This window comes from Cervus canadensis, chromosome 9 (assembly GCF_019320065.1).
Source record: "Cervus canadensis isolate Bull #8, Minnesota chromosome 9, ASM1932006v1, whole genome shotgun sequence".
Taxonomy (NCBI): Eukaryota; Metazoa; Chordata; class Mammalia; order Artiodactyla; family Cervidae; genus Cervus; species Cervus canadensis.
Window position 1 is genome coordinate 12064724 of NC_057394.1, and position 136826 is coordinate 12201549.

Here is a 136826-nt window from a genome sequence, read left to right on the forward strand (position 1 = left end):
AGAACTTGGCTTGATAATGGCAATGAGGGTGATGGGACCCACCAAAATAGAGGTCAGGTGTTGACACCCTGAGATTCTCCAGGCAAGAACACTGGAGTGGGTTGCCATTTCCTTCTCCAATGCTTAGCAGTAGCAGCAGCAGCAGTGACACCCTGATAAACCCAGTGCTTTCCACATTCCATCCCATCAGCTATTTTTAAAAATTTATTGATTTATTTTAGTTGGAGGCTAATTACTTTACAATATTGTGGTGGTTTTTGCCATACATCGAGATGAATCAGCCACGGGTGTACATGTGTCCCCCATCCTGAACACCCCTTCCCAGTTCCCTCCCCACCCCATCCCTCTGGGTTGTCCTAGAGCACCAGCTTTGAGTGTCTGGCTTTATGTAGTGAACTTGCCACAGGGTATCTCATCATCTATTTTCAAGGAACTCAACCTGTCACCCTAAGATTCCAGGTTCCATGCAAGTTAAATAGCAATAAATAAATAATAAACAACTAGACACATCACAGTGAAATTTCAGGAAATCAAAGAGAAGAAACAAACCTTAAGTCAGTGGAGAAAAATGGAGCTTACAGAAAGAGCCACAGTTAGACTTGCAATTAGTAACAACAGCAATGGATAGCGTCTTCAAAGTACGGATGGAAAGTGAATATCCGGTGGGAACTCAGCATCCAGTTAATCTGTCATTCAAAACTGAGGGCAGGATAAAGACATTTTGAGACAAGTAAAGACTGAGAGATTTCACTAGTCTGAGATGTGATGGATGAGCCACTAGAAGACCTATGCTTCAGCTAGAGGAATTGAGTCTGTGGGTGGAGTGGAATTCAAATTTCTATCATCGCTCCTAAATTCTTAAATGATATAGTAATAAATCTACATAAGTACAGACTTTCCATCTAATGATTTTAGTGCACATCACTTGTGTCTGTTTTGCAGTGTGTGCCTTGGCTAGAGATTCGATCCGTTAAATTATTTCTTCTGTGTCATACGAAGGCCCTTAATATAGCCCCAAACATATGCAAATACTCCAGTTTTAAAAATGCTATTACAGTGCTTAACAAAAGTTAACAAATATGTCCAGAGGAGTAGTAAACACAAAGAACTTTTTAACATTTAAAAGCTGGATTATTGTCATAATTATGTCATGCTTCCATGATCTTCCTTTTTTTCCCCCCAGCTGTGCCTTGGCTTACGGGATCTTAGTTCCCCAACCAGGGATCAAACCCAGGGTCCTAGCAATGATAGTGCTGAGTGCTAACCACTGGACTACCAGGGAATTCCCCCATGACCTTCCTAATAGTATTCCTTCTGTCAGGAATGATCCTTCCACCCAAGACCACATATAACAAAGCCCTACTGATCTCTCACACCTCACCCACTTAAATCCCTTTAAATCTCAGCAAAATTATCACCTCTTTATTAACCCTTCCTTGACTCCTCAAAGAGAATCACCATTCCCTCTTTTGAACCCACAAGATTATCTTATATGATTATATCCTAAGTCCCTTAGAAAAATGTATTTGCTTACATGTCCAGATTTGTTCCCCCAAGCTCCAAGCCCTTATGGACAAGAGCTACGTATTATTCATCCTCAGGTCTCCAGGACCCAGCTCAGTGCTTGGCTCATGGCCCTATCTGTCCAAAGAATGTTTTGTTAAGTTGAATGAATGAAGATGGGACTCATAAAATGTTATCCAGTATAGCCTTGTAACGATGGAACATGAGGCCCCATAGAAAGCAGCTCACTGCTTGGTCCTTCCTGTTCATAGAAAATTATAAAAAAAAAAAAAAACCCCAAATTTCTTTTGGAGTAACTGAACTTTATAGCGCATTACTCAGTGCTACTGGTCCACTCTGGAAACACAATGAGCCCTTGATCAACTGCAGACCAGAAGCACATACCCTTCTAAGTCTATCCTGGCAAACACTGGGCGTTCCTCTCTTAGAACACTGCTGTTTTAGGGACTTCTCTGGCGGTTTAGTGGTTAAGACTCTGCTTCCAAGGGACGGGGGCGCTGGTTTGATCCCTGGTCAGGGAACTGAGATCCCATATGCCTCATGTGGCCAAAAGATAAAAATAAATAAATAGGACAAACAACAACAAAAAAAGCAACACTGCTGTTTTAGAACCCTTAATTCCCTTGTTAGTCTTGAATAGGCTTTCACTCATCTTATGTTAGAATATATAATTGAAACTTCTGTTTTCTCTTAAAGCTAGCAAAGCAACAGTCACATCTGCTTTGAAATCTTGAAAAGAGAAATAAATAATAGTGGGAAAAAATAAGTGAGTTTACTGCAAAGCATATGGGTATTTTAAAAGATATTACTTTGAAGACTTAGCATGGAGAAATATAAACTCTAAATGTTGGGCTACATATGTATTTGTTTTCCCTTAGAATGTTTACATTTTACTCCTTAGTGCTGAAAACATATCTTTCTATTGTTTAAAATTTAGGTCTTTTTACTTTTTTTTTTTTTAACCAGATGGAAGTTGTTAGAACCATTTTCAAAGTGAATATTTTAACTTTCAAAAACAAACAAAAAAACCCCATGAAATAGCATATATGGAATATTAGTCCCATTTCATTTTGTTCATATTTTGTTAAACTCGTTGTTAGACTATTTCATCAATCTGGACATTTTCACAGATATTTTTATCAGTTCAGCCTGTTCTGAATCACTTACAGTCTGGTTGCTATGGTACAACAATGATTATTTTATTCTTTTTCCAAACAAAAAATAACCTTTCAATGACAATGCACTTAGATTTTGAAAAAAAAGAAAAAAAATGCATCCATACTCAGTTATACAAAGCAACTGTGTTTTAGCTTCAAATTCTCTTTAATCTTCAGTGTTATTAGAACAGGATTTGTATCCTTGGGGACAGAGAGTTTTTAATTGAAACCCAAACCTCACAGCACTAACAGAACATTGTGTGATATAGCAATTTGTAGGTTATTTAAAAGAAAATGAGAGTCAGATAGTGGTTCATTCAAAGCAAGTTACTAAATCCTGGTCCCCATTTGTATATAGGGAACTACAAGGAGGCATAGTAATAAAAATAATAATATTTAAAAAATAATAAGGGACTTCACTGGTGATCCAGTGGTTAAGATTCCACCTGCCAATGCAAGGGACATGGGTGTGATCCCTGGTCCAGGAAAATCCCACACACTAAGGGGCAACTAAGCCCACATGCCATGACTACTGAAGCCCATATGCTGTGGAGCCTGTCTCCACACCAGAGAAGTCACCACAATGAGAAGCCCACGCACCACAACCAGACAGTAGCCCCTGCTCACCTCAACTAGAAAAAGCCCACATGTAGCAAGGAAGACCCAGAACAGCCATAAATAAATAAATAAATAAATAAAAAATGATAAAACAATATGTTTGCACACACTCAGTACCAGACACTGTTCTAAGGGATTTTCTCATATTATCTCTGTAATCCTCACCATCGGAGGGGTTCAGTTCAATTTAGTCGCTCAGTCGTGTCCGACTGTTTGCGACCCCATGAATTGCAGCATGCCAGGCCTCCCTGTCTATCACAAACTCCCGGAGTTTACTCAAACTCATGCCCGTCGAGTCAGTGATGCCATCCAGCCATCTCCTCCTCTGTCGTCCCCTTCTCCTCCTGCCCCCAACCCCTCCCAGCATCAGGGTCTTTTCCAATGAGTCAACTCTTCGCATGAGGTGGCCAAAGTATTGGAGTTTCAGCTTCAGCATCAGTCCTTCCAATGAACACCCAGGACTTATCTCCTTCAGGATAGACTGGTTGGATCTCCTTGCAGTCCAAGGGACTTTCAAGAGTCTTCTCCAACACCACAGTTCAAAAGCATCAATTTTTTAGCACTCAGCTTTCTTCACAGTTCACCTGTCACATCCATACATGACCACTGGAAAAACCATAGCCTTGACCAGCCGGACCTTTGTTGGCAAAGTAATGTCTCTGCTTTTTAATATGCTATCTAGGTTTTCATAACTTTCCTTCCAAGGAGTAAGCGTCTTTTAATTTCATGGCTGCAGTCACCATCTGCAGTGATTTTGGAGCCCCAAAAAATAAAGTCTGACACTGTTTCCACTGTCTCCCCATCTATTTCCCATGAGGTGATGGGACCAGATGCCATGATCTTAGTTTTCTGAATGTTGAACTTTAAGCCAACTTTTTCACTCTCCTCTTTCACTTTCATCAAGAGGCTTTTTAGTTCCTCTTCACTTTCTGCCATAAGGGTGGTGTCATCTGCATATCTGAGGTTATTGATATTTCTCCCGGCAATCTTAATTCCAGCGTGTGCTTCTTCTAGCCCAGCATTTCTCGTGATGTACTCTGCATATAAGTTAAATAAGCAGGGTGACATAGGTGCTGCTATAATGCCCATTTTGCACATAATAAAGAAGGAAGCATAAAGAAGTTAACTAGCTTAATGCCTAGTGTCACATCAACCAAAGATAGAGCCAGATTTCAAAGCCTGGTAGTTACCAGCAGAGTTGGTGTTGAAATGAAGCCATTTACTCCCAGGTATGTGAGAACTTGCAGAAAAACTGGGGTTAGATTTCTAACTCCCATTCATATCTTCTGATTTTTTTGGTTATCACTTTAGCAAATCACAAGAACCACTCTGATCTGAATCTTCCCAAAGTATCTGTGGGGTTCCCCCTCTGGTTTGGTATTTGATTGCTCCCGTATTCTAAACATGTACCTTTTTCTGCCAGCTGGGAACAGTTAGGGGCAGAGACCCCAAGGGATCTTGTAAATCTTCTGGTCCTGATGGAGCCGAGTGCTGGGCAGGTCATAGTGGGTCCTCACAAGTGTCCTGCCTCTGAGGGTTTGATCAGGTCTGCAATAAGTACACACAGGATTTCCTCCTATTGCCCTACATCTCCATGGAGTCAACAGAAAGTGGAAGTGAGAGAGTTAACTTAGGCAGGGTGTCCAGGGTCCTTTAAGGAGGAGGTGACCATTCTCTGGTCTCATGCTTTCCTTGAGCCTTGTGCAATAATGTATCTTGCATGGGAACTGGCCTTCCTTGAGGAGCTAATGATCACACAGCACAATGTCTTACTCATGGAAATGCTTTCTTAAGCTGTACGTTAAGAATTATAATTGTAACAAATCTTGCCTGGGAACCTGTTTCTCAAGACCTGTCCCCCTGATTACACAGCAACAGTTATATCTCACCCAGAGATATTGTCCCGAACTGGTTCTCCCTTGGCTAATCTTGTACTGAAGTTATCTCAGGATGTATGTCTTGGGAAAGGGTCTGATGGAACTCTTACAACCTTGAGGTGTTCTTTTTATCTATTCTCAGCAACCAGTTGAGAAGTATATAAGGCCCTGCTTAAACTAGTGAGGCGGGTACTGTCCTAATCCCTTATGATCTCTATGTCAGAAGCTTTTTCTGACACTTTCACTTTAAATAAAAATCTACACAAAGCTCTGAGTGACTAAGACTGTCTTTGGTCCTGGAGTTATGCCTTCTTCTTCGGAGACCACGAACTCAGCACCGAATACCGACTACCATAAGCTATCAGACGGAAAACCTAGAAGTAAAGCCAAGAACAAAGCTGATCCAGGACCGTCTGCATCCCTTTGTCCAGGCTGCTTGAAGGCAGGAGGGTGCCTGGCTAGCGAACAAGGTGGCAGGGGCCCAGGGTCTCCAGGTCAAGTCAGAGCCTCTGTCTTTCCACTGTTCCTAAAGCTTCCTCTCCAGGCAGACCTAGATCAAAACTCCTTCAATCTGATGGCGTTCAGACCTGCCGTCCTTTTCTGTTTAAATCCCACTCAGATAGACAACACATCCTGTCTCTGTACTTCCTTTTTGGGGGGCCGTGGCAGGTGTGGCATGTGTGATCTTGTTCCCTGACCAGAGATCAAACCCCAGGCCACCTGCACTGGGAGCATGCAGCCTTAGCCACTGGTCCACCAGGGGTGGTGGTTTAGTAGCTAAGTCGTGTCCGACTCTTGAGACCCCATGGACGGTAGCCCGCCAAGCTCCTCTGTGCTCTGTCCATGGGATTTTCCAGGTAAGAATACTGAAGTGGGTTGCCATTTCCTTCTCCAGCGGATCTTCCCGACCCAAGAATTGAACTTGGGTCCCCTGCATTGCAGGCAGATTCTTTACTAACTGAGCCACCAGAGGGAAGTGTCCACCACTTCCACTTCACAGGGTCCACCAGGAGGGAAGTCCCTAAAAGTTCAATTTTCTTTTCTTTTTTTTTTAAAAAGTGATTTCTGAATAAAATTCTTTTATTTTTCTCAAAGAAAGAAAAGCAAAAGACCTCCTCCTTCAGTTGAAGGCCACTCTGGTGTTCAGCTAAGTAGCTTCCAGACAGGACACTGAGACGATCCTTGAATGAGCTTTTTACTTTCCCTCTTGCTTTCCTGATGCCCTTGATACTCTGCTGTTTGGGCTCTTATACGGTTAGAAGGATGTTTATAACAATGAAGATGAAAGTCCTTTGCACATGGCCTTGAGCTTTCCAGAGGAAGCTTGCCTCTGATATCTAGCCAATAAATAATAAATGGGCAGCATTTGGAGCAAGAAGCATAAGGCTCCCAGCTTCACTCAGAGGGAACATAAAGGGCTTTGCAAGGGTGGCTTACCGGTTTCTAAATGTTGACAGAAGCACCACACTGTATAAAGCAAACACCCTGGTATTGCCTATGTTCAGCGGGATATATCAAATTAAACATTTTATAGGGCTGCATAATTATGTTTTATCATAAAGGAAAAACAGAAGTTATAATAAAATAGTTAAGCAAACATGCAAATCTTTTGTACTTTCCATTTTGTTTTGCTGTGAACCTAAAACTGCTCTAAGAAATAAAGTCTATATTTTAAAAAGCCATAGAATTTCTTAACAAAGTGAATGTTTATGATTATAAACCTTGATTACAAATGACATAACAGGCATAGGGAGTTTAAGCTTCTTTCTAGACTGGTCAAACATTTGTCTCCTGCATTTAGCAGAAAGGACACAAAAGTACATATTAGGCATATACTGGGCTTCCCTGATAGCTCACAGTAAAGAATCCACCTGGAATGCAGGAGACCTCAGTTTGATTCCTGGGTCAGGAAGATCCGCTGGAGAAGGGATAGGCTACCCACTCCAGTATTCTTGGGCTTCCCTGGTGGCTCTGCTGGTAAAGAATCCACCTGCAATGCAGGAGACCCTGGTTTGATCCCTGGGTTGGCAATACCCCCTGGAAGGGAAAGGCTTCCCACTCCAGTATTCTGGCCTGAAGAATTCCATGGACTGTATAGTACATGGGGTCACAAAGAGTCGGACACGACTGAGCTACTTTCACTCACTCCCTCATGTATATACCAATAATATGGGCTTCTCTGGTAGCTCAGCTGGTAAAGAATCCACCTGCCATGTAAGAGACCCCAGTTCGATTCCTGGGTCAGAAAGATCTGCTGGAGAAGGGATAGGCTACCCACTCCAGTATTCTTGGACTTTCCTGGTTACTCAGCTGGTAAAGAATCTGCCTGCAGTGCGGGAGACCGAGGCTTGATCCCTGGGTCGGGAAGATCCCCTGGAGAAGGGAAAGGCTACCCACTCCAGTATTCTGGCCTGGAGAATTCCATGGAATGTATAGTTGTATGGGTTGCAAAGATTCAGATATGACCAAGCGACTTTCACTTTCACTTCACTTTTTCACCAATAATATCTTTAACTAGGTCAAGGAGGCACCATATTTAAGCTTGTTAAGCAAGTGTTTCTTTACGAGAAAACATGAGACGTAATATGAACTATGGGAATTTCAGGAGAGATGGCAGGCAGGTAGGGGAAGGTAATTTTGATCTGGGGAATTTTCTGTGCCTCACAGTTAATTAAGCCACAGAAACAGTGCCAGGGGCACTCCTGGTGCAACGTCCAGGGGCGCAGACTTGTTAACTTTGTGAGTTTTCCTAGGACTGACTGCTTGTGATATAACCTCAAGTTTTTCCCTAATATTAACTATTTGAAATCAGATATTGAGCCTTTAAACTTAGAACGGCAGATGTTGTTGCTAATTCCCACAGCAGCCCTAAGAAGTAAGTATTAGCATCATTTAGGTTTCCTTGTGGCAAGCAACAGTAAGCAGTGTTTACAGTAACACTGGCTAATTTTTGATATCAAGAAGGAATTTGTCAGGCTCAGGGAAACATGGGAACAGCAGAACACACGGGCTTCAGGAAGAACATGAAGGAAAGCAGTTTGGGGGATTCAGGAGCAGAAAGGAATGAGTCATTTGTCTAGGGAGCCTCTCATTGTTCCTGGACCCTGATTCAAGTCCTACAAATGATGGTGGCAGTGGGGTGTCCGATGGTCCTGGCTTGAGTCTATTTTCCCTTAAGGTATTTAAAAAAATTATTTATTTATCTATTTATTTATGGCTATGCTGGGTCTTTGTTGCTGCACAGGCTTTTCTTTAGTTGCAGCGAGTGGGGGCTACTCTGTAGTTGCGCTTGCTTCTCTTGCTATGGAGCACCAGTCCGTCCTAAAGGAGATCAGTCCTGCATATTCATTGGAAGGACTGATGCTGAAGCTGAAACTCCAATCCTTTGGCCACCTGATGAGAAGAACTGACTCTTTTGAAAGGACCCTGAGGCTGGGAAAGATTGAAGAGAGGAGGAGAAGGGGATGAAAGAGGAAGAGATGGTTGGATGGCATCACCGACTCCATGGACATGAGTTTGAGCAAGCTCTGGGAGCTGGTGATGGACAGGGAGGCCTGGCGTGCTGCAGTCCATGGGGTCGCAAAGAGTTGGACACGACTGAGCGACTGAACTGAACCAGCTCTAGGGCACTCAGGCTTCGGCAGTTACAGCCCATGGGCTTAGCTGCTCTGTGGCATGTGGGGTCCTCCAGGATCAGGGATCAAACCTGTGCCTCCTGCACTGGCAGGCGGATTCTTTACCCCTGAGCCATCAGGGACGCCCTCCCTTAGGGTACTCTGATCCTCCCTGGATGGGGCTGGCTTTACTCTACAAAGGGAGGCTGTTACCCAAAGAAACAAGGAAGGGAAACTGCTCAGGCCAAGATCCAAAGTGCCTACTAGAATAGTCTCCTAATTTTACAAGCGAGGAAGGAGGTCGGTTACGCTCAGTTCCGTGTCAGGGCACGTGTCTAGATGTCAAGGCTGAGATTTGAGCCCCTGTGGGTTTCCTCCCCTCGCGCTCCCCGTGCAGACTCCCCTCTATTCCGCTGAGCAGAACAGCATGATGACAGCCACAGCCCAGAAGATCCACAGCCCTGTGTTTACAAAACCTTCTGAACTCTTCCAGGGAAAGGTAGGGTTTCAGTGGAAATGAGTCAGCAGCCCTGTCTGACCTTTCATGCCTTTCTGCTTTTCCCTAGGTTTTTATTTCCTTTGCTGCACCCCCCGCAGCCTCTTTCCCAGTGTCAACAAGTTCAGAGGAACTGGTAAGTCAGCCAGGCTAAGGGGGAAGCAAGCAGAAGAGAACCGTCTGATTCTGCAGTCACTGCGGGCCCGGGGGGAGAGTCCATGTTCCACTGCTGCCCTCGTCTCTCTTCTCTTGGTTCAGCTGGTCTCTCTCCCTCTCTGAAAATAAGACTTCCAAACAACCTCCCTGTGTGGTGTGTCACTCACCGAAACACCCAAGGCTAGCTCCATCAAGAGCAAAGTGTAATTTTGAATTCAAAATTAGAGATCTGAGCCTATTTCAGGAATTGGTAGCTGCAGGGTGGTGACCAAGCGCTCAAGCTTATAACTTCTTCCCCAGTAATAAGCATCAAAACTGTGAGTAGTGGCTTAGTCGACTTTTTAAATTGTGCCTAGACTCATGACTCAGAAGAGAAATGCTCTTTATGTAGCATTCACAGTTTACACCATGCGAAACATTTCTGGTGTGAGTTCATTTCCATTTGGTTGTTTCTGTTTAAAAATTACCTGAAACAATTGTTTGATTATATAATTATACAGTTTAAAGAGGCACAGTGGGACATAGGGCTTTCATTTTAATTATTAGAAGAAATAATGTTTACCAGGTACTAATATATGAAAAGTGCTCAGTAAAATGCTTGCTTCCTTCTCTTTGTGAAATAAACTTTAGTCATTGTTTGTGTACTTTAACATTCTTATTCATTTAACATTTACTGAATAGCTGCCAGGGGGCCCATCGCAAGTCACGGTCCTTCTTCAAATTCGTCAGCACTTTCCATCACCTCCCAGTGCTCTGCTACTCAAAGTGTGGTCCCTGGACCAGCAACAGCAGCATCACCTGGGAGCCTGTTAGAGCCAGAGGTTCTCAGGCCTCTCCTGAGTCCTCCTGAATCAGAATCAGATCTCAAAGTAATCTGTGTACATACTGAACTCTGAGAAGCCCTGATCTACTGATGAGGGTTTCCACTTCATATAATGAATGAAGACTTGTTCCTCATTCTTTTGGTTCATCACCTGCTACTCCCCTTCTTGGAATCTGAACTGAGATTCCCCAGGCAAACCAAGCTGTTTCCTGTCTCTGGGCTTCTCGCATGCTGCTCTCTTTGCCTGGATTCTATTTTCTTTCTTTTTGTCTTGTTATTGCCTACTCTTTCTTGAAGACGTGCATCTCTGCATTTGTCCATTCATTCATTCTCTGTGTATTTATTGAGCACCTAAGCACTGTGCTTAGGCAGCTTTTGGGTGTGTGTGTGTGTGCGCATGGTTTTATTTTATGTTTTTAAAATATTTTTTTTGTCATTTTGCACTTAAAAAATTTTACTAGAGTATAGTTGCTTTACAATATTGTGTTAGTTGCTGCCGTACAGAAAAGTGAATCAGCTATACGTATACACATATCCCTTCTTCTTTGGATTTCCTTCCCATCTAGGTTACCCCAGTATACTGAGTAGGGTTCGATGCGCTATACAGTGGTAATAGATTTTTCAGTCAAAGTATAGTTGGTGTTGGAGTAGGAAATGGCAACCCACTCCAGTATTCTTGCATGGAGAATCCCAGGGACAGAGGAGCCTGGCGGGCTACAGTGCATGGGCTCGCAAAGAGTCGGACACGACTGAGCAGCTAACACACACACACACACACACACACACACACGTGCACACACACATGCGCACACATAGTTGGTACACAATGTTATATAAATTACAGGTGTGTGGTATTGTGAAGGTATTGTTAATGATAAAATATTGGCTATGTTCCTTGTGTTATACAAGATATTCTTATAGTTTATTTTATACATAATAATTTGTGCCTCCCACTCCCCACCCTTAGTTTGCTTTTCCTCCCTCTCCCCACTGGTAACCACTAGTTTTTTTCTCTATATCTGTGGCTCTCACATCATTTGCAAATATTTCCTTCCATTCTGTAGGTTGTCTTTTCATTTTATCTATGGTTTCCTTTGCTATGCAAAAACTTTTTAAGTTTAATTAGGTCCCATTTGTTTATTTTTGCTTTTATTTCCTTTGCTTTAGAAGATAAAGCCCCCCAACACTGCTACAATTTATGTTAAAGAGTGTTCTGCCTATGTTTTCCTCTAGGAGTTTTATGGCATCTGTTCTTGCATTTAGGGCTTCCCAGGTGGTGCTAGTGGTAAAGAACCTGTCAGCCAATGCAGGCGACACAAGAGACTTGAGTTGGACCCCTGGGTCAGGAAGATCCACTGGAGAAGGGCATGGCAACCCACTCCAGGATTCTTGTCTGGAAAATCCCATGGATGGAGGAGCTTGGCAGTCTACCGCCCATGGGATAGCAAAGAGTCAGACACAACTGAAGTGATAGCACGTCTTATATTTTGGTATTTCATCCATTTTGAGTTTATTGTTAGAGAATGTTCTAATTTCATTTTTTTTACATGTAGCTGTCCAGTTTTCCCAGCACTACCTATTGAAGAGTCTGTCTTCATTGTATATTTTTGTCAGGTTGCTTTTTAAAGAAACTGTCCAGCGAGATGGGCGGCTCTCCCCTCTGCTATCTCATGTACCAGACTTAACTCTACCGTTGATGTATTATGCAAGGTTGACATTTACTCTTGACATTGACCAAAGTGGGTAGGGAGCCTGTCATATTTCTCTTTGTCTTTCCTGTACCTAGCACAGTTCCTGGTCCTCAATAGCTACTCAGGCAAGGTTTTGTTGGACTGAACTATTGCACTTGGAGGAATGAGTGATTGGGCCAGGACAATGGCAGGTGAACTCTGAAGTTATTCATGACCTGATCATGCCTGTTACCCACAAACCATAGCCTGATACCCTCATGCACCATTTGCCCTCTCTAATTCACTGGAAGACCATGTATTGACCAGTGGTATTAGTGACAGAGTCTCATACTTATCAGAGAAGGCAATGGCACCCCACTCCAGTACTCTTGCCTGGAAAATCCCATGGATGGAGGAGCCTGGTAGGCTGCAGTCCATGGGGTTGCTAAGAGTCGGACACGACTGAGCGACTTCACTTTCACACATTGGAGAAGGAAATGGCAACCCACTCCAGTGTTCTTGCCTGGAGAATCCCAGGGGTGGTGAACCCTGGTGGGCTGCCGTCTATGGGGCCGCACAGAGTCGGACACGACTGAAGTGACTTAGCAGCAGCAGCTCATACTTATGTGGGTGTTGAACAGACTTGGGAGCCAAGAATGTCGCAGACGGGAAGGATTCTGCAGAGACCTAAGAAGGTGACCACTGTGGATGGCACAGAGTAGGGGTGTGGCTGTGGGCTTTTGGGCACACTTCCTCCAGCTGTAACTACATTGCCCGCAACCTGGGCCAAGTGTCATCTTATGAATTACTGACCGGTTGAGTTTTCTACTGATTCCCTACCTCTTGGAGAGGCGTGTCTGTGGGCAGCTGCAATGGTGGTGACCAGTTAGGAGATGTCATCTTTGTTGGAGGAGGGAAGTAGTTACCAGAGGGTGATGAAAGCAAGAGCTTTACCTTGATGAGTGGCAACAATTGAGGGCCATGACATGAAGGATAAAAAAATAGGGACTTTCCTGGCGGTCCAATGTTTGAGTTTCCAAACTCCCACTGCAAAGAGTGCAGGTTCAATCCCTGGTTGGGGAACTAAGATCCCACATGCTCTGGGGCATGGCCAAAAAGTAAAAAAAGAAATAAAACAATTTTTTTAAAAGGATAAAAAATTACATGAAATAAAGAGAATAAATAGCAAAACAGAGGAGGAAGAATGTCATGAAAACAAGGACTGTGGAACCAGCCTTTCTGGGTCCAGAACCCCTGCTCTGCATATTAGAGCTACATGATCTTGGGCAAATTGTTCACTTTCCATCTGTAAAATGGGAATAATATTTCCTACCTTACAAGGAACTGTTATTCATAAAGACAACTTATTATTCATAAAGACTTGGACTAGGGGCTGACACACCACATAATCACAAAAACCTCAGTGCTTAAGACATAGGGAGTATTCAGTTGCTTGAAAATAAAATTCAGCATTTCTTTCTCCTTTCATCTCTGTGCGCCTCCACATTAGTAAATGCATTTGCGTACTTCATGGTATTTCCCTGGGTTTGCAATAGGGGTGTGTGTGTCTTTAAGCTGGTGAGCAATGCTTTAAACAAAAATGAACAAAAGGGAAACAGCTGCTTTGTTTTTGAAAAGATTTGCCAAGCTCACATAGTTAAATTTAATGGCTGGGTGTTTTAAACCCTGGAGAACAATGTAATTTGTGTCATCACTGCTACAAAGGATGACTAGTTGGCGAGCATTTCATTTCAGTCGCCTAAAGACCTAACTCGAACAAAAGCAGCAAAAACAAACACAAATACAGCCATGGAAAAACGCTAATTAGGCTTTGGGGAAAAAAGACTGTCCCATCCTGTCATGTCTTTGCAGAGCAAAATAAAAATAACACTGGCACCTGCAAAGTTATTTTTCCCACCAAATATTTTAATTTTTTAAGTAATATTTTGTGTACTAGTTATGATTCCGGCAGGGTGTAGGTGAGGGTTGAGAGAAGGGGATGGCTGAAGACTAGTATCTGACTGTTTCGTACCTGCTTCACTTGCAATCTCTCTTTTAATTCTCTCCGAATTCTGTGGAGGAGATATTTTCCCATTTACGATAGGACATTCTAGAACTATTAATAGGACACCCAAGAACTAGACTTAAGTGTCTTGGTTAAGTCACTTAACCAAGTTCATCCAACCCCGTAAGTTACAGCACTAGAGTTTGACTCTATATCTGCTTGACTTGGGGGGAATAAACCCCCTTTGAAATGGTTTGTTTTTGTTTTTTATTAATATTTATTTTAAAAATTCTAATTAATTTACTGTTTTGGTTACATTACGCAGCATGTGGGATCTTAGCTACCTGACGAGGGATTGAACCCATGGCCCCTGCAGTGGAAGCACAGAGTCCTAACCAGGGGACCACCAGGGAAGTCCTCGTTTGTTCCTTTTTTAATGGAAAGAAAGTATATATATCTCAGTCTCTTCCTTGTAGGTTGTCAGGAACCAAATATCAAGTGCTTGTGAAGTTCAGATATATCTAACATTTAATTTTTCTTCATATAAGATAGAGATTTTGCTTCCCCAGAGTCTCTGCATTTTGATAGTAATCATCGATGATGAGGTTGACAGCTATGGAAGACAACAGTCAAGCGATGACCTCATCTTGGTTTGGGAGCTCCGGTTTCCACATGTTAGTCCAAGAAACGCCAATTACTGGACAAAAGCCAGTATCTTGTGACACAATTCAAAAGAGATGGTGAAGATTAAGGCTGTAACTCACTCAGTAAGGGGAGTTGGCTGTCTTGTAGTGTTTCTAATTGAGATAGAGAAAAATTGGGAGAGAGAAGATTCCTGAATACAGAAAGGATTAAGGAATTCTGCTACTTTCCTCCTCAGGGGTACTATTTCCATATTCGTGGGTTGGCCAAAAATTCATTTGGGTTTTTCTGTACGAGCAGGAAAAGCCTGAATGAACTTTTTGGCCAACCCAGTACATCCTCACCAAATAGCCCCAGGATGTGTGAGAGGAGAGGAGAGAGAAAATGAATAGAAGAGACGAGACTCATACCAGTCGATGATTAACTGGAAAGGGCTTGTTTATTTGGGCTTATGCTCTTTGTGTCTCAAGTTGTGTCCGACTCTTTGCTACCCCATGGACTGCAGCACCCCAGGCTTCCCTGTCCTTCACTATCTCCCCGAGTTAGCTCAAACCCATGTCCATTGAGTCGGTGATGCCATCCAACCAGCTCATCCTCTGTCACCCCCTTCTCCTCCTGCCCTCAACCTTTCCCAGCATCAGGGTCTTTTCCAATGACTGCTCTTCGCATCAGATGACCAAAGTATTGGTGCTTCAGCCTCAGTCCTTCCAATGAATATTCAGGGTTGATTTCCTTTAGGATTGACTGGTTGGATCTCCTTGCTGTCCAAGGAACTCTCAAAAGTCTTCTCCAGTGCCACAGTTGGAAAGCCTCAGTTCTTCAGTGCTCAGCCTTCTTTATGGTCCAACTCTCACATCTGTACGTGACTGCTGGAAAAGCCATAGCTTTGACTAGATGGACCTTTGTCAGCAAAGTGGTGTCTCTGCTTTTCCTGTTCCCTTTACTCTCTAGGTCAAGAAATCTCTTACTCCAGAGAAGGCAGGGAACCATATCATTTCTCTTCTTGACACTGGGTCAAGCAGTGAATTGAGTCAGCAAGTCAAATGAGTCTGCAAGAGCATTTCCCTTTTACTTGTAATTGTTGTTGAATGTAAACCGTGTGGGTACATTTGTGTGTGTGTGTGTTTAGAATGGGTCTAGGGCACTTATGAAAAAAGATCCTGCACCCTCACTAGAATAACCCCTGGGTGAGAGGCTGCAAATCCTTATAGATGCTACTTCAGCACCAGTCTGGTGGGGTCAGAAAGGCTCCTGGTATTGAGAAAATTAATAAAGAAAAACTGCACTAAAATAGAGTTAGGAGACCAGAAGGGAGAGCTCTCATACACATATCACACGATGCCAACACAGATCCCAGCAGGAAGAAATGTACCTTGCATCTCCATCAAGAAGTGACATCCTTTAACCACCAGCAGGAGATTGTCTCCTTGCCTGGTAACAGACCAGCCAATGAGACGCCGCTTTCCTTCAAACTCCCAGTTTCCTCCAATGATTTTTGTTTATAGCAGCCCCTTTCAACTCCCCCTTCTCCTCTATAAAGAGAGTTTGCTTTACAGAATTTGCATGTGGGTCACCGTAGTTGCATGTCCTGAATTGCAGTTCTTTGCTGCTCCCACATAAACCTGTTTAACTGGAAAAATAAGTGACTGTTTTATTGTTTTAGGTTAACAATGTACAGAAAAGGAAGTGCTCTGAGTTCAGAAAGCCTGGGGCTTGTCTCGACATGTTTCCACTGGCTGTATAACTTTGAACAAATTATTAGAAGAGGTAAATGAATACGTTTGAAAATGCCTTTTTAACTGAAAAAACGGACTTCCCTGGTGGCTCAGATGGTATAGCATCTGCCTACAACGAGGGAGACCCAGGTTCAGTCCCTGTGTCGGGAAGATCTCCTGGAGAAGGAAATGGCAACCCACCCCTGTATTCTTGCCTGGAGAATCCCATGGATGGAGGAGCCTGGTTAGTCTATAGGCTACAGTCCATGGGGTTGCAAAGAGTCGGACACAACTGAGCAACTTCACTTTCACTTTTTTTTTTTTAACTGAAAAAGCTAAACAATCACAAGAGACTCGGGTTCGATCCCCCTGGAGGAGAAAGTGGCACCCACTTTCTCCAATAATCTTGCCGGAAGAATCCCATGGATGGAGTAGCCTGGCGAGCTGTAATCCATGGGGTCACAAAGAGTCAGACAGACTGAACGTCTGAGCACTGTACAGAGAGCGCTGTACAATATTTAAGGTTTATCAATAGATGATGATGTACAGTAGTGAGTTTTGATCATATTTTTTTCTTCTCTGCCATCTTTTACCCCTATACTGATGCTAAATCGTACTGATCCCTTACATTTCATCGTAATCATTCTTGTAGGACTTGATTAGAAGCCTTTTCTGTGCACATCAAACTTGCCCATAATCAACTATTTACCAAATCACAGGAAATAACCAAATTAGGGCATCCCTGGTTTTCCTTCTTGCCTCCCCAACCTGCTCCTCTCTTGAGGTAGTTGAGGCTTCTCTGTTTTTGTGGCACTTAAGCAAAATCTATTTCAAAGATTATTTTATATATGTCTGTCCAGTAGATCATGAGCTGCTAGAAATTAGAAAGTGGTCAGTAAATGTTTGTCGAATTAGACTGATATGAAACATAATTGGTTATGACCCCGTAGTGTTACATTATTTACATAGCTATTTTTCACTCTCATTTACATTTGAGTGTGTGTGTGTGTGTGTGTGAGTGTGTGTGAGTGTGAGTGAGTGAGTGTGTGTGTGAGAGTGTGTGTGGGAGAGTGTGTGTGTGAGTGAGTGTGTGAGTGTGTGTGTGTGAGTGTGTATGTGTCTGAGTGTGTGAGTGTGTGTGTGAGTGTGTATGTGTCTGAGTGTGTGAGTGTGAGTGTGTGTGTGTGTGTGTGCTTGCACTCAGTTGGTCAGTCGTGTCTGACTCTTTGCAACTGATCCCAAGGACTATAGCCCACCAGACTCCTCTGTCCGTGGAATTCTCCAAGCAAGAATATTGGAGTGGGTTGCCATTTCCTCCCCAGGGGATCTTCCCAACGCAGAGATTGAACCAGCGTTTCTTGCCTTTTCTGCATAGGCCAGTGGATTCTTTGATTTAGGGTTTTATTGTTGTTTACTGTTATAAATAAGGCTGTGATGAAGATCTTTGTGACAAGCTTATTTCTGTTGTTTCAGATTATTTTAATAGATTTGAGTCCTAAAAGTAGAGTTAAATTTCGACTAGTATTATCAGGTTGCTTTCCGGAATTACTGCACAATTAAAATCCCCATTTATGTGACTGTTTTACACATTGTAGTTCACACATTTGTATGGCATGAATACACATCTATCAACATCACTGCATTGGAAGCATCGCAGTAGCTAAGTTTACCGTTTACCTTCACTAAGAATGTTGCCTGAGTATAGAGGTCCCAAGGAGTGGAAGCTTGCAGGCCTCAGCAATGAAGCAACAAAATTTAAAAGGCCCTGCCCAGATAGTGCAGTCTCCCAGGAAACTTAGGAGGGCCAAATGCAGGGCCTGGGGATTAAAAAAATTTCAGTCTTTGTTCGTTACCTTCTCTGCTACCTCAATAGGTAATACTGATGGTTAACAATGCATGTTAAGGGTTATGATGTAATGAATAGATAAGGCAAAAGACTTCTTTTGGTTAATTTCATTGTGACGAGAATGACAGTGAGGGACATCTCTGGCAGTCCAGTGGTTGAGACTCCAGGCTTCTACTCCCTGGCTGGGGAACTAAGATCTGGCAAGCCCTGCATCCAATAAAATAACATAAAATAATAAATAAAAAAATAAGGCATCCACATGATAGCGAGTCTTGAGCCAGTCATAGAAAGCCAAGATCTCCTTTGAGTCATCTGTTGAGTCACAAGAGCCCTTGTCACTTGCAATCATGTTAAAATATTGAGAAATGTAAGGTATAATATTGATGTAGAGAAAAACATGTAGGTCCTCCAAGTTTGTGACTATTGATTTGGTTCTTCTTCAGTTAAGAAGTCGCTTGTGTTTAATGATGCAGCTGATTCAATAGCTGGTCATTTGCCTTGGGTTCCCTGGTCCCACCCAGGTCTCACAGGCCCTTCTGTCGTGTGATGGGGGCTGCAGACCAAGTCTCCTGTTGGCTTATTTGTGGGTTCCTCATCATGATGAGAAGCCTCATCATCTTCAGGAAGAGAGGAGGATGAAGACTGTCAAATGCACGGGGTGGAGCCTCGGGGTGGGGAGGAGGGGGCAGGGGGCAAGCAAAAGAGCTCATTTAAACAGAAATGATTACTAGAGAGCAGAAAATGCAGATTGTGAAGATGAGCATTCTCGAGAAGGTTGAGCGGACCCTGAGCTATGTCAGTGGTGAGAAGGTTAGAAAGAGAAGGGATGGTATAGAAACCATGTGAACATGGTTTGTCTACACCAGGCTAATTATTTTGAAATCAAATCAGTCTTTTAAAAAATCTTTTATTTTAATTTATTTATTTGGCTGAGCTGGGTCTTAGTTGTGGCACACAGGATCTTCAGTTGCAGCACGTGAACTCTTAGTTTCGGCATGTGGGATCTAGTTCCCTGACCAGGGATTGAACTCAGGCCCCCTGCTTTGGGGGAGTGGAATTTCAGCCACTGTACCACCAGGGTTGTCCCTAAAATCAGTCTAATTCAGTAACTTTTTTTTTTCATTTATTTTTATTAGTTGGAGGCTAATTACTTTACAATATTGTAGTGGTTTTTGTCATACATTGACATGAGTCAGCCACGGATTTAGGTGTATTCCCCATCCTGATCCCCCCTCCCGTCTCCCTCCCCATCCCATCCCTCTGGGTCTTCCCAGTGCACCAGCCCTGAGCACTTGTCTCATGCATCCAACCTGGGCTGGTGATCTGTTTCACCCTTGATAGTATACTTGTTTCAATGCTATTCTCTCAGAACATCCCACCCTCGCCTTCTCCCACAGAGTCCCAAAGTCTGTTCTGTACATCTGTGTCTCTTTTTCTGTTTTGCATATAGGGTTATCATTACCATCTTTCTAAATTCCATATATATGTGTTAGTATGCTGTATTGGTCTTTATCTTTCTGGCTTACTTCACTCTGTATAATGGGCTCCAGTTTCATCCATCTCATTAGAACTGATTCAAATGAATTCTTTTTAATGGCTGAGTAATATTCCATGGTGTATATGTACCACAGCTTCCTTATCCATTCATCTGCTGATGGGCATCTAGGTTGCTTCCATGCCTGGCTATTATAAACAGTGCTGCAATAAACACTGGGTGCACGTGTCTCTTTCAGATCTGGTTTCCTCAGTGTGTATGCCCAGAAGTGGGATTGCTGGGTCATATGGCAGTTCTATTTCCAGCTTTTTAAGGAATCTCCACACTGTTCTCCACAGTGGCTGTACTAGATTGCATTCCCACCAACAGTGTAAGAGGGTTCCCTTTTCTCCACACCCTCTCTAGCATTCATTGCTTGTAGACTTTTGGATAGCAGCCATCCTGACTGGTATGTAATGGTACCTCATTGTGGTTTTGATTTGCATTTCTCTGATATTTTTTGAATGTCAAGAACTGTATTAAGAATGGTTTTCCACTATGTGCCAAGTCTCTGTTACCTGAGAGACCCAGTAGCTGGACTTGCATTGTTTCTTGCTGAAGAAATTCACACTCAGTGATCTGAGTAGGAAAAGAAAGTAACAAATCACTTCAATAAGCCTAACAGCTTGAACAGCTAGATTACATAGGTCCTATTGAGGCAGATGAAAGAGGAGAGTGGAAAAGCTGGCTTAAAACTCAACATTCAGAAAACTAAGGTCATGACATCTGATCCTATCACTTCATGACAAATAGACGGGGAAACAATGGAAACAGTGACAGACTTTATTTTTGCGGGTGCTCCAAAATCACTGTAGATGGTGACTGCAGCCATGAAATTAAAAGATGCTTGCTCCTTGGAAAGAAGGCTATGACCAACCAAGACAGCATATTGAAAATCAGAAACATCACCTTGCCAACAAAGGTCCTTCTAGTCAAAGCTATGGTTTTTCCAGTGGTCATGTATGGATGTGAGAGTTGGACTGTAAAGAAAACTGAGTGCCGAAGAATTGATGCTTTGGAACTGTAGTGTTGGAGAAGACTCTTGAGAGTCCCTTGGACTGCAAGGAGATCTAACCAGTCCAGCCCAAAGGAAATCAACCCTGAATATTCATTGGAAGGACTGATGCTGAAGCAGAAACTCCGATACTTTGGCCACCTGATGTGAAGAACTGACTCATTTGAAAAGACCCTGATGCTGGGAGAGATTGAAGGCGGGAGGAGAAGGCACAACAGAGGATGAGATGGTTGGACGGCATCACCGACTTGATGGACATGAGTTTGAGCAAGCTCCGGGAACTGGTGATGGACAGGGAAGCCTGGCGTGCTGCAGTCCGTGGGGTCGCAAGGAGTCAGATGCTGTTGAATGACTAAACTGAACTGAACTGACTGAGGCAGAATTAATGGGAGAACAGATTAGAGATTTAATAAAAATGTGATGAGAAGGCTTAATGAGATAAGAGGTTATAAAAAGACTTCTGGAAATATTTTGTAAAGCCCCACACAAAATTTCCAAATTTAAAGTTAAAAGATGACTTCAAAGAGAGAGCAGTTCCTGGTGAAAATCAAACTGATTATCTGACAGAGCAAGTGGAGAAAGTTGTACACAGTGCAGAACAAAAACTTGAAGAAATGGATACCACAGATGAAAAGACAAAAGACATAGAAGACACAGATAACAGAAAGTACAAATAAAGAGATGAAGAAGATATGGGAGATAAATACAGTTCAAAGAACAATAGGTAAAACTTCCTTGTCTGAATAAAGTCTTGCTTTTTCAGACTGAAAGTGTTCCACCAACTCCAGAAGTATTTCTGACAACGACATATAGACCAAATTCATCCAAATAAATATTCTAAAGTTCAAAAAAAGAAAAAGTTTAGTAAACTTTCCCAGTGCGAAGAGAAAAGCTGTTATAGCATGAGCAGAATTAGACTAGCATCAGACTTCTTATGTGCAACACTGGAAGTTAGAAAACAATAAAGATCACTTACAAGTCTCGAGAGAAATTGAGTCATAATGTCATTCAAATGGGAGGACAAAAGACAGCCATTATTAAACAGGCTGGGATCCACTCTCTTTGAAGGTACACTTTTTATATGACTGGAGGAATTATTCTAACTGAATGAAATTTAATGATAACCTAGATCTCAGGATAGGAGAAGATGAAGAGTATAAGAAACAGCAGTGAGCAATGTACTTCTAAGATGTATAATTAAGTCTAAAGGATGATGACAAGGGCTGTGAACTGTAATATGAGTTAAGTAATAATCCCCTAAATAGAAGAGGCTGACTGCATGTATCTGTATGAAATAATAGCTGTCTCCCCAGGCAATAAGCTCTAATGTTTATGAGTGATACTTAGGTTACGATTTCAATTTTAAATGAGTCTCACCAGTTGGTACAAGGGTGACGGGAAACTCTTGTTTAGGGTTGGTGGTGTAGAGAACAGATTAATAAAAATCTTGATGTGGGGAACATCATTATTACTTAATTTTATTACTACATATCTATGACTTTGTGAAGTTAGGGAGTTATGAGTAGCTGACACAGAGAGAGAAAGTTCCTAATTAATTTGCAAAGTTAAGGTGGAAATAAAAATAATAATAAAAAAACTTTTTCAATGCAGCAAATTAAGAATGGTATCAAGAGGAAGCAACAGTGAAAATTGATTACAAACAGAAAGTAAAATGTAAAAATAAAATGCATATTACAATGAAAGTAAAGGACTACTTTAATAAAAAACAAGCAGCTTCAGAATACTTACAAATTTTACCTCTATGCTGTTTAAAATAAATTCAACTAAAGTAAAATAGTAGAGTGGAAACTAATGGGGCATACAAAGATATTTTAGCAAAAGTGAAAGTTGCTCAATCGTGTCCAACTCTTTGCGACCCCATGGACTATACAGTCCATGGGATTCTACAGGCCAGAATACTGGAGTGGCTAACTGTTCCCTTCTCCAGGGGGTTTTTCCCAACCCAGGGATTGAACCCAGGTCTCCCGCATTGCAGGTGGATTCTTGACCAGCTGAGTCACCAGGGAAGGCCAAGAATATGAGAGTGGGTAGTCTTTCCCTTCTCCAGCGGATCTTCCCGACCCAGGAATCAAACCGGGGTCTCCTGCATTGTTGGCGGATTCTGATTTTAGCAAAACAGAAAACCAAAGAAAGGTAAAGGCAGCTATATTGACGTCTGCTCAGTCACTCAGTCGTGTCCAACTTGTTTGGAACCTCATTGTTTGTAGCCCACCAGGCTCCTCTGTCCATGGAATTTTCCAGGCAAGAGTACTAGAGTGGTTTGCCATTTCTTACTCCAGTAATAATATATACCAGATTTAAAAAATCTGAGGAGTGATATAGGAGAGTGATAAAAAGCATAATCTATAAGGAAGAGATAATAAATGTTTGTCTCCAAATAACATAGCAGTAAAACATAGAAGGTAAAACAAGAACTAGAAATGCAAAGTGACCTTATAAAATCCAAAATCATAGTAGGGACTGTAGCATACCTTTTTCAGAAAAATAAGTGAACAGTAAGTAAGACTGTGAATGTCTCAAATAAGGTAGTCAACAAACCAGATCCAGACATAGGCCTTAGATAATTCTGTGCCCTACTCTTCACTACATCCCCCAGACAACTGTGGAAATAAATCATTTATCTAACTACAAAGAAAACCTTAAGACATCCTAAATAATTTTTATGGCCCCAATTTTTTGACTATAAAGCAGTTTATTAGAAATTATTCATAGACAAGTAGCGATATAATTATTTGTACATTCATGACCAAACTTTAAATTGGTCAAGCTGGGAAGAGCACTACCAAGCATGTGGAAAAAATGAATGCAAATTCCCTCTAGAGAAATAAGCTGTTAATTAAAGCCTTGTGAAATTTGCACACATAGGGTCTCACCACAGATGAGCTCACAACAAAAATTCTCAAACATGCGAGAAGAGGTTCTGATTCTCGCAACACTCACTCAGTTGTTTTGGATGGACTCTCCCACTGAGGACTTCAGCCCAGTACTGTTGGAGACACATCAGCCTTGGCCCCTTGCTTGGTTCTGATCTTTTCAAGTGCCCTGAGACACTTGCGGGTTGAAACATTGAGGGCATATTGCAGATACTTAAAGTATCCATCAGAGTATATAAATAACAAGGGCTAGAAATATGAGACAAAAAATTAAAAGAAATAAAAAAAAGAGAAATATTCCATCCAAAGAGCAGAAGTTAATCAGGCCATATGCTAAAGGCATACCCTTTTTAGAGAATGTTGTTGTTCAATCACCCAGTCGTGTCCGACTCTTTGTGACCCCATGGACTCAGCACGCCAGGCCTCCCTGTCCCTCACCATCTCCTGGAGTTTGCCCAAGTTCATGTTCATTGCATCAGTGATGCCGTCCAGCCATCTCATCCTCTGTTGCCCTCTTCTCCTTCTGCCCTCAATCTTTCCCAGCATCAGGGACTTTTCCAATGAGTCAGCTATTCGCATTAGGTGACTAAAATACTGGAGCTTCAGCATCAGTCCTTCCAATGAGTATTCAGGGTTGATTTCCCTGTAGACTGCTTTGATCTCCTTGCTGTCCAGCGGACTTTCAGGAGACTTCTCCAGTACTACAGTTTGAAGACATCAATTCTTTGGCATTCTGCCTTCTTTATAGTCCAGCTCTCACAACTGTACGTGACCACTGGGAAGACCATGACCTTGACTGTATGGGCCTTTGTCGACAGAGTAATGTCTCTCCTTTTCAAAACACTGCCAGGTTTTTCATATCTTTCCTGCCAAGAAGCAATCATCTTCTCATTTCATGGCTTATTTTAGAGAATATTTTATGTCATACCTGGAGATCATGGAGTTGCTCTTCTAATCTGTTGTGAGAGAACAAGGAGCCTTGCTACTTTCTGATCGATTTGAGAATGTGACTTGATGCAACCAAACCCTGGCTTCAAGTTTTTTTGTTTTTTGTTTTGCCCATTGATTCAGCCTGATGGGGGCCCCAATCCTGCTGCATGCCGTGTATTTATTCTCTGTCTTTCAGTTGTCTGCCATGATGAGAAATCAGAGATGCAGTGGGCTGCCCTGTCTGGGAGCTCTTACTCATATACTTTTTGGTGGGTCAGCCTTGACTGTGCAAATATTAGGTTGGCCAAAAACTTGGTTGGGGTTTTTCCTAAGGTGTAATGGAAAAACCAGAAAAAACTTTTTGGCCAAGTCAATATTTCCAGGCATTTGAGGACATCTGAGCTAAGTGATGTGCAAAGACTCACTTATCTCAATAGGGCTTATCAGGCTAGAGTCATATCTATAGAATGCTAATTGAACAAGTTTTTAAAGATTCTAGGCTTTCCTGGTAGCTCAGACAGTAAAGAATTTGCCAGCAATGCAGGAGATCTGGGTTGGATCTCTGGATTGCAAAGATCTCCTGGAGGAGGAAATGGCAACCTACTCCAGTATTCTTGCCTGGAGAATTACATGGACAGAGGAGCCTGGTGAGCTGCGATCCATGGTGTCACGAAGAGTCAGACACGACTGAGCAACTAATACAATAGAGGCACAGAGCTTACCTAAAAGGGTCCTGGATTTAGCTAATTGGTCATCATTATTAGCTCATATTTCCAGGTGTCATATTTTTTATTTTTTTCTTTTTTGGCTGCACTGCATGGAATGTGGTATCTTAGTTCCCTGACTAGAGATTGAACCTGGACCCCTGCCATAGAAGTGTGGAGTCTTAACTGCTGGACTGCCAGGGAAGTTTCCCCAGGTGTCAGTTATTAAAATTATATTCTGCTTAGTGTATGTGTTACTGAAACTCCCCAGACCTACCTTTATACTGAAAATAGATTCTTAATAGCAGGGGCAGGGTTTTCACCATGACTGGATTGATCTCAGTCCAGTGATCACAGGGAGAGAAAATACATACATTACATGATGAATGTGATAGTAACAAAAGTCGCCTTAATCATGTCAGGGACTGAATGTCTCCACTCCCAAGTTCATATGTTGATGTCCTAACTCCCAGTGTGTTGCTGTGTGGAGATGGGGCCATAGGGAGGCAATTAGAGTTAGTTTAGGTCGTGAGGGTGGCCCCTCATGATGGAATTAGTAACCTCAGAAGAGCACACGAAGAGGGAAGGCCATGTGAGGACATAGCAAGGAGGCAGGCATCTGCAACCCAAGGAGAGAGCTCTCACCAGGAACTGAATCAATTGGCACCTTGATCTCAGACTTCCCAGGCTCCAAAACTGTGAGAAAATAAATTTCCGTTGTTTACACCACTTAGTCAGTGGTATTTTTTATGGTGGCCTGAGATGACTAAGGGGCTTCCCCGTTGGCTCAGCAGTTAAAAAAAAAAAGAATCCCCCTGCAATTCAGGAGACTTGGGAGGCCAGGTTTGATCTCTGGGTCAAGAAGATCTCCTGGAGGAGTAAATGGAAACCCACCCCAGTGTTCTTGCCTGGGAAATCCCATGGACAGAGGAGCTTGGCGGGCTGCAGTTCATGTGGTCTCAAAAGAGTCGGACCCGATGAAGTGACTGAGCACACACCCGTGAGATGACTAAGACAATCCCTGATGTAAAGTGATGGCAATAAGGGGTAAATGCCCTGGGTATGTTGGGCTTATCATGTTGTTGTTCAGTAGCCCAGTTGTGTCCGACTCTTTGTGACCCCAAGGACTCAGCATGCCAGGCCTCCCTGTCCCTCACCATCTCCTGAGGTTTGCCCAAGTTCATGTCCGTTGCATTGGTGATGCCATCCAGCCACCTCATGCTCTGATGCCCTCTTCTTCTGCCCTCAATCTTTCCCAGCATCAGGGACTTTTCCAATATATCCTTCAAAATATCCTCCTGAGTGTGGAAACTCAATATTAGAACAGTGAACACTGTGGTCCATAGAGGGGAAATGATTTGCCCAGAATTAATAGGAAAAAGCAACTTTGAATGCCTTTATTTACAGTACATTTCTTACAATATACCTTATTTGACTTATGAATAAAGAATATATAATTTTTTAAATTTAAAATCATCTATTGAAATATCTCAAAGACTAGGCAGAATGTTGAATAGTGGTTCAAGCAGAAGACAGAGGTTAAATAGTTTGCCCCACTTTCCCCACTGAACCCAGAACCAGGGGGCTGCCAGAGTCCAAATCGAATTACTAATAATCAGATTGAAAGAGTCAAGATTGGCCCCCTAGAAGCCTTATAAGATAGGTCTTAATTTGGGTATAGTTTCGGTTTTAAGGAGAATTGGGATTACTTCATTAACCAGATTACATTTAATTAATCAGATTATATTTAATTAATCAGATTACAGTTTGCAAAAAGCTTTCCATGCACTGTCACATTTAATCTGTACAACAGTTGATATGATAATAATAATCTCCATATTACAGAAGAGAAAAATTGAGGCTCTAAGAAATTAAGTGATTTTCTCAGGCTCACTTAGCTGGTCTGTGACAGAACCCAAACACTGATCCAAAGACTTTGATGGGAAAATGCATGCTCATTGTACAGAGTTTAGGAACGCCAGGAGGAAGAAATGGGCTCCCTCATAGGTACCATTGTTTGCCACGATTGATCTCATTATTTCCTGACCCTTGACTCTGAGAGGGCAACTGATGGTAACTGAAAACCAAAATTCTCTGATCCATAAATATCATGTTGATATAGTCACCAAGTGCTTAATAAACCTGCATGGGGATGAGGACAGAAGCAAGAGGGCAGTCAGCTACGTGCATAACACACAGTTGAGAATAGCTTAGAATGGGATCACTAAGTGCTTGACATATAGAGTATAAAAATCAGATAGAGGAACCAGTTATCTCCTCAGTCAATTGAATATGCTTGACTTCTGGGGAACTGGGGCTTCCCTGGTTGCTCAGCTGGTAAAGAATGCAATGCAGGAGACCCCAGTTTGACTCTTGGGTCAGGAGGATCCCCTGAAGGGATAGGCTACCCACTCCAGTATTCTGGTGCTTCCCTGGTGGCTCAGACGGTAAAGAATCCGCTTGCAGTGTGGGACAGCTGGGTTTGCTTCCTGGATTGGGAAGATCGCCTGGAGAAGGCCGTGGCAACCTACTCCAGTATTCTTGCCTGGAGAATCCCCATGGACAGAGGAGCCTGGTGGGCTACAGTCCACGGGGTAGCAAAGAGTTGGACACGACTGAGTGACTAAGAACAGCACAGAGTAAAACAAATGGAGTAAGAAGCTCGAATAGGTTAGTTCAAGCTGCAACAGAAAAATGAGATGGACTTAATGTGAAATATAAGATGAAGCTCAATTAGCTGAAAGGAACCAAGATTTCAGGTGAATGGTGTGTACTACAAAAAAAAAAAAAAAAAAAGAAAGTTGAAGCTTTAATTGAAGCCATGGTTGTTACTTAAAATACCATGAAACCATTTGGAGTGAATCAAACATTAACTGATTTCATCTGCAAATGCATGGCACCCGAAAGAGAAAGTTGGACCCCAAGTAAACTCTGTGCATCCAAACAATGGGGATTTGACTTAGGGAGAAACCCATGGAACCTAAATGAAAATTGCAGAAACTAAAAGAGGCATGGATTTATGAAATAAGTCATGCATGGAAATAGAATAAAGAGATGATACTGAAATGCCACAAGACCCAGTGATGATAGAGTTAAGTGACATATGGAGGAGGCAGAATGACTTGTTTTCATACTTTCCTGGTGTAGCTGATAAAATGTTTTAAAAGAGAAAAGAAAAACAAAAATTCAAAGCAGTTTCTGAGCAAGAGATGTTAGGACTTTTTGAATAAGAAACACTGCCCAGAGTTGTCACAGAATAAAGGAAAAAATATTTGGTACTACATGACTGAGTACCAAAGTCCATGATGCCGGAAAGATTGAGGGCAGATGGAGTAGAGGCCGTCAGAGCATGACGTGGCTGGATGGCGTCACTGATGCAATGGGCATGAACTTGGGCAAACTTCAGGAGATGGTGAGGGACAGAGAGGCCTGCTGTGCTGCAGTCCTGGGGGTCACAAAGAGTTGGACACGACTGGGCAACTGAACAACTGCAACACATGCGAAGGATGTGAAGCTTTCAAGGTGTGACCTTTCACTGTAAGAGAAATGTGTGTTAGTTGCTCAGTCGTGTCCAACTCTTTGCAACCCCGTGGACTGTAGCCTGCCAGTCTCCTCTGTCTGTGGAATTTCCCAGGCAGGAATACTGGAGTGGGTTGCCATTTCCTTCTCCGGGGGATCTTCCTGACCCAGGGATTGAACCTGGGTCTCCTGTAGTGCAGGTAGACACTTTACCATCTGAGCCACCAGGGAAGCCCCTGTAAGAGAAAGGAAGGACACAATTCTAGACACAAATCATGGCCTAAACTGGGTCTATTTTGGCTGGTATTAGTAGAACTACACTAGCATTCTTTCAGTTAATGTTTATATGGTGTATCTTTTTCCATCTGCTTGTGTTCAGTCTTAATGATTTAAGTATTTCAGTGGGCCTCTGTAAAAAAGCATACAGTGGCACATTATAAACCCCACTGCATTTTTTTGCTTCATAACTAAACCATTAGACCTATTTACATTTGTTATAACTGCCAGGTTTATAAATTAGACTTATTTTTTTCCAGTTGTGTGTGTTTATGTGTGTGCTTGTGTTCTATGTTTCATTGCTTCCTTTTCTCAGCTTCTTATAGATTTGTTTTTCTCATTTTTTTTTTCCTCTTCTATTTTAGAAGGTACGCAGTGGTCCCCAACCTTTTTGGCACCAGGGACCAGGTTTGTGGAAGACACTTTCTCCACGCACCAGGGTTGCGGTAGGGGGGGTGGGGGGGAGGGGCGGCGATGGTTTCGCAATGATTCAAATACATACCAGGGCTTCCCTGGTGGCTCAGACAGTTAAGAATCTGCCTGCAATGCAGGAGACCCTAGTTCCATCCCTGGGTTGGGAAGATTCCCCTGGAGAAGGAAATGGCAACCCACTCCAGTATTCTTGCCTGGAGAGTCCCGTGGACAGAGGAGCCTGGCGGGCTACAGTCTATGGGGTCGCAAAGAGTCAGACACGACTGAAGCGGCTTAGCACCCACATCCTGCTTTATACTGATCTTTCTGAATCTCTAGTTGAATGTTCTCAAACTTCTCAACTATTCTCTCCTCACATGTTGTTTCTATATCTGATTCTTTTTCCATCTGGCACTCACATCAGACCTGAGATAGTTTCTCCCAACCTACCATCCATGATTCTTAAAAGCTCTTTTCCATTTCCCATTTCTCCATCTTTCTATGCCTCATTCCTTATAGTTTATTCAGCTCTATTTTCTAATTCGGTATTCTCTCTTTGGCCAGATTTTCCCTTCTGTCTCTGCGATGAAGGTAGTTCTTCGAGAAAAGAACTATATTTGGTTCTGCCAGGCAACAGGTACAACTGCCATTCTGGGACCACTTTTAACTACATTTTTGACAGTACTTTTTGGACAGCACAGGTTGTGTAAATTGGGATTGCAAACCATGCAAAGACTGGCATGTGGCTTTCCCCTTCTACTCAGTGACAAAGTTCCAGACAGTGTTTGTTCTCACTTCCCCCCAGGGAGAGGTGCAGAGATCATGTTTGCTTCTAGGGTATGCTTTTAGAAGATAGCTTTTGGGGTCCAGAGTTTTTTTGGGGGGTTCCATTAAGTCACACTTAAAGGGGTCCCTGTCCTTGCCTCCTCTTTTCCAAACTCTGCAAGACTTTGAACACCAAGGCTCACGTTCACGGTAAATAGTTCAGTTCAGTCACTCAGTCGTGTCTGACTCTTTGTGACCCCATGAACTGCAGCACGCCAGGCCTCCCTGTCCATCACCAACTCCCGGAGTACACCCAAACCCATGTACATTGTGTCGGTGATGCCATCCAACCATCTCATCCTCTGTCGTCCCCTTCTCCTCCTGCGCTCAATCTTTCCCAGCATCAGGGTCTTTTCCAATGAGTCAGCTCTTTGCATCAAGTGGCCAGAGTATTGGAATTTCAGCTTCAACGTCAGTCCCTCCAATGAACACCCAGGACTGATTGCCTTTAGGATGGACTGGTTGGATCTCCTTGCATTCCAAGGGACTCTCAAGAGTCTTCTTCAACACCACAGTTCAAAAGCATCAGTTCTTTGGCACTCAGCTTTCTTTATAGTCCAGCTCTCACATCCATACATGACCACTGGAAAAACCATAGCCTTGACTAGATAGACCTTTGTTGGCAAAGTAATGTCTCTGCTTTTTAATATGCTGTCTAGGTTGGTCATAACTTTCCTTCCAAGGAGCAAGCATTTTTAAATTTCATGGCTGCAATCACCACCACAGTGATTTTGGAGCCCAGAAAAATGAAGTCAGCCACTGTTTCCACTGTTTCCCCATCTATTTGCCATGAAGTGATGGGACCAGATGCCATGATCTTAGTTTTCTGAATGTTGAGCTTTAAGCCAACTTTTTCACTCTCCTCTTTCACTTTCATCAAGAGGCTCTTTAGTTCCTCTTCACTTTCTGCCATAAGGGTGGTGTCATCTGCATATCTGAGGTTATTGATATTTCTCCCGGCAGTCTTGATTCCAGCTTATGCTTCCTCCAGCCCAGTGTTTCTCATGATGTACTCTGCATATAAGTTAAATTAGTAGGGTGACAATATACAGCCTTGATGTACTCCTTTTCCTATTTGGAACCAGTCTGTTGTTCCATGTCCAGTTCTAACTGTTGCTTCCTGACCTGTATACAGGTTTCTCAAGAGGCAGGTCACATGGTAAATATGCTCAATGTAAAAGCTGTCTCTGCTTTTGTTTCTGGTTGCCTGTCTTTACTTAGTTTTTAACCTGAGAATTCTTGACATTTTGCTAACTTGTGAACGTAATTGAGATAACTTTTGTTTGTTTCTTTATTTTCATTTTATCCATTATTTTTAGTTGTTTTACGTGGAAACTAGTCAAACTGGATGTCTGATCCATCTTGGTTAATGCCTACATATACAGCATTCAGAGGAATTTTTTGAACTTAATACTGCATCAAAATACCAAAGTACCTTGTTTAGAATGGTTGCAATGGGGATTCCTTTATATTTAACTAGGCATACATATACACACGTGTTGCTCAGTCATGACCATCTTTTTGGGACCCCATGGACTGTAGCCCAGCAGGCTCCTCTGTCCATGGAATTCTTCAGGCCAGAGAACTAGAGCAGGTAGCCTTTCCCTTCTCCAGGGGATCTTCCCAACCCAGGGATTGAACCCAGGTGTTCTGCGTTACAGGCAGATTGTTTACTATCTGGGCCACTAGGGAAGCTCATATACACAAACACACACACATACACATGATATATCCATTGGGCTTCCCTTGTGGCTCAGCTGTTAAAAAAATCTGCCTGCAATGCAGGAGACCTGGGTTTGATCTCTGGGCTGGGAAGATCCCCTGGAGAAGGGAATGGCTACCCACTCCAGTATTCTGGCCTGGAGAATTCCATGGACTGTATAGTCCATGGGGTGGCAAAGAGTCGGACATGACTGAGTGACTTTCACTTTGTATATATAAACAGGCACACTTTTGAATGTTTTATACAGTTGGATTTTCATATAAATGTCAGTCCTTAAGAATCTAAGAGGGATCTTTAACCAGAGTGTTTTGGGAAAGATCTTCATGCTAGGGTAGCCTGGGACCCTTCTCCTGCCTTGTTCAAGTTCCACCAAGTCTCTTCCATATTTACCACAATGTCTTATTTCATGAGATTCTGCACTAGGATGAGACTTTCAAAACAATGCTACTATAAAGCCATCGTGGGGTCTTTACTTCTCTCCTATATGCTCCACAGAATGATGGTGCTTCTTTTTTATATTAATTAAGGAGTAACTTTTCAGTGTTTCCTTTATCCTGCAAGCTTTCTTTTTTTTTTCCTTTATATTTTGGAGACTTGGGGGCAAGTGTCTTTCTAAGGTGACTGTGAAATCCTGCCTCCATGCTCTCTGCTAGTTGCACTGTCTTTGGGATCAGCATCCTACAATGAGTTAAATTTCTTTTGGTTAAAAGAGCTACTTCTTGCTTAGAAGCTGAGTCATATCAGCTGTAGAGCTCACACCGACCAGTGTGACTTTGTTAAAGTTGAGAAGAACTGTCTTCCACCACAGAGGTTACCTGGCACAAGTAGGTTCTGTAGAGGTGTTTGTTTTTTTTTTTCCCCATTTATTTTTATTAGTTGGAGGCTAATTACTTTACAATATTTTAGTGGTTTTTGTCATACATTGACATGAATCAGCCATGGATTTACGTGTATTTCCCATCCCGATCCCCCCTCCCACCTCCCTCTCTACCCGATCCCTCTGGGACTTCCCAGTGCACCAGCCCCGAGCACTTGTCTCATGCATCCAACCTGGGCTGGTGATCTGTTTCACCCTAGATAATATACATGTTTCGATGCTGTTCTCTCGAAACATCCCACCCTCGCCTTCTCCCACAGAGTCCAAAAGTCTGTTCTGTACATCTGTGTCTCTTTTTCTGTTTTGCATATAGGGTTATCATTACCATCTTTCTAAATCCCATATATATGTGTTAGTATGCTGTAATGTTCTTTATCTTTCTGGCTTACTTCACTCTGTATAATGGGCTCCAGTTTCATCCATCTCATTAGAACTGATTCAAATGAATTCTTTTTAATGGCTGAGTAATATTCCATGGTGTATATGTACCACAGCTTCCTTATCCATTCGTCTGCTGATGGGCATCTAGGTTGCTTCCATGTCCTGGCTATTATAAACATTGCTGTGATGAACACTGGGGTGCACGTGTCTCTTTCAGATCTGGAGTCCTCGGTGTGTATGCCCAGGAATGGGATTGCTGGGTCATATGGCAGTTCTATTTCCAGTTTTTTAAGAAATCTCCACACTGTTCTCCATTACAGAGGTGTTTTTATGGAAGGTTTTCACATCATCAGAGTCATCATTCCAAAGTTCCTCCATGTAGGCATTATGAGTTTATTTTCCCATAGAAGATATCCACTAGGATTGTGTTCCTAGGAAGAAATTATTGGCTAGTCAAAACGGTATTCAGCAAGTCCTTTAACATTAGTAGATTAGAGATATAAGGGTCTTGGACTTTCTTGGTGGTCCACTGGTTGAGAATCCACTTGTCAATGCAGGGGACAGAGGTTCCATCCTTGGTCTGGGAAGATTCCACATGTCGCAGGGCCACTAAGCCCGTGGGTCACAACTACTGAGCTCATGTGCTGCAATTACTGAAGCCCGTGCTCTAGAGCCTTTGATCCACAAATACTGAGGCTGCGTGCTGCAAGTACGGAAGCTCATGTGCCTGGAGCCTGTGCTCCGAAGCAAGAGAAGCCACTGCAACAAAAAGCCTGAGCACCGCAACACAGTAGCCCCTCTCACTACAACTAGAGAAAGCCCATGTGCAGTAACAAAGACCCAGCACAGTCAAAAATAAATGCATGAATGAATAAAATTTTTATAAAAGCAATATAAGGGACAAATGTAAAGAGAAAAAAATTCATGCATGTGCACTTATTTTCACACCTTTCTATGTGTGTTTGTTTTTTAAAGCTGTTAACTGTTGGGCTTGTTTTCTCTAAAGGGAGCTGACACAGAGCAGAATAGACTTGTTTACAATAGGTGATCCACAGAATAGACTTGTTTACAATAGGTGATCCACAGGTCCTCTGCACATTCCACTCTGGGTTAATAGTGTTTCTTAGAAAGTAGAAGAACCACAGCTGTTGTCTTATTCAAAGTCTCAACCTCAAAAGCTAAGCTGATCGGAACTTGACCCACAGGCAGGAGAATTTATAATTTTAATATCCCCATTAATAAGAGTTTGCTTTGAGTTGGTCTTTGGCTTGCCAGGAGCAATTTTTACCTAAGTGCCAGGTGAATTAAGGTGGTGTGATAGTAAGTTTACAGTCAATGACACTTTTCAAAATGGCATTTTAATAAGGCTGGGTGTCCTTCCTTGTTTACAACAATAATGACTGAAATGAGAATATAGGTACTTGAGAATTACAGTCACCACCAAAGGATTTCTAAATATGGTTGATCATGTAACATCCTAATTCATGGACAGACTTGAAAGCCTGCTAAGTGGGTTGCCTGAGGTGGTGAGCTGAGTCAGAAATAAAGTATAAGGTCTTATTACCTGATTCACTGTCTTGTTTGTTAAATAACCTCCTCCACTTAATATAAATACTTTGTCTCATAGAAATATGGCACTGTCAGAGTAGGAGAAATAAACCAGTATCTTCTGGACCCCTTGCTTTCAAGGCAGAAGAAAGGAAGCTGGTTTTGATTCTATCATACAATAGTTGAAGTTCTTTCTACCTGAAGATGTCAGCAACCTCACGTAGCAACAACCTAACATGAGCTCCTTAACTAAAAACCCTCTGTGTGCAATGCATTATGCTACACAATTCATTTATTCAACAAATATTTACATAACACTTTATTTAAGCCAGGAACTAGAGATACAATGAACAGGTAGATCAAATTCTTTACTCATGGAGCTTGTGTATGAGTCTGGTAACAAAAAGGAACAAATAAAGAGGTGACTAAAAGAGGGATAAGAGCTATATAGCAGGTGAAGTGTGAGGTATTACAAAGTATCTGGGAAGGCTTCCTGGAGGAAGGAGCATTTAGGCTGAGACCTAAAGGATGAGAAAGAGATATCCAGATAAAGTGGGGGTGGGGATGGAGGGTGACCATTTCAGAAATAAAACTATCAAGATCAAAGGCAGAGAGATAACATATGATAGGTTTGCTGAACGACTAAATGAATGAATGATTGAATATTCAATGATCAGACATTTTTGAATGGGGACACTCTGATGTTTCAGACACTCTGATATTTCTTTGGCATAGAGTCTGAAGTGTTTCTGTGGATGGTGATTGGATATTCCTGTCTGATACAGGTTATACAGGAAGTGGAGTCTGAAGGTACTTCCTAGGCAGGCAGACAAGGCTTTGTGACCTCACCACCTTGGGTCTGTAATTTAAGGAGTTTGGATACACCAAGGACCCCCTCGAATAGTAGGTTAAAATAACCTCTGTCAAGTGGGCCTATGGGTGACTCTGATCTTACAAAGAACGCTGAACTGTGAGCTCCCATACTTACATGGAAGTTACTCACCAGGATGTGCACTCTGAGTATTTCTCTTACTTCTCCCCCGGCCTTGAGCCAAGCTGGTTTAACCGTTCCAGGCGGCTTTCAGTCATGATGGGAGCATGAGGCTTTGGTGTCGATTAACCGGGGACAATAAAGGGGGAACCGTACGCTTGTGAGGCAGGACCCGCTGTGGAGGTGAAGGAGAACCTCCAGGAGAAGGACAGTCTGTAGAAGACACAGGGAAGGCGGCACATCCAGTTTTCTCTCCCCACTTGGAAATCTTATCACCAGCGTCAAAACTGGAAAATTAGAATTTGGTTTTATGGAGGGTATTGACACCCTGACTGGTGAGACTTTGAGAGAATGGTTTCCACAGACAAGTGAGACTGAGTCACAAACTGGCATGAAAGTGGGAGGTGAGAAGCCAGCTTGCTTGTGTGTTCGGTCGCTCAGTCGTGTCCGACTCTTTGTGACCCCACGGAGGACAGCCCGCCAGGCTCCTCTGTCCATGGAGTTCTCCAGGCTAGAATGCAATGGGGGAGAGAGTAGTTGAAATCCAGGCAGGGACTTCCCTGCGGCGCAGTGGATAAGACTCTGCCTGCCAATGCAAGGGGACACAGTCCCATCTGGGACGATCCCACCTTCTATGGAACGACCAAGCCCGTGTGCTACAAGCACGAAGCCCAGGCCCTAGAGCCCGCCTGCCACAGCTACTGAGCCCGTGTGCCCTAGGGCCTGTGCTCCACCACAAGGGAAGCCAACGCCACGAGAAGCCCATCCCTGCACCACAGCTAAAGGTAACCCCTGCTCTCCACGACGAGAGAAAGTCCACATAGCAAGGAAGACCCAGTGTGGCCAAAAATAAATAAAATTGTTTTAAAAAATCCAGGCAATTTGATTGTCAATATTGTACAAAAATCTTGCAATAAGGAAGGGGAAAAAAATCCTCTTACAGCCCAAAGAGGATTCACTTTTGGTAAAGATGTTCTGCAGAGAAAGACAATAAGTAGATTATCCTTGTCAGGCTGATTATTAAAAGAAATGCATAAGTCATTAAAAATGGTCACTAGATTCTTAACTGATCAGTCAGCTGAGGCATGGGCAATGAGTCCCCCGAACAAGTCTTAATTTCATTAAAGCTAATCAGAAAACGGCTTGAACATTTGATCAGTAAAATCCTAACTTCTTTCCAAATGGAGGCTATAAATTGCATCGTGCAGACCAAGTTCAGGGTGATTTTTTTTCTATCATAACTTTTTAGAGTTGCTGTGAAGACTAAACAAGATATTACAGGGGCAAGGTCTTAGTCCAGAGCTTGGTCCATAGAAAGAGTCTGATTAATGTTCATTGTTCTGTTGTTACTGCTTTTAGGAGGACCTTCCCTCCACTTTATACCTCTGCTGGCTTTGAATGGGCTTTGATCGGTCTCATTAGGAGCCTTGATGAAGTCAGATGTTGATTCACCTGATTACATGTTGGTAGATCCAGGAAGACATGCTAGAGACAAGGTCCTTTGTTAAGCAGAGTCACCTTAACACAGTTGCTGACATTTGGGGATATTTAAAGGTAAATCTAAATCTCACTTTGAAGGGATAGGGAATTTAATGGAATCATGGAATAGGAGTTTGATGGTTGAAGACTGGTAGGTAGAAACTGGAAGAGGAGGTGTGGAAGAAACAAGAGAGGCAAGGAGATGGCAGGAAGCTCAGATCAAAGGATATATGTGCTGCTGCTGCTACGTCACGTCAGTCGTGTCCGACTCTGTGCGACCCCATAGACGGCAGCCCACCAGGCTCCCCAGTCCCTGGGATTCTCCAGGCAAGAATACTGGAGTGGGTTGCCATTTCCTTCTCCAGTGCATGAAATTGAAAAGTGAAAATGAAGTCACTCAGTCGTGTCTGACTCTTAGCAACCCCATGGTCTGTAGCCTACCAGGCTCCTCTGTCCATGGGATTTCCCAGGCAAGAATACTGGAGTGGGTTGCCATTGCCTTCTCCCAAAGGATTTATGTGAGAAACATCTTATTTTGGGGTACAGCTACTTAATTCGTTGTAAAATGATGACCAATATTGCAGTTATTTAAAAAAATTTTAGGTTGATATATTGTACTTTCATTTTTATTCAGTTCAAGAAATGTTCTTTTCTTTTTTTCTTTTTTTTTTTGCACATGGGATTTCAGCTCCCCAACCAGAGATGGGACCCGTGCACCCTGCAGTGGGGAGTTCAAAGTCTCAACTACTAGACCACCAGGGAAGTCCTCAATATTGCATTTAAAATCTTTGCCAGTCCTATGTTTTTCTTGAGCAACAATCCTTTTCTGTTACTAAAAGACTTAACTTAAAAGCTCCCTCATTTATTCCTGGTGATCATTCCCCGGGGCTGTGAAATGTAGCCTCCTGAGTTAGTTAACTTGTCTGTGTTTGGCCCTGGAGCGATCACCCTGTGGTATGACAAACACTTTCTACTAGAAGCATTAAGGAACAGGCTTGAAGACACGTCTCCATTTGGGACTGGGTGCTCTGGGCTTCTGGGACATATGACCTTTGGTGATGATCTTGAATGAACCACAGTTTTCTGAGATCCAGTATGGGAGAATTATGTTTGTTTTTCAGTAAAAGGATTCTTTTTAAAATGAAATCAAGGAATGAAGCGTTGATCAAATAATACTGTGAATGCCCATAATCCTTCCATCATTCTCAATTTCATTTCCTAGTGGAAACTGATGGGTATCCTTTCAAATATTTTCTATGCCTCTATAAACATATTTTATTACACACAAGTGATGTATACTTTCTTATTGTTGTTTAGTTGCTAAGTTGTGTCTGACTCTTTGTGACCCCATGGACTGTAGCCTGCCAGGTTCCCCTGTCCATGGGGTTTCCCAGGCAAGAAAACCGGAGTGGGTTGTCATTTCCTTCTCCAGAGGATCTTCCCAAGCCAGGGATCAAACCCAAGTCTCCTGCATTGGCAGACAGATTCTTTACCGCTAGCCACCAGGGAAACCGCATACTTTTATACACAAATGAAATTACTTGCAAACTCTTTCCCGATGGCTTTGTTTTTGTTTTTTTGCTTTATCTCATTGACACAAATGCTGCCAATTATCAGTGTGCAGTCTTGAAATTTATTTTCCTTCATTTTAGTAATCAACACCGGTCCATACTGGTCAACAGGCATTTTGGGGCTCGTTTTCTTGATGGAATCTAAGAGTGAAAACCAAACTAACACTGGGAGACAACCAAACTGAATACAATGGAAATAAAAGCATGAACGGTATGTTTTCAGGTCCTTGGGAGTAGGCAAGCCTGGGGTTGGCCAGGGCTTGAAGGATGAGTTAGCATTCTTTAAATAGCAAAGAACTGGGAGAAAAAGGAATCAGTGGGAGCAAAGGCTTGGAAGCACACTGATGTGGTTCAGAATTTGGAAGTGAAAATTATGGAGGTTCTACGACCTGCATCGTTCTGACTGGAACTCACAGGGTTCACTTTTGGGTAGTCATTAACATTTACTAGGTGACCTAATGACACCTTCATGTGATGGAAGGTTTGCTTAAGGTTTTGCTTAACAGAGCTAAGTAGGTTTTCTCTGTTCCTAAACTCTGTCTTCAGTATATATTATGGTGAATGGTGCACAGGCAGAAAATGGACTCAGGGAAGATTTCATTGGAGGTATCTTTAATCTTTGCCAATAACTCTGGAACAAACCTCCTCTTAAGAAAAGCCCCAAAGGGAGATGTATAGGTAATTGTAAATTGAAGTAAGTTACAACACCCTTCTTTGGTTTCAAAACAAGTATTGGGCTTTCACTCACCTAACCACGTTTCTCCAGAATTTTTTTTTGCCTTAGGCTGAAAGCCACGGGGAAATTCTTTACAGTCTCCTTACGAACAGAGTCTTCTCTTTAAAACATGCCCTTACCTGTCTCACTGCTAAGTAAATGACTTCCTGCTCTTTTGTATCCGTGGTTAATTTTTACTTCTTTTACTGTTGTTTTTGTTTGGGGTTATACTTTTTCTACAGTGTGATATTGAAGGGGATCCTATTATCAAGTAAATTTGAAATTCATGAAATTACTGATAGTTGACAATTTTTTTAACCTACAAAAAATGACAGTTTCATGTTGTCCAATTTAAATCTGGGACTGTGTTGTTTCTTGTTATATTAAAATTGGGGTTCATGGGTATTTTGTTTCTTACTAATTTTCTCACTTTTAACTTCACGGTCAGTCAAAATGAAATCTTTATAAGCTTCAAAACACCTCCCAGTTCAGTGTCTTGTCCCCATTTGACTGTTATCATCCGAGTTCAGGCCTCCTTATCTTTTACCTTGACTATGTGAAGTGCGTTTCTTCTTGGCTCCCAGCCTCCTAACACATTTGCCAGTTTTTCTCAGTGTTATCTTCTCAGGCACAGTCCGCCGACCTGTCAGTTTAAGACCAGGCATGGGCGGCTCCCACAAGATAACTCAGCCTCCTCTTCCTCCTTCCACTCCTGTTCCTCTGCCCACAGCTTACATCGTGATTTCCCTCTACATTCATTTTGCTTACTTCCCTTCTGCCACCAAGCTTGCTTTGCCTGGTATTGTAGCTGCCTCTGTAGCAATCCTTTCCTCCCCAGACCACAAGCTCTTTGAAGGCAGAGAGAGTCCTTCTGAGATACCGCTGCAGCGTCCAGTGTGATGGTCACCACGTGCGGCTATTCAGGCTTTGGATGGACAAGCCAGGGGTGGCTGTTCTTAGGGACTGTGCCTTGGCTTATGGGATCTTAGTTCCCCCACCAGGGATCAAACCCAGGGTCCTAGCATTGATAGTGCCGAGTCCTAACCATTGGACTACCAGGGAATTCCCCCTATGACCTTCCTAATAGTATTCCTTCTGTCAGGAATGATCCTTCTATCCCAGACCACATATAACAAAGCCCCACTGATCTCTCACACCTCACCCACTTAAATCCCTTTATTTTATTTTATTTTTTTTTAATTTTTTTTTTCATTTATTTTTATTAGTTGGAGGCTAATTACTTCACAACATTGCAGTGGGTTTTGTCATACATTGACATGAATCAGCCATGGAGTTACATGTATTCCCCATCCCGATCCCCCCTCCCACCTCCCTCTCCACCCGATTCCTCTGGGTCTTCCTAGTGTACCAGGCCCGAGCACTTGTCTCATGCATCCCACCTGGGCTGGTGATCTGTTTCACTATAGATAATATACATGCTGTTCTCTCGAAACATCCCACCCTCGGCTTCTCCCAGAGACCTTCTCAGAATTATCACCTCTTTATTAACCCTTCTTTGACTCCTCAAGGAGAATGACCATTCCCTCTTTTGGACCCATAAGATTACCTTATATGATTATATCCTAAGTCCCTTAGAAAAATGTATTTGCTTACATGTCCAAATTTGTTCCCCCAAGCTCCAAGCCCTTATAGACAAGATCCCTGGCTTCCCCAGGGGTCACGTGGTTGACCCAGCCTTGGTTAGCACAGTGGCTTATGGAGACCAGATTCTCTTACATACGCTCAGAATTCAGCTGAATCTCAGTTATTTAGATCCGACCATGAAAACTGTTTTGGAAGCACTAAAACTTTGCATCTTCTAACCTGGAGAGTTCACTTGGATCTTAATTGGAAACAGAGAATCCCAGGAAAGGGAAACTGACTACAACCTCTCCACTTGGTCCAGCAGGCTCCCAGATCCCCAGTCAAGTCCGCCGACAATCTCTCTGAGATGGGAGATGCCTCCCTCCCCTCCCCCGGCCTCAGGTGCCTCAAAACACAGGGCTCCCCTGACTCCATCCTCCGTCCTCTGTGGACATTTTGCACCATCTTCTGCCTCACAGGACTGCCCCTCATGACCATGCGAAGCTAAGAGCTGTAAAACAACCCACCCCCACCCCCGAGTGTTCCAATTGGAAACTTTTCGGCCACCAGCCGCTCCAGTTTATCGTCGAGTCTCTATTTCCTTTGGCTGTGGTACTTGCTGTGGAACCAGGAAGCAGAACCTGGCCAACTGCTACTGACCTGGAGAGTTTGGTGGGGCTTGGGTTCCATAGCCAGCCCCATGGGAACCCTTGGGACTGTGGTCAAGAGAAAGCCATGAGTTTGACTTGTGGTTGCCAGGGGGAGAGATAGGGGGAAGGGGTAGTTAGAGAGTTTGGGGTGGACAGGTACACACTGGGCTTCCCTTGTGGCTCAGCTGGTAAAGAATCTGCCTGCAGTGCGGGAGACCTGGGTTCGATCCCTGGGTTGGGAAGATCCCCTGGAGAAGGCAAAGGCTACCCACTCCAGTATTCTGGCCTGGAGACTTCCACAGACTGTATAGTCCATGAGGTGGCAGAGTCGGACATGACTGAGCGACTTTCACTTCACTCCATGTACACACTGCTATACCTAAAATGGGTAACCAACAAGGTCCTCCTGGATGGCACACGGATCTCTGCTCAATGCTGTGTGGCAGCCTGGATGGGAGGGGAGTTTGGAGGGAGAATGGATTACATACATGTGTATGGCTGAGCCCCTTCACTGCTCACGTGAAACTATCACAACATCGTTAATTGAATGTACTCCAATATAAAATAAATTTTTTTTTTTTTAGAAAAAAGAGAAAGCCATGAGTTTGAGCCTAGGAGTGGTGAAAAAGTTAACGGGGTCCAGTTGGCTTTGGAGATGCTTCTTACATGTGGAGAGGAGTCCTGAACAAGGCAATGGCTATTTACTGAGCAAATATGAAAACTGGCAGCCATGGATCAAAGCGTGCTGTGCAGAGGAAAAGGTCTCGTGCTGATGTGAGGTGTCACATTGGCAGAGAGGGCCGTCACGAGCTGCCCGAGGATTTGCTAAAGAGGGAAAGAGGAGAAAAAAGAAAACAATTCATTTAGGAATGCACACTAACTGTTAAGTTTCCTGTGGGAAAAATAAGCAAATATTTCAAACATCAGAAAGAAAATGCCATGGGGAATTTCCACCCTTCTTAAATACAGTATGTCTTGGCACGAGCACAAGAAGAGGACTGGAGTTGTTGTCACTGCTCCCAGGCAGGGTGGACGTAGCCCAAACGGTCATCTCAGGCACCCGGTCACATCCCGACTGTCGAATGGGTGGATCGAAGGGGTGATTTTGTCAATCTACAACTTTAAAAATCTTAAGAACAATTTTAGGTAACTTGTATTCCAATTCAGAGTGAGGAGGAAGAGCAATAAGGCCCGGAGAGAAGCTAGGGATAAAAAGATCTTCCTGCCTAGAGTGTGGGAAAGGGCAGAAGTCCTCGGGAGAACAGCGGGACCCATGATGTTCCTTGGGAGCGCTCTGGAGGCTGTGTGGAGGTCACAGGAAATCCTGACCTTACTGGTGTTCACTTCTGGAGCGCGTCCCAGGCCTGGGAAACCCATGGTCCTGCTCCCAGACTATGGGGAACTGCCGGCTCCACGGCTGCCAGGGGAGGTGGAGAGGGGGCCCATCCACTTCCAGAGATGGGGCTCAGGAACCAAACCTTCAACCAGTGCTCTGAAGACTGTGGGAACCAGTTCTTCTGCGTCCTGCTGCAAAGTGTCCCCAGGAACATCATGGAGCTTCCTACGGCCCTCGCCAATTCCACCTCCACCCTCGTTCGGCACATCACCTGGGGCTCTTGGATGGGAGAGTAGGTCATTGAGCATCTTCCCACCCTCTGATAGAAGGCAGATCAGATTCTATTTCAGCTGATGCCCATGGCTTCTCTCATTGCTCAAGGCAGGTGAGACAGTGGTTAGGTGTTGCCCATAAGTCCCTGTCTCTGCACCATGCTCCTAGGAGTGGTTTGGTGAGCAAATGGATCTAATTGGCTGAATCAATTAAATTTTTGAGAAGATCATTTCTCGTGATTTTCAGTGCGTTCAGAGTATGCTTCAAACTCGCGCCCTCTCCCCAGGCCCTGCTTTCTTGTGGAGCTTGGTGCCACTGGGTTGACCTTGGCAAACAAGCAGGAATATTTTCATATGTGGCCCCCTCAGCACCCAGATCAGAATACTGAAGCCCTGAGTCCTTCGGTCTGTTTGGAAGATGCCTAAGGAATGAAAGGAGTGTGAAAAGGTTCATAAGGGTTTCTGGACCCAATGAGAAGATGTCTACATCAGTGTGCGTACATGCATGCTCAGTTGCTTCACTAGTGTCTGACTCTTTGCAACCCTATAGACTGTAGCCCGCCAGGCTCCTCTGTCCCTGGGATTTCCCAGGCAAGAATACTGGAGTGGGTTGCTGTGCCCTCCTCCAGGGAATCTTCCCGACCCAGGGATCGAACCCAAATCTCTTTTGTCTTCTGTATTGGCAGGCGGGTTCTTTAGCACTAGCACCACCTGGGAAACACCTACATCAGTGTGGCCAGTCTCCAACAGCCAGTATCAGTCATCTTTTGCATTCTGCTTCCTGATTTTCTGGTTAAACCAAGGTATTGCTTTCACTTCGCCCAGTCTGTTTTATCAAAGGTGCACATCACGAAGTTCAAGGTCAGGATAAACTGCCACTGTAACAGCGCTAACAATTTCAAACCCAAGCAAAGCTGAGTTTTCAGTAAATGACTTTTCCCCCTTTCACCCTGAAATGAGGATTCGCTGCTGCTGCTGCTAAGTCGCTTCAGCCGTGTCCGACCCTGTGCAACCCCATAGACGGCAGCCCACCAGGCTCCCCCATCCCTGGGATTCTCCAGGCAAGAACACTGGAGTGGGTTGCCATTTCCTTCTCCAATGCATGAAAGTGAAAAGTGAAAGTGAATTCGCTCAGTTGTGTCTGACTCTTAGTGATACCATGGACCGCAGCCTACCAGGCTCCTCCGTCCGTGGGATTTTCCAGGCAAGAGTGCTGGAGTGGGATGCCATTGCCTTCTCCGGAGGATCCGCTAGCCAGCTACTTTCCTAGTGCAGTGGTGTTTCTTCTTATAGCGGTGACGTTAAGAAAGGAAAGAGCTGGGACTTCCCTGGTGGTCCAGTGGTTAAGAATCTGCCTTGAAACGCAGGGGACATGGGTTTGATCCCTAGTTGGGGAACGAAGATCCTGCATGCCATGGAGCAACTAAACCCACAGCTGCAACTAGAGAGGCATGTGCCGCAGCAAACGATCCCGCATGACACAACGTGGATAGCTTGTGCCTGCTGCAACCAAGACCCGAGGCAGCCAAGTAAAAAAGAAAAAAGAAAGGAGAGAACTCACTTACTCACCGCTACTGGCATCGGGTGGACCGATTTCAGATTATCAATAGAGATTTCAGACACACCTGAAGTAGTCTACGTGACATTTCCCCCACCCACAGCCCAGCACTCTCTACCATCTCTCCTTGCTTTACTCTGCTCCCTAAAACTTATCACCGTCTGACATCCTATATGTTTTATTGTTGCAAACAAACGTTTTTGCCTCTCTCCATCTCTCTTTCACACATGAGTGAATGAATGACTCAGAAGACAGTGTTTCCTCGGAAATGAAGCTTTTGACCTTCTTTCCCAACCTATATACTTGGAAGCTAGATCGACTGACTTGTAGTGACGTCTCATCTTTCTTACAGCAAGATCCGAGAAAGACCCGGCAAATAGCCCAGGGGCACAGTCCAGCCTGAAGGTTCGAAGCGTTGAGAGACCGTTGGTCAGCTCTGGGGTCAGGCTTCATATTACCGAGTCAACATTCCAGATGTAGAACTCACCCAGAGAACAGAGACTGGATGAGAAATGAATTCACTCTACACAATTGCCCGCTGCCCCTTTTCAACTCTTCCTCCAATAGTTCCAATCAGACTTTTTACATGAAGTGAGGGAGATACAGACTTGGCTCTGTGTGATGTGACCTTCAGTCACATGGCTTAAGCTTTATGGGTCTCTGTTTCCTCATCTCTAACGTAGGGGCTGCTGGGAGAACTGCGTTGGCTAATATTTGTAAAATGTTTAGAACAGTGCCTGGTACATGTGACGTATGGTGTGTGTGTGTGTGTGTGTGTGTGTGTGTGTGTGTGTGTGTGTGCACTCAGTCATGTCTGACTCTTTGCGACTCCATGGACTATAACCCACCAGGCTCCTCTGTCCATGAGATATCCGGGGCAGGAACTCTGGAGGGGGTTGTCATTTCCTTCTCCAGAGGATCTTCCCGACCCACGGATCGAACACACATCTCCTGCATTGCAGGCGGATTCCTTACTGCTGAACCAGGGCAGAAGCCCTCATGAAGTATGACAGGCATTAGCTATTATGGTTATTGGACTTCCCCGGTGGCTCAGATGGTAAAGTGTCTGCATTGGAGGAAACACTCTCCTCACTGTCTTTCTTATTGGAGTCTGCTTGGTTATGCTTGTGAGACCCTTTTGCCCCAGATGCACTTTAAAAAAGAAAAAAAGGACCGTTACTAGGCACAATGACCTTGTATGCTTTGCGGAGATTTTTTTTATATCGGGCCGTTATATCTTTAGTTTAATTCAACTCCCAGTCAGTAGAATATGCCCTCTTCACTGTATGTCTCGCATCACAATAGCTATGAGAGACCAGCAGCCCTGAACAAGAAAAAACCCAGTCCTTACCTTCATGGAAGTGCTCCAGAAATCTGTAGCTCAGGCTGGGAGGCAGATGTCCTCAGAACTACATTTAATTTAAAATCAAGCCACTTGAGAAAATTCAGCTGTAAGCTTGGCCTTCTCTTAGCTCCCCAAGCACAGGGCAGCAAGCTGCAGTCAAGCTGAGAGTTTCTCAGACTTTTCCATCAAGACCTTTAAGTTCTTGCTGTAGATTCCCTTGACATGAGAGTAAATAGAATATCACAGGTCCTCCGCGTCTCCACGCCGGAAGAGCCTTCTGGCCGCACGAATGGATTTTCAATGTAAAGTGTTTGAAATCAGGAGAAAAGGGCTTCTGACTTCCTTTTCTGCACTGAACATATACTGTTTTTGTAATGAGAACTGAAGATGTTTTAATTTTTAAAGAGTTTACAGTTGCAATAAAGAGTACCCTTGTGAAGCACATCATAAATTAGATACAAGTTAACACTCATATACCTTTGAATGATCTAAAACAAGTAAGGACATTCTCAAGTGTTAATACTTCTCTTGCAACTTTTAAGTTGAGAATTGGGAAGGCCAGGATGAAGGGGTAGACTGTAGAAGGCCATGTAGGCAGGTGCACAGAAGAAGTGAGATTATCTCCAAGAAAGTTAAAGGATGTCAGTAAAAACACTTCAGCTTATAAATCAAGTCATAAGACCTGCAGAAAATATGGCTAAAACTGCATGATGATATTTCTCACTTGCTTGGTTTGGGAACACCTTGTAGAAAGTTGAAGTCAGCACTTGTAATCTGACTAAACTTGATCCATTTCCCTTCCGGCCTCGTTTACTAGCAGAAGTGAAATGTCCTGCTATTCACCAAAGGGACTGATGGTGAGTCATGCTTGGCTTACCTGGAACTCTGAGACTACTCTTTTTCCTCCTGTCCAAGGTCTAGAGACCAGAGATGGTATTCTACTCAATCTTTATATCAAAAGAGCCTAACAAGTATGTGTGTGTTCAGTTGCTTAGTCAAGTCCTACTCTTTGCTGCCTCATGGACTATAGTTTGTCAGGCTCCTCTGTCCATGGGATCTCCCAGGCAAGAATACTGGAGTGGGTTGCCATTTCCTAGTCCAGGGATCTTCCCGACCCAGGGATTGAACTTATGTCTCTTGCGTCTCCCTCATTGACAAGCAGATTCTTTACCACTCTGCCACCTGGGAAGTGCCGTATCTTTACAGACGTGCTCGGTTGCTCAGGCGTGTTTGACTCTTTGTGACCCTATGGACTGTAGCCCGGCAGGCTCCTCTGTCCAGGGGGTTTTCAAGTAAGAATAAGGAGTGTGTTGCGATTTCCTCCTCCAGGGGATCTTCCATAGTCAATGCCAAATAAGCATTTGAAAGATAAATAGGTGGATAGATGGATAAATGGATGAATGGATGTAGAGGATGAGATGGTTTAGATAGCATCACCAACTCAATGGACATGAATTTGAGCAAACTCCAGAAGATAGCGGAGGATAGAGGAGCCTGGAATGCTACAGTCCATGAGGTCAAAAAGAGTCAGACATGACTTAGCAACTGAACAATAACAACAACAGAAAGAGCTAAGGTTACTTGAAGAATGCTTCCACTATTATTTGAAATAGAGACTATAGGAAAAGGAAGAAGTTTGCTATACCATTTTTGGCTCTTTGAAACATCTATGCACCTTGGGCTGTTGTAAAAGTTCTAGGCTTTGATATCCTCATGGATAAAACGAAGGGTTCAGAGGAGTTGTTCTCTAGGATACCTTCAAGTCCTATAATACTAAGCATAATGATTAAGGATAAAGAAAATTAGAATTTACCATGGTTTTACAATGGCTTAAAAGTGTGAGAAGCACTTCCCTAGTGGTTGGGTGGCTAAGACTCTGTGCTCCCAATGCAGGGGGCCTGGGTTTGATCCTTGGTCAGGGAACTAGATCCTACATGCCATAACTAAGGATCCTGCATGGCCACAACTAAGACACAACACAGCCAAATAAATAAATAATTTTTAAAAAAACATGTGCATGCTCTATTATCAGCAAGAAGGCAACTAGTGTTGGGCTTTTAAAAAATGTTTGGTTTCTGATACATTCTGTGCTCTTCAAAGTGATATATACCACTTCTGTTTGAAGTACATTCACACTGATTTATCTTTCACAGATAATTCTTGTGATACTTGCTTAGCATGTTGCAAAAATTAGGCTGGAAGTAAATCTTTTAATGTTTGGAGCTGAATTCTAAGAGAGATTGGCTTCTGAGAAATCATTCTGCTAGGGCAGGAGAAAACAGGGAGTCGATTAGTAACATCTACCGCTTTTTACTGAATTGAACTGGGGTCTACTTACCTGTGCTCAGCAAAGCCAGTCTACTGACAACCAGTTATGATGAAGAAAGCCTACAATTTGTTGCAGGGTGCCAAGCAAGAAAAAGTGTGGGCTTTCCTAGTAGCTCTGCTGGTAAAGAATCCACCTGCAATGCAGAAGGCCCTGGTTCGATTCCTGGGTCAGGAAGATCTGCTGGAGAAGAGATAGGCTACCCACTCCAATATTCTTGGGCTTCCCTGGTGGCTCAGATCCTAAAGAATCTGCCTGCAATGAGGGAGACCTGGGTTCAATTCCTGGGTTGGGAAGATCCCCTGGAGAAGGGAAAGGCTACCCACTCCAGTATTCTGGCCTGGAGAATTCCATGGCCTGTATAGTCTGTGGGGTCACAAAGAGTCAGACACGACTGAGCAACTTCCATACACAAGCAAGAAGAAGGGCAACTCCTGCTCAACAGACTCGAACTTCCTGCTGGCTTTCAGGGAAGAGGTTTTAAAGGCAAGATCAGAGGTGTGTGTTGCAGGGCACGTGATCAGCTCATGCACAATCATGACTGATTGATGGTGAGGTGACAGGATAATGTTCTGGAATGTTCTGGAATCTCAATCACCCACATTCTGGTTCCAACCTCTCTGGGGTCTACATGCTGAGAATCTCCCACCTGGTGTAGGCTTTAGTATTTACAAAATAACTCAAGGAGATGGCTTGGGATAATATCTAGAGTCCTCGAGGAGGAATTAAATGTCTTTGGCCTTGTTTGACCGCTAAACTATTATTTTGTCTTGCTTGACTGCTTTGTTTCTACATTTTCTGAGTTCCCTGAGTATCTGCTCTTTGGAACTCGGGGAAGGCCCAGGAGGCTGCAGTTTATCTCCATAGCCTCTGTTCCCCTTCAACGATAAGCAGGGGACACTGAGGCCTCTGTCATTGGGAGAGACCCTGCTTGGCTTCACTCTCATGAGTAAACAAGGTCTCTCAAATCCCATTCAACCCTTGGATTTTTTGGTTTTCTGGTTTCCACCTTCTACCACTGAACAGCATTTTCACTGTCCAGGTCCACTATTTCGCAAACTCTACAGCTCTTTCTGCCAAAACCAAATGCTCTCTCGTCTCTTCTCCCAATATGATTAACTCACACAACCTTGAACCAAAATATACATCCACACGCCAGCAGCCAATGTTTTAGCTCCTCTTCTGTCAACATTGTCTCTCAGCCTGGGGCCAAAAAAGTCAGAAAGACCAGTGCCAAATAGTGTTGTGCTTTTCATATTGACTCTCCTGCTTAAAATTAATTTGTTTATAGACTTTTGAATATTTTATTTGTACTAAGTATTTTTGTTTTCCTCTTGAGCTATCTCTCTAGCTGCTTTTTATTTTTCCAAATGCTTTAAAGACAATGGGGTTGGATTTAAAATATGTTCTACTATGTTCTATTTATTTGTCTGGGTCATGGAAATTTCTGACTTTCAAAAGGTCAATGTGTGCATTTAACCATACAAATAGCCAAAATAAAAATACCACAGTATTTAAATTTTTATCTGCTTTTCAAGCCAGCTCTCCAAACCTAGTCATTTTTAATATCTAAGTCCTCTATGTACAGCCACATAAAATCTTCTCCAACTTGTCTAATGCAGGAGATTCCCAGTGTATTGTGATTTATCTTTTTTCCATAGCTATAACACTTGTCACAAACTCCAGTTCAAAAAGTAACTGAAAAGCAGACAGAAAGCCATAGAGTGAAAATAATCAGGCTTTTATTTGCTGTGTATATAAATGATGTTTAAATGGACAGCCTGTAAGATCTTGTGCTAATGTTTGCATCTACAGAGATTCAGATACAATCTGTGATTCAGTCTATGATTATGCTCAGAGCAGTTTCAGGTGAAGTACTTTTTATGAAAAGATTGTAGCTATCTGGGAATGTGTAAGCTGTCTTACAGTAATTACTGTAGCATCAGTGAATCAGAATATTCGGCTTACTAGAAAATTCATTTTCTAACTCTCCTTTATATGAAGGAGAAAAGGGGAGGAGCCTGGTGGGGCCGGGTAGGACCCGCTCCCTGCCCTAGAAGCCAAACTAGCGAATCTGACTTCAAACACGCCCTGCGCTCTGTTATTCCAGGTTAGCCATTTGTTCTTCTTTACTCCGTCCTCAACTTGGTTTTCTTCTGTGCTGCTGTCAGAGTACACTCTTATCTTCTAAACACAGCACCTCTTAAAATTGCACTCTGTTTTCTGTTTTTCTATGTAAAATTTTGTCCCTTCACTTTAGTTCTCTGGGCCAGAGCCTATATTTTTAATCCTAGCCACAGGTGTGTCAGGAATCATCTCAAAAGAACCCGTAAAACTGTCCCTCATTGTTTAGTTGCGATCACTGAAGTTGGTAGAGGTGAAATAATTTGGACAAAGTCAAGACGTACAGTTAGCAAGGGAGTGAATTAGAATTTTCACCAAGATTTGACACCTCCCCAGGGCTGTGTTCATTTCCTCAGTAGAACAGAATAGAGGCACTCTGTAATTTTCAGTATATAGAGAATCTCCGTCAACAAGAATCCAAATAACTGTGATCCTCATTTTTTAGGTTGAAATTATTTTTTAAGAGAAAGAGGAAAATTATAAGAATGGTAACTCTATTAATAGTAAATAAAATATAAGCATGTATATATACAATCCCAGGGAGTACTCTGTCCTTCCCTTAAAACATATGTGGTCTAAAATTCTACTGTTTAATATTATAAGTATTATAGAATGATTAGTATTTTCAAAAAAAACTCCAAGGCTTTTAAATAAATCAATGCCAAAATATAAATGGCGAATTAATACTAATACAGGGAAGTAGACTTACATATTTTATTTCATTTAAAGAAAGTTTAAATCTTATACTTTATTGATTTACAGCAGCCTAACTGTTCTCATAGATATGCTTTTTTGGGGATTGACGTATTCACACTGCTAGAACTCTGCTCGATATTCTTTAATAACCTAAATGGGAAAAGAACTTGAAAAAGAACAGATACGTGTATGTGTATGACTGAATCACTTGCTGTGTACCTGAAACTAACACAATACTTACTGTTTTATCAACTATACTCCAAAATAAAATTGTTTTAAAGTGACCTTCATTTCTAATTGCTTATTGTAGGGGAAAAAAAAGAAAAGCATAAAGATATTCAAAATATTCTTTATTCTGCTGTGAACATTTTACCATGTCACTTATAATTCTTTACTTGCATAAATTATACATAAGTTAAAATATTCTCATGTGCATATACCATATATTACTTTATATTTTCTCAGTTGAACTGTTATTCATGATGAGATAATGAATATATTTGGCTTAGATCCCTAGAAGTCGAATCATTGGGTCAAAGAGTAGAAACCTGTTCAAAGTTCTTGAGAAGTATTGTTAGATTACTTTTCAGTAATTTCACACCATTTTTCACTCCAGGAGGAACCTTATCAGACAATTACCAGCAGTGAGTATTATTATAGCCATAAAGATTTATAATATGGCTTCATTCTAAATTATGTGCTTTGTCAGTTTTGAGAAATGACCCTCTTTTGGTTCGTGGAACACATTTCCCTAAAGGTTTCATTGTCTATATAAATGAGTAAAAATGTAGCAGGTATTGTGCTAAGAGATAAAATGATCTCTTAATTATAATCATACTTCATATAATAATATATATTTATAAACAAATAACATACTGCCTGCATGCCAAGTTGCTTCAGTTGTGTCCGACTCTTTTGTGACCCTGTGGATGGAAGCCCGCCAGAGCCCACAGTCCATGGAATTCTCTAGGCAAGAATACTGGAGTGGGTTGCCATTTCCTTCTCCAGGGGATCTTCCCGACTCTGGGATCGTACCCGTGTCTCTTACATCTCCTGCATTGGCAGCCAGGTTCTTTACCACTAGCGCCATGTGGGAGGCCCAAATAATACACTAATGTGTTAAAAATATATATTTAGATAAAAATAAATTAGATATATAATGATTTTCTAGATGAAGAAATTTTCTGTCTTAGAAAAGTTTAGCCCCTTGGCTAAGATAACCCAGGTGGTGTTAATTGGTATAGCTTCAACCAGGTCTGACTCTGAAGCATCTACAAAGTTTTATTTATTTATTTTTCATCAGAAACTGAGGAAGCTCAGGCACTCAAGATTCACCCCACTGACATTTTCCTACATTATTATAATATTCTGATTTCTTCCTTCCCATTTATTTTTCAGATGAACTGTTTACAATGATTTTGTCAGTTCCCTCAAAATTGGCAGTTTGACTGATGTTGCATCAAATTCAAGAAAAATAGCATCTGGATAGTTTTAGATCTTCAGCTGCATCATGTCCTTAAGTGCCTTATTTAATTCTGTGGTTCCCTCTGCTGTAGCTTCTTCACCTCTCTTGTTAGGGCATTTTTACTTGTTTGTTTGTCCCATAATAACCAGGAGCATTTCTTTACTATATTTTAATTGACTGTAGTTAGCATTGATTTGCCCTGGAGGAGGGCATGGCAACCCACTCCAGTGTCCTTGCCTGGAGAATCCCCATGGACAGAGGAGCCTGGTGGGCTACAGTGCATGGGGTCGCAAAGAGATGGACACGACTGAGTGGCTAAGAACAGCCCAGCACTGATTTGTGTATGTTTATTTGTATTTGTTTTTAGTTAAAATTTTAGTTTTCCAATTGATTTTCTAAGGTTTTCCAACAAGACAACTGTGTCTGCAATATTTTCTTCCCTTAATTCCTACTATTTCTTATCTCTATCTTTTCCATCTTTCACTGAATTAGGGAAACTCCTAGAACAGTGTTAAATTTTGATGATATGGTAATTATAAAGAATATTGCTTTTTTTCCTTTACTGTACTGAAATTATTTCTAGCATTTTGCCCTTAAGTTAGTATAGATGCATATGTGTGTGTGTGTGTGTGTGTGTTTTAAAGTGTAATAAAACTTATAAATAATGCAGTTAGTAGAAATCCTACCTTGACTTTCCCATTTTGTCAATTTTTCCTTTTTAGTATTTTCATGAACAATTTAGTGGTGACTTGGAAACAGAACATGGGCTCCAAAACTTGCTGCTACTTTGACTCTGAAATTGAGCACATAATTTTTAGGAAGGTTTTCAACAAATGATGCAATACATTATTGCCTAATTAACTTTAAAATTTAATTCATTTCCCTAAGCAACTCAGTCTCCTGAGGTAAGATTGTAATCAGCTTTTCCTAATTAGATTTATCCCACACTCCATTATTTTCCATTACCCATATTCTTTCCACCTCCCACTAGAATGTATAGTGTTCCAGACCAGGACTAAAGGAAGTCAAATGTGGAATTAATAAGGAAAAAGCCTCTTGAACCCACTGATTTCTGTTGAGGACGAGAAGTGCTTGGTTCTAGCTGTTCTCATAGCCTGAGCTCTTGATAATGTCACACTCAAGTCTAGCCAAATGACTATAAAGAACTGGGGCTTCCTGAGGATAAAAATAGATGGACTTTTCCATCAGTGGATGAGTGCATAAAGAATATGTGATTTTATGTATATGTATGTATATATACACCCATATGTGTATATACATAGCTTTCCTGGTAGCTCAGCTGGTAAAGAATCTGCCTGCAGTGCAGGAGACCCCGGTTGGATTCCTGGGTCGGGAAGATCTGCCGGAGAAGGGATCGGCTATATAGATAAGCACAAATGAATGCTAACTATAGTCAATTAGAATATAATTAAGAAAAGCTTTCATTCATTATGCTGTTGCAAATTTGTTATTACATGTTTGTCCAAACTCGCAGGTTGTACCATACCAAGAGTGAACCCTAATGTAAATTATGAACTTCAGACGATGATGGTGGGGGATGTTGATAGTGGGGAGGTTGTGCACGTGGAGGGGGCAGGGTGTGTATAGGAACTCTGTACACTTTCATTCCTTTTTTCTGTGGACCCAAAAGTGCTCTAAAAGTTAAGTTTATTAAAAACATACCTAACTAATATAATTTTATATGTCAATTGTATATAGATAATAAGAAAGTAAACACACACACAAATATTACACACAGGCTTAATAATACCTCGACGTCATGCCCAGAGTGTCCATTCACTCCATCTTTGCTCCTATTGAATGTCTAGCATCTTTCCACCCAACGTTGCTACACGTGTCACTGTGTAGGATGCTAAATCCAACAGGGCTAATGTCTCAGGACTGCTCTCTGCTCCCTAATCTGTCTTCCCGCCCCCCTTTCCTTCTCTTTCTTTTTTTAATTCCTGAGCTTTCACCCCACACCATTTTCCCTATCATGAAACATCTGAAGAGGGTCCTTCTGTAAAAATAATCTTGACCCCTAAACTCTGAGACACCTCATGAGTCCTTTCCTCATTCACCTCATTTAAATAGGCTCACGGTATTTTCACTGTGCCTGAAATATGAAGCAAGCAGAAATGCTTCATCTTTCTGTAATGGTCTGAGTGGAATATTTAAAACCTGCCCCTTTGCTGAAAATCCAGAAAATTATTCTATAAACAGCAATCATTTAAGTGAATAAAGGAGTGACAGGGAATAAGACTGACAACAGAAGAGTCCCTATTATGGAGCAGATGGTGTCATTTGCTTCATCTTACAGGGAGCCCTTTATAGGGCTTCACAAGAACCCCTGGAACCTCTGCAGAGTGGGTTATCTTCATCTCAAGTACATAGTGAATTGTACAGTTTTGCTTTCCTCTTCGGCTTTTACTTTGGCTTCCAGGGAGCTCAGAATGGAACAGGAAGAGCTCAGCTTGCAGGAGTACATGCCCATCTGGCACACATGGTGAATAATAATGTCACCTCTATTTTTTTCTGATTTTTCTACTTTATATTTTGTTTTCCCTTATTTCCTCATCAATTTTCGTGGCATGATTTTCTGCAAGTCCACAAGATATAGAAAGGAGAGAAGAGTACATTTTAAACTGACAGTCCAATTCTCAGCATGAGTGTCTCTCACTTTGCAAATTTTGGGGGGCCATTTGAATCATCTAACTGTCTTCTCTCTGCCATTTGATCTACTCTTGAATCACATAAGCTCACCGAGTGCAACATCAATGTGAATGTGAGCTTAAATCAACATAAGAAGCAATCAAAATGGTCAGAAAAGCACCTCATGTAATGAATTTCCAAAGCAAGTGAAAATGACTTTAGTATTTCCTGTATTGTTATTATTAACACTGCTATTTTCTGAACTATTTTTTTCCTTTTTTTTTTTTGGCAGGTACATTGTACTTATTTTGAAAAAGAAATCTAACCAAAATTTGGTTTGAAAGAAACCCTTCCCCTTCATAACACAATATAGGAATCAGTCAGAATTGCAGCCACATTCATTCTAGCTTTATTCTTCTTGTTTTAATGTGACCATGGAAACATGGATAGTAGCTAATAAGCCCCTGATGGTACTCAGGCCTTGCATTTGATTTTAACTGTCCTCCTGTATCTATCATTAATGCTGGGTTAATTGCAGCACGTAATTTACCAGATGGCAACAGTAGGTTTGTGTAATATAATTTTTTTATTCAGATCTACAACAGTGTCTTGTGCATAATAGATGCTTTGTCTCTGCTGACTGAATGACAGTGAGAATAAAGATTGAATGAATGGTGAATAAAACCAATCGGGCTAAAGCTTAAACATGAACTCTGGCAAGGCTGTTTAATGGAAAAGAATTCCACTGTGGGCAACTCAGAATCCTTGTTATAAAACACCTGTTCAAAAGAGAACTCAATTTTCCCTTAACGTTCCAGGTGCCAGGACATAGCTGCAGGCTTTTGGCATTCTTGGGAACAGACATTATTTAAACTGAATCCCTGATGAGGGTCTCTGATGAGATGGTCTAAAGTCCTACAGGCACTTAAATTTTATCCCATGTGCCAACTGTTTTTCCTTACTCTCTGAAGATTGTAGGAAAGGAGGTTGAAAAAGAACCGTATGCTTTCAAGTTGTGATGCTGCAGAAGAATCTTGAGAGTCCCTTGGATGGCAAGGAGATCAAACCAATCAGTCCTAAAGGAAATTAATCCTGAATATTCATTGGAAGGACTGATGCTGAAGCTGAAGCTCCAATACTTTGGTCACTTGATGCAAAGAGCCGACTCACTGGAAAAAGACCCTGATGCTGGGAAAGACTGAGGGCAGGAGGAGAAGGGGACGACAAGAGGATGAGATGGTTGGATGGCGTCACCGACTCAATGGACATAAGTTTGAGCAAACTTCAGGAGATGGTGAAGGACAGAGAAGCCTGGCGTGCTGCAGTCCACGGGGTTTCAAAGAGTCAGACACAAAAGAGCACCTGAACAACAACAAGGGAAGGAAACAAAGAACTCAGCATCCAAGCTCCATGTGATATGCTCAGGGCTGGCTACGTAATTTGAGAGAAACCTAGTACCTAAATGTGAAGTCTTTTGTTCAGAATTATTAAGAATTTCAAGATCGTGAGAACAGAGCATTAAGCCAAGCATAGGGTCCTTCTTTGGAGAAGGAAATGGCAACCCACTCCAGTACTCTTGCCTGGAGAATTCCATGGACAGAGGAGCCTGGTGGGCTGCCATCTATGGGGTTGCCCAGAGTTGGACACGACTGAAGTGACTTAGCAGCAGCAGCAGCAGGGTCCTTCTTAAGTGCAAGGCCATTTATGACAACACAGGGTGCGCACCCATGTAACCAGTCTCAGATATATGTTCTTAAGTCTCTTGCTGTTTCTGAGCAAAGAAAATTGAATAGGTCTGATGCAAGCAATTTTTATTCTAATGTAGTGCCATTCAATAGGACTTTCCGTGATGACTGAAATGGTCTATATCTATGCTAATATATAGCCACTAACTACCTAAGGCCATTGAGCACTTAAAATGTGGGTAGTGGGACTTGAAATTCTAGTAATGCCACTGAAGAATTATGTATGGTAGTCACTCAGTCATGTCCAACTCTTTGCAACCCATGGACTGTAGCCCATCAGGCTCCTCCATCCATGGAGTTCTTCAGGCAAGAAGATTGGAGTGGGTTGCCATTTCCTTCTCCAGGGGATCTTCCCGACCCAGGGATCGAACCCAGATCTCCTACACTGCAGGTAGACGCTTTACCATCTGAACCACCTGGAAAGCCTGAAGAATTATATTCCAATTTAACTTTACCTGACATAAATTTAAGCAGCTACATGCAAACATGGCTAGTGGCTGCCATATTGGACATTTAGAAGTTTAATGAATCAACGGATCTACAGACAGCAAAGAAAACAGTTCCATAAAGAATTTGTAGCAGTTTTTGTAGCAATGAAATTTGTAACAGTGAAAAGCAAACAATGCCTTTTATGTTAACTGCTTTGGCTGTTAGCCTGCTTACCTAATGGAGAGTTGCATAATATCTTCTAAACTCATAAATAGAACAAAAAGTTTCTTTAAGATACAGAACTGTGAAATTTGGAGGAGATCCCTGCCTCCAAAATTTCCTAAGGATAGAGAGTTTCCATGGCAACGAAGAATCCATCCAAATGTAATTAAACGTGAATGACGAGGTTATCTGTATCATTCAGTTCTAGTACATTTTACCTTTAATTGTATTTTTCCAAGCTACCCTTGTGCTAATACGTCAGACAATATTTGTTCAGGATGGAGGCTGACAAAATTCTGTAGGAAGAAGAAACAAGGACACAGTCATCTTGAAGGGAGCTCTGCAGATGGAATAAAACAAGAAGAAAAGATGTGTTCATTTGCTCCTCTTTGGAATTCCTTCAAGTCAGGATGAGAAGGCCAGCCATTATTTTAGGGTTTTTTTTTTCACTTCTTACTATCACATTTCTCCATTTCAGACTCTTGCCAGGATTTACTTCTGAAACGCCTCTTCCTTGAGTCCAAGAAGCATCTGTTCTGGTTCCCCAGTTGGTTCCAGTGTCCCAGCCAGTCCTGTGAATCCTTTCTGGTCCTTCCCACCTGGCCCCAGGCCATGGGGGACTTTGGGAGGCCCTAGAGGTCACCATCACTGTTGTCCTGCTTTAATTGGAGAGAAATTGGTTTTGTTATACATAAAAAGTTTGTAATTAAAAAGAAATGCACAATAAATACTAGCGGCATGAGTGCATGAGAAGAGTTTCTTGCATCTTTGCTTTGTTTCCGTTGCAAATCACAGACTGACACCACCGGAAATGGCTGAAGTGAGCTAATTTATTGCTAGAAAAAAACAACCAGAGCAACCACCAGACCAGCATCATCCTCCAAGGGAAGTAATGTGAATGCTTTAAATAGCAACTGTCTGTGCTTGGGATGTGGAGAAAACCCGGCCACACGGGGCCACGGAAGATGCAGTGGCAAAAGAGACAAAAAGGAAGGGATGAAGGGAGGGAAGGTGGAGGGAGGCGTGTGATGAAACTCTGAACTGGTTCAAGGGGACCGCTGATACCTATCCTAAACCTCCCACTCAGTCTCACAGGATGAACTCCGAAATTCCTTATTTGCTCTGGCGTTGGCCTCAGGCAACAGTATCCTGGATTTTCTTTAGTTTGTATTGTTCAACCATAAAGGTGGCTACAAACAAACAAACAGGTGGGTCTCTGGGCAGCAAGTATTATGAGTATCACTTACATTAAGGGAAAAACCTTACCCCAACTCACTGATTCTCAGGAGCAAGGGAGTCCAAGCCCAGCCGAGGAGGTTTTTGAATATCAAGATCAGGGGGAAGGCTGGCTTTTTCTCCCGAGATTCACACACAGATTTGGATGCATTCCGTTAGGAGTGGGATCCCATTTCCCTTCTTTGGAGATGTTCCATGTGCAATGCAACTTTGCCTGTGGGCTCACTTTGCACAATGAAAGACCAAGAGGCAGGAAAAATGCATCTTCTCTTCTTTAAAATGTCTGTTTCTTTTCCTTAAATCTAGAACAGTGTCGTCCCCTCTCCCCCAATTTTTGTCTTTTGAGACAAACCTTTTTGCTGCATTCAAACCTATTTTTGTGGAATACCTGTGATGTGGACTTGTCTGATTGCCACTCCATAATATAATGCAGGGCTTCACAGGTGGCGCTAGCAGTAAAAAACAAAACAAAACAAAACAAAACAAAAAAAAACCCGCCTGCCAATGCAAGAGAAGTAAGAGACACAGGTTCAATCCCCGGGTCAGGAAGATCACCTGGAGGAGGGCATGGCAACCCACTCCAGTATTATTACCTGGAGAATCCCATGGACAGAGGAGTCTGGCGAGCTGCAGTTCATGGGATCACAAAGAGCATGCAAAATCCAAATCAACTTTTACATGGGGATGCAAGAGGATGATTTTCTAATTCTGTCTTTCTACTTTCATTAACTAGTATCCTATAAAAAGTGGCTACTCCCCTTCCTCCCTTATTTTTAGAGATATTTTAAAATATCTCTATGGACTCTTAGATTCAGATTTTTCAACCCCTTTTTTTGTTGGACATTATATCCTTTGCCTTGAGATATATTTACTAAATTAGTCACCTGTGAAACAACACTTGGGTGAAATGCTCTTGGGGAAAAGCATTCTGTGGTCAAGTAATTTGGAGCTGGAAAGTACCTGCCATCTCTCTTGAAGTTGCCTCGTGTACATCAGAATATTGAAGACTCCAAGGAATTCTACAGGAAAGAACCTGCGTAATTTTGTTTAACCAGGTATTTCCCAAACTTACTTGACCATGGAATTCTTTTTCTTTTTTCACCACAGACATAGTGCTTGGTGAAATATGTTTAGGGAAACACTGGCCAAGAACCAAACTTGTTAATTAAGTGTTTCACTAATAATATGAAACAGACTTCCCTGGTGGCATAGTGGTTAAGACTGCATGCTCCCAATGCAGGGGGCCCAGGTTTGATCCCTGGTCAGGGAACTAGATCCCACATGTCTCAACTAAGACCTGGTGCAGCCAAAATAAATAAAATAATGAATAATAGTAACAGTAGCTGTATTTCCCTTTGGTCAACAATTTCTGTATGAGTAATTATTCTATAATCATTCCATGTTAAGTTCAGCTCAGCATACTATTGAGGGCCTGAAAGTCAAGAACAACCCTGAGTAAGGGAGGATTCCTTTATAAGAATCCAGAAAACAACTAACTATAAAAGAAAAGATTGATACATTAACTTCATTAAAATTAAGAACTTCTGAGGAGGCTTTGGGGGAGAATGAATATATGTGTATGTATGGCTGAGTCCCTTTGCTGTTCCCCTTTAACTACCACAACATTGTTGATTGATTATTAGTTCAGTTCAGTTGGGCTTCCCTGGTAGCTCAGACGGTAAAGCGTCTGCCTACAATGTGGGAGACAGGGGTTCGATCCCTGGGTCAGGAAGATCCTCTGGAGAAGGAAATGGCAACCCACTCCAGTATTCATGCCTGGAAAATCCCATGGACCGAGGAGGCTGGTGGGCTATAGTCCATGGGGTCGCAAAGAGTCGGACATGACTGAGCGCCCTCACGTCACGTCACATCGTCAGTTCAGTTGCTCAGTTGTGTCTGACTCTTTGTAACCCCATGGACTGCAACACACCAGGCCTCCCTGTCCATCAGCAACTCCTGGAGTTTACTCAAACTCATGTCCATTGAGTCGGTGATGCCATCCAACCATCTCATTTTCTGTCATCCCCTTCTCCTCCCACCCTCAATCTTTTCCAGCATCAGGGTCTTTTCAAATGAGTCAGTTCTTCACATCAGGTGGCCAAAGTATTGAAGTTTCAGCTTCAGCATCAGTCCTTCCAATGAATATTCAGGGCTGATTTCCTTCAGGATGGACTGGTTGGATCTCCTTGCAGTCCAAGGGACTCTCAAGACTTCTACAACACCACAGTTCAAAAGCATCAATTCTTTGGTGCTCAGCTTTCTTTATAGTCCAACTTTCACATCCATACATGACTACTGGAAAAACCATAGCTTTGACTAGATGGACCTTTGTTGGCAAAGTAATGTCTCTGCTTTTTAACATGCTGCTTAGGTTGGTCATGACTTCTCTTCCAAGGAGCAAGCATTTTTTAATTTCATGGCTGCAGTCACCATCTGCAGTGATTTTGGAGCTCCCCAAAAATAAAGTCTGTCACTGTTTCCACTGTTACCACATCTATTTGCCATGAAGTGAAGGGACCAGATGCCATAATCTTCGTTTTCTGAATGTTGAGCTTTAAGCCAACTTTTTCACTCTCCTCTTTCACTTTCATGAAGAGGCTCTTTAGTTCTTCTTCGCTTTCTGCCATAAGAGTGGTGTCATCTTCTTATCTGAGGTTATTGATAATTTCTCCCAGCAATCTTGATTCCAGCTTGTGCTTCATCCAGGCCAGAATTTCTCATGATGTACTCTGCATGTAAGTTAAATAAGCAGGATGACAATATACAAGCTTGATGTACTCCTTTCTTGATTTGGATCCAGTCTGTTTTTCCATGTCCAGTTCTAACTGCTGCTTCTTGACCTGAATACAGATTTCTCAGGAGGCAGGGCAGGTGATCTGGTATTCCCATCTCTTTCAGAATTTTCCACAGTTTATTGTGATCCACACAGTCAAAGGTTTTGGCATAGTCAATAAAGCAAAAGTAGATGTTTTTCTGGAACTCTCTTGCTTTTTTGATGATCCAACAGATATTGGCAATTTGATCTCTGGTTCCTCTGCCTTTTCTAAATCCAGTTTGAACATCTGGAAGTTCATGGTTCACGTATTGTTGAAGCCTGGCTTGGAGAATTTTGAGCATTACTTTACTAGTGTGTGAGATGAGTGCAATTGTGCGGTAGTTTGAGCATTCTTTGGCATTGCCTTTCTTTGGGATTGGAATGAAAACTGACCTTTTCCAGTCCTGTGGCCACTGCTGAGTTTTCCAAATTTGCTGGCATATTAAGTGAAGCACTTTCACAGCATCATCTTTCAGGATTTGAAATAGCTCAACTGGAATTCCATCACCTCCATTATCTTTGTTTGTAGTGATGCTTCCTAAGGCCCACTTGACTCCACATTCCAGGATGTCTGGCTCTAGGTAAGTGATCACTCATCATGATTATTTGGGTCATGAAGATCTTTTTTTGTATAGTTCTTCTGTGTATTCTTGCCACATCTTCTTAATATCTTCTCCTTCTTTTAGGTCCGTACCATTTCTGTCCTTTATTGAGCTCATCTTTGCATGAAATGCTCCCTTGGTATCTCTAATTTTCTTGAAGAGATGTCTAGTCTTTCCCATTCTATTGTTTCCCTCTATTTCTTTGCATTGATCACTGAGGAAGGCTTTCTTATCTCTCCTTGCTATTCTTTGGAACTCTGCATGAAATGCTCCCTTGGTATCTCTAATTTTCTTGAAGAGATGTCTAGTCTTTCCCATTCTATTGTTTCCCTCTATTTCTTTGCATTGATCACTGAGGAAAGCTTTCTTATCTCTCCTTGCTATTCTTTGGAACTCTGCATTCAAATGGGGATATCTTTCCTTTTCTCCTTTGCTTTTCACTTCTCTTCTTTTCACAGCTATTTGTAAGGCCTCGTCAGACAAGCATTTTGCCTTTTGCATTTCTTTTTCTTGGGAATGATCTTGATCACTGCCTCATGTACAGTGTCACGAACCTCCATCCATAGTTCATCAGGCACTCTGTCTATCAGATCTAATCCCTTGAATCTATTTGTCACTTCCACTGTATAATCGTAAGGGATTTGATTTAGGTCATACCTGAATGGTCTAGTGGTTTTCCCTATTTTCTTCAATTTAAGTCTGAATTTGGCAATAAGGAGTTCATGATCTGAGCCACAGTCAGCTCCCACTCTTGTTTTTGCTGACTATATAGAGCTTCTCCATCTTTGGCTGCAAAGAATATAATCAATCTGATTTTGGTATTGACCATCTGGTGATGTCCATGTGTAGAGTCTTCTCTTGTGTTGTTGGAAGAGGGTGTTTGCTATGACCAGTGCATTCTCTTGGCAGAAGTGTATTAGCCTTTGCCCTGCTTCATTCTGTACTCCAAGGCCAAATTTGCCTGTTACTCCAGGCAAAAGTAGGAAGTCAAGAAGTACCTGTGAAGTGAAGTGAAGTCACTCAGTCATGTCTGACTCTTTGCGACCCCATGGACTGTAGCCTACCAGGCTCCTCCGTCCATGGGATTTTCCAGGCAAGAGTAGTGGAGTGGGTTGCCATTTCCTTCTCCAGAGGATCTTCCTGACCCAGGGATCGAACCCATGTCTCCTGCCTTGTAGGCAGACGCTTTACCGTCTGAGCTACCAAGAAGTACCTGTAGTAACATGCAAATTTGGCCTTGGAGTTAATCGTCTATATCCCAATACAAAATAAAAAGTTTAAAGTTTGGAGAAAAAATTAAGGACTTTTGTTTATCAAAAGACACCAACAAGAGTATGAAAAGGCAAACTTTGCACTGGGATAGTAATTTAAAGTAATTACTAGTAAAGTAATGCTCAAAATTCTCCAAGCCAGGCTTCAACAATACGTGAACCATATATATATATATATATATCCATAAAATACAAAGACCTAATATGAATATATAAGAGAAAAACAATCTGTTTAAACAATGGAGAAAAGACATGACCATCACAAAAAGGTGAGGAACATCCCCAAAAGGTACATCACAAAAGAGGAAAACCAATGGCCAATAGGCATATGATTATTATTGACCTTAGAGAAATGCAAAGTAAAATCCACAGTGGCATTCCACTGCACACCCGCCAGCATGACTGAATGAAACGCCAACAGCACTAGGTATGCACGTGGGTGTGTGGAGTAGGTAGACACTGCGAGGCACTGCCTGGATCTCCTTTCAATGGAGTGATTGTTGCCCGGATGCTTGGGGCACGGACAGCCTCCATCCCTAATCCTCTGTGACTGTCTCAGCTGCATCTCACCCAAGGTCACAGTGACTGAAGGACAGAAGGCCCACAGGACCTGACACGAGTGACGTGAGTCACTTGGCCCGACTCGGGATACCTCTGCCGGGCCCTTCTAACTCTCCCAAGCCCAGGTGGTTGTTGGCCCTGCATTGCAGCTCAATTTCCCTCTCCCTGTCTCCAGTCTTCGTTCCTACTGCTCCCGTCTGCAGGATCCGATCCCAAGGGCATGTGTGTGTGTGTGTGTGTGTGCTAAGTCACTTCAGGCGTGTCCTACTCTTTGCGACCTTATGGACTGTAGCTCACTAGGCCTCACTGTCCATGGGATACTCCAGGCAAGAATACTGGAGTGGGTTACCATTTCCTCCTCCAGAGGATCTTCCTGACCCACAGATTGAACTCACGTCTCTTAAGCCTCCTGCCTTGTCAGGAGGGTTCTTTACCCCTAGTGCTGCCTGGGGAGCCACCTGGGGTCCCAAGGACACTCCGTAATGAACATCCTGCATACCACACTCTGTTGTAGCGTCTGCTTCCCAGGGAGCCTGTCCTGTGACCTCTGAAACTTGAGTTCTCACTCACTGCTGGTTTTGGTGTGAGCTGGTACAACCTGAGAAAACTGTCAACTGTGACTTTATATTTACCTGGGAGAGGTGAGCCTTGTGTCAGTCTCCCACCAAAAGTCATCTACGGGAATGTTCATAGCAGCATTTTTTTCCATAATAGATCCAAAGTGGGAACAGTGCAAATGTCCATCAACTGTAGATTGTATAAGTAAGTTCACACATAGGAATACTGTACAGTGATAAGAAACAAGAAGCTACTGTTACACATAACAGCATGGTTGAATCTCACAAATACCATGCTGAGCAAAAGCGTCTAGATACAAAAGAGCATATACTGTGTGATTTAATTTATATGAAGCTCGTGAACTGGCAAAACTAACCCATGGCAATAGACGTCAGAATGATGTTGACCTGTGGGGTGTGGGTATTGACCGAGAAGGAGCATGAAGCAGCCCTTTGGAGGGACAGAAATAGTCTATATTATGATGTGGTTGGTGGTTTCATATGTAGAAGTTCCCTGAATTGTACACTTAGTTTTGGGCATTTTACTATATGTGTTTTATTTTTGTTGTTGTTCAGTCGCTAAGTTGTGTCTGACTCTTTGCAACCCCATGGACTGTAGCATGCCTGGCTCCCCCCGTCCTTCATTGAATCCCGGAGTTTGCTCAGATTCATGTGCATTGAGTAGGTGATGCCATCCAACCATCTCATCCTCTGCTGCCCTCTTCTCCCTTTGCCTTCAATCCTTCCAGCATCAGGGTCTTTTCCAATGAGTTGGCTCTTTGCATCAGGTGGCCAAAGTATCAGAGCTTTATGTTCAGCATCAGTTCTTTCAATGAATATTTAGGGTTGATTTCCTTTGGGATTGACCGGTTTGATCTCCTTGCTGTCCAAAGAACTCTCAGCAGTCTTCTCCAGCACCACAATTTGAAAGGATCAGTTCTTTGGCACTCAGTCTTCTTTATGGTCTAACTCTCACATCCGTACATGACTACTGGAAAAACCATAGCTTTGACTATATGGACCTTTGTCAACAAAGTGATGTCTCTGCTTTTTAATACATGTCTAGGTTTGGCATAGCTTTCCCTCCAAGGAGCAAGCGTTTTGTGTGTGCTATATATATATATATATATGCATACATACATACATCCACACACACACACACATATATATACGTGTGTTATAGGTCAGTTAAAAAAAAGCAGACAAACTAAATTCCGTATTAACCCATTGTAGATTAACTGGTTTGTGAACTAAATCTGGTTTAGGTGCTATAGTCACCTCTGATACTGTCACTTTCTAGGGAAAGTTGGTTGGAATGGGCTTAGTAAAAAGGTCATCCTGATTAATGCACTGACTTGCTCCTCTGCAGCAGAAAGAACCAAGCTCTGGGGCTTGGTGATCTGATGGAGGAAGAGAGGAATACTCTAGGGTTCATACTTCTGATTTAATCAAGACAGTTCTTCCGGCTCATATATCTACCACCAGATCTTATCAGCCAAGATTCTCTGGGAGAAAACCTCTGTAGGGAGGAGAACAATCTCTTTTCATGGGCAGTTAGAATAGTCTACAAACCAAACCAGTTTATCTGCAGTCAGGTAAATTCAGTAATTGACAGGAAATCAACCATCATTAGACATTTAAACTGCTTCATTATCAATAATTATGAACCAATTATACAAAGAAGAAAAAAGGAATCAGAGTTACTATTTTTTTAAATGAATTTCATAAATACATTTTCATTAACCTTGACCGAGAGGGATCAAAGCTATAACTTAAAGGCTCAACCTTTCCAACTTCCCTGGTTGTCCAGTGGTTGACTCCACACTCCCAATGCAGGCTAGAACTTTCTCATTTTCTTACCACACAGACATGACTACGGACCAGATAAATGAGGCCCCTGGCTGCTTTGGCTCACCCTTTTTTGGTTTCCTAACTTAGAGTTTGTGACTTTCTTCACAGAAATTCTATTGTCTCTTTATAGTATATCATTTCTTGGTGTTAGTAGTTTCCACTCAACAGTGATTTATTTCAGTTGCTGTAAGTATATATGAATCACTCATTTTGTAGAAGGGTCTTAAGAAGAACTTCCCAGTCCTGATGTTTTTAACCATAAATCTCACTAAAACCAAAAAATGTCTAATACCCAACTGCAGGCACAGACCTGGCATTTACTCTCCTGTGTACGGATACATACATGCCTCTGCCCCCCTGTTTTGCTGTGTCCCTAAATTGCCTCAGAGCCCCCCACTGCCCACCCCCCAGGAGCAGGGAGGGCCCTTGCAGATCCTGTTGTCAGCCTGAAGGCTTCCTTAGGAAAGGGACACTTGCTCCAGCAGCAGAGCCCCAGAACCCTGCTGTGTGGCCATCCATCCAGACTCAAGTCCCAGGATGGAACAGCTCAGGTTGGTTGCATTGGCTTTGGAAGGAATGGAGCCAGCTGTAGTGTCTGTGGGCTATGCCCAGGACCCTGGGTCCTCCTGGGTTGCTAGAGCCCTGGCATGTAAAAATAGGTGATGTAAAGTGAAAGTGCCAGTCATGTGCGACTCTTGGTGACCCCATGAACCATAGCCCGCCAGGCTCCTTTGTCCATGGAATTCTCCAGGCAAGAATACTGGAGTGGGTAGCCATTCCTTTCCCCAGGGGATCGTCTCAACCCAGGGACTGAACCTGGGTCTCCTGCATTGCAGGCAGATTCTTTACATCCGAGCCCCGAAGTAGGCAAGATACAGGTTAATTCATTCTTGCCAGTAGGCTAATTCTTATATGATGAGCTAAAGGGAAAGGCAAGGAGAAGACCAGTAATAGAGCAGAATGTTTGTTCCCTCCACATTTGTGTGTTGCAACTTAATCCCCAGTGTAATGAGGAGGCTTTTGGGAGGTGACTCGGTCACAAGGGTGGACTGCTCATGAATGGGATTAGTGCCCTGATGAAGGAGACCTCAGAGGGCTGCCTTCCCCCTTCTGTCCTCTGTGTGAGGACACGGGGAAAAGTCAGCCATCCGCAACCCGGAAGAGGACCCTCTCTGGACACTGAATCTGCCTGAGCCTTCATCCTGGACTCTACGATCTCTGAAACTGAGAAATAGATGTTTGTTGTATAAGCTACCCAGCTGATGGTGTTTTGGGCTTCCCAGGTGGCCCAGTGGTAAAGAATCCACCCACCAATCCAGGAGACACAGAGCATGTGGTTTGACCGCTAGGTCAGGAAGATCACCTGGAGGAGGAAATAGCAACCTACTCTAGTATTCTTGCCTGGGAAATCCCATGGACACAGGAGCCAGGTGGGCTACAGTCCATGAGGTCGCAAATATTTGGACACAACTAGCATGCATGCATGATGGTATTTTGTCAGAGCAGATTGAAGGGACCAGGACAATTAAATTGTCTTTGATATCCGGGATTATGTGTACGTGCCTATCTGCATGCTTGTGCCATACTAGGTGTAGGAGTAATCCTCAGTGAAGAACAGATGAATGAGCCTGGAATGGTGGATACCATTTAAAAAAAGAAGTAACAGTAGGGAAAAGGTGATTTAAAGTTACAAGAGTCTGGATCTCAATCCTGGCACTTTTATTAGTTCAGTGACCATGTGTGATTCATTTTTATTGCTTTAGAGCCAGTTTTCTTATAAGCAACATATAATTATTTATCCTTCTTACACATGTGTGTGTATCTGTATATGCAGAGAAAGATGTCTAGAATGGTTTACATCAAATATTAACATGGTTGTTTTGGGAATTTGGAAATTGAGTGGCTTTTCCCTTTCTGTACATTTCACTGATATTCGATCTTTTTAAAGATAAAAGTGTAAATACCCCAAACACAGTCAATATAAAATTGTAATCATATGATAAAACAATGAAATCTTTCATATTTTTGAGTTTTTGAAATGGGAGGATCCTTAATAAAAATCCCCATAAACTGAATCACATTATTGCCCCTTCAGTGGTCTTCCTCTCTCATTTGTGTGTATAAATAGGTCTTCATATTGAGTATTTCCAGCAGATAGTCTTCTACTTTTTTCTCCATTAATCGTGCAGGAATCTTTAGAAAGGTAACATTAAGACTATTGTTTGAAGAAAATATTTTAAGAAATAACATATCACGTTACCTGGAAGAGCCGCAGAGAAGGCTGTGCATCAAAGAATTGATGCCTTTGAACTGTGGTGTTGGAGAAGACTCTTGAGAGTCCCTTGGACGGCAAGGTGGTCAAACCAGTCCATCCTAAAGGAAATCAACCTGGAATATTCACTGGAGTCAGGACTAATGTTGAAGCTGAAGCTCCAATACTTTGGCCACCTGATGAGAAGAGCCAGCTCACTGGAAAAGACCCTGATGCTGGGAAAGATTGAGGGCAGGAGGAGAAGGGGACGACAGAGGATGAGATGGTTGGATGGCATCACCGACTCAATGGACATGAGTTTGAGCAAACTCTGGGAGACAGGGAAAGACAGGGAAGTCTGGTGTGCTGCAGTCCATGGGGTTGCAAAGAGTTGGATGGGACTTAGTGACTGAACAACAACTTCAAAGGGAAAAAAAAAGCAAAAAGCAGGGGAAAAAGTTAATATTGAAAATGTAAAACCAGTTAAAATTTTCCATTTAACAAATGAAGTGTCACTATGTTTTATTCCTAGTTACTTGGAAACATAGATATTCATGTTGAGATTTGCCAGAAAACAAAATTCTGTAAAGCAATTATCCTTCAATTAAAAAATAAATAAATAAAAAAAAGAAAATAAAGAACATAAAAAAAGTGTGCTACACTAGAACAAATGGGTATTGCTCATGAAAGAGGACGTTTGGTTTTTTCTTCAGGGATTACATTTTCACCCTTTAATGTAATATATTTGTCACGTAATAACATAATAAAGTTTATTTGTAGAGAAACAAATTAAGAGGTTAGCAGCTTTTTAAAGGGAGTTTGTGACAATTTTCTCCGCTTCACACGTCTCAAGAGGTCAGACCAATCGGTAGCACTTTTCTCTTCAGCTTTTTATATTTTTATTCATGGACCTCTAACAATCAATAAACAGTACAGTGTGTAAGACTTTCAAAATTTTATTTCACAGTCACAAAGAAATTCTCCCAATTGAAAGCAGAATGTGACAGGCTTGAATACTTTACAAATGCTTCAAATGAGATTATGAAGCCAACCAGTAGGTATTTGTTTATTATACTAAAATATAGACACATTTTCCTTTAAATATTTGAGATTCTGCCTACAGTGCCTCTGTTATATTCATTCAAATTATTCTTCTATTCCAAAACAATGAGGCTTCTAAACTGGTGGAATGTTGCCAGGAAATTTCAACACAGTTTGAAGGCAACATGACCAAAAGGCACAGTTTAAATTGGCTTAGGGAATGAATGGGCTCCTTATCAGAGCAGCTGAAGGCTGTATATAATTAACAGCATCTGTCAACATTCACAGGGCCCTATATAGAACAAGCAGGCCCTATAGCCCTACTAAAGAGCAACCTCCAGCCTCTGATACCTTAAAAATGCACAAGACCCAAACAAAGAGACACCCCCACCCAAGCCATCACTGGAAGGACACTGATAGGTTTTTGTGATACCAGCAGGGCCACAAAGCAACTGCTAATTAATGTTAATTATCTAGAACAATTCTGTGAACATGAATGCCGTTGAGATTTCAAATTAGTCAGCTATCATCAAAAATATAAAATACCATTTATATCTAAAATTACTAATTTAAAAATCTTCTCATGTTTTAATTTTTAAAAGCTATGAAAATGATCTACTAACCTTCCTTTTTAATATGATGAGTTCTCAATTAGCTTGACCATTTCTGTAAATAGAATTCTACAGCAGTTTTTTCGTTTTTAAATAAATACATTTCACGCATGAATATGTACAAAGCAACAACAACAAAGAATCCAGAGGCAATTTCATTAAATAAATTTATTTGTTAAAATAATTTAACTCCAAATACAACTGTTGAATTTGCATTGAGTTATAACTACAATTCATGTTTTAACTGAAAGGTCAAGGTTTAACAACTGACATTGTTACAAAACAATAAACTGTTGTTCAATTTTAAATGGTCAGTTGTATTAGAGCTCAACAATTAACTGTGAACTATATTTATCTCTGGGAAACCCCAAATCAATAAGGATAAGTCTGTTTCCAAAACCCACTGCAGTCATTCTTGAAACCCTGATCAAGATTTAAGAGATGCACAATGACACGTTAATTAAAAAAAAAAAAAGACCCCCATAGTCTTTAACATTTGATTGGCTAAGGAGACAATTAAAGCTTACCCAAGTGCTAACACAGGATTACTGAGAACAAAAAACTACAAAACAGACAAACAAAAACCCAATGGCAACAAGCGAAATAAGCACTTTCATATTCATACATATAGGCAATATTCCCACTGGACAACTCCTGAAAACAAACAGTAGACATCCTTAGGCAACATTTCTTTATACAGAAAAGCAAATATCAGTAGTTTGACCACAGAAAAGTGATGGCAACTGTAGCGATTAGAGTAAAAATTTCAGTCCTAATTCTACAAACCAAAGAAGAAAAATCATCAAAGCACCTTTCAATAGTTTAAGGAAGATTTTATGTAATACTTTTGATCAGATGCTGGCTTGTTTTGTATGAGTTGAACAAAAAGAAAGGCATCAGTCACCATCACTATCACAGCTTAAGAGAACCAAAAAAAAAAAAAAAAAGTTGCAACATAGAACAACAACAACAAAATGCTGCCTTTGTATAAAAGTAAAACAAGACGAAACAAAGGAAAAAAAAAAAAAAAGGAAGAAAACCTTATCGTAGTAGCTAAAGAAAAAGTGGGTCTTTGGATCAAACCATAACATTTTTAAGGCATGTTAGAAAAACTTTCACTTATCTAGTTGCTATTCTGATCAGGGCATAAAATAAACAGTGACACAAGGTCACCAACTATTAATTCATGTGCCAACAAATTTCATCTTCCTGTTCTTAAGCTCTGTATTAACATCTCAACAAACACATTCATTCAAGCGGAGTTATTTTCATACCAGATGAAACACCGACAGTAAGAGCACACAAGGGTTTCCAAGTTTCTGGATATTATTTGATGCTTTGTCACTAAATACGCAAGGCTGGGTGGAAACACTCATCAGGCAGCCGTATCAGCTATTAACATCTTTACAGTAAAAAAAAAAAAGCCACCTTATTGTCTGACATAAACACATCTAACTAAAACCCAAATTTTTAGATAATCTTTTCTACCTCATATCCTGCCATACCTTTCACATTATTTAACTTATTTTTCTTGTCTGCATAGCAATCCACAAGGTAAAACTGTAAAATCTTTATAGATGTTTTTATATGTAATCTTACTTGCCATAAATTTCTACTAAATATGGAATTCTAAAAACCAGAATCATTCTGAGAAGTTAAGAGGCTTCAAAACTCAAACGGTACACTAACAAATATTTCTCTTTCAGTTGATAAAAATCTTACTTCTTGAATCACTGACTTGTCTACATGATTGAGTCAAATCACCTTTTACATGACCAAATTTGATGCAGTAAAATTGGTTAGAACTTTCTGGCCTATAAAAGGTGCTTCATAATTGGGAATTATTCAAAAAATTATATTGAAGAATGCAAATATTCACAATTCAAAGACTTTTGACAACCATGCCTGGTTTTACCCACACATCTGTCTTCTCATTTATGAAAAGTACTATCCACCTTTTTTCTCTCCTCCAACCTTAACATCAGTTTACTAAACACTTAGGGGGCGGGCTAGCAATGATTTTAGGAATCTATAAAAAAAAAAAAAACTTAAAAAAAATGTTTTTGATACATGGTATTCTGCAGGACAGATTCTCAGTGTAGGCAATTATCTCTGACTTGTGCCAAATTCTTCATAACATTAAACACACATGCACACGCAAACACACATTCTTCACTCAGTAACACACGTTAAGACCCGAGGTTACTTGCACAAGAGTGTGAAACCAACAAGAAATATGGGGCGGTATGCAGATCACAGGCTCAGTGATATTGCAGTTCTGAAGGCCAAATTCATCTCCAGAGGATCAGCTCAAAATACTCTCTTCAGCATTTTATAACTCTGAAGGTGGGTGAAAACCCTTCTGCGCTTGATTGTAAAACTTATGAATACGTTTTTCCTGTGCCATTATTCATGCAAATGATAAATACTTGGCGGCTATAAAAACCAAAAATGTCAGGACTTGAGCACCTTTTCAAGACAAAATATTCACTCTAGCTTTATTTGCCACTTCAGTAATCAGGGCAAAATTGTTGTAAGAAAATCTTTATAGAATTCTCCAGGAAAATTAAAGGGTTTTTTTTTTTTTTGTCTCTTACCTTCCACTCTATAATTTCTGTTCTACTTTTAAGCCCCAATTATTTCACATGGTTATTCAATTTTTTTTTTTTTAATGCCTGCAATAAAGCTCTGCTATAGAAAACTTTATTTCGAAAGCAGGTTAGCCAAGAATCACACCACAACCATAGCCCTTAAAGGCAAGAAGGAATTTGCTGCTTTAACGAACGTAAAAATGCAAGATGTTTGTACTGTCCTGCGAGGTTTCTGCAAACGGGAACATGTGGATGCAACATGGCTTCATTTTCCTTACACGATGGTACTAGTTCATCTACTGGAACGCTTCTCATTAGTAAGGCTAGGCAATCTCTTTCCATCACAGTTGCTTCCTTCTTGTTCAGTAAAGTAACAAAGACCATCCCTGCTTGGTGAACAGAGGGGTGGGTCTGGGGTATTAATCTGACTCAGACCCTTATGAGAGTCTCCACTTTCTGGGCAAAGCAGGTGATAACACATTGTAACACCAGGCTGTATTTTTACCCAACCTGCGCTGACTCTGGCTCTATCAGAGACTGGTGCGTGAGTTAGTTCCGCGTCACAAATTAGGATAACATCTACAGTTAAGCATCGACTTTGAAAAACAGGAGTGAGTCAGCTGAGCAAAGAATCTCTCCCTGGAATGCTGCCAGCAGGTCAGCTGCTATTATCTTCCTTGATGTGATATATTGGTTAGAAGCACTATCTCAGTTCCTGAAATTCAGTACTCTGGTAGGAAAATATTTCTCCTTGACTCATCTATTTTTTTTTTTAAAGAAGACAAAATATTTTAATGGTTAAGCGGTCACAGGAATTCTTCCGGTTTCTCTCCCGTGATTACTTTTAACGACGACCATAGTTGCTTCTGTCAACTCAAGTGACAATACCATCATAGCTTTCGAAGGAGGTCGCCCTGCGGATCGACTGGGCCACGACGCCTGAAGTTGCAGGTGCCATGGAGGAGACGAGGATGACGGTGAAGACTGGAGTTACTGGACCCAAAGGTGACTCAGAGCTCTCAGCTGACAATCGCCGCTGGGCTCTGAAGGACGATCTGCCGCTTCACTGGAGGTTCACACCGCGCACCCTGCAGGCTCCACGGTCGGGGAGGCGAGGCTGGTGTCGCCTCCGGTGGGTGGGAGGGGGGCGGGCAGCCACGTGTCAATGCTATTGTATGTTACACGCGGAACAGCACGGGTCGTCCTTGTCGGGCTGGGCGGCATAGTTCATCTGCCTGACGATCTCGGCGAAGAGTTCGTCCACCATGGTTTTACTCTTGGCCGACGTCTCCATGAAGGGGCAGCCCCACTCCTCGGCGAGCGCCCGGCCTTCGTTGGAGGACACCTCTCTCTCACTTTCCAGGTCGACTTTGTTCCCCACCAAGATGACCGGCACTTTCTCGTACCTGCGAGAGAACAGACGCGGACACACAGGGGTTGCAGACGTTAGCACAGAGGTGACAGGTAAAGTGGATTTTCTCTTTTTTCACCATATGGTACTACAGAGTCCCTTGGACAGCAAGGAGATCCAACCGGTCCATCCTAGAGGAAATCAGTCCTGAATATTCACGGGAAGGGCTGATGCTAAAGCTGAAGCTCCCATACTTTGGCCACCTGATGTGGAGGGCTGACTCACTGGAAAGGACCCTGATGCTGGGAAAGATTGAAGGCAGGAGGAGAGGGGAAGACAGAGGATGAGATGGTTGGATGGCATCACTGACTCGATGGATGTGAGTTTGGGTAAACTCCGGGAGTTGGTGATGAACAGGGAGGCCTGGCATGCTGCAGTCCATGGGGTGGCAAAGAGTCGGACACGACTGAGCCACCGAACTGAACTGGTACTACAGATATTCTTAGCTGCATGAAAAATTATTTGCTCCAGTTGGTTTGACATTGACCAGAAGGCAGCTCTCATAGTAGATCACAAATGGGTTGTTCAAAATGATGTTTTAATCAATTACATATCTTTTAAAATAAATTTATTTTCCCAGATATACTTGGAAAATTATTCTCAGAATCTCAGAATATTCCCCTTAGATGGATTAATGTAAACTGTGTTCATTATAAGGGATGCTGATGCAGAATTTCAGATGATGAGGTAATACCTCTAGTGACTAAACACATAATTTGTAATTTTATAAATTTTACTATGTTCTAAAAGTATACAAGGGCTTCCCAGGTGGCTCAGTGGTAAAGAACCTGCCTGCCAATGCAGGAGACACGGGTTCAATCCCTGGGTCGGGAAGAACCCCTGGAGAAGGACATGACAACTCATTGGAGTATTCTTGCCTGAAAAGTCCCATGGACAGAGGAGCCTGGTGGGCTACAGTTCGTGGGGCGCAAAAGAGCCAGACATGACTGAGCAACTAAAAACAATGAAAGTATGCAAAACTGATCACGTTCTAATCATTCCTAAGTAAGAAACAAGCTAGCAGAACTCACTAGGATGGAACGCACCAAATACAACTATGCTCTATCCCTTTATACAAACTGTCATAGATTAGCCTGTTGAAAGATAATTACTGTTCTTTTCGGCCTGACAAGGACTTAAACATTCCAATCATTAGCTCTGTTTGATGTTATCTCTTCTTTTCCTTCCTGACTAGAATCACCGTACTATAGACTAAATGTGTGTTCCCTGAAATTTGGATGTTGAAACCTAATCCCCCATGGAATGGTATTTAGGAGGTCGGGACTTTGGGAAAGGACTGGGTCATGGACAGGATTTGTGTCCTTATACAAGAGACCCCAGAGATCACCATTGCCTTTATAGCCACATACAGACAGAGTGAAAAGATGATCCTAGGGAAGTGGGCCCTCACCAGACACTGAATCTTCCAGGGCCTTGACCTTGGACTCCCCAGCCTCAAGAAATATGAGGAATAAATTTGTTGTTTAAGCCATGCAGTTTGTGGTATTCTTGTTATAGGAGCCAGATAGACTAAGATAAGGTGTCTATAAGTCACGATGTTTGGAAAATGCTAACAGACAACAGAACTATGAAAAGAACAAAGACAAGAGGTCATAAATCATTTTGTACCTAAAGATGATTCTCTCTACAATGGTTATTCATGGTGTAAAAAATGGTGCCACTGTGCAAATTTATTTACTACTTGTGTTTATGTTTGTCCTAAGCAATGTTGCTAATACATTTTTACTTTATACATCGTTTTAAAGGCTTTTTGTGATTTCAGTATAAATCAGTATGTGTGTCTGTACTTTCTCCTCCAAGCAGAATGTATCTCTAATTTATCAAGGAAGCAAACTGCAAAACTGCACACGAGTGATAACAAATGTGACTAGACACAGCTAATCCGTTAGAGAACTACACATAGTCAGGATTTACTAAGGCAGGATTTGGGCAGCGTTTTTATCATTCAGGAAACAGAGCAACAGGCGGGCAGTTAATGCTAGCAACAATACTTTCACAGCTTCATCTTCCTGGCAAGATGGTTCTCTCTGCTCACTCTAATTTATAAAGCAAACTGTATTCCCAACAGAGTCTCATTTTTTCCCCTTTGATGCAAGATCACACTGACAATGGTCTCAACAAGAGGGCACGCTCTAGGCAGTGTGTTCCTTAGCAATCTGAAACACACAACTTCAAAATAAGTGCAGCCATGAAATTAAAAGACTCTTATTCCTTGGAAGAAAAGCTATGACAAACCTAGACAGCGTATTAAAAAGCAGAGATAACACTTTGCTGACAAAGGTCCGTACAGTCAAAGCTATGGTTTTTCCAGTAGTCATGGACAGATGTGACAGTTGGACCATAAATAAGGCTGAGCGCCGAAGAACTGATGCTTTTGAACTGTGATGCTGAAGAAGACTCTTGAAAGTCCCTTGGACAGCAAGGAGGTCAAACCAGTCCATCCTAAAGGAAATCAACCCTGAATATTCACTGGAAGGACTGATGCTGAAGCTGAAGCTCTAATACTTTCGTCACCTGATGCGAAGAACTGACTCATTGGAAAAGACCCTGATGCTGGGAAAGACTGAAGCTGGGAGAAGGGGATGACAGAGGATGAGATGGTTGGAGGGCATCACCAACTCGATGGACGTGAGTTTGAGCAAACTCTGGAAGAGGGTGATGGACAGGGAAGCCTGGTGTGCTGCAGTCCATGAGGGCACAAATAGTGGGACATGACTTTGCGACTGAACAGCAGCATTATCAAGGATAAATCTAAGATTTGGATATTACCATTTCTCAGGAAATGGATCTGGACAACTCTAATTTTTATCAAAGGACTTTATAGGCATTTACTATATATCAGTGGTGATTTTGCTCTCTGATCATACTGAGAGTTCTGATCATAGGACCCAAGAGTTTTGCACATCTTCTAGGAGCCTCACATATAATAATTAAGTGTTCCTCTTGTGGCTCAGCTGGTAAAGAATCTGCCTGCAGTGCAGGAGATGCTGGGTTCGATCCCTGGGTCAGGAAGATCCCCTGGAGGAGGGAATGGCTACTCACTTCAGTATTCTTGCCTGGAGAATCCCACGGACAGAGGAACCTGGGGGGATGCAGTCCATGGGTTTGCAAAGAATTGGACACAACTGAGCGACTAACACTCTCACTTTCAATGTATTACATATTTATTCATCCATTTAACAAGTGTTTATTTGATAGAGGCCTATTTTTGTGCTAGATGCTATTCAAGGCACTTAAGATACATCAGTGAACAAAGCTCTGCCATAGAGTCTAGCAGAGAAGATAGTGGTCGATAATAAACCCAAGTAAATAAGTAAATTATTGGTTTACTAAATGGTGTTAAGTGCGATGGAAAAAAAAAATTGCAGAACAGGGAGTGGGCTGGGAGCACAGGTGCGATTTTAAATCAGATGAGCAGGGAAGGCCTTACTGGGATGGTGGCAGGTGAGCAAGACATGAAGGGAGTGAGGAAGTTTGCCAAGCAGGTGTCTGGGGGAGAGCACTCCAGGCAGGATGTGGACCAGGCAGCATAAAAGCTGGTGGGAAGAAGAGCAAAGGGCCCGTGGGGTCCCTCTGTATCACCTCCCCGACTCCAGCATTCAGAAAGCCTGGTGTAGGAAACCTGTTCACTCGGAACAAATGAACTTTGGAACCTGTTGGCAAAAGTGGCCTCAGAAGACAAACGTGACCTCTATGATGAGATCGACTAGATCATTTAGGAAGACTGGGTGCTTGGTTAGCAGGTGATAATTAGTATTTTCATCTCATGCTCTTTATTTACCATAGTTTGGTGAGCTGTCTTGATTTCTGCCCCCCCTTTCTATTAATAAACATATCACTTGGGAACAAAATTGAAGATGCAACATCCCCCAAACACTTCATTTACGTGTTACTGTTGATGCGATCGTGAGCAGGGTACCGCTGTATCCACATCTCAGGCATCAGCTGGTTTCTCATCAACTTCAGCGTATCTTCCTTGGTATTTCCTTTGAGAGCGCAACCAGGGTCATACAGTGGCTTCTGCAGCTCAAATCGCTTTACTTTTGTTTATAGTCTGAGAACTAACACTGGTTTTATTAACATGAATGTCCCTGTTGCTTACAGTATTCATAAGCATGGTTACATAATGTATTAATAAACAGAGCTAGTTCTTTTGAGCAGCTCTACTTAATGCATTGAATGAAACATCAGAAACACTGGCTTGAGTATCCCTTAGCTGTAGAACACTGATGGGCTTCTCCACACGAGGCGGCTTTGTACACCTGAATGGTTCAGGAGCATCTGATGTTTATCAATGGTCTTTATGTAACTGTCCTGATAGGGGTATACGTGTACGTGTATTTCATTCTGGTTGTGTCTAAACTCGGCTGATCACCAAGATTCCCAGGCCCAAATCCAGGGTTCCTGAATCTGAATTTGTGGGGTTGGGCCTAAGAAGCCTACTTAAAACTGGGTCTAAGTTCTGAAGAATGATTGTGAGGTTCGGCAGGGTTCAGGAATCACTGACCTGATCTGTTACTTTGTGACCCCAAATAGCACTGGATGTGTACAGTTCATGGTTTTATACTGCAGCAAGTCCAGGATCAGTTCCTTTTCCCTTCGTTGATTCACCAATGATAAGTTGTGGACAGATGCCACCACACTCAGTTCCTTTGACGTCTTTTGGAAGGTGAAGAGGCTAGGCTCTCACATGAATTTCAACACGCTGATATGTCCTTAGTCACTTTTCCATCAAGCAGGCTGAAATACAATTCTCTTTGAACTCAGAAATGAGAATCAGAGAGAGTTTTACTTACAAGGTTCCCTTGTTCAACCTTCTACCCATTGTGAAAAATCTCACCCACCAAGAGAGTCTCAAGGTAAAATGTCAGAACACCTGATGCTTTAGTCATTTCCATGACAACCTCACCAAATGGGTTATATCTGAACACCTTCAGTGATGCGGAACTCACATCTCAGGCAACCCATTTTGTCCTGTCAGCCCTGTTAAATGTGAGTGTTAAAAAGTTGGTGCTAAAAAGTTTATCCCTATCTAATGACTGTAATACCTCATCCTTCCTGTGACCGCTGAGAACACAGAAATCTTTTCTCACAGGTTTCCTTCCCCACCTCCCTGGTCAAATTAAGTAACACAAAATGATTTTTTAAAGTCCATGGCAATATTTAAATAGGTAAAGAAGAAAACAAAAAAACATTCTTCATCTCACCTCCATGAGAATGATTGCTATAACTACTTTGGTGTGTATTGTTTCAGGCTATTTTCTTATACATATCTATGTAAATATAGATTTTTTGGAAAGGCGATCATGCCCGTTATATTTAGTCGCTTCTATTTTCACTTATTACCTTGGACTCTGTATACCAATAAGTGGTATACATCATGTTAATGGTTAAAGAGTACTCCATTTTATAGCATCTGTGTGATAATAAAAGTACCGTAACTAATTGCCCCTTCCCCATCTGTGCGTGAAGCGTTCCCCTCCATTCATGTTTTCATTAACCCACAGCAAACTGATGAACCACACCTAGACGTGGAGCTTCTTTCTCAAAAGTGTGCATAGTCTGTGTTGTGTGCATGTGTGCACGGCATACCCTTTGAACCAGGAAAAACAAAAAAAAAAACCACACACACATTTCTAGATTAGTTCAGACTACTGAGCTCACACACATGCAATCTTGACTGACATCCAGAAATTTATACTACAGCCAGTAGAGCTCAGGTCAAGGGTGCCTGTTTCCCCACCCTTGGGATGGGTATTTTTAATCTTTCAGGGAAGTATTATGGCAGTTCTGGACAAAGAGAATGGTTTTATGGCTGGGAGATGAAGGCCCCAACCACAGCCCGGTAGCATAAAAACATCAATACTTCTTATTAAGGTGGAAAACGTTTAAGCTAAGTAAGGCTTCCTTCTTCCTCTAAAATGACTTGTTTTGAGGTGACTAAATATTTCATCTTAAAAGGGAATTTCTGGTAACTTAGATTGAATAATAAAAGGAAACCTAAATTTCTTGCTGTGACTGTCTGTCTCTTGGTTTCAGACTGCATGCATACTGAAGAAGAACAAAGAGAAATTTGTAAATGTAATCTAAAAATTAAGTAAGGGCTGTAATGACACCAGAAAGATATACAAGGCATTCAGGGCTACTCCATGATGATACAAATGAAAATAATCTGTTTTTATAGAAATTAAGAGCTGACGCTGTATCAGAAGAACAGGATGATGGTGAGGCACCAATTGGTCACGACAGTGCAACTCAGGCACTTTGAATGTTGTGTTAAAAAGCCATTTGGGAGAGAAAATACTTGGCAGAAGGCACCTGATAAAGGGCTGTTATCCAGCATATACAAGGGAGTCTTAAAACTCAACAGGCAACAAACAACCCGATTAAATACTGGGCCAAGGACCTTAAGATACACCTCAACAAGGAAGGTATACAGATGGGCAAATAAGCATGTAAAGAGATGCTGCACATCATATTTTGTCAGAGAAATTAAAATTGAGACACTACACACCTACTGGAATGGCCACAATCTAGAACACTGACAACACCAAATGCTAGAGAGGACATGGAGCAACAGGAACTTTCATTCACTCCTGGTGGGAATGCAAAATGGTACAGCCACCTGGAAGACAGTTTAGTGATTTCTTAGAAAACGACACATATCCTTAGCATACAAACCAGCAATCCCTGGTATTTAGCTCCCCAAATCAAGTACTAACAAATATATAAAACCTGCATATAGATGTATACAGCAGCTTTATTCATAACTGCTCCAACTTGGAAGCAACCAACATATCCTTCAGCAGGTGAATGGATAAATAAACTGTGGTATATCCAGACAGTGAAGTATCATTGGTGTTAACAAGAAATAACTCATGAAAAAAATAGGAAATTTACATGCACATTATTAAGTGAAAGAAACCAATCTGCAATGGCGACATACTGCATGGTGTCAACTGCATGACATTTTGGAAAATGCAAATTCTGGAGACAAGTTAAAAGATCAGTGTTTGCCAGGGGTTGTTAGGGTGGGGAGAAAGGGCAGAATGGATGGAATACAAAGGATTTTTAAGACAGTGAAAATACTCTTCATGATACCATCATGATGAAAAATACTCTTCATGATACCATCATGATTAAAAATACTCTTCATGATACCATCATGATGAATACATGCTGTTAAACATTTGCCCAAATTCACACAATGTACAGGGCTTCTCTGATGGCTCAGCAGGTAACGAATCGGCCTGCAATGTGGGAGACACAGGAGATGCAGGTTCAGTCCCTGGGTCAGAAAGATCCCCCGGAAGGACGAAAATGGCAACCCACTCTAGTATTCTTGCTTAGAGAATCCCATGGACAGAGGAGCCTGGCAGGCTACAGTCCATCAAGTTGCAAAGAGTTGGACACGACCGAGCAACTGATGCATGCACACAACATACAACACCAGGAGTGTACGAAGGTAAACCGCTGGGTGATTACAAGTCAGTGTAGATTCATCAATTTAACCAATGTCATAGCTCAGCTGGTAAAGAAATCTGCCTGCAATGCGGGAGACCTGGTTCGATTCCTGGGTCGGGAAGATCCGCTGGAGAAGGGATAGGCTACCCACTCCAGTATTCTTGGGCTTCCCTTGTGGCTCTGCTGGTAAAGAATGCCTGCAATGTGGAAGACCTGGGTTCGATCCCTGGGTTGGGAAGACCCTCTGGAGAAGGGAAAGGCTACCCACTCCAGTATTCTGGCCTGGAGAATTCCATGGACTGTATAGTCCATAGGGGTCGCAAAGAGTCAGACACGACTGAGTGACTTTCAGCTTCCCTTCCCTTTCCCCAGTCCAGTGGGGGATGGTGCTAATGGGAGAGGCTATACATGTGTGGGGTCAAGGGCTATACAGGAAATCTCTGCATTGTCTCAATTGTGCTGTGAACCTTAAACCACTCTAAAGAAATAGAGTCTTTAAAAAAGAAAGCTATAATGGAGGACTAGGGCAACCAAGGGGGCTTAAGTTCACTAAAGTCTTTATATCCCACTGATCACAAGTGAAAACTCATGACAGGATACAAAAAGTAACTACCAAACAACTCTGAAATGTAAAGAGAAAAACAGGGAGATTGAGGTGGGGGGCCAATTCCTGGAGAGAAGACCCATGAGGTTGAGTTTCCTGGTTTTTTCTCTTTGCATGGAGTGGGCACTCAGTGGTATGCACACAGTCAGAACTCTGGGAGAAATTCATTCTACCCAGAAGGTCAAGTGAAGGGATGCCTGTGAGCTGGAAGGTGTGCGTGGGTGGGAAAGCCTTCCTTTTTCCTTGCTTGTCCTTTCAAAGCTCACCTACAACGGGTCCCCTAGCAGAGCTGGGGTGGTGGGCAATGCCAACAGCTAAGACTTCATTAGAAATTTCTGGTTAGAGGAACTGAAAACAGGGCTTCTTAAGGTCCAAAGAGGATGACAGAAAGCTCTAGTTTTTTCCCTTCTCTTTTCTCTGCCCACTTTGCTAGGAAGATGACCCAAACTGGGAGAACTACTAGTTTAGTGCAGCAGTGCAGAAGGATAGCAACCAACTTTACCTAATTAATATTTATAGAATACTCTACTTCATAAAAGTAGAATACATATTCTTGTCAAGTGCACCTGGAATGTTCACTCAAGACCATATTTTTGGCTATAAAAACTGTAACAGATGTAAAAGAGCTGAAATGATACAAAATATGTTCTCAGATCATAATGAAATTAAAGTAGGAATCAGTAACAAAAGATACCTAGAAAAATCTCCAGATACTGAGAAACTGAATCATATACTTCTAAATAATCCATGGGCCAAAGAAGACATCATTAAAAAATTAGAAAAAATTTAAGTGAATGAAAATAAAACATAACAAAATCTGTGGGATGCAGTTAAAGCACTGCAGAGAGGGAAATTATAGCACTAAATGTTTATATGCCTCAAATCAGTGATCTATGCTACTACCTTAAGAAACTAAGAGAAAAAGCACAAAATAAATCCAAATTAAGCAGAAGGAAGAAATACTAAAGGACAAAAATAAAAGATGTGAGAGTTGGGCCATAAGGAAGGCTGAGTGCTGAAGAACTGATGCTCTTTAATTGTGGTGCTGGAGAAGATTCTCGAGAGTCCCTTTGACAGCAAGGAGGTCAAACCAGTCAATCCTAAAGGAAATTAGTTCTGAATATTCATTGGAAGGACTGATGCTGAAGCTGAAGCTCCAATACTTTGGCCACCTTTGAGGTGAAGAGCCGACTCATTGGAAAAAGACCCTGATGCTTGGAAAGACTGAGGGCAGGAGGAGAAGGGGACGACAGAGGATGAGATGGTTGGATGGCATCACCGACTCAATGGACATAAGTTTGAGCAAGCTTCAGGAGATGGTGAAGGACAGAGAAGCCTGGCATGCTGCAGTCCATGAGGTTGCAAAGAGCCTGACACAACTTAAGTGACTGGACAACAACCACAAAAATAAAAGAACAAGAAAACAGAAAAACAGTATAGGAAAAAATCAGAAACACTAAAACTCTGGTTCTCTGAAAAAGACCAATAAAATCGGCAAACTTTTATCCAGACTGATCAAGAAAAAAAGATGACACAAGTTAACAATACCAGAAAGAGAAAGCTTACTACACACACTACAGACATGGAAAAGAATATGCTCCTGAAAGAGAAACTTGGATGAAATGCACCAATACCTTGGAACAATTTACTTATGTGACGTCACTCATGCCCCTCTTTTCAGAGGGCAAAGCACTGATGATATCATCTCTAAACCTCTCTGTTTCACTTCTTCAGATATATAAACTCTAGTTCTTTATTATCTAATTCAACTTTATCTCCTACAGATTGATAAAGAGAATCTTCCATTCTGAATTCTGTCTGCCTGTTCATGATAGTTCTCTAAAGATAATGGTCTCTACCAATCAAATTCTAAGAACCATTCAAAGCTTAGGTCAGATTTCATCTTTCAAAACCCTCCCTTACTTTTATAAATAGCTCATTAGTCTGAACTCTTATATTTACATGTGCAGATGACACCACCCTTATGGCAGAAAGTGAAGAAGAACTAAAGAGCCTCTTGATGAAAGTGAAAGAGGAGAGTGAAAAAGTTGGCTTAAAGCTCAACATTCAGAAAACTAAGATCATGGCATCTGGTCCCATCACTTCATGGCAGATAGATGGGGAAACAGTGGAAAAAGTGACTGACTTTATTTTTCTGGGCTCCAAAATCACTGCAGGTGGTGATTGCAGCCATGAAATTAGAAGACGCTTACTCCTTGGAGGGAAAGTTATGACCAACCTAGACAGCATATTAAAAAGCAGAGACATTACTTTGCCAACAAAGGTCCATCTAGTCAAGGCTATAGTTTTTCCAGTGGTCATGTATGGATGTGAGAGTTGGACAATAAAGAAATCTGAGCACTGAAGAATTGATGCTTTTGAACTGTGGTGTTGGAGAAGACTCTTCAGATTCCCTTGGACTGCAAGGAGATCCAACCAGTCCATCCTAAAGGAGATCATTCCTGGGTGTTCATTGGAAGGACTGATGTTGAAGCTGAAACTCTAATACTTTGGCCACCTGATGCGAAGAGCTGACTCACTGGAAAAGACCCTGATGCTGGGCAAGATTGAGGGCAGGAGGAGAAGGGGATGACAGAGGAGGAGATGGTTGGATGGCAGCATCAACTCGATGGACATGGGTTTGGGTTGACTCTGGGAGTTGGTGATGGACAGGGAGGCCTGGCATGCTGTGGTTCATGGGGTCGCAAAGTGTCGGACACGACTGAACGACTGAACTGAACTGAACTGATGTCATTAAGAATTTGGGCTTCACCTCCCAGAATATTGGAAATAAAAGCAAAAATAAACAAATGGGACCTAATGAAACTTAAAAGCTTTTGCACAACAAAGGAAACTATAAGCAAGGTGAAAAGACAGCCCTCAGATTGGGAGAAAATAATAGCAAATGAAGAAACAGACAAAGGATTAATCTCAAATGTATACAAGCAACTCCTGAAGCTCAATTCCAGAAAAATAAATGACCCAATCAAAAAATGGGCCAAAGAACTAAACAGACATTTCTCCAAAGAAGACATACAGATGGCTAACAAACACATGAAAAGATGCTCAACATCACTCATATCAGAGAAATGCAAATCAAAACCACAATGAGGTACCATTACACGCCAGTCAGGATGGCTGCTATCCAAAAGTCTACAAGCAATAAATGCTGGAGAGGGTGTGGAGAAAAGGGAACCCTCTTACACTGTTGGTGGGAATGCAAACTAGTACAGCCACTATGGAGAACAGTGTGGAGATTTCTTAAAAAACTGAAATAGAACTGCCATATGACCAGCAATCCATTCCTGGGCAACACACGAGGACTCCAGATCTGAAAGAGACACCACAGTGTTCATCACAGCATGTTTATAATAGCCAGACATGGAAGCAACCTAGATGCCCATCAGCAGACGAATGGATAAGGAAGCTGTGGTACATATACACCATGGAATATTACTCAGCCATTAAAAAGAATTCATTTGAACCAGTTCTAATGAGATGGATGAAACTGGAGCCCATTATACAGAGTGAAGTAAGCCAGAAAGATAAAGAACATTACAGCATACTAACACATATATATGGAATTTAGAAAGATGGTAACGACAACCCTGTATGCAGGGCGGAGGAGGAGACGCAGAGGTACGGAGCAGACTTTTGAACTCTGTGGGGGGTGGTGAGGGTGGGATGTTTCGAAGGAACAGCATGTGTGTTGTCTGTGGTGAAATGGATCACCGGCCCAGGTGGGATGCGTGGGACGGGTGCTCAGGCCTGGTGCACTGGGAGGACCCGGGGGGGTCGGGTTGGGGGGGGGGTGGGAGGGGGGGTCAGGATGGGGAATACGTGTGGATCTATGGCTGATTCATGTCAATGTATGACAAAACCCACTGAAAAAATAAATAAAGAAAGAAAGAAAAAAAAATAAATTTTGTAGGCAGCATCAACAAAGACATGATAATGGACTGGCTGAAGAAGACAGCAGGTAATGGTTGGACGACAGAGAAATCAGTAAATGATTCATAGGTAAACTACTGCTTTTACAAGTGTAGCTTTATTTCATGATTTATGACAAAGGTCCATCTACAACTCTTTGGGGAAGTGGTCTTTTAAATAAATAGCATTAAGTCAACTGGATAGCCATACATGGGGGGACAAAAAGAAAAACCTTGACTCTCTGCATCTGACACCTTTCATACAAATTAGAGATGAATCACAGAATAAAAGTCAATACACCTTCTAGAAATAAACATGGAAGAAGAATCTTCATAACCTTGGAGTGGAGAAAGATACATTAACTAGGACACAGAAAAGAACTAAGCATAAAAATGCAAGATTAATAAACTAAAATTAAGAATTTATGTTCTTTAAAAGAAACTATTAAGCAGGTGAACAGGTAAGGCAAAGGTGAGGAAAAGGTACCTGCAATACATGTATCTGAAAAAGAACTTCAATCCAAAATGTATAAACAATTTCCACAAAATTTAAGAAAAAGACAATACAAGTTTTAAGTGGACCAAACATGTGAGTAAGTTGTTTTAAAAAGAGGATATGCCAACAGTCATTAAGCATATAGAAAGGTGTTTATCATTATATACCAGAGAAATAAAAACTAAAATCAAAATGAGGTACCACTCAACTCTTATCAGATAAGCTAAAACTTTAAAAGGCTGATAATATCAAATGTTGGCCAGCAAGTGGAACGACTCTTATTGGGGAAAAAAGGAAATCAGCACAGCTGTTTGGGAGAATCATTGGTTAGTACAACTTCAACAACTTGGGGATAATCTACACATAGCTTAGAGCTGGCCCTCTGTATCCGTGGTCACAGCTCGGGCTTCAGCAAACCATGGACTGCGCGGCAATGCAGGAGTTACCACTGAAAAATGTCTGCATGTGAGTGGACCTGCACAGTTCGTCCCACGTTGTCCAAGGGTTAGCTGTATCTACTATGCATTTATGACCCAATAATTCTGCTCCGAGCTGTTCACCAAGGGACAGTGTGCATATATGCACCCAACGATACGTACTAGAACGTTCACAGTAGTGTTACTCATGATAGCCCTGATCTCAAAACTGCCCAAGTGCCCGTCAGCAGAATAAACAATGAAATCATGGGATATCCACACAAGGGACTACTGTACCTCAATGAAGAATTAGCTACTGCTATAAGTGACATGGATGAGTCTCACAATGAGGATGCTGTGATGAGACCCCGGTTTGATCCCTGGGTCAGGAAGATCCCCTGGAGAAGGAAACGGCAATCCACTCCAGTATTCTTGCCTTGAGAATCCCATAGACAGAGGAGCCTGGTGGGCTACAGTCCATGTGGTTGCAGAGAGTCAGACACAACTGAGCGACTAACACTTTCACTTTCAGAAGCCTAAAAATAAACAAAACTAATCTGTGTTGGTCTTCGAGCATGGAAGTAACAGGCATGAAACATGAGGGAAAGTGCTGTGTTGTTTGAGAGGTTTGTCCCACATCTTTATGCAGGATTTGGCTACCTGGAGTATACATCTAGCTGTCTGATCTTATTTGTATGTTTAACCACATAAAAGTTATACCTCAATTAAAGAAAGAAATTGAAACAAAAAACATCAATAAATAATTATCTAAATGATTTCCTCACTGAAATAGGAATAGTAAAATAACCTTCAAGGCCAACCGAGCGAGCATGCATGTTGGTAATGGGTGTAAGTTGCACAAGTGAAGTAGTGAAGTAAAGTCGCTCAGTCGTGTCTGACTCTTTGCGACCCCATGGACTGTAGCCCACCAGGCTTCTCCCATGGGATTTTCCAGGCAAGAGTACTGGAGTGGGTTGCCATTTCCTTCTCCAGAGGATCTTCCCCACCCAGGGATAGAACCCGGGTCTCCCGCATTGTAGGCACAGCCACCAGGGAAGTCCAGTACATGATTAAGTGGATCAGTTAGTTTACTGCTCAGCTAAATACTGCTAGTCTATTCTAAAATTCTGTCCACGCCCCATGCTATTTATCTTATATTCAAAGCTGGCTGAAGACTGAAAGCATAAGGAATACTATACCAAAGTAAATGCTTTTAGAAATAAAAACGATGAAAACTCTGAACATTTTCTTCACTATTGGATCTATAAATTGTATCCATCTGACTACAATCCTTCTCAGGCATAGCAACATGTCACAGTAAGCCAGAGAACTCCAAATATTCATGTTAGAAAAAAATATAACTATGACTACATTCAACCTGGCTTTTTATCTACTAGATATGAAAATGCTCCACCCCAGATATGTGTCTTATGTGGGTAAGTGTTTGCAACTGGAAGCCTTAAACCTTGTTATTTAGAAACTACATGTGCAAATATCTGAATAAACCATTATTATTAATTTTTTTTAAAGCACAATATCCAAGATATCCAAAATAAGGCAGAGAAGAGCAGCTACTGGGTTCACATTTGGTACTTTAATGTGTAACTAAATTTCAACCTGCATTTTAATGTATATTCAGTCATCAACTAATCTGTCAACAAAGTAAGCATCTTCTTAGATAATTTAAACAGCAGGGACAATTCAAGCATGGGCACATATTCAAAGAACACAGAAGTCTCATCTAAGAAACAAAGGTCTTCAGACATAAAACTTGCATTTTATCTTTAATGACAGTTGAAATCTAAAACCTCTGCATTAAAAAACAGGTCCAACTACTGTAGTCGAAAAGACTAAATTGAGTCAATTACTCAGAAATACACAAGTTATTTGAACTGTTATCTATATTTATGTCAAATTATAGGATATTTCTTTTCAGCATCCCCTCATTTCAGCATTCTTGGCAAAAATGTTGGTGAATGAAAATTCGTATGTTTCTGGTACACAGTTAAAGTTCAATTACAAGTATTTTTAAAAAAGTTACCTCTGACTGAAGAACATTTAAAGATGCATCAAAGCTAGGTAGAGCTAACACTTTTTAAGAAACTTTTAAATTATGAACAGAACAGTGTTTTTCCCTGGGGTACTTTCCTTCTGTTGTAGTAAGATCTTCAAATATTTATTTCCAAACCACTAAATATAAACAGCACCAAATAAAACTAAAAAACAGAAACACGCTGAATCTCTAGAAAGTTCAGGTTATCAGACCAGCAGAATGAGCTTTTCTTCTTTCAGCAATAAACAGCTCAGGGAATGAGTGCATCAATTATGTACGGCAGGTTGCAACTGGTTGGTTCAACTGGGCGTAAATTTTACTGGTGATGTCCATTAAAAAGGATTTTTCATTTGAACTGGGAGAAGTAACAGGTGACAGATGGCAGAGGCAAAACAAAACAAACGCACAGTGAAGAAAGGAACTGGAAACCCTCATTATTGGCAGAGATTATGGTGCCCAAGAGCAGTCAATGGAGAATGATGAGCTACGGGTATGTTGGCAGGGTTCAACCCAACAGCGAAGTAAAAAAAGTTAGAAATGGTTATAAGAGGTCACTGTGGGAATGAGGGAGAAAGGATGGTCAGCAAAAGTCTTCAAGAGTCTCTAAAGTAATCAAGTTTGAGATGAGAGGCTGTAACAACAGGTCTGGAACAGTACTGATTATAGGGGACAGGCAAGGTGAGAATTATTGGATGTGAGAAAACTGGTCCCTTCATTTTCATTCCTGCTACAAAACTCCTTTAATTTCCAAAACAACTCAAGCCTGAGCTATGCAAGTCTCCTAACTGGTCCTACCTCCAATTTCTTGCCCCGCTATTCTATCCTCTATGCCATGTCCACAACAGTTATCCTACAACCCTGCACACGGTCCTCGCCCCATCCCCGCAAATCGCTACCTTAGAAAAATAAATGGCGGCTATACAACCACTGGGGCTTCACCGGTGGCTTAATGGTAAAGAACCTGCCTGCCAATGCAGGAGATGTGGGTTCAATCCCTGCATCGGGACGATCCCTTGTAGAAGGAAATGGCACCCCACTCCAGTTCGCTTGCCTGGGAAATCCCATGGACAGAGAAGCCTGGCGGGCTACAGTCCATGGGGTTGCAAAGAATTGGATATGACTTAGCAACTAAAGAACAACAGTTACAACCACTAGATAAAGGCTAACACTCAAGGTCAACCACGGCTTGGTCACTGGCTAAAATCGTGATGGAGTCCACAATGGGAAGAGAACTGGATGCATATTTAGGGCACCTACAAAAAGTCCCCGCTGTGCTCCCTAAGACATGTCATATGATCTCTCTCAGTCTCAGTTTCCCCCCCTTTTTTTTTTCCTTAAAATTTGGCTGCGCCATGTGGCATGTGGGATCTTAGTTCCTTGACCAGGGATTGAACTCGCACCCTCCGCACGGGAAGCTCGGAGTCCAACCACTGGTTTGCCAAACAAATTCCCCTCCTGTTCCTTATTTGTGAAACAAACATTACTGATCTTTAGGTATTACAGCATGGAAGAAGACGGTGATGACTTTACTAATGATAGCTTAGCATCCGTAGAGGGCTTAGTAGGTGCCAGACACTGTGCTAAGCAGTTTACATGAATTATCCATTGAAGTATTATGGATACTGTAAAATACTACAAAATGCTAATTATTCTTTTCTAAGTTCTCTCCAACCATCTGTTAGTAAGTCAGTTTTAGAATTTTAATTGTGGTGATATAGCTGTAAAAAAGTACACAAATTGTTCCATAGTATCTTATTTCTTATCTCCAGCTCCCATTCCCTGGCAGGATGGTCTTCTACAATAAAGGCCATTAGCTCTTGTGGGTACAATGTGAGAACAACAGGATAGATACTAATATCAAATTAGTCTACTACTACTATCAAACTGCCTCTAACATCAAAAGCTGACCGTTTACCATCTTCTCCAAACAGAAGTATCTTTCCTTACTCTATTCATCTTCTTGCTTCAAACACTGCTGAGTCAAGTCACTAGATATGAACCCCGGCTCTGACGAGATCGGGCGTGCTCAGGGTGGTATGGCCGTAGGCTGAACCGTGGCTCTGAAGCCTTGCAGAACAATGTGGGATAATAAAAAAGAAAATGGAACAGAACTGAAGAGAAGGAGGAGAACCGAGGTCTCGTTTCTGCCTTAAACCAGCGGTGCCACCTTTGAAGTTAGATCAGGGACCTCAGGAAAGCAAGGGCCAGGAATGTTTTTATGTAGCTGTTTCTCCAGTACTGGAATCAATTCTTGACACTTACAGTCTTACAAAACAGAATGACTTAAAGTGATGATTTGCAAATATGACAGCTTTCACATGGAGCCCCTAGTGAAAATGTCACAGAAACCATGCAAACACATCCATGGCTGCTATTGTTTTAGTCGCTCAGTTGTGTCCGACTCCCTTGCGACCCCACAGACTGTAGCCCACCAGTCTCCTCTGTCCGTGGAATTCTCCAGGCAAGAACACTGGAGTGGGTTGCCATTTCCTTCTCCAGGGGATCTTCCTGACCAGGGATCAAACCTGCGTCTCCTGCACCGGCAGGCAGATTCTTCACCACTGAGCCACCAGGAAAGCCATATCCATGGTCCCCAGGCTGAGAGAGCGTTTTGGATGTACTTTATCTAGAATGCTTTATTTTTCTTTATCCTTTATCGTGCTTTCCATTAGATGCCAAAGTGCTTAAAACTGATTTGCAGCATAAAGGCTCTCCAGATATTTGGAAGAAAAATGGTCAAAATCCATAATGTAATGAACTAAAGGAACATTTATTTATAATTCAACAAATATTTACTAGATGCTTTCTTTGTACCAAGTGCTAGATATCAAAATTGAAGCAGACTACCACCAAATAAATACATGGAAGAAGCTTTTATTCTTAACACAGATTAGATGGTGTATGTCAACTACGTTTATAAACAATATACACTGCGGGCAGAGTTCAGGGGGAGGGGCCAGTAAGACTATTATTATTACAAGCAGGTGCAAAGCATATACAGTAGACTTAGATTTTTCTGCTGAAACTAAACTTTAATATGTTATAATCTAATAAAATTAAGTATGATCTTCAAAGTGTAGTCAGTCATGTGTGGGTAAGAACAGTAAAATGACACAGGGCAGATAAAATGTGAAGGCAAAGGGTGAGTGCCTGCATCACTCTGCCACCTTTTAATAGCTAAAATACATTCATCCATTCACTTACCACCCATCCTCAATATTCTTTAAAGATTGTCACAGAGAAATCCAAAGGATCAATAGTGCTCTTTTGTCAAAATAATTTCTAAAATATCAACATGTTCATCTAAAAATGTTTTACTGTTTCAGATAACTATTGCTGTATAAAAAACTACCCCGAAACTAATGGCTTAACATAACCATTTTACTGGATTTTGTGGTGGTGTGAGTCAGGAATTTGGGCAGAGCTCAGCTGGGTGATTCTTCTGCTCCATGTGGGTGATTCTTCTGCCCCATGTGGTACTGACTGGGCTCACTCAGTGATGCTCAGCTAGGGCTGGGCTGGGCAGGCAGTCAACGCTGGCTGCACCCTAGGCCTGGCACATTGGTGGACTCAGTTGGACGGGCAGCTCCTTCTCTCTCTCCACACAGTCTCAGGGCCTTTTCAGGGCAGCTGGACTTCTCACATGGCAGCTCAAGGCTCCAAAAGACCATGGTGGAAGGTGCACAGTCCTTGTAGAGACTAGGCCCCAAACTTGCTTAGCATCACTTCCGCCATCTTTCTTGGTCAAAATAGTTACAGGCCAGCCCAGATTCAGGGGGAGGGGAAATAGATCCCACCTCTTTCTGGGAGTCGTGTCCAACAATCCACAGCCATCTTTAGTCTAGCATGTTTTGTAAAGAAGATGTCATTCTTTAAACTGAATTTCCAGGTCATGAGGATCTGCTGCCCCAAGTTAAGAAATATAATACAGAAGGATGGCGGCCAAGTCAAAGAAAGAGACTGTTTATACAGACTGGGTATTTCAAAAATACATGTAAAAAACCAGGCTGCAATTGTCATGATTCTAAAAACAGGGAACTTAAGGTAAGAGTCTAGAGGGACTATATAATTTACTGCCAAGAGATGCTTTTGAGATGGAAAGGGACACCGTAAACAAATGTGCCAAGGCAACAGGCATAAACCTGAACTGTCCCAGGTAAAAAGACATCAGGTCACCTTTGGAGAAAAGGGAACAGATGAAAGTGGTGGTACTCATTCAAAGGAAAATATTTATGGGATTGTTAGAAGCCAATCAGCATGGCCTACAAAAGCTTTCAGTTCAGTTCGGTTCAGTCGCTCAGTCGTGTCCGACTCTTTGCGACTCCATGGACCGCGCCATGCCAGGCCTCCCTGTCCATCTCCCAGATGTCCAACTCCCAGAGCTTACCCAAACTCATGTCCATTGAGTCATCCAACCATCTCATCCTCTGCTGTCCCCTTCCCCTCCAAAAACTTGAGGATTTGTGATTTCGACAGCGTGTGCTGATGGGAGCAACAGAACCACTCGCCTTCCCCAAATAGTCCTTCCTCTGTAAATGTCCAACTGTTTCATTTAGTAAAACCAGATGATGTGCTCAGGATAGCCTGAGGAATAAATACCAAGAGTGGTCTTTTCAGATGGATGTAGCTCTGGGAGGCGTCCTACCTACCACCCGACAGTGTTTACGTCCTTCCCCTCTGAAGACAGCAGTATGCCAAACTGGTTAATGGCCATTTGAGTGCAAGAACAGGTAGAGTTTATGCAAGCATTACGGCTCTTTAATGTAAGGCCACTGAAAAAAGTTCTGTGTCATTAGTATTATGCGTAAACTGATATATCATCGAGATGTTATTTTCTCATCTCTAGCTCCTCTAAAATAAAACTTAAAAAATCACCTTAACTTTCTAGTTAGTGTCCATGTAGCATGCACTTGTGAGCACACCGAGCCCCTCATTATGCCAACAGGACTGATGGGCAAAGTTTGTTTGGCTCACAAAGCAGAAGAGAAAGCATTCTGAGTATACGTGGGTCGTCTGGGTGAGGAGGAGATTATATCTCAGTATGGTTTTGGAGGAGGAAACGGCAACCCACTCCAGTATTCTTGCCTGGTGCCCGGGAGATCCCATGGACAGAGGATCCTGGCAGGCCACAGTTTATGGGGTCTCACCGAGTCGGACACGACTTAATTAGACACTGAACGAAAATAGTTTTATATATAGCATATTTGGAAACTTCAGTTTTACTAAATGCAAAGACCAAAAAACAAAAACCTGATATGGCGATAAAGCTTATCCTTTGTTTCTCAATCTATATTAAACTATCCCTGATAACGAACTTTTATTTTTAAATGAACTTTTATCTTTAGCTTATCTCCCAGCGATCTTCCCTGGGTACTAGCTAACCGACTCTATTTTCTCTCAATTATCCATAAATCAGTTTGCTTTCTTAATGCTTTCTAAGATAACAATTCTGCTCAAACCATTCAACAACCAAATACAGACAGAAAGTTTTTTTTTTTTTTTCTTTTTTTTTTTTTTTTTCTTTTTATTTATTCATTTATTTGGCTGCACCAGGTCTTAGTTGCAGCATGTGGGATCTAGTTCCCTGACCAGGGATTGAACCTGGGCCCCCTGCATTGGGAGCTCAGAGTCTTAACCACTGGGCCAGCAGGGAAGTCCCCAGACAGAAAGTTTTAAGATTTCATTTCCAGGGAGGATTAAGATGTACTAAATAAAGTAAATACACAATTGTTGACATTAGTCTTAGAGAGAAATTTTTGAGTCAGAATGCATCTTTAGAAAAGGTGAGAGAAATAGGTGAGGGGGATTAAGAGGCACAGACTTCTAGTTAGAAAATGAATGATTCAGAAGTATGAAATATATAGTATACATCTGTACAGGGGAATAGCATCAATAATAATGTAAAATCTTTGTATGATGACAGATGGTAACAGGACTTATCATGGTGATCATTTTGCAATGTGTAGAAATATCAAATCACTATGTTGTGCACCAGGAACCCACATAGCGTTGCAGGCCAATTATTTGTTGTAGGCTTCAAAAACAAAAAAACAAACTCACAGAAAAAGAGAACAGATTTGTGGTTACCAGAGGCAGGGGTGTATGGGGGTTGGGGGAGGAACTGGATGAAGGAGTCAAAATGCGCAAATTTCTAGTTCTAAGTAAATAAGTTCTAAGGATATAATGTACAACATGATTAAATATAATTAACACTGTTGTATGTTATCAATGAAAGTTGTTAAGAGAGTAAATTCTAAGAGTCTCATCACAAGGAAAAAAAATCTTTTTTTCCTATTTCTTTAATGTTGCATCTGCATGAGATTATGAATGTTCACTAAACCTCCTGTGATAATCATTTCATGATGTACATGAGTCAAATCATTATGCTGTACACTTTAAACTTATATAGTGCTGTGGGTGAGTTACAGCTCAATAAAATAGGAAGGGGAAAAAATGTTGTACACCCCAAAAGCTTCCTTAGAAAAAGTGGTCTAGTAAAAGCAATGTCTTTGGTGGAATAATACTTTAAAACTTAGAAATAAAATTGTTCCAAAAAAAAAATGTATTCTGTCTCTCTCTCCATATATAATAAACTCAACACTGTCAAACATATATTCATTTGTAGTACATGTTGACACACCACATGGACGAAGATAGAATCTTGTACTTATTCTGCATAACGCCCAGGGCAATGCTATGCAAATAAAATGCTTTAAACCATAGTATTTGATGTTGACAGTGATGACTTTTATGCAAAGACAAGACTTCTAGAATCAATTTATTAAAAAGCTCTGTCAACATATTTCCCTCCATTGCCCCCCTCCTTCTTTCTCTCTCTCTATATATACATATATACAGATGTAGTTATATATATAACTAGCCATAAACACTATTAAAATTATTTCTACCCCGTGCGCAGTTTTGGCTTTCACACAAAGTCTATTATCATCGTCAACTTTTTAAAAAAGAAATGTTATTTAACAAATACTTTTTATATATCTGATCATTTCCTGTGAAATATTTTTATATTTTACATATATGTACTAAAAAAAATGGAGAAGGAAATGGCAACCCACTCCAGTATTCTTGCCTGGAGAATTCCATGGACAGAGGAGCCTGGCAGGCTACAGTCCATGGGGTCGCAAAGAGTCGGACACGACTGAGTGACAAACACACATTTAAAAAAAAAAAAAAGAATCACAATTCTTTGTGAGCCCAAAATCATACTGTCACCATCTACAGGCAACAGAGTCTTGTGGAAGGCGAACATACAAAGCACTCAGGCCTATAAGGTCTGTAACACACACTGGATGAGCACTTCAGACGTGGAGGAGAAAGCAGTGGGAAAATGGAAATGCAATACTAGATTGTGCTCTGTGCTAAGCTGCTTCAGTCATGTCCGACTTTGCGACCCCACGGACTGTAGCCCACCAGGCTCCCCTGTCCATGGGATTCTCCAGGTAAGAATACTGGAGTGGGTTGCCATGCCCTTCTCCAGGGGATCTTCCTGACCCAGGGATTGAAACTGTGTCTCCTGTAGTTCCTGCATTGCAGGCAGATTCTTTACCTCTGAGCCACCAGGGAAGCCCACGGAGGAGAAAGCAATGGAAAAATGGAAATGCAATACTAGATAAGCTATATAATTTATCTACATATAGGAAGGCAACTGAGTCAAAGGCCTAAGAAATCACGTGGCGGTACACTGATTTTATAAAGTCGGAAAATATTTGGCTCACATTTCTATTTCTGTGATCTTTGGTGAAACGTTATTATTGATATTTTAGGGTTACTATGCAAAGAATTCTATAGGAAACCAGTCCTGAACACTCAATGGAAGGACTGATGCTGAAGCTGAAGCTCCAATACTTTGGCCACCTGATGCGAAGAACTGACTCAATGGAAAAGACCATGATGCTGGGAAAGATTGAAGGCGGGAGGATAAGGGGATGACAGAAGATGAGATGGTTAGATGGCATCACTGACTCGATGGACATGAGTCTGAGCAAGCTCTGGGAGTTGGTGATGGACAGGGAAGCCTGAAGTACTGCAGTCCATGGGGTCGCAAAGAGTCAGACACAACTGAGCAACTACACCAAGGCAAAGAAAATTTACATTCATTACCTCATCAATTATTATATTATACCTATATTCCAGATGAGGAAGTTGAGATGCAGAGAATGCTAACTTGCTCCTCATAACTAGTAAGTACTGAAGCTCAGCTTTAACCAGATTAACTGTTATGGGTCTTCATAGGTAAAATCAGATCATTATGTATGATAAAATTAAAAACTGAATTAGAACTACAATAAATACAGTATATTTGTTATGTTCATTGGAAACCTAAGGATGCATGTATTTAGAATTAAGAACAAAATAAAAATTTCCACCCAAAATGCGAGAAAAACACTCTAAGGCTTCATTTGCAGAAAGATGTAAAGACATCTGGTAAGAAGAAAATATTAAGATGTACTGAATTATTAACAGGATGTAGGATTTCCACATTTGAATTATTAATTTTTAAGGGCTGCTCCAAGAAAAACATGAAAAACAACACTCCTAAGTGTTTTAAGTAAAGGTCTATAATGTTTCTCTGGGGTAATTTTACAAAGTAATTTTAAGATAGCTATAATTATGGTCATCTTCATCTCTTTTTACTGTCGTAAAGGCAGAGCTGAATCAATATCATCTTGGAGAGATGCAGCAGGCCTCTTATAAAGATCAGTCTCCCCAGCAACCTGTTGTGCTAATGAACACGCACTCCGGTTGGAATCCAACTGCAGCGCCCCGTTCTCTGTTCCACGCTGCACAGGGCCAGAGCTATCCCGCCTTATCAGGACGAACAAACCTACTTGAGAAACAAGTCCTCATAATTGTAACCTGCCCAGCAAACAGTAATAGATGCTTCCTCAAAAGATACACTTTCTGTATCTTTTTGATCCTTGACTAAATGGTTTCTTTTTCCATAACAGAGGCTGCATTTACTAACTCAAGTTGGGAAATTTATTTCACTTTTAGAGCATTTATACAGCATTGCTGGAAAATGGAAAAGTGGGAAGAGAAGATAAAAGTTGTTTCAAACTATGAAAGAGATAGTTCCATTTATTTTTCTTAGAGAAAAATGTTCCACAATAGCAGTTTTCAAATTGTGTGTGATGAGATCAATTTAGTGGATCAAGAGGAACACTTATATTTTTATAATATTTTATAATATTTATAATCATTTATATATATTTATAAATATATAAAAATAATTTATATGTATTTATAAAATAATTTATAATATTTATAATTTTATAATATTTATTATATTTTCATTTTTACAAAGTAAGGAAAGAATAATACAGAAACTATAATAATAGCAACACAGCAAGTGTAACTATTGTTTCATGAAATTTTGGTTTCAGTTACATGTATTTATGTCTGTATGTGCACTGTAAAATGTATTTCTGAGAGCCATGATTTAATAAAATGTAAAAGCCCCTCATTGCTGACTAAATACAAAGAAGTAGATAGCTTTTTAAAAAATATTCCTTTTTGACAGATAATAACAATAAAAAAAAACACATTGATGAGAGAAAATGAAGGAAAATCTAAGACTGTTCTGTACTTAAGGCCTAGACGATTATTGTTAAAATGTCCATTCTACCCAAAGCAGTCTACAGATTCAATTCAATCTCTATCAAAACTCCAAAGGCCTTTTCCACATAAATATAATAAACAATTCTAAAATTGTATGGAATTACAAAAGACCTCAAATAGCCAAAGGAATCTTGAGAAAGAAGAACCAAGCAGGGGCCATCATACTTCCTGATTCCAAACTATATTACAAAGCCACAGAAATCAAAACAGTATGGTGCCAACATAAAAACAGACATATATTAATATATCAATGGGACAGATTAAAGAATGCCCATACATATACGATCAACTACTTCACAGCAAAGCAGCCAAGCATATACAATGGGGAACGAGTAGTTTCTTCCAGAACTGGTGCTGGGAAAATTGGACAGCTGCATGCAGAAAAATGGAACTGGAGTATTATCTCGCACCAGAAACAAAAACCAACTCAAAACAGATTTAAAGATTTAAACATGAAACCTAAAACCATAAAACTCCTAGAAGGAAACACAGGGTGGTAAGCTCTTTGACACTGGTCTTGGTAATAAGTTTTTGGATTTGACATAAAAAGCGAAGGCAACAAAACAAATAAAAAAAGAGCTAAAAAGCTTCTGCACAGCAAATGAAACCATCAACCAAATGAAAAGGCAACCTATAGAGTGGAAGAAAACATTTACATATCACACATCTTACAAGGGGTTAATATGCAAAATATAAAGGGGACTCATGCAACTCAATAGAAAAAAAAATCCAATTAAAAAATGGGAAGAGGATCTGAACAGACATTTTTCTGAAGGAGACATACAGATGACCAACAAGTACATGTAAAGGTGCTCAACACTGCTAATCAGGGAAGGACATATCAAAGTCACAATGAGATTATCACCTGTTAGAGTGACTATCACCCAGAACACAAAGAATAACAAGTGTTGTTGAGAATGTGGAGAAGACAAAACCCCTGAGCACAGTGGGCAGGGATGTAAATCGGCACAGCCACCAAGGAGAACAGTATGGAAGATCCTCAAAAAATTAAAAATAGAACTATCATATGATCTAGAGATGCCACATTTGGATATTTACATCTGAAGAAAACAAAATCACTATTTCAAAGAGATACATGCGCCCTCAAATTCACTGCCACATTATTTACAAGAGTCAAGACATGGAAGCAACCTAAGTATCCACCGAAGGACAGTTGATAAAGAAAATGTGGTATATACACAAAACAGAATATTACTAAACCATAAGAAAATAAAAAAACAAAAGGAAATCCTGCCATTTGAGACAATATGGGATAGAACTTAAGGGTAGCCTGTGAAGTGGAATAAGTCAGACAGAAAAAGACAGATACTGTATAATTTCACTTATATAGAGAATCTTAAGAGAAACAAATAAGCCACAAAACTGAACTCAAAGATACAGAGAACAGATGGAGGGTGGTAAATGGGTGAAGGTGGTTAAAAAAAAAAAAAGGTATACGCTACCAGTTATAAAATAACTAATAAGTAAGTCCTGGGGAGGTAAGGTACAGCATAGTAACAATACTGTATTGGATATTTGAAAGTTGTTAAGAGAGTAAACCATGAAAGCTGTCAGCACACACACACAAGTTCTAACTAGGTGTGGTGACAGATGTTAACTAAACATACTGCGGTGATCATTTTGCAGTATATATGTATATCAAATCATTACATTTTATGAGAAATAACTTCTAAATATTTTAAGTTAAAGCTTTACAATGTTTTTGTCCTGGGTAATTTTACTGAGTGAAAAAACCCTACAACTATCACAACATATACATCAATTATCTCAATAAGAATAAACTGTAAAAACCCACAAAATAATTAATCAGCATACTTCCCCATAAAATACCAATCTGACTTGTTTTCAAAACAAAAATAAATCCAACAATCTATCCAATGCGGCCAGTGAATACATTTCAGCATTTTGATTTAAAGAATGTGTAATTTACAAGTACACTTTATTCACATGCTGCAATCTGTTTTAAATAGCTTATTCAGATAGAGTTCAGCAATGTGTGATAAGTTCATTTCCAACATTAAGTAATGAAATACATCAAACTGCAAAGAATCCCAATGCTGTTCTGTTACTGGACCTTCCAAACCATGTCTTCAATATAATACGCTGCTGACATTTGATTCAGATAACCAATAACCTTATTCTGACTCACATGCTGGAAAAAAAGAATCTTATTTCATAGCGGTGACCTTTAATTTAAACTGAAATTTATTAAAAATCAGGCTAATATAGGTGTCTGTTTTTTATTAGAGTTTTCCTACAAGAATAAAAGGTGAAGTAGTTGAAATATTAGGTCAGATGTTTCCAAAGAGGTTTCAATCTTTTCTAAGTATAATTTAAACAGGTGAGTTTCACTTTCACAACTGTCCAAGTTACAAATAAAAAGGCAAATATATACATGGTATATTTCTGCACACCATTAATATTTCACAATACATTTCCTACAGAAATACACTCTCTTCAGTTTTACTTCTGCAATTATTCCGTCTCCAACAGTTTTATCTTGGGTTAAAGTCTACTCATATTCAAACTCAAATATTTCTCCCCACAATGTGGGGTACGTAGAATTCCTTTTATACTATAGGCCAGAAAAACATAAGTACCTGAGGAAACAGTAGGTAAGAACAGATGGAGAGAAGGGGGGAAGTCCAAACAAAGCCAGAGGAAACTCTAGAATGGGAACCTCACTTCTTTCCCCAGGGGTTCAGGTTCTAAAGACGATGGCTAAGAGAGAAACCATATAAAGTAAAAATTATCCTTAGAAAAAACCTCCTTAAGTGTGGTATACCTAGTATTATATAAAGATCACTGCTTAGAAATATGTTGGCTTTTCCTGTTGGTTTTATCATCCAGACATATTTTATTAGTTCCTACTCCTTAACGTTTATCAATTATTGACTTTTCCCCAAAGGAGAGTTAGGTGGTCAGTGTCCTCTACCTGCCTGAATACTTCTCATTTCAGTGGCCGGTCAAATTGCCTTTTGAATCATCCATTTGTTCCATTTGCCAGAGGATTTATCCATTTGGGGAGGGTTTATATCTTTTGTTTGTATACAGTGGCATGGCTAGCTGGCTAAATTCTTTTTGCCCTATCTACCTTTAAAAAGAAACTGTAATGATTCCCCTGATTAGAGATTTTATTGATACAATGATTACAAAACCTTAACTAGATTAAGATTTGTAGGTCACAAGCTGCTGATTCTTTAAGATTCATAGCAAACTACTTTTTCCCTTATCGTGCTAACTACACAGAGGTATTCCCAGAAAGCTGAGCTGTAGGGACATCATCTACAAAGTGAACTCAAAAAATTCTAATCCTGGGATGGTAAAAAGAACCCGACTCTACTGTAATTTACTCTAATTTTACATTGCAGCGAAACCAAGTTCCCCTTTCAGGGAAAAAAAAAAAACTCTGGGCTATAAAAAGATGACTCATAGCTATCAGGCTCTGTACCTTGGAGGAGCTCTCAATTACAATTTTGGTTTTCGGGGGGATCAAACAGGGCAAGGTAGTGTTTGGGGAAGAAGGAGTTGGTGGCAGATTCCAGAAATCATTTATCGGGACAAACAGCACTGTATGTATTTCCTGGTTTTAGCTCTGTGCGCCAAATTACTGTGGGTCAAGATCTATGCTTTAACAATTGGCAATCCATCTCTACCTTAGAGCAGGCTTTTTGGCAACTTGCTGTGAGAAGAAAAAGTGCAAACAACCAGCTGGTCACTTAAAAGTGATCGCTCAAATGATACAGAAATATAAATAAGGTTAAAAAAACATAAAAAAGTCACTCACTCACTTGGGTAGTAAACATTAACCACCCCTTTCCCCAGTCTTCTTCCCAGTCTTAAAACACGCCATTTCTTCTAACCTAACAAAGTCTCCTCTAGGTATCTTGAAATTCTCAAGTTCTATCCTTGGTCATATACATTTCTATTTTCTATTACCGGCCATCCACTTCTGTCTCTCTATACTCTATCCAGAAGGTTTCATCTGCTCTCCAGATCTGAATTATGAAGATGATCTCGAGTCTCTGTATTCATACATAAACTGACTTTTCAGGCTTTATTCCAATATCCTAATTGCTTATTAGATGCATTTATCTGGATGATCACCATCTCCAAAGGTGAAAACATCTCCCCCAGCTATTCCTCCCTAAGCCTATTGGCTCATGTTCAGAACGTCAAGGTTACTTTTGACCTTTCCCTCGTCTCTCCCACTAAGTTTGATTAATTCGTTCTTCACATCGTTTGCATCCATTCTTTCCTTTCTGTTCTGACAGACACCATGCTCACTCAGAATCTTTATATGAGATTCTGACAGTATCTCACAACTCTTCCTTCTGATTCTGGTCTATTATCACTAAGCCATCTATCATATCATCACTATATTACCATTTCAGCAACAATCCTGATCGTGCTCCTTGACTACAAGATCAAGTCCGAAAGTCTTTAACCTTCTGTAATTCAGCTTTGCATATTAATATTTAGCCTTACCTCCTCTCACACTTTATATAAATTCCTGGTTTAGCTAATCTGGTCTATTTAACAGTCAACAAAGAGGAACTAAAAAGCCTCTTGATGAAGGTGAAATAGGAGAGTGAAAAAGCTGTCATAAAACTCAACATTCAAAAAACTAAGATCATGGCATCTGGTCCCAGCACTTCATGGCAAACAGATGGGGAAAAATGGAAACAGAGACAGACTTTATTTTCTTGGGCTCCAAAATCACTGTGGACTGTGACTATAGCCATGAAATTAAAACATGCTTGTTCCTTGGAAGGAAAGTTATGACAAACCTAGACAGCGTATTAAAAAGCAGAGATATTACTTTATCAACAAAGGTCCATCTTTATCAACAAAGGTCCATCTAGTCAAAGCTATGGTTTTTCCAGTAGACATGGATGAGTGTGAGAGATGGACTATAAAGAAGGCTGAGCACCTAAAAATTGATGCTTTTGAACTGTGGTGCTGGAGAACTCTTGAGAGTCCCTTGAACTGCAAGGACATCAAACCAGCCAATCCTAAAGGAGATCAGTCCTGAATATTCATTGGAAGGACTGATGCTGAAGCTGAAGCTCCAACACTTTGGCCACCTGATGCAAAGAGTTGACTCACTGGAAAAGACCCCAATGCTGGGGAAGACTGAAGGCAGGAGAAGGGGATGACAGAAGATGGGATGGTTATATGGCATTGCCGATTCAATGGACATGAGTTTGAGCAAACTATGGGGAGATATCAAAGGACAGGGAAGCCTGGCGTGCTGCAGTCCATGGAGTTGCAAAAAGTCGGACACGACTGAGCACCTGAACAAAACATCTGCTGAGCATTTCCCATGCCAAGTTCTCCATCTGGATGACGTCATGTTCCTAATTCTTTAAGGTTCTTATTAAACTACCTCTTCTCTGGTTGCCCTATGTAGATAGGAGTATTCTCCTAGAATGTTAAGAGTTGAAGGGAGAATGTCTACTCCAGCTACAAAATGGGCTTTAAAGAATCACCTCCTCTATCTGTAAAATTAAAATGCTTGGGGAAACTGAGGCCACTAAAGTAAATCTTTCTTTGAACACTGAATTTTTTCAACATATTTTTCTTGATTGTTTCCTAAGTGCCAGGGGCTGTGCTAGCCACATGGGATTAGAGTTTAATAAGAAAGACTGATTGTACTTAAGTATCACTCAAATATTTAAACTTTGATGAGCACTACCAAAAGAGGGGAAGCACAGGGTGCCACTGATGTCTGAAATACGCGTGGTTGAGGGAAGGGGCAAGGCATGAAGTCAGTATAGTGTGGGAAGATGGGAAGGAGTAAATTCAATTTGGGAAGATGAGGAAGGCTTCCCTGAGGAGGAAATCTTTTATGTGTGTGTTAGTCATTCAATCATGTCCGACTCTTTGCTACCCCATGGTCTGTAGCCTGCCAGGTTCCTCTGTCTTTGGAATCCTCCAGGCAAGAATTTTGGAGTGGGTAGTCATTTCCTCCTTCAGGGTATCTTCCTGACCCACAGATCGAACCCGGGTCTCCTGCACTGCAGGCAGACTCTTGTACTGTCTGAGCCACCAGGAGATGAAGGTTTGATCCCTAGGTCAGGAAGATCCCCTGGAGGAGGAAATGGCAACCCACTCCAGTATTTTTGCCTGAGAAATCCCATGGACAGTGGGGCCTGGAGGGCTACAGTCCATAGGGTTGCAAAGAGTCGGATATGACTCAGTGACTAAAAAACTACAGCAACCAAGAGGAGGATTTAACCCTGCAAAAGGCAGGTGATTTCTACATGTAGAAGGAATGCCCAGAAGATAGGCAATTTCACGGAACTAAAAGGAACTAAAAGGAGGTCTGGGTGCTCAAATGCAAGGGGCGAGGAAGGTTGCCAGAGGGGAAGCTGGAAAGGCCGGGAGGGACAACAGCATGCTGAGCCTCGCCATGGTGAGGATTTCTGGGCTTTATCCTACGACAGGCCTTCCACAGCATGTTCCAAGATACTTCAAGTCAGGACCACAGCTTACCCTGGGGGGAATGGGACAAGTAACCAGGACACTAGAAAGAATTCGAGTCTTATTTCAACTGAAATACATTCTCTATCCCTGTCACTCTTCTCTATGCATTTGATCTCATTCAAAGTCAATTTCAATGAAAGCAAGCATGGGAATTTATAAAAACCACCATTTAGTTGGCCTGCTAAGCTTGGATAGAAACTTGCGCACCTACTTTCCAAACACCCTGTGCTTTTCCAAAGTTGCTGTATACCACTTTGCTTTTACAAAGGACCTCCGTTAGTACCTGTTTTTGATAACCAAAAGAAATCAGGTGATTTTTGCTTTTAAAAGTGAAAAATGAAAATGGTATTCAGCATTTGGTTTGCTGTGAGCAGCTGAGAAGTAGCACTACCCCATGGGGAGAGAGGCACCCCCAAGCTCCCTCCCCAGGAACCACGCTCAGCATCTCAGCATCAAGCTGCCACCGCTTTGAACTGTGTCTATGCGCATCTGAGCTTTACCTAGCACATTTTTTGGGTGTGTATCTGTAAGCACGATATGTCCTAAGGTAACCGCTTATTTGCTTTATGCCATTGTGGCTTAGGAAAGGTTTCATAGGAACACTCTCCTTTCAGATGGGGCGTGGGAAACCTGTGTATGGATATCCATGAACCTATGAACCTATGACTACTTTGTTTCCAGTAGTTGTGTATGGATGTGAGAATTGGACTATAAAGAAAGCTGAGCACTGAAGAATTGATGCTTTTGATCTGTGGTGTTGGAGAAGACTCTTGAGAGTCCCTTGGACAGCAAGAGATCCAACCAGTCCATCCTAAAGGAAATCAACCCTGAATATTCATTGGAAGGACTGATGCTGAAGCTGAAACTCCAATACTTTGGCTACCTGATGTGAAGAACTGACTCATTGGAAAAGACCCTGATGCTGGGAAAGCTTGAAGGCAGGAGGAGGAGACGACAGAGGATGAGATGGTTGGATGGCATCACCGACGCAATGGATATAAGTTTGAGTAGGCTCCAGGAGGTGGTGATGGATGGGGAAGCCTGGTGTGCTGCAGTCCATGGGGTCGCAAAGAGTTGGACATGACTGAGCAACTAAACTGAACTGACTGATAGACACTTAAGGGAGTGGGGGCCTGTTTTATATTTTCTAGAAGCAACACTCCATGCAAGAACAATCCAGCGACACGCTCCATTTCACTGTTGCCCACGCATGGATGCTACAGTAAAAGTTACATGTTCATTCTGTGGCCTTTCCCGCAAGATCCTTAATAAGCGAAAATATTTTAAAAGAATACCAACAAAATTTTTCCAAGGATTGTTTTCATCATGATTGCTTTTTTTGGTATAATCTTGGGCTTCCCTGGTGGCTCAGATGGTAAAGAATCTGTCTGCAATGGCAGGATACCTGGGTTCAATCCCTGGGTCAGGTTGATTCCCCTGGAGAAGGGAATGGCTCCCCACTCCAGTATTCTTGTCTGGGAGATCCCATAGACAGTGGAGCCTGGGGGGCTACAATCTATGGGGACGGAGAGTCAGACGTGACTGAGTGACTAACACTTCACTAGTCTACACTAGGTGATGAATTTCAAAATGCAGCCACAAATTTATTTCCTCTAAAATAACATTTAAGCAGACAAGGAGACAAAGTTAAATAACAGCTGCCATTTTTATGTTCAAGGTATTGTGCTGGACACCTTAAAATCTATCACCTCATTTAATATGACAAAGACTCTGAGAGGTGCACGTCCGTGTGTGTTAGTCGCTTAGTTGTGTCCAACTCTTTGCGACTCCATGGGCTGTAGCCCACCAGGCTCCTCTGTCCATGGGATTCTCCAGGCAGAAATACTGGAGTGGGTTGCCATTTCCTTCTCCAGGGGCTCTTCCTGACCTAGGGATCGAACCTGGGTCTCCAGCACTGTGGGCAGATTCTCTGAGAGGTGCGTGCCATACTCATAATTCACAACATGGAAGCTGGGGCTTAGAGAAGCCAGCGTTTCCCCAAAATATTTACACCTTAGACCTGCACTGTCCCATATGTTAGCCTTGGAGCCACGTGTGGCTGCCGAGCAACTGAAATACAGCTATAATACTCTATAAATACTGAGATGTGCAGTAAGTATAAACAGAACCCCAAGTTTTGAAAATTTAGTATGCAAAAGAAAATGATGAAAATACCTCAATTTTTGAATACTGATTACAGGTTGACATGACAGTATTTTAGAGTGGGTTAAATAAAATACATTATTAAAATTAATTTTACCTGCTTCACATTAAAAAAAAAATTCAGCTACTAGATATTTCAAAACTACACATGTGGCTCACAATTATATTTGAATTGAATAGTACTGCCGTAGACCAAAGGCTGCATAATTGAATTTGTCAGTAAATGCCAAGTTCAAAGGCAGCCCAGTGCAGAGGAAGAGAAGAGTACATGGATTCATGCAGATTTGGTTTAAATATCCTCTCCACCAGTGACTAGTTTTTGGCAAAAAAATATCAACCCTCTCTACATTTCACTTATGTCATCAGCATTATGGTGATATTAAACATCCTTAAACAACTGTTGTGTGTAATATGTAAAGCAGCTAACTGGCAGAGGGGAAAGAACAACTACAAATACCTCCTACAGCAACTGCTTAAAAACTGATCCTCAAAAAGAACAAAAAATGCACTTATTTGAAAATCACATTTTATTGTTTAAATGGGAAAAGTTAAAGAATCAATACACTGAATGCCTGCTTTAGCATAATATATACTGTATTATAACATACATAAAATACACAGATCCTTTCTTTCAATATTGTTTAAAATATGCTATAGGCTGGGAGGCCAGATAATGAGGTTAGGGTGAGGTTAAAAAAAATATCAGGACACAGATGGGCCCAAGTGGTTCTTACGGACAATTATCTTGAGCTTAGGAACTCCATGTCAGCTGATTTTTTTCAATCTTTTACATCAGGAACTGAGACGAGTGAGTACAATGACATCAGGGCAAGTAGAGTTTTATGTTTTTTCTTCCTGGGTCATATTGCAAACAAATAAATTGTTCCAGTACACTAAGTTCAGACTAACTCATTATTGGTGATCTCAAATACACCAAAAGAAACTACAAAATCATGTGAACTATACTATCCAATGACATTTTGCCCTATTCTGTCCCCTGGGCTCCTGTCAAGAAGTTTGCACTGGGCATGTGATTTTATCGATGTATGTATTATCTGTATATATGTAAATACAAAGAGTGTAGCAGTTGGGGCATTTACTTTAATGTGATATATGTAAGATTGACATGTGGCAATGTGTTTGATTGCCCTGTTCTATAGGGATTTTTTGTTGTTGTTGTTGTTGTTAATAGTAAGGGGGAAGTGTTAAAGATTTGAGTCACTTAAATGTAGCCTCTTAATATCACATACTTTAACACCAAAAGTATTTCTATGTTAACTATAGCAATTAACTTTAAGAAAATGATACTGAAGAAAAAAAAAAGCTATCAGATTTATATCTTAGAACATCATCAGAGACCGTAAAAATATTAACTTTATTCTAGTTTGAAATTTAATGGAAGAAGTAATATACATAATTTTATTTTACCTATTAAAGTGCATACTCAATGAGTTAAGGAGGAGGAGCTTCAGGAGAGGGCTTCCCCTTTGATCTTATATGTGGCATCAAAAATCTACTTCTTGTAATGAATTTTTGAACAACCCCTGAGGGCACATGACTTGGTATTTGCTCTTTCAAAATGAGTTGATTCAACTTGGCTAAAAATGAGATTATGTCTACAGTACACTTACAACTAGCTTTCAGCCGATGTCTATTAATTCAAGGTTATAGGTAGAATCGGGTAAGAAAAACAAAATTACACTAGATCAAAATTATTAGCAATTATTAATAATAAGAATAAAACAGTAACGTACACTTAAACAGTAATTAGAAAAATTTGCTAAAACTAGGAACTGAGACATTGCATTTCTGATTCTTGAAATTATAGGAAAAAATATAATCAGTTTAAGAGAATACAAATATCATAAGCCATTTAAGCTACCGGCCATATTTTCAAAATGCACACTTTAGAGAAAAAGAGTTCCTATTAGGAAAGTGCTTATTTGCAGTAACTTTACATTAGCTAATATTTGAGTCACACCTTTGAAGAAACTTGCTTTATTTCCAGGAATGCCTCCCCCCTCCCCCCTTTTCTTTCTGTTTTTGAGAGGAATAAGGCAGCTAGACTAAAAAAAGGGGAAAAAAGTTGTTACATTCTTTAATGTGAATGGTATATTTATGCCTCTATATACTAATATACTTTCTCGATCCCACTGAGCCAAGTCTTCAAATCTGTCTTTCAAGTTTCATCTTAATTGCAGAGTTCATTTTTGTTAAAACGCCTTGGCACCCTTCAGTCTTCTATGAAATGAGAAAGGTCTTTTTCCTTCGGACTTGACATGTTTACCACGTATGTGTGGGCAATTTTTGCTGTCAACTAACTGCAAAGGTCTTTTTGTTGTTGAATCTGAAAATGTCTCCACTATACTTGCACAGCTGCTCTTCCCAGCAGAAACCAACCCGCCCCTCTCCCCTCTGCGAGATTTAAACTTTCTTTGCTTTGGGGGTTCTGCACAAGCGCTACTAGTAACATCCAAGAGACAAAGAGCTGGGCTTGTGGGATGCCAAATTTGAGTTGTGAAACAAAGCACTCAAATTTGAGATTCAAGAGGATGAGGACGATGCTGGTAAAAAAAAAAAAAAATTATGATAAAGCGTTATGATCCTAAAGCTGTCTCCCAAGACAGTTCCTCCAGCCCACGGCCACCCCAGAGCACGCGGGAGGGAGTTCTGATCTCCGAACAGGGGGCTGCCGGCCCCCCACCGGGGAAGCTCCTGCCCGCGCCCCCGGCCCTCTCACCGCTTTACTCGGATGATCTGGTCCCGCATGGGCTTGATGTCCTGGAAGCTCTGCTGGTTGACCAGGCTGTAGACGAGGATGAAGCCCTGGCCGTTCTTGATGTACAGGTCCCGCATGGACGCGAACTGCTCGGTGCCCGCCGTGTCCAGGATCTCCAGGACCGACGGCGACGAGTCCACCTCGATCTCCTTGCGGTAGAAGTCCTCGATGGTGGGGTCGTATTTCTCGATGAAGGTGCCGGTCACGAACTGCACGGTCAGGGCGGATTTGCCGACCCCGCCCGAGCCCAGCACCACCACTTTGTACTCGCGCATCGTCCCTCCGCGGCCGCCGCCGCCGCCGCCGCCCGCGACATAGACCTACGCCCGCCTCGCTGCGCGCCCGGACCCTGCGCCGGCGGCCGGCCCCGCCACCTTCCGCGGCCGCCCCCACCTCACGGCCGCCGCGGCACCCCGGGCGCCGGCGGAGGCAAGTGCAACCCTGGGCATAGGGGCCGAGCCGGGTGGCAAGGCGGCCCCGCGAGCGCCAGCAGGCACTGAAAGCGAGCGGGTAGCGGGAGCTAAGGAGACGCCCGAGCCGCCCGAACCGCGGGCCCGCAGTGCCGCCCGCCCGGCCGCCCCGCCCCGCCCCTCGCGCCTCCACGCCCAGCTCCCCGCCCGCCGCCGCCGCCGCCGCTGCTGCTGCTCTTCCCGGCGGCGGAGCGCGCGCCCGAGCCCGAGCCCGAGCCGCAGCGCTGCCGGGGGGCGGGGGCCCGGCGGCCCGGGGGGCGGGGCCCGGCTGCGAAAGCCCCGCCCCTGCGCCCACGTCGCCTAGGCGACCGGCCGCGCGCGCGCTCCCGGGAGGCTTAGATAAACAACCACCTGGGCCACCCGACAACAGCCCACCCCGTCGAACCCAGCGGGTAGGGGGCATACTGAGCATGCGCAGTTCTCCACCCAGCGATGGGAGGTTTCTACCTGAACAGGCCACGTTCAAGACTTTAGCGGAGACAGGCTAGTTGGAGGGGCCAGAGCAGGCTCCGAGATTTAACCTTAGGCGGGAGTGAGAAGAGAGACACCGGCAGGGCCCAAACGGCGACCCTGGCACGAGGGCCTGGCTGGACACCACCCGGTCCGTCAGCATTCCTGAGGGACTTGTTTTTATAAAGAGAAGGAGAAGGCTCTTTGTTTTAGGGAGGAGCAGGCACACCACGAAAGGAAGCTTTTATTTTACGCCTTAGGACACTCGGGGAGACGCGAGAGGCCCCTGGGAGCTTACTGCCCGAGGCAGTAGCCGGGGCCCACGCCCGGTGACGTCGCCGGGGGTCCCGCCCACCTTCCCCAGCCCCGCCCTTTTCTTGGCCTGAGAGAGAGTCGAGCTCTTCCCACGCCCTGTCCCCACGGGCGCTTGGAAAATCGGGAGAGCGGAGCCCTCAGCCACAGCCCCAAAGCCCGGGGACACCTCATAGCAACAGCCAGCCGGGACAAGCTAGGGATCCATCTCAGCCAACCAGCCCACCTCTGTGGACCCCGTGGTGCCACCCTCGGCCAATGGAGAGCCGCCTTATACCACGTTGCCATCCATCAGCCAGTGGGGGGAAAAGTCCAGTTGCAGGCTCCGCCCTCCCATCGCAAACTGCGTGGCCAGGATGGGCCTTTGCGCCTGAGCGTGCTCTGCCAGCCAATGGTAGGTGAGCTCACGCATGACGGAGACTTGCTCTGAGCCAATCAGAAATCGCGATTCTCTTGCCGGCCCAGACTGGTAATATGGAGACGGGCGAATTGGTGGGGCTTGGGTGGGGTCATTGATTGAGGTGGCGGTCGCAGCACCCTAGTCTGGCGAAGGAACGAGATGAACTGTAGGCGAGAGTGATGAATTTCGCTTTAATGTCGTCTCTGTGGCATTCTGCCTAAATGATGCACACAGAAATAGTGCTGAGGGATGTGGGCTAAATCGTGGGGTGAATCGAGATAACAGTATCTTGTATTTAGGATGAGAAAATTTCTGGTCGTTAGGGAGACACACTGCAGCAGTTGCATGGGATCTCCAGGCGTGCCTCCTAAAATGTTTTTAGCAACTCACTTTTGCAACTTACCCTTCTCTTAATTACACATTTTCTCCCATCCATAAAGTCAAATTTAGGAGAACTTACGTCACTGAATATTCCTGGATTGTATTTTGCAATAACTGCTTATTGGGTTTACCGTTCTTAAACTATGTCGTTCTCTAACCAGTCTACACCCATCCATTACTAGTACACGTTTCTTGGGAATTACAAATTTGTATATTTCTAGGGTTTGATCTGGGGCTTCCAGTGGTAAAGAATCCCCTAGCAATACAGGCGACACGACTCACACAGGAGACTGAGTTCAATCCCTGGGTCGGGAAGATCCCCTGGAGAAGGAAATGGCAACCACTCCAGTATTCTTGCTTGAAAAGTCCCATGGACAAAGGAGCCTGGTGAGCTATAGGCCATGGGATTGCAAAAGGAGACAGGCACAACTTAGCGACTAAACAACAACCACAGCATGGTTTGATCATTGCATGCTTCTTCACCCTTTCTGGTCCCCACAATGTCATCTTGTAGAGAGGGTTTTGGTCTGTGTTAATCAATAAAACAGATGTTCTTTTAAAATCTTTTTTTCATCAATTATTGAACTACTATAAAGATGTACTCAAACTTAGCAGTGTCCTAACAGCTGTATCGCTCTGTCATTTTAAAATGGATAGCCTACTTTTGCATTACCTTGGTATAGTATAACACCTCAAGTTTATGCTTACAAGAATTGCAGGGAAGTGTCCTGTCAAAATATGTAGTAATATATAAATGAGTCATTATTTCTTGATTACATATCAAAATATGAGAGTTACATTTGAGCCACCAGAATCAACAGTGAGGGTAGATTGCAAAAGAACTAATCAAGAAGAATCAAGAGGAAAGTTTTAAGAGAATTGAAACCAAAGAGGATCTGTTATCCCATCTTAAACTAGTAATATGACTAGGTGAATTAAAATTAAGAACTCACATGGGTTTGAAGTAAAGCTTCACATCTAAGCTTTTTTGGCAGTCTTGTTTCAAGATGATTTAGTAGGTGCATACAGTGTACAACTAGCTTTTTAGACTTTTAATATATTGTGTAAAACTTACATGCTTTTTGTAGTTTGTTTGTAAGATCTATACTTCTTTCACAGAAAAGACATACTGTCCTTTTAATATCCAACTTGAGAATTGTGTTAATAAGTTCCTAGATATGTTGGGGTTTAAAATAGAGCCAAGAAACATCAAACTTTCTCTCTTTGTATAGTTCTTTACTTCCTGTGTAGTACCGTCTATTACAGTGGAACTGAAAAACCATTCATTTTGCAAGGAGTAAAAGTCCAGCAACTTTTTTTGTTGTTGTTGAGAAATTTTCATTGAGGGACTTGTTTGGTGGTCCTGTGGCTAAGACTCTGCACTCACAGTGCAAGAGGCCTGGCTTTAACCCTGGTGGTATGTGCTTCAGTCATGTCCAACTCTCTGCAACCCCATGGACAATGGCCCTGCCAGGCTCCTCTGTGCATGGGATTCTCCAGGCAAGAATACAGGAGTAGGTTGCCATTTCTTTCTCCATTAATCCTTGGTCAGGGAAGTAGATTTCCCATGCTGCCACTAGGAGTTCACATACCTCAGCTAAGAGTCCACATGTCACAGCTTAAAGATCCTGCATGTCGAAATAAAGATCCTTCCTGCTGCAACTAAGACCTGGTGCAGTGAAAATAAATGAATAAATAAGCACATAAATAAGTTTGCATTGGGATTGTGTTCCAGAATGTACCCTTAAGATACTGTTTTCATTTCTTAGGTCCCCAGGAGTTGAGAAGCTATGACCTGGAATGCATCTGTTAGAAGTTGTCACACACAAAAAAATAGTGAATGGAGTGCCCGTTTACTCCTCTTAGCCTTAGAGAGAGAGGAGAAGTTTTGGGGGACATTTCTTAGGTTATTTTCCCTGGTCTTTCATCAGTGTGGACTTTATTGATGAGGAGAAGCTGTAGAGAGACTGCGGCTGTTGGAGTAGTCGTACCTCATTTATATTTCTCACAATGACAGGCCTCAGTTTTCATTCTCAGTGTTGCCATAAAGATAGATTTTTAATCACGCAGACAAACATGTTAAGTAGGAGCATATTTTCTTACTTATTCTGTCTTGGTCATGACTTGATTTGAGGCTCAGTGTGAAATGCTGGTTGAAGAATTAGCTGCTGTATGTTGAAATGTGGAGAAAATTTTGAAGATTTGGGTGGGAATTGGGTGTGTATCTTCTGATCCCTTAGTCGTGTTGATTGCTATGCTAGCATGAACTATCTATTCTGAGAGTGATTTTAGAAATAAAATATCTCCATTCATTTGTTCATGGAAAACAAAATAAAAATGAGATAAAATGAAATTGAATTTTCCCCGAGAGTGGTAAATCTGTATGCTAGTGAAAACTTAATAGTGTACACTGACATTTTAGGATCTCTTTAGCTTCAGAAGTGCACTGCTGGAAGAAAGAGAGAGAGAGAGAGAAACTTCATTTCTCCTCTCCTCACTGAATCTGAGAGTTATCTCACCTATGCCCATATACCCTCAACTGTCACACTTGTGTTACCATGGAAACCCAGCTCCTTTCTTTGCTTCTGTGAAAGATGTTGGAAAAGGTGGAATGAAGTGGGGAATACTCTGTGTTCTGGGACTTTCTGGCAATAGCAAGAAAGCGAATATGCAATGAATTTAATGTAAACAAGTGAGAGGGCATTTTTAAATGACCAGAGCTTCTTGGCTATAAGACCCTGATTTCTATTGTTTTCTATAAAAGCCAATGTATCTCTGACTAGCCATAAAGGGGAAGGACAAATCAAATACATCTAGAACCTATGAAATGCACCCGGCAGTTATAAAGAGAGCTGAAGACATTTTTTGGCCTTCCAGGCTCCCGTATAGGTTAGAATAAAAAATATTCATTAAGAGTGAAAAGGAAGGGGCAAAATAAATGTGTGTCTCTTTTGAAAATATGTCTCAGTACTTTAGCAAAGAATTAGAATGCAGAAATGCAGAAATTGAGTATGTAAACAAATCAGTGAAAAAAACCTTTTTGTTGAGAAATTTTTCAATAGGCAATTTTAAACAGAAAAAAAAAACAAAAAAAAAAACAACCCTGAAGGAAAGGCTTAATGATTAAAATATAAGGGAAAGGAAAAAAAGAAAGAAAAACCTTAAAGAATCTTAAGAGCTTGAAGGTCCAGAGGAACATATGTGCCTGTGTGGTCAGTCATGTCTGACTCATTGCAGCCATGGGAACTGTAGTCCATCAGACCCTTCTGTCCATGGGATTATCCAGACAAGACTCCTGGGATGGATTGCCATTTCCTCCTCCAGGGGATCTTCCCAACCCAGGGATGAAACCCTTGTCTCATGAGTCTCCTGCATTGACAAGTGAATTCTTTACCACTGAGCCAGCAGGGAAGCCCCGAGGAACATAACTCTAGTGTAATTTATTGAGCATAGAAAACCAGGCACAATGTTGCTTGCATACCCTGCAGTTTTCCTTTACTTTTGAAAAAACAACAAAAAAAAAGGTGAGGGGGATGAATCAGGATTGATCATTGAAGGTAACACCTTCCCCCCTGTATACAGTTACTAATAGTTCAGAAGTAAGCACTGCTGTTGGTCTGGGGAGAAGGATGCTGGACTGGGGGATTTCTGGGATTCTGACAAGACTTAAGTCAACATTCCCCATTTTTGACATCACTTGTTTTCTGCTTTGCACGTTGAAATGTGAGTATATGGCCACCATCTTTGGGCTGTGATGCTTTGGATGGCTAAGAAGAAAGATGGGAAGAGCCTAATCCTGATGACAACATCAAAATGTCAAACCTATACTGCAAATGCCCTCTTTTGGACCATAGCTAAGTAAACAGTTCTTTCATTTATGCTTTTTAGTTTGTTAGGTTTTCTGTATCTTGCAGTCAGATACGTCTCAACTGTAACACAAAGTGTTAGGGATTTGAGACAAAAATATGTTTAAAAAGATTAACAAACACTCATGGAGCACTTTCTTTCTACTAATGTCCTGGATGGTATTTCAAAGACATTATAATATTTATTGAGCACTTATTATGCATATTATTCTAGGCTCTGAGGATATAACAATAGACAGCTGAAAGAGCTTGCATTCTAGAAGGAGGTATAGATACTATAAACAGAAGAGGCATGCATTAGGCAGCTGATTACACATTTAACTTATTACGTTAATGGTTATAATTAATACTAATAAGGAGGGGAAAATCTGGAATTACAATGGGTATAATAAATAATAAGATTAGAAAATACATAACTAAATAATTGAATAAAACTACAAAAACACTTTTTCAAGTACATGGTACTATTATGTATCATTTATACATGAATTGCCAGAGGTCAAGAGAAATGTAATAACCTGGAGGGGATTTAGTCAAGGAAAGCTGTCTGAGAAAATTAATATGAAGCCATATTTTGGAGGAAGTGACAACCTAAAGAACAAAAGAAGGAAGCAGGAATGAGGTGGAGGGAAATAAAGGGTAATACAGGATTACTTGATCCCTTACTTCTCTATAGCAACACCATTCTAGTGACAGCTCTCAAGGAAAAAAATCAGAAGTCTCCAAGCAAGATTATAACACATTAAAAAATACTATATAAAAAAAAAAGAATCCAGAAGAAAAAGTAGAAGAGTACAAAGGTACCTACCCCTTCATGGACCACAGCCTTGTTGTGACGAAGGAGCTTGCCTTCAATGAAGCTATGAGCCGTGCTGGGCAGGGTCAGCCAACACAGATGGTTCACAGTGAAGAGTTCTGACAAAACATGGTCCACTGGAAAAGGGAATGGCAAACCACACCAGTATTCTTGCCACAAGAACCCCATAACAGTATGAAAAAGCAAAAAGATATATGACACTGGAAAATGAGCCCACAGATCAGAAGGTGTCCAATATGCTACTGGGGAAGAGCAGAGGGCAATTACAATAGCTCCAGAAAGAATGAATTGGCTGGGCCAATGTGGAAACGATGCTCAGTTGTGGATGTGTCTGGTGGTGAAAGTAAAGTCCAATGCTGTAAAGAACAGTATTTCATAGGAACCTAGAAGATTTGGTGCAGAATCAAGGTAAATTGGACATGGTCAAGCAGGAGCTGACAAGAGTGAACATCGACATCTTAGAAATCAGTGAATTATCAATAAAATGGACAGGAATGGGTGAATTAAGGCATTATTCAAAAATAATGAATAATTTATAATGTGGGTGCCATGAAGAAACTGTCATAGGAGGTAATAACGGACTTGAGGACATCATGAAGAAGGGATTCACACTTTCACAGATAGAAGCAAGAAAAAATGAAGTGAAGCAAAAGATGAAGATGGAAGATAGGTTGGAAAACAATTTTTACTTAGAGTTATTTTTTCATAGTAGCTGTTATGTAAAAATGAATGGAAGTTGATTGAAAAAAATTTCAACAGACCAGTAATATATAAAGGTAAGTCTTTTTAGTAAATAATGTAATTTAAAATGTTTTCTGTACAGTACCTTTTTGCCATAGGGAGAAAAAAAACTTCAATAAAAAAGCTGTTAGTTCAGTTCAGTTCAGTTGCTCAGTCGTGTCTGACTCTTTTCGACCCCATGAACCGCAGCACACTAGGCCTCCCTGTCCATCATCAACTCCCGGAGTTCACCCAAACCCATATCCATTGAGTTGGTGATGCTATCCAAGCATCTCATCCTCTGTTGTACCCTTCTCCTCCTGCCCTCAATCTTTCCCAGAATCAGGGTCTTTTCAAATGAGTCAACTCTTCATATCAGGTGGCCAAATTATTGGAGTTTCAGCTTCAGCATCAGTCCTTTCAATGAATATTCAGGACTGATTTCCTTTAGGATGGCCTGGTTGGATCTGTTAAGGAGTAATAAATTACAGCTTAGTGATCCATTTTGGAAATTAAAAAAAAAAAAAAGATTTGCCAAATTTAATAGTATAGCCACAGTAATAAATACCTGTATTAAAAATCAGAAATTTATCAGCTATTATTTGGTTTTTGGTCAAATACAGTTCTAGTAATTTTTCTCATATCTTCCATACAAATCTAAGAATATTTAACAAATTAAGCTATAGTAGACATATGAGTATCTTGATGTTACTCATAATAATGTAACTAATATTTGTTGAGTTTTGCATTTTCAAAGGCCTGTCCCATAAATCCAAGATATATTTTGTTTTTAATAAAAATTTTAAAACTAATTAGGAGCAACTGTGCTCATATGTAAAATGAAGATGCTAAACCATGTAAAGTGAAGATGCTCTTTCCTCCTAGATCGCTAGAGTATTGTGGAGGGTGAAACACCATCCAGTGAAAAGACTATGGGAAAAGCCAGTCATGAGGATTTTTGCTTATTTTTCTGATTGTTTGGGACTAGAAGAGGGTAGTGGTGGTGTAGGCCTGGGGCAGTCAGCAGCCAGCCACCTTGTGGGAGAGTAAAATAGGAAAAGAACTGTTGTAAATCTGCCAGAGCTTCTCTGTCAGCATTGCCTTGGGGAAATCAGCGCCCGCCCTCACCTGTATTGTGACTCTAAGCTCTGGTCCAGAAGGACTCAAGAAGACGAGGCTGTGTAGAAGTCCTGTGCTTATTCTTTATTTATTTAATTTTGGCTGTACTGGATCTTCGTTGCTGCTCACGGGCTTTCTCTAGTTTCGGAGAGCGGGGGCTTCTCTCCAGTTGTGTGCGGGCTTCTCATTGCCGTGGCTTCTCTGGTTGTGGAGCATGGACCCTGGAGTGAACCGGCTTCAGTAGTTGTGGCACATAGACCTACTTGCTCCGTGGCTGTGTGATCTCCCCAGACCTGGGATGGAAGCCCTGTCCTCTGCAATGGCAGGTGGGTTCTTAACCTCTGGACCACCAGGGAAGTCCTGCCCCATGCTTCTGAGGAGTCAAGAAACTCCTTAGGTCCTAACCAACTTAGGGCAATTGCCCACTAACACCTCCTTCTCTAACTCCCCTGGGCTGGTGAATTACAACCTAATGACTGCTTCTCCTGAGGTTGTTTCTCTCTGGGAAAGTAGAAGGTGAATTCTTGATCTAAGAAGCGATTGATTGGGGTCTGGGATTCTTCACCGTGGAGCCCATTTACTCTCACCCCCTGAACAACGTGGCGTGACTCAGACTGGAGTCTAGTGAACTGATCCTTGTTTACCTTTCTGTCCTGGTTTTAATCTAGCATCCCAGAAAACCCCTTCAGGCCAGTGGGTCATCCTAGGCCTGTTCTCGCACACATTTCCAGAGGAAAATGACTGCATGTGCAAAGAAGATATTTTGATAAGTATGGTTGTTTCAAAAGACAAAGAAAATAGTAGTCATAGTTTCCAGCAAAAGCATAAACATTAGAGTGGACCAAAAATTTAAAGTAAGCCTAAAAAACATAAGGGATAATGTTAGCTGTAGGAAAACAAAGAAACAGACAAAAAGGAACCAGTTTGGACATATTGCAAATGATATATGTAGTAGTTGAAATAAAGAACAAGAGAGATGGGATGAGATAGCAGAACAGATACAATTATATGAATGCACTGGAAGATCAGATTGAGGTCATCTCCACAAAGAAAGAAGGGAGTATGAAGAAATAGAAAAGGGGAAAGCCAACAGATAGTGAGGAGCAGATGTGGAAGTGGAAGCATGCAGATAATCCTCAAAAGAAAGAGAAGGAAAAATAAAGAGATGACTTCTTAGGTAAAGTGTTTAATTTTCAATAAATGAATGAATGGATGGATGAACAAATAAAAGACTTCAGCTAGAAGGATCCATAAAGTATCAAAGGAGAATGTTATAGAAAACCCATACCTACACAGGTTATAGGGAAATTTGAGATATCCAAGACAAAGAGAAAATTCTAAAAATTTACAGTATGAAAAATTAACATCAGATGTTTCAATAGCACAAGAAGCAAGAAGAACAATAGAATAAGATTTTCAACATATTCAAGGGAAAGAATTTAGAAACTGAAGTTTATATTCAGCCAAGGTGCATTCAGGGCTTCCCTGGTGATTCAGTCCCTGGGTTGGGAAGATCCCCTGGAGAAGGGAATGGCTACCCACTCCAGTATTCTTGCCTGGAGAATTCCATGGCCCGATGAGCCTGGAGGGCTACAGTCCATGGAGTGACTAATACTTTCATTTCAAGGTGACATTCAGATATGAGAATAGGCTACAAATAATCTCAGGTGTAGAAGACCTCAGGAATATTGCAGCTCTGAGACCCACATTGGAAACAGTGTAAGACTACTTGAGGAAAAGGTGGTGATACTGCATGAAATGTTGAAGAAAAGATGATCAAATATTTTAGTAAAATCAGTTGTCTTTAAAAATACCTAAGATGAAAGAAATATCCAAGAGAAAATACATCCATAAATTTTCAGAATTAAAAGTCTAGATAATATCAGCATGATGAGCCTATACCAAGAAGTCTGAGAATGTGCCAGAGGTGTTCTTGTTTTATTAAGGGGGATATTATATATAAAGTAATAGCAAGTATTCACACACACAAAAAAAGAATAAAGTTGGAAGTATTAAAAATAAAAGACTTTTAAAAAATACTGAAAAAAAGGAGAAAAGGAAAGATATACCCATTTGAATGCAGAGTTCCAAAGAATAGCAAGGAGAGATAAGAAAGCCTTCCTCAGTGATCAGTGCAAAGAAATAGAGGAAAACAATAGAATGGGAAAGACTAGAGATCTCTTCAAGAAAATTAGAGATACCAAGGGAACATTTCATGCAAAGATGGGCTCAATAAAGGACAGAAATGGCGTGGACCTAACAGAAGGAGAAGATATTAAGAAGATGTGGCAAGAATACACAGAAGAACTATACAAAAAAGATCTTCATGACCCAGATAATCACAATGGTGTGATCACTCACCTAGAGCCAGACATCCTGGAATGTGAAGTCAAGTGGGCCTTAGGAAGCATCACTACAAACAAAGATAATGGAGGTGATGGAATTCCAGTTGAGCTATTTCAAATCCTGAAAGATGATGCTGTGAAAGCGCTGCACTCAATATGCCAGCAAATTTGGAAAACTCAGCAGTGGTCACAGGACTGGAAAAGGTCAGTTTTCATTCCAATCCCAAAGAAAGGCAATGCCAAAGAATGTTCAAACTACCGCACAATTGCACTCATCTCACATGCTAGTAAAGTAATGCTCAAAATTCTCCAAGCCAGGCTTCAACAATATGTGAACCATGAACTTCCAGATGTTCAAGCTGGTTTTAGAAAAGGCAGGGGAACCAGAGATCAAATTGCCAATATCCACTGGCTCATTGAAAAAGCAAGAGAGTTCCAGGAAAACATCTGTTTCTGCTTTATTGACTATGTAAAAGTCTTCGACTGTGTGGATCACCACAAACTGTGGAAAATTCTGAAAGAGATGGGAATATTGGACCACCGGAGAAATGCCTCTTGAGAAATATGTATACAGGTCAGGAAGCAACAGTTAGAACTGGACATGGAACAACAGACTGGTTCCAAATAGGAAAAGGAGTATGTCAGGCTGTATATTGTCACCCTGTTTATTTAACTTAATGCAGAGTACATCATGAGAAATGCTGGACTGGATGAAGCACAAGCTGGAATCAAGATTGCTGGGAGAGATTATCAATAACCTCAGATATGCAGATAACACCACCGTGATGGCAGATAGTGAAGAAAAACTAAAGTGCCTCTTGATGAAAGTGAAAGAGGAGAGTGAAAAAGTTGGCTTAAAGCTCAGCATTCAGAAAACTAAGACCATGGCATCTGGTCCCATCACTTCATGGCAAATAGATGGGGAAACAATGGAAACAGTGTCAGACTTTATTTTTTTGGACTCCAAAATCACTGCAGATGGTGACTGCAGCCATGAAATTAAAAGACACTTGCTCATTGGAAGGAAAGTTATGGCCAACCTAGACAGCATAGTAAAAAGCAGAGACATTACTTTGCCAACAAAGGTCCATCTAGTCAAGGCTATAGTTTTTGTAGTAGTCATTTATGGATGTGAGAGTTGGACTATAAAGACAACTGAGTGCTGAAGAACTGATGCTTTTGAACTGTGGTGTTGGGGAAAACTCTTGAGAGTCCCTTGTTCTGTAAGGAGATCCAACTAGTCCATCCTGAAGGAGATCAGTCCTGAATATTCATTGGAAGGACTAATGCTGAAACTGAAGCTCCAATACTTTGGCCACCTGATGTGAAGAGCTGACTCATTGGAAAAGACCCTGATGCTGGGAAAGATGGAAGGCAGGAGGAGAAGGGGACAACAGAGGATGAGATGGTAGGATGGTATCACCAACTCAATGGAGATGAATTTGGGTAAACTCCGGGAGTTGGTGATGGACAGGGAAGCCTGGCGTGCTGCAGTCCATGAGGTCACAAAGAATCAAACACTACTGAGCGACTGAAATGAACTGAACTGAACTAAAGATATTCAGAATACAATCTAAGGTATCAGTAATTATTAAAAAAACTAAACTCACCAGTTAAAAGGAAAAAAAAAAAAGATCCATTTTTATGCAGTTTACAAAAGATGCACCTAAAGGAGAAGAACATATAAAAATTGAAGGAAGAGACTTTCCTTAACCTCAAATTTAAGAGGAACAATACACAAGGCCCTAAAAACGGGCTTTAGAACTGATGTCTTCAGCACCCACACTCAAGCGCCAGGATGAAGTAGTTCCATAAGACAGTATTCATTCAACAGATCTCTATTTAGTGTGAACTAGAATACAGGCACTGTTTTAGATGCTAGAGATACAGCAGTGAATAAAGTTGATTCAGTGTCTTTCTCCCATGGAGTGCAATAGTCTGATGGGGGAAGACAATGAAGCAGATTAGTCAAAAAAAACAGGTAAAATTAATATTTATAGCATACTTTATTTAACCAAATCTGTTAAAAATATTATCATTTCAGTGTATAATCAAGATGTGTGTTTGCATGCTCAGCTGCTTCAGTTGTGTCTGACTCTGTGAGGCCCTATGAACTGCAGCCTGCCGGGCTCCTCTGTTCACGGGATTCTCCAAGCTAGAATACTGGAGTGGGTTGCCATGCCCTCCTCCATCCAGGGATTGAACCCGAATCTCTTATCTCCTGCATAGGCTGGTGGGTTCTTTACCACTAGCACTACCTACATGGCTCCTGTCCATTGTACATTGCTTTTTTTTTTCTTCTTTTTAAAAAAAATTTATTTCTTTTTAAATTGAAGGATGATTGCTTTACAGAATTTTGTTGTTTTCTGTCAAACCTCAACATGAATCAGCCACAGGTATACATATGGCCCCTCCCTCTTGAACCTCCCTCCCATCTCCCTCCCCATCCCACCCCTCTAGGTTGATATAGAGTCCCTGTTTGAGTTTCCTGAGACAGAATGCAAATTCCCGTTGGTATGTTGGTATCTATTTTACGTATGGTAATGGAAGTTTCCATGTTACTCTTTCCATACAGCTCACCCTCTCCTCCCCTCTCCCCCCATGTCCATAATTCTGTTCTCTATGTCTGTTTCTCCATTGTTGCCCTGCAAATAAATTCATCAGTACCATCTTTCTACATTCCATATATATGTGTTAGTATACGATATTTATCTTTCTCTTTCTGACTTACTTCACTCTGTATAATAGGCTCTAGGTTCATTCACCTCATTAGAACTGACTCAAATAAGTTACTTCTTATGGCTAATATTCCATTGTGTATATGTACCACAGCTTCCTTATCCATTCATCTGTTGATGGACATCTAGGTTGCTTCCATGTTCTAACTATTGTAAATAGTGCTGCAATGAACATTGGGATACATGTGTCTTTTTCAATTTTGGTTTCCTCATGGTGTGTGCCTAGGACTGGAATTGCCGGGTCATATGGTGGTTTTATTCCTAGTTTTTTAAGGAATCTCCATACCGTCTTCCATAGTGGCTGGATCAGTTTACATTCTCACCAACAATGCAAGAGGGTTTCCTTTTCTCCACACCCTTTCCAGCATTTATTGTTTGTAGACTTTTTGATGATGGCTGTTCTGATTGGTGTGTGGTGATATCTCATTGTAGTTTTGATGTGCATTTCCCTAGTAATGAGTGATGTTAAGCATCTTTTCATATGTTTGTTAGCCATCTGTATGTCTTCTTTGGAGAAATGTCTGCTTAGGTCTTTTTCCCACTTTTTGATTGGGATTGATTGGGATTTGATTGTTTGTTTTCCCAGTATTGAGTTGTATGAGCTGCATGTATACTTTGGAAATTAATCCTTTGTTAGTTGTTTCATTTGCTGTTATTTTGTCCCATTCTGAGGGTTGTTCTTTCACCTTGTTTATAGTTTCCTTTGCTGTGCAAAAGCTTTTTAGCTTAATTAGTCCCACTTGTTTACTTTTGTAGAACATACTTTTAGATTACTGTTTTATTTTTTATAACTCATCATCACTACCTGACTGTTATTTTGATTATTTGCTGGTTGTTTGTTTACTCTGCTAGACTCTAAGCTCTTGTTCTCTCTCAGTCATCGTAATCCTGGGTACCTAGATCAGTGCCTAGGACAAAGCAAATGCTTCCCAGGTGGCGCTAGGAGTAAAGAACCTGCCTGTCAATGTAGAAGACATAAGAGATCCAAGTTCGATCCCTGCATTGGGAAGATCCACTGGAGAAGGGCATGGCAACCCACTCCAGTACTCTTGCCTGGAGAATCCCACGGACAGAGGACCCTGGTGGGCTATAGTCCATAGGGTCTCAAAGTGTCAGACTTGACTGAAGCGACTTAGCATGCATACACGCTTGAATAACTGAAAGGAATTCAGATAAACAAATTACAACTTTTAAAGTTATAACTTTATAAGTTATAAATTAAATTTAGGTCAAAATAGAATTTTAAAAATTCCAAAAGTCAAGAGAGTAAAGAAAATATCTGTTACAGAAAAAAACAAATTCTTATGACTTATATGATGCTGTTTGGTCTTTTTAAGATTAGCATTGAATACCATCTACTGTGTGCAACGTGCTATGCTGGGAATAAAAGGGGACTTCTTCTTTATCATATGTGTGTATCAGTTCAGTTCAGTTCAGTCGCTCAGTTGTGTCCAACTCTTTGCAACCCCATGGACCTCCCTGTCCATCACCAACTCCCAGAGTTTACCCAAACTCATGTCTATTGAGTCAGTGATGCCATCCAAGCATCTCATCCTCTGTCGTCCCCTTCTCTTACTGCCTTCAGTCTTTCCAAGCATCAGGGTCTTTTCCAATGAGTTGGTTCTTTGCATCAGGTGGCCTAAGTATTGAAGTTTCAACTTCACCATCAGTCCTTCCAATGAATATTCAGGACTGATCTCCTTTAGGATAGACTGGTTGGATCTCCTTGCAGTCCAAGGAACTCTCAATAGTCTTCTCCAACACCACAGTTCAAAAGCATCAGTTCTTCAGTGCTCAGCTTTCTTTATAGTCCAACTTTCACATCCATACATGACTACTGGAAAAATCATAGCCTTGACTAGACGGACCTTTGTTGGCAAAGTAATGTCTCTGCTTTTTACTATGCTGTCTAGGTTGGCCATAACTTTCCTTCCAAGGAGCAAGCATCTTTAAATTTCATGGCTGCAGTCACCACCACAGTGATTTTGGAGCCCAGAAAAATGAAGTCAGCCCCTGTTTCCACTGTTTCCCCATCTATTTGCCATGAAGTGATTGGACCAGATGCCGTGATCTTAGTTTTCTGAATGTTGAGTTTGAACCCAATTTTTCACTCTCCTCTCTCACTTTCATCAAGAAGCTCTTTAGTTCTTCTTCACTTTCTGCCATAAGGGTGGTGTCATCTGCGTATCTGAGGTTATTGATATTTCTCCTGGCACTCTTGATTCCATCTTGTGCTTCCTCCAGCCCAGCGTTTCTCATGATATACTCTGCATGTAAGTTAAATAAGCAGGGTGACAATATACAGCCTTGACATACTCCTTTCCCAATTTGGAACCAGTCTGTTGTTCCATGTCCAGTTCTAACTGTTGCATCCTGACTTGCATACAGGTTTCTCAAGAGGCAGGTCAGGTGTTTTGGTATTCCCATCTCTTTGAGAATTTTCCACAGTTTATTGTGATCCACACAAACAAAGGCTTTGGCCTTCAATAAAGCAGAAGTAGATGTTTTTGTATATAAACTAGCTATAAGGTTAAAGACTAGGCTTTGCTTTGAAAAAGTGGCTCCCAGAAGTGTAGGTATAGGATTATTTAGGATACATTTCCGTGTGTAGTCTATTTTATGACATCTTTTTTTTTTTGGTTTATGTTGAGTTTGTGAGTTTCGCAATTCTTGTCACACTTGTGACAAATGTGTGGTTAACCTGATGACTTTTGAGTTAGAACATAATTTCCCAAAATCACTTTTTCCATTTGAAGTTAAGGACAACTGCTAGTTTCTTGCTGGGGGTTACGGTATTCTATCTTTTTATACAGTAGGTGGAATATTTGTTTGTCAGAGGTTAGTCGGTTCATGTAGAAAAGGATGCTGGAGATAGAATTTACCACTCATGGCTCGTGACCCCCAGTGTAACCCTGAGCAGACTTGTGTCTTAGCATCCATAACATATTACTGCAGTGTTCCCTCTGCTGGGACTGGGACAGTGTTTTTGTTCATTTGAACGTCAGCACACCACGGCTTCCCAGGTGGCCAGTGGTAAAGAATCTGCCTGCCAATGCAGGAGATGCGGGTTTGACTCCTGGGTTGGGAAGATACCCTGGAGGAGGAAATGGCAACCAACTCCAGTAATCTTGCTTGCAAAAATCCCATGAACAGAATAGACTGGCAGTTTATAGTCCATGGGATTGCAAAGAGTCAGATACGACTGAGTGACTGAACACACACACACACATTCAGTACATTGCATGACATTTGCAAATTGTAATGAACAACTGAACTCTAACTATGCTTCTGAAAATCCTGTATTTAACATACAGAGAGGATGAAAACAGAGGAAAGGAATGAAGATTTTCTCAATATCAAGGAGAGGGAAATACAAATATTTCTCTAAAGCTGGTTTTGTCCCACAAAGAAACTTCCAGCTCAAAAAGAGGAAGTCTACGACACGCAAGGTAGGCATCAGTCTATGAGTGTGAAGGTAGAAATGCCAGGAAAGATTTGAAAAATCACCTCTTATATCAGCTGATTGTGCCCGAAATTCTCCTCTTAGGGTTTTGGTCTTTTGATGTAAAGCCTTTTTTTTTTTTTTTCCTGTCATAATGTAAGTGGCAGATATATAGTTAAATTGCAGTATCATCCTATAAACTTTAGGACTTTCAGCTATGCTTACTTGGCAGGAAAAGAAAACAAGGAGAATAAAATAGAAAGAAATAAGTTAAGTCAGTGCATAAATCATGGCATGTGTGCCCAGAATGATTGTAAGCAGTTCATGGGATTTCACAGTATTTTGCATCATATGTTATTTTTTGTAAATGAGAAGATTAATCTCTTCACGTGGTTTGACATGAACAATGCCAGCTTTAACAATGACTAGATTCTCAAATTTAATTCCAATACTGTCTTATTTTCAAGCGAGTATGAGAATTTTCTGTATAGGAGTTTGCATCCTTCACCTGATTCCATCAATTTTTCTGCTGCTTCTCACTCTGTTGTGTTCAACAGTGATTTGGGGCACCTTGGGGAAAGCGGATGAGAGTCACAGTGGAAGGTCCATCCAATTCTTCTCAGCAGCCAGTCAGTTCTCATGTCAAGGAGAGTTATTCATCCCACTCTTCAGGGCTGTTGCCTCAAAATTTAGCTTCGTTTTGCAGACCAGTATAGCCTCTTTTTATTATTATCCTAATTAATGCTTCTCACACAGCTCCTCAAAATATTAGCACTCAGTGAACCACATTCAAATGGCTGCACTAGTTGAAAAAGTAATCTTGTTTACTTAGTGAAAAGCCTACCTCTGTGCAATAGCACCGCCTGCAAAATAGATTCCAGTCTACTTTTGAGTGAGAAAGGCTCAGAAAGACACTTCAGAGGGTGTTAAGCCATTTCATTTTCCTTGGTGTACTGGGTAGGTGAACGAGGTTAAACCATCCTATGATGCAAGTTGCCCTGATTCCATCCTGTTGGAGACTGGTCTCTGCCATTTATAGTTTTTTTTTCTTTTTTTCTAATAAAGATTTTGGCTGTGTCTCATGCAAACTCATGTTTCCAATGAAAAGGTTTATATATGTAAATTATTTGAGAAATATTAATCTGTGGACATTCTTAGGTCGTATGAACAACAATTAGCTCCAGGAATGAAACTGAATAAGTCAGTTCTGCACTACACCCTGACAAGCTAAAATGAGCAGTTTATGGTGTTGTCAGGTTCTGATGATGGAATGCGAAAGAAAGAAATCCACTTAAGATTATTGAGAAAGGAAACTGATCAATAGCGTACATTACTAAGATTTTTATACTGAAATTGCAAAATTTCAAAGAGCACAATGCCACCTGGATATTATGGCTGTAGACTGTTTTAAGCCTGGGGATTTTCTGTCTGGATACCCGAGACTGATGGGGTTGGGGTGGGGCTGAAGTTTAGTAAGATATTTAACCATGGTTTGGTGAATCACGTGTGTATGGGAGTCAGTCTTAAGTAGTGAGTACTCCTCAGTTACCTTGGCTTTCCAAAAGTGGAAATAGAGAATACTCAGGTCATTCAGGTCATCTTCCTATTTTGTTTTTCCACTTCACTCAGTTTCAGAAAAGGACTGAAGTACATTTCATATCTATACAGAAAACCTTAAATAAAAATGAACTATAGTGATAAATCTTCTAAATCCAGGAGTCAAATGAGATCTGTCCAAGAAACCTTAACATTATCTGTCCAAAAAAAGTATTTATAGAAGCTGTGTTTCACACTGGAATACGTCTCTATAAAAGCTTTCATCATGGCATTCACACTTTGTCTGCTTCCTGCGTGTGTGTACGTATCTGTGCGAGTGTGTGTTGGGAAGGAGGTGTGCACAGATCCTACTCAAATCTCACCAACTAAGAATCTAGGGGACAGAAGGGTAGGTGTGCGTGTGTCTATTGGAAATACTATATATGTTGAACAAAATTCTGTCATGCCTTCATGATGAAAATTAATGTAACAATATTAATTTTGCATTTTCTAAAGTAAAAGTCAGGACTCCCTTAGTGGTCCAGTGGTTAGGACTCTGAGCTTCCACTGCAGGGGGCCCATGTTTGATGCCTGGTAGGGGAATTAAGATCCTGCATGTCATCTGGCATGGCCAAAAAATAAAAAGCAAAAAATAAGAATTTGGTAATGAAATAAAGCCTAACCTCTTTTAAAAAAAATTAAGTAAAAATCATACTTTACATGGTGATCCTGAAAATTGCTTCTGAGGGTATTGAATAAGTAGATTACATACCCCAAATCTAGAACCTAGTCTAAATTCCTCCTCCCCAGGTGCTCCCCAAATGAGAATTAATCTTTCTAGATTTGCCAAACACTCCATGCTTTTCTTTTGATATATACTGCCAACTCTCTTGTATTGTATTTGCTTTATCTCCATCTGCCTTCTTAGCTAGTATGTGGACTCATGCATGTTTGGAGCAGGGGAGAGAAAGGCAGAGAAGCTATAATTTTTTTCTCCGTCTTTCTGATCCTTATATTGCTTTGGCTGGTCAATAGTATATATTTAATAAATGCTGATTGGATTGGATTAAATATGAAATATTCAGTTCAGTTCAGTCGCTCAGTCGTGTCTGACTCTTTGCAACCCCGTGAATTGCAGCACGCCAGGCCTCCCTGTCCATCACCAACTCCCGGAGTTTACTCAAACTCATGTCCATCGAGTTGGTGATGCCATCCAGCCATCTCATCCTCTGTTGTCCCATTCTCCTCCTGCCCCCAATAATTAAAATATGATCAAGCTCCAAATTATTGAATTTTTATATTATTCTCTCTATGAAAAGATGGTGTTTTAAAATTTTGAACTTAAACCCTAACCAGATAAAATCATAACAGTCAAAATTTTTAAACAATGTAATTCTTCAAAAAGCAGTAACATAGGCTTAATTCACAAGACTCACAACTGAGCCATATCTTTTAGGTAATCATTTGCTAATTTTCTAACTAAATCTCAGTACTAAAACACATACAATCTCTGGATCTGATAAAATAGTGGAAATTACAGAAAAGCTCCCGTTTTCTGTCTCACTGTATGTAAATTCATTCTTAAAGGAATCACAGCAAATTCTGTTTCAATAAAAAGTAGCCAGTAATGTTACTGCAAGGTAGGGGGCAGGCTGCTCGCCAGTCAAAAGCCAATAAACAGGCCAGTTAGGTGGAAAGGAAAGTTTGCTTTACTTCAGATGCTGGTAACTGGGGGGTAGGATGGACATCTGTCCAAAGGCTGACTTCGCCCCTGACAAGCAGGGGGTGAGAGCTTTTATAGATAGAGGGAGGGGGCTACATGCAGAAACAGCACAGCCAGCTCTGACAATGATCTTCAGATTGGTCGTTGGTGGTCTGACTGGCATCATCTTGATTGTTTTAGATACAGTTAAGCTTCAGTTCCAGGGTTGGTTTGTTGCCATTTCTTTGAGGCCAGGTCTCTGAATTGCGGCAGCTTATGTTGTACTGTCTGGTCATCACGTAGTTAACTTCTTCCACCTGATTTTAGTGTCTGTAAGACACCGCATGGGATATGGCTCAGAATATTGTCTATAGCCCTTGAGAAAGAACTAAAGGTCCTCGACTACTTGTAATGACTACATTATTATTATTTGGTCTCCTTTGACTGTTTTCCTTTGTTTCTACATGTTCTCATTTCTCTGTGTTAAACTTATTCTGTGACTCAAGTTTTCCACAGACAAAAGGCAGGCAGAGAACATGATGGGGGGGGGGGGTGGAATGGGGCAAGGGCCATAGGGTCCTGTTCCATTTCAATAACACAATTCTAATTGGGTAAGAAGAAAAATAAACAACAATTATAAAACAAATCACCAAGGCAAATGTGTTTTCAAAGATAATCATCAAGTTTAAAAAATATTAGGACCATTTATAAAAACTTAAACAGCCTTTAATATAGTCTTGTCTGCGTTCCTTAAAATTTCAGGATCTTTTCTCGTTGCTTAGAAACCAAGGACGTCTGAATAGTAGGACTTGGACAAGCTGCCTAAGGAAATATTTATTATGATTTTAATCCCCGTATTCAAGACCCCCTCTTTCTTTCCAGCCCAAAGTCTGGTGTAAACAGGATAGGAGAGCTCAGAGGTGGTGGTGGGCACAGAAACTCTGTAGAGGCTCAGACTAGAATAGCCAGATGGGGAGTGCCCTGGCAGTACAATGGTTAGGATTCTGGCTCTTTCACTGCCGAGGGCGCTGGTTCAATCCCTGGTTGGGGAACTAAGATCCCACAACCTTGAGGTGTATTAAAATAAAAAATTAATAGAATAGCCATATGACAGCAGACAGGATAGAGAATAATTAACATCAGCCTCCTCATTGTGAGTCCACAGTGAGTACCTTGGTTTGGGCCCTTGGGATAACGCTCATGAATTACACAACCTGATCCTCTGTACAGAAGTTTTCAGAGGCACTGCTGAGTGTGCTAAAAAGGCATTACTACCTATGCAGAGCATCATGTTTCTGCATGCCCATAAGCCCAACTTATTTCTGAATGTATTTGGGAAAAATCGAAAACAAGTTTCCTTGGTATTAAAGAGAGACAGTAAAAATGCAGATGACCATTTTGTATCCATTAATATGCTCCTTTGGGAATATTCATTCAAGCCAGGTTCCCAAGGACCCATGTTTATAGCACAGGAGTTCTGTGCTCGAAGCTGGTGGGCACACCACGTCTAGCTTAGTGGCAGTCGGATTTGTTTTCTCCTGGGACTTTAGAATTAGAGTCCATAGCTGGGCACTTGAACTAAGAAGGGATGGAAAACTACACTGAGGAGGACTTTTTTGGGCTCTATACACAAATAGCAGAGAATGCTAATCTTTGGTGAAAAGCCAAAGAATGAAGCAGATTTATAAAAAGAGAGAAAAAGTAGCCATGGCCCCCTAGGTTCCAGAGGTGACAGCTCATTCAGGTTCCTGCTTACAAGGGGACCAGTCACATTTCCTGCCATTGTCTTGTCAGATACTTCTCCCACTCCAAGCTTCTACTAAATTTTCCTTTCCTTTAAGTCAATATCATGAGTGCGTGCATGCATGCTCAGTCGTGTCTGACTCTTGGCGACCCCATGGACTGTAGCCTGCCAGGTTCCTCTGTTCATGGGATACTCCAGGCAAGAATACTGGAGTGAGTTGACATTTCCTCCTTCAGGGGATCTTCCCCACCCAGGGATCGAACCCGCGTCTCCTGCATTGGCAAGGGGTTTCTATTATTTATAACCCGAAGACTGCTGACAAAGACAAGATTATTCCATTAGGATATGTTCCCTTAAGCCTCAATTAGGTTGACATTGGAAATGAACAGCATTCTGCTGTCAATTTGTCAGCATTAATTACACGTTGTGGCCCAAGCACTCCTCAGAGCCTAATTGCATACAGCTTGTGACAACGACTCTTGGAGCTGCGACATGTTGGTTAGTTGGAAGGTCCGAGTATATTCCCTGGAGAAAATAGTGTGTTCCTTCTGTAATGGAAATATTGTCTCTCGTGCATGTTATTTTTGCATTAATAATAAAACTCAGCACAAAGGCTCCAGGCAATAACCAGGTCATGCAAGTTGAAGCCTGGTTGCAGTTTATTTCCCAGACCCAGTCAGAGAGCTGGGTGCCAGCTCTCTACATGTGGATAAACCAGGAGGAGCTGAGTATTTCCTGCAACTATTCATACAGAGGAGGTGTTCTGCTTCGACTTACCATTTGTTTGTGTAGGTAATGTAACTTGTCCTTTGGAAAAACTAAAAAGTGATATGGAATTATCTAGTTCTGCTGTCACACAACACCTGGCTCACCCAGAACACAGTTGCGGCATCTCTTGTAGATACAGGGAATTCCTTATTTTCCAGCCATCAGTGAAGGGCATATACGGCTTCTGGATTGTAGCCTAGGTCACATTTGTCAACCTCCATCGTCTCTAAAATAGCTTCATATTTAGCTTTTAGATCAGTTTGGACATGCTACTCTTAGACCATACCATTCGTCATCTAAATATAAACCCTTTCGAGGGTAAGATAGTAGTGTTAGTCGCTCAGTCGTGTCCAACTCTTTGCGACCCCATGGAGTGTAGCCTGCCAGGCTTCTCTGTCCATGGAATTCTCCAGGCAAGAATACTGGAGTGGGTTGCCATTTCCTTCTTCTTTGGATCTTCCTGACCCAGGGATTGAACCCAGGTCTCCCACATTGCAGGAAGATTCTTTACCATCTTAGCCAATTGTAAAAAGGAGTGCTGTTAATAATAAAGCTAGACCACCAAACATAAACTGAGACTGTCATAGGCAAACTGGATGATATAATCACCCTACACTTGGCTTTTGTATTCACAGTTTCTGAGTGACTTAATTTAAACATAGTGATGATGGTAGCAATGATAATCACCTAGCTAACATTATTACATGTTAGTGTCATTACTGAATATATATATATATAGTTAATGTGGACTACTAATGGACCTTTCTATTCTCAATATTGGCATTTACTGTTAGAGGCAGTATTTACAGTAGATAAAAGCACATCTATAATTATATGCATTATCAGAGTCAAACATGCCTGGGCCAAAATATCTTTTCTCACCTTCTCAATATATGACCTTGGGAAGGCTGCTTAGGCTAACACAGTCTCTATATTCTCTATGCAAACAGTGAGTGAGTAATGTATATAAATCACATGGCACAAGGCCTAGTTTATAGTCAATAATATGAACTATTGTTACTATGTTGTAGTTAAGATAATATTGGAGAATAGAAGTCAAGGTCTCCATTTAAAGTGGAGAAGAGAAAGGTTTCCATAAAAGAAATTTAATACAGTGCATGTAGACTACAGAAGTGTTTACAAGGGAAGAATGGTGTTTGAGACAAGCCCGCAGTCCCTTCATCAGCACTGCGTTGTTCCCACTCAGCAGATCTCATTCATGGTCATTGTTGAGCCATCTATCATGGACCGGCCGCAATGCCATGATTCACAGATTTTTGGTAGGGTTGCAGATAAGTTTTCCCACACAGGGCTTCTGGCAGTGAAATCAAAGGCTTGGATCAATAAACCCTGAAACAGTGTTGAATTGCTCTTAATCATTTTATTGATGAGGCAGAACAGTTTGATGAGTAATAAACTAGTTTCGCGTGAACCCTCCCTGCTCCTCTTGTAAACTCTGTTTTCGCAGGAGCCCACTCCTATAATTTATTGATAAGAAATCTAGTGTGGAGTGTTGATGATCTGCATTTAGAGAATTTTAACAGTGATATTAATGAGGACAGACAACATGGATGTTGATGGTAATTCACCTAATATGCATCAGAAACAGAACTTGACAACTTGATTTTACCCTCATTGTCTCAATTAATTCTAGTTAAACAAATACATGACTTAGACAAGGGTCAAAAGTATCATTGCTTGGTAAAGATTCTGAATTTCCTGGCGCCAAGAAATATTTTCCTCAGATCTTTTTCAGTTGAACCTAAAGCTTGGAATACAATTATTTTGGAAAAGGATCTAGATTTAGATTTTTGGCCAACTTCTAGTTCTTAAGGTAGTTCCTTAAGGTCCTCGGCTTTATCTCAGCTCTCTTCCTGACTGAGATGGAAGCTACGGGAAACACGTGAGTGATAAAACCCCAATCTGCCTTCATTCTCAGGACCTGAACTTCTATCAGGAGCTGATGGCCCTGTGGATAGCCTAAGCCTCATTTCCTACTTTCTATTCTGGGTTTCAATTCCTTTACTGTTTCTGCAGCCAATGATTTCCAATTCCATCTTCCCATTTTGACTTTGGTGTAATTATATCTGATATAATTTATCCAAGATTTATAAGTTTTTGGAATAAGACCAAGGATCCATCAGCTTAGTTTCCAGATTTTGGTATAAAGAGGATCTGACATCTCCTGATTTTCAGATCTCCCAGCATGCCATGTCTAATGTGTAGCATCAGCAGAATTGGCAATGGAAACTAGAGCCAGGATCTAAAATCTCAGAGTCCATCACAATAGGCCAGGCTATTTGGGAAAACAAAGCAAAATGGTCTCCTACTATTAAATATCTACTATCTGGAATAAAAGGCACAGACCTTAAACTCTGATGCCAGTGAGACTGAAAATTTTAAACTTTGGAGAATAGTTGAGATTATTTGTTTTACCAGGAATAGCACAGTAGGGCAGGTAGGATTTGTGGGAAATTCAAGGTGGTGCCTGTGGAGTGTTCACTTTTGAGTAGGACTGTGGTGGTCACCCCCAAGAAGTCACAGCACCACCAGCGCCACCCTCCTGGGCCTGGAGCATGGTCAGGACGGAGATACAGGCTCCCCCTTGCCGAGTCAGGGTTCCTACCAGTGAGTCACACTCTTCTCAGTTTCTTAGGTTGTACAGAGTTTAAACAACTTTTCTACTTGGTTACCTTAATTATTGTACTTAGCACCTTAATTGTGTCTTCCCACAAAACGTAAACTGGTGTAAAAGCATTTTGTTTCCTTAAGCACACACGCTCTGCTTTGTGCAGGGTTTTCCCATCCCCCATTTCCTGCAGGTTCCATTGGCTGGTTCTCTGGGGCTGGGTGACAGCGCTGGGCAGTCCAACTAGGACTGTGCTCTGACGGGGACTGATGAGGCCCAGAGCAGTGGGATGTGCAGATTAACAATATTCTTTTCTTTTTTGGCGTTCAAAAAGCATCAGCTTGCATTGTGAATGAATACATATTGGAAGGTTACCAAAGGAACTGAGCACAGCTTTGCCCACCACGTAAGTTCATAGGCTTCCTAGAGGAAGGCAGGCTGAAGACTGTTTCGGGATGCTGGGACTTGCATCTTAAGAGTCAGGCCTTTCCCTTTCCTGCTGCCTCTGATAGAACCGAGAGGAGGAACTAGGGCAAACCAAGGTGAGATTTTCACACACTTCCCCTGCCCTCTTC

At 41.6% G+C, this 136826-nt stretch overlaps 1 protein-coding gene across 2 annotated transcripts; it reads right to left on the reverse strand.

Moving 5' to 3' along the window:
• Positions 1-70889: 70889 nt before the first annotated feature.
• On the reverse strand, positions 70890-111221 carry RAP2A (RAP2A, member of RAS oncogene family). Of its 2 annotated transcripts, none has more exons than XM_043477901.1 (2): positions 110774-111221; positions 70890-74733 (listed from the first exon to the last, which is right to left on the reverse strand). In XM_043477901.1, the coding sequence occupies exons 1-2, from the start codon at positions 111085-111087 to the stop codon at positions 74496-74498; spliced, it is 552 nt and encodes a 183-aa protein (XP_043333836.1). In that variant the 5' UTR covers positions 111088-111221; the 3' UTR covers positions 70890-74495. The 2 variants fall into 2 exon arrangements, with proteins under 2 accessions (XP_043333836.1, XP_043333837.1); XM_043477902.1 differs by lacking the exon at positions 70890-74733 and adding an exon at positions 109740-110597.
• Between the last annotated feature and the right edge of the window lie 25605 nt (positions 111222-136826).

What these genes read in the sequence shown, in the direction of transcription:
- RAP2A (XM_043477901.1), bottom strand. Translation starts at nt 111,087, where the DNA reads ATGCGCGAGTACAAAGTGGTGGTGCTGGGCTCGGGCGGGGTCGGCAAA. An exon ending in CAGATCATCCGAGTAAAGCG is followed by an intron (nt 74,734 to 110,773) that starts GTGAGAGGGCCG and finishes GTTCTCTCGCAG; the next exon opens with GTACGAGAAAGTGCCGGTCA.